The sequence below is a fragment of the Amphiprion ocellaris genome, chromosome 7, assembly GCF_022539595.1.
Source record: "Amphiprion ocellaris isolate individual 3 ecotype Okinawa chromosome 7, ASM2253959v1, whole genome shotgun sequence".
Lineage (NCBI taxonomy): Eukaryota > Metazoa > Chordata > Actinopteri > Pomacentridae > Amphiprion > Amphiprion ocellaris.
This window is the reverse complement of record NC_072772.1, coordinates 33361552-33505730: the sequence shown is the minus strand read 5'-3', so window position 1 is coordinate 33505730 and position 144179 is coordinate 33361552. Positions and strand designations below refer to the sequence as shown.

General features: G+C 38.1%; 3 protein-coding genes across 6 annotated transcripts in view; 2 read left to right on the top strand and 1 right to left on the bottom strand.

The window, feature by feature from the left end:
• Positions 1-16253, bottom strand: part of zc3h4 (zinc finger CCCH-type containing 4) — a 19252-nt gene extending 2999 nt beyond the window's left edge. Inside the window, exons 1-14 of one of the 3 annotated variants that reach the window (XM_023288397.3) lie at positions 15946-16253; positions 11087-11393; positions 10874-10981; positions 10570-10768; positions 9039-9193; positions 8447-8543; positions 8208-8344; positions 8003-8107; positions 7421-7532; positions 6666-6775; positions 5637-6109; positions 4609-4907; positions 4245-4493; positions 1-859 (exon numbers count right to left, since the gene is read on the bottom strand). The exon at positions 1-859 is cut by the window's left edge and continues 2999 nt beyond it. In XM_023288397.3, the coding sequence (XP_023144165.1) occupies positions 1-859; positions 4245-4493; positions 4609-4907; positions 5637-6109; positions 6666-6775; positions 7421-7532; positions 8003-8107; positions 8208-8344; positions 8447-8543; positions 9039-9193; positions 10570-10768; positions 10874-10981; positions 11087-11393; positions 15946-16025 (3290 nt within the window). In that variant the 5' untranslated portion in view covers positions 16026-16253. Of the gene's footprint in view, positions 860-4244; positions 4494-4608; positions 4908-5636; positions 6110-6665; positions 6776-7420; positions 7533-8002; positions 8108-8207; positions 8345-8446; positions 8544-9038; positions 9194-10569; positions 10769-10873; positions 10982-11086; positions 11394-14654; positions 15821-15945 lie in introns of those variants that run through there. The other 2 variants (XM_023288398.3, XM_035956407.2) reach the window with 2 other exon arrangements.
• Positions 16254-17317: 1064 nt separating this feature from the next.
• Positions 17318-63940, top strand: sae1 (SUMO1 activating enzyme subunit 1). 2 transcript variants are annotated; one of them, XM_055012291.1, is made up of 9 exons: positions 17318-17826; positions 18903-19014; positions 20390-20563; positions 25887-26032; positions 26557-26656; positions 27149-27254; positions 36422-36566; positions 38680-38749; positions 57616-63940. In XM_055012291.1, exons 1-9 carry the CDS (start codon positions 17726-17728, stop codon positions 57907-57909), a joined length of 1248 nt encoding a protein of 415 aa, XP_054868266.1. In that variant the 5' UTR covers positions 17318-17725; the 3' UTR covers positions 57910-63940. The 2 variants fall into 2 exon arrangements, with proteins under 2 accessions (XP_054868266.1, XP_023144169.1); XM_023288401.3 differs by lacking the exon at positions 57616-63940 and adding an exon at positions 43886-44219 and having other exon boundaries at positions 17330-17826.
• A 27181-nt stretch (positions 63941-91121) lies between these two features.
• Positions 91122-127972, top strand: ccdc9 (coiled-coil domain containing 9). The gene is made up of 16 exons (XM_055012219.1): positions 91122-91263; positions 92839-92891; positions 93018-93122; positions 95888-96037; positions 101237-101387; positions 101463-101626; positions 103280-103363; positions 103657-103821; positions 103908-104089; positions 105782-105843; positions 115322-115442; positions 115887-116019; positions 116501-116999; positions 118304-118489; positions 119185-119316; positions 125767-127972. Exons 2-16 carry the CDS (start codon positions 92889-92891, stop codon positions 125769-125771), a joined length of 2142 nt encoding a protein of 713 aa, XP_054868194.1. The 5' UTR covers positions 91122-91263; positions 92839-92888; the 3' UTR covers positions 125772-127972.
• The last annotated feature ends 16207 nt before the right edge of the window (positions 127973-144179 follow it).

The window sequence follows — 144179 nt, the reverse complement described above, 5'->3', positions numbered from 1 at the left end:
GACAAAGGTGCAGCAGGGGTGGACAGGTGAGGAGGGGAGGGGGTCTGGGATGAGCCGGAGTTGACGGTTTTGAGGATACGAGAAAGGAGCTCAAAGTCTGGGATGGTCGAGGTTGAGGAGGAGGGAGCGGGGGGGTCCAAGGAGGGAGGAGGCTGGATGGGAGGAGGCTGGGAGTGGGGGAGTGACGTCTGGAGGGACTGCTGAGTTCGACGAGAGTCCAGAGAGGACACAGGTGGAATGCCTGGAGGGAGGGGAAGGAGGTCCTGCTTGGGGATGGGGAGCGGGAGGAGGTCTTCGGGCGACCAGGTGATGGTTTTAGCGAAGGCCGGCATGTGGAGAACGATGTCCTTCTTGATGTGGCTGAACTGCTGCAGCTGGGAGCGCGGGTCTCTCAGAGCCATGCCCATGAGCGGGTCCAGAGGAATCGGCACCGGTTTGTCCCGTAGAACCCGCTCCGTCTCCTCCTCATCTGCTGCCGGGGTTGTAAGAGGCGGGGGCTTGTAGACCAGAGGAGGTTCAGGTTTAGGAGCAGGAGACGAGTGGGAGGTGGCTCCTGCTGAGGCGGCGGCTAGCCTGGCTAACCTGGGGTCTGCAGGCGGTCCGGAGGAAGACGGAGCGGCCAAATGGTCGGAGATTTGAGCCGACTCAGCAGCACGTGCCAGGCGGGGGTCCCGGATCAAGCGAGGGTCTGCTGGACGAGCCGGGGGGATGGCAGGAGAAGCCTTTTGGAGCCGCGGGTCACTTGGAAGGCCGTCAGGCTTTTGAGGAGCCTGAGTCTGCTGACGGAGCGTCTTCAAGATGGAAGTTACACTGCCACCACCATCCTCATCCTCACTGGAGTACCAGTTCCCTGAGTCACCTGAGGAAAAACACATTTTTTTTTGTTCAATGTGTTTTTATTGAAGATTCAGTATGACAGAAAAATAGTACAATACAATTCCGTTTTTTTTTTTTTTTTTTTTTTTTTTTTTTTCTTTTAACATAACCCCAAATCCCTCCCCCCCCACACTGTTGCACCAGTCAAAAAATAAAATACATATATATATATATTATAAAATACAAATAATAATAATAATAATAAAAAAAAAAAAAAAAAAAAAAAAAAAAAAAAAAAAAAAAAAAAAAAAAAAAAAAAAAAAAAAAAAAAAAAAAAAAAAAAAAAAATAAAAAAAAATAATAATAATAATACAATGTCTCTTATCTCTCTGCTGTTGATTAACGTGTGAAAGTAAATAGTTTATTATTTACTCTTCTGTAATGAGTGACGGATCCACTTCTTGGATCTGGTCCAAAATAGGACGCCAGATTTTGAAGAATTTTTCAGTGTTCCCTCTGACGGAATTTCTTATTTTTTCCAAGGCTAGATGGTGTAGGAAATCGGTGAGCCACATTCTAAAAGATGGTGGATGTTTTTCTTTCCAATTAAGGAGAATGAGCCTGCGGGCAATTAGCGTAGTAAAGGCTATTACTTCCTTTTGTTTTTTATTTGAGTTGGTAGATTCAGGCATAATGCCGAATATTACAATTTTGGCCTCTGGTTCAATATTGATCTTTAATGCGCTAGAGAGGAATTTGAAAATTGATTGCCAGAGGGGTGCCAATTTTGAGCAAAACCAGAACATGTGTGATAATGATGCTTGCTCAATTTCACAGCGGTCACAATTTAGGTCTATATCCGGTTTGAATTTTGCTAGTTTAACTTTTGACCAATGCAATCTATGAACAATTTTAAGTTGAATTACCTTGTGTCTTAGGCAAATTGAAGATGAGTATATATTATTCACTGCAGATTGCCACTCATCCTCAGATATTACAATTTCAAGCTCTTCTTCCCATTTTCTTCTGGTATGTGCAAGTGGCTGTACATTGTAAGAAATGATAGAAGTATATATTTTCCCAATGACACCCTTAGAAAGCGGGTTTATATTTAACATTGTTTCAAGAAGAGAGTCGGGGGGCCGTGATGGGAAGTGATTGAGCGTGGTTGACATATAGCTGCGTAATTGAAGATACCTGAAGAATTGAGAGTTAGGGATTTCAAATTTTGTTTTTAGTTGTTGAAACGAGGCATACTGTCCATCAATAAACAAGTCTTTCAGTGTCCTTGGGCCACGCGTAGCCCAGGTTGAGAAGCAATCGTCTATCATGGAAGGAGCAAACATATGGTTATGTGCAATAGGACCATTGATTGACATATCATTTAAAGCAAAACGCCTTCTGAATTGACACCATATCTTGAATGAGTGTTTGACAATTGGGTTTGCAGAGAATTTGCACATCGGTTGAGACAGAGGTAGTTCTGAAGTCATCAAGGAGTGAAGGGAGGTAAGACTGCACGACATATTTTCCAGTTTTAACCATTCAGGGCTGCAACAGGGGGAGCACCAAAATAGCATTGCTCGGATGTTGGATGCCCAATAATAGAATTGGAAATTTGGGAGTGAAAAACCCCCTTGCTCTCTATGCCTCTGTAACACACTTTTAGAGATGCGTGCAGTTTTCCCATTCCATATGAATGAAGATATAGATTTGTCAATAAGGGAGAAAAAGGCATTTGTTAAAAATATAGGTACGCATTGAAAAATGTACAAAAATTTAGGTAAGATATTCATTTTAACAATATTTATTCTACCTCCCAATGATAATGGGAGTGTGTTCCATCGTTCGAGGTCCTGTTTCATGGAGTCTAATAATGGGATAAAGTTTGTTTTGTACATGTGCTTGTAGTTTTTTGTTATCCATACACCTAAGTATTTAAATTTATCTTGACTTATTTTGAATGGGAATTGGCTCGGCATGATTTGTTTAGCCACAGAGTTTATAGGCATTAGCTCACTCTTTTGCATGTTTACCTTATAGCCTGATATCCTTCCGAAGCTCTCAAGAACATCGGATGGAAAAACACATTTAACATTAGATTCAGTTTGAAAGAACTGGTCATATCTGAGATTTATATTGACTGTAGGAATGTTGGAAAGCCTTTAAAAGTTATCGCTACAAAAACTTACAAATCTTTATGTACATGTACAAAGACAGTAGCAGATCAATGACATGATTTTGAATTATTTCGCAGCAAACTACCAATAATTCCAGATGTTTATATACATTAACAGGTGACTTTCACCCTTCAGAAACCCAGCTGGTCAAGCAAAAACAGTGGCATATAAAGATAGGAGCGGAGAAATGGAGAAACAGCTCGTGTTCTGCATCAACAGAATGGCAGTAAGTTGTACAGAGAATCGTGATATTGGGCGTTTTCAAACTGCACTGTGGATGACCGTAATTTCCAGACTATAAGCTGCAACTTTTTTTATCACACTTTGAACCCTGCGGTTTATACAACGATGCGGCAAATGTATAGATTTTTACGGGCGAGCTTCACGGCGTCAATACGTTTAGCCTTGTCACGTCAGAATGAAATTACCGAACAGGTCACAGTGGACCAATGAAACTGCTGGAATTAAATCAAATGCAGTCACTAAATTCTTCAGATCAGTCATTTTGGCTTCATGCACACACCCTCATCATGGAAAACACACAAAGAAATGTATAAGATGCTTTTAGGTTAAATGTAATCGATCTGGCTGTCGAAGAAGGAAATAGAGCTGCTGCACGTCAGCTTGGCATCAATGAATCTATAGTGAGACGTTGGAGTCGGCAGCGTGAAGAACTGACTCAGTGCGTTTTACTGCTGTGTTACAGGCACTGTTCGGAAAAAAACCCCATTTAGGTTAAAATATATTTCTGTGTAAACATCTCATGTTACAACGTGGACACCTGCGGCTTTTAGACAGGTGTGGCCTGCATACGTACAATTTTTTTTTTCTTTTTAAATTTAGTGGGTGCGGCTTATATTCAGGTGCGCTCAATAGTCCGGAAATGACAGTAGCTGGGACTGCCAGATGAAAAAGCGATCGCAAACAGCTGCTTTAAATTCCAGAGCAGAACCACATTTGCTGATTAACTGTAGTCCTTGTCAACGTTCCTTCCCATCACCAGGGATAGAAAAAATCTACTGCCAGTAATATTTAATCAAGAAAAGCCAATTAGCAGAAGTCTAAACATAAAATGTATAAGAAAGCTGGTCTACTACTTAAACTGTGTTGATATGAATCTATACTCTGTAATACAAGCTACAAATTAAGTAAGATTTGTATGAAAAGGACATTTTTAAGACACAAAACAGTACAATTCACAATTCCAAACTGTATTTTCACACAGAGGTGCAGATATTTTTCCTCTACCTTCAGTGTCTTTGGTCTTCTCTGCTCCTCCCTCGGCCATCCTGCGAGCTCTTTCCTCTTCCTCCTGCTGCTTCTGTTGGATCCTCATGAACAGAACACGTTGCGCTGGAGGCAGAAAGTCAGGAACAGAAATCCCTCCCTGACCGGCCGAGGCTCCGTTAGCTGAACCTTCCTGGCCACCCGACTGATTTCCAAACTTCCCTGCTCCTGCTCGCTCATCCATGCCAGAAAACCCCTGGTAGTTGTCACCTGAGAGGGAGAAGTGAACGTCCTCATTAGTCCAAAAACAAAACTTTTCTGCCACCGACTAAAAAACACGTGTACCGCTCAGTTAGTTGCCTGAATGCTTTGAATTCACTCTCACCTTCTTGCACCACCCCCTCCATCTTCATACCCTCCTGCTGATTGTAGAAGTTATTGAAGAAGTTTCCACCCTGAGGAGGACCTGGAGGCATCGCGCCTCCATGTGGAGGACCTTCACCAGGTGCAAAGCCTCCCATCATGGGTGGTCCGCCGGGGCCCATGTTGGGTGGGGGCCCCATGTTCTGCATGTCAGGGGACATCATGCCTGGAGGAGCAGGGAAGCGGGCCGGCAGGGCACCAGGGGGCCCTTGGGGTCCAGGTGGTGTGGACTGACCCTGGTTCCCACTGGGGGCCTGGCTTCTGGTTCAAAGCGAAATTGGTGTTAGGATTTACAGGAAGGACTTCTGAGCGACTTACATTTACATTTGTTCATTATTCACACAGTTAATATGTCTGTTTAAAAAATATTCTTCCTGCTGTGTCTGTAGGTCAAATTAAATAAAGGTCTGTGGCATAAACCGTGTTAGGTTAGGATCTATTATATTTACACTACTGTTCAACAGTTTGAGGTCACCCAGACAATTTCATGTTTTTCATGAGAACTCACACTTTCATTCATGTGCTAACATAACTGCACAAGGGTTTTCTAATCATCAATGAGCCTTTCAACACCATTAGCTAACACAATGTAGCATTAGAACACAGGAGTGATGGTTGCTGGAAATGTTCCTCTGTACCTCTATGGAGATATTCCATTAAAAATCAGCTGTTTCCAGCTACAATAGTCATTTACCACATTTTACATATATATATATATATATATATATCATTCATCTAATGTTATCTTCATTGAAAAAAACGTTTTTTTTTCATAAATACGGACAAACTTTTGAACGTTAGTGTAAGTGTTGGAAGCAGCCTAACAAATGTTCAGAGCCATCTTTCAGGCCTATAGGTGGAAGTATTTCTCATCTACAACTTAGATTTAACTTAATTTCACTCTACATAAGATCACTGCCTATATTTTCTACAAATGGAAACATAAAACAGTGCTCTTTAATTCTTAATCTGAGTTTTCTGATATCTCACCTAACTGCCAGCTTCTGAGCCAGCTGTCCCGTCGGCTGAACTTTAATCTCAAACAGTGAGGGGATCTTCTTCCCCATGCCACCTCCTCCTCCTCCTCCACCAACAGGAGGTGGAGGACCCATGTGGGGAGGAGGGATGTTGGGATTTGGGGGACCACCTGGGAAGGGAGCTCCATCGGGACCATGGACAGGCGGAACAGCACAGGGGTTCGGCCCAGGCATAGGCCCGGGTCCTGGTGGTCCTTTGCCAGGAATTGGCCCCTGATTCGGTCCAGGAAGACCCCCAAAGTCACCAGGCGGAGGCCCTCCAAAATCCCCAGCTCCTGTGTTGGCGTCTACAGGAACAGGCCGAGGAGGGGTGGGGAGAAGGCCAACTCCAGGAGGAGGCTTCGGGAGAGGGTTGATCCCCTGCTTCTTCAATTCCTCCACCTCCTTCTCATCCTCAGCTCCAGCCTCTGCATCCTCTGCCAACATCTGGAAAACAAGGTCACAGAAAAACCCACTGCTAAGTGAATCTGAACTGTGGAAAAGCAAATACAGCCTGCAATTTGTAGACATTCAAGTGTTCAATTTAAATGCCTTGAATATATACATCTCTTTAAAATATACGCTATCGTTGAAAAGTTTAGGGTCACTTAGAAATGTCCTTATTTTTGAAAGAAAAGCAGTTTCTTTCAATGAAGATAACATTAAATAAATGATAAATCCAGTGTAGACATTGTTAATGTGGTAAATGACTATTGTAGCTGGAAACAGCTGATTTTTAATGGAATATCTCCATAGAGGTACAGAGGAACATTTCCAGCAACCATCACTCCTGTGTTCTAATGCTACATTGTGTTAGCTAATGGTGTTGAAAGGCTCATTGATGATTAGAAAACCCTTGTGCAGTTATGTTAGCACATGGATAAAAGTGTGAGTTTTCATGGAAAACATGAAATTGTCTGGATGACCCCAAACTTTTGAACAGTAGTGTAGAACTTCTTGAAATCTCCAGAGTTTACTGAAAATCGTAGTTGGAGGACCTCACCTTGTTGAGCAGCTCCTGAGTGTCATCATTGAGGTCTTCGTGGGAGAACATACACTCGTCACCGTTGACACATTTCCCCGTGGTGTGGAACAGCTTACAGGGGAATTCACGTAACATGTGAATCAAGGAGGAACACTTAAAAAAGGACCAATCCTAACCTGCCAACTACATAACTTCATACTGGTGAATACTGGCAGCTGTAAGAGGCAATTTGACAGGACCAAGTGTCACTCATCAGTAATCCCAGAATAATCTTGGTGCAAAATTTTCAAACAAGGCTGGTATCGTGACCCCAGCAAGTTCCTTAAAGTGTATATTTATGCACAGATCTCTGTCTCCTGCTATAAATACAGTCTTTGGTCGACATTTCACCAACTTTTTTTCACCAGTTTTTTGCATTTTTAACTGAAAAAACGTTGTAAATTATTGAAAATTGACCAAAAATGTTTAGAAATGTCTCCAAAGTGACTCCAAATATGTCAAAAAGAAGATAAAGACTGTACAAAATAACTTAAAATCTGTGTAAAATGAATCAGTAGTTTCAAAAATGAAACTTGTAAAACTTGTAAAAAAAATTACACTAATGAATAATTATCTGGTCTTTAAAAATGGAAAAAAAAGTGCAGAATTCCCAATACAAGCTGGCATAGTGTCTCCATAAAGTTCCTGTAAGTGGATATACATGGATGGATCCATGTTTCTACTAAAATACAGTCTTTGGTCAAGTGAGAAAGAGGCTCAGCAGTAAAGGATATCATGCATGTAAGGACAGTGGTCAGCTCGGGCGCAGAATCCAGTGATGTAGAACTTGCAAAGCTCCTTCTTCTTTGGCAGCTCAATGTCGTGGCTGAAGTTGCAGTGGTCCCCCTGGTGGTTGAAGAAGGATATAATGAAATCTGCCTCAGAGATGTAAAGAAACTGACAATTTGTAGACCAGGGAGGCTAAAATAAACAATATGTCAGCCGCGTTCCTTTGTTTTGCTGCTGTTCCTGTCTGTTATTAAATGATAGCTTGAACTAATTCCTAATCTTTATAGTTTACAGGTGCCAAACTTGAAAACTTCCATTGAGAATTGTCTAAGTTTAATCAGGTATAGGACCACATAGTGTGCCGATTTAACATACTGAGTGTAAACGGGTTGCACACAACTTCAAAATCCAGCTCTTTTGAGGACTCTCTGAAAAAGCTTTGTGATGCAACATATTTTTAAATATCCTGTTAACTTCTATTCAATAAGGGCAATTTAGAAAAGCAGCTTCAACAAACTTGTAGATTTAACAAACATAAAAATCATAGAACTTCCTACGTTAAATAGGAAACATTTGCGTGATCTTACCCAGGTGCATCTGCCCTCGATGTAGTACTTGCAGATGGCCTTTCCTTTCTTATCCTGGTGCTTTTCATTCTGGTTCCTCCTCCCCAGTCCATCACCAAGGCCATCCTGAATTACACAAACACGACCAGCAAACACACATTAGCACTAATCAACTTTGGATTGTCTAATTTGTTTTAGTGTGAGGCTAATCTGATAATAATTTTACCCCGTTGTCCATGTCTCCGTTGTTGTCGTCGTCGTTCCCCATGTCACCTCTTCCTCTCCCTCTGTTTCGACCCTTTCCCCCTCTGATCATCCCCCGTCCTCCTTTACCTCGGCCTCGCCCGCGGCCTCCTCTACCTCCTTGTGTAGAAATAAACCCAGCAAATTATTTTATCATTTTATTATCGCTATCACAGCTGAAAGAGAGTCAAATTTACAGACATTTCCTCAAGAAAAACAAACCTCTGCCTCTGTCTTTGGACTTCTTGTACTGACTGAGCTCCTTTGAGTAGTCGTCGTAGTCGTCCTCCCCCATGTTGTCGTAGTCGTCCTCCCCGTACTGTAAGAAAGGTCAATTAATCAGTGCCACTGATCTGACAAGGTATAAATATGGCATGAGCTTGGAATAAAGTATAAATGAATGAATTCCAAATACCTGTTAAAAACAATAAAGACGCAGGGAAACTAGGGTGTAGCTGGTTTTTAGTTCAGTTTATTCTAGGAAACAAGACCACAACCATAGCACTAACTGATGTAAATAAGTGAATTTATTCAGATTATTATTCCTTTTAATAGGACAATAATCACTCTCCTTATGTAGCCCACCAAAGGGGCTTGATTTGTCAAATTACCTACAACTACTACAGATGTTGCGTGTTTATCTAACCCAGAATAAACTGCTTTCAAACGCAGCAACAAAGGAAGTTACTGCTCCAAACGGTATTTGTTTACTGGAATGCTTCCATGTGAAATATACACAAAAAAACAGACTTGTTTCCTCGACTTTGGCCAAAGCAAACAGACACGGAGCTTCGTTGGGAGTTCTAAACCTCACCTCCATGTCGTCCCCGTAACCGTCTCCATCGTCGTTGTCTCCTCCCATCTTTCCTCCCCCACCTCGGCCTCCTCTTCCTCTGCTTCCTCCTCTTCCTCGCCTCCCTCCCCTCATTCCTCCACGGCCTCGCTGGCTCTTCATGCGGCCTTTGGCCCCTGCAGAGGCACAGAGACAAAGGGACGAATGAACTTAGCTCCATTGTCTCAACACGACTGTGTAAACGAAACTATTGCAAGTGAAACAGCAGACACATGATGATGAATCTGTAACACATTATTTGAAGATCCTCCTTACTTTGACTTTTTAAAATATAATCATCAGTCATCTTTACAACCTTTTCTCATTTAATAATACACTGCAAAAACTCAAACTCTTACCAAGTCTATTGGTCTTATTTTTAGTCAAAATGTCTCATCCCACTTTAAGATAAATTCACTTAACAAGTGAGATTTCAGAAAGATGGAGGGACTTGTTTTAAGACAATGCATCTTAAATATCTTGTTTAGTCAAACAATCTTGAAATTATCTTGTTTTGAGTTGTATTTTACAAGAAAACTCAAAATAAGTTTAATACATCTTGAATTAGGAGGTTACATGAAAGCAAAAATCTATTTTTGAGTGAAAAACTGCTTTTTTTTTTTTTTTTTTTTTAGCATGTCTGGCTTATTTTAAGACACCTAAGCTTGACAATCCTGGTAAAATACAGCTTAAAATAAGTTTTCCCAGCTAATTTTAAGATCTCAATATTCTAAATATCATATCTCATTTCAAGAAATCTTACCAAGCTATTTTTCACTTGTTCTATTGGAAGATTTTTCACTTATTTCAAGGTAAAAGTTCCTTGAAATAAGTTTTTTTTTCTTGTTTTGAGAGGGGCATTTTTTCCAGCGTACAAATACTTTGGGACCACTGCCTCAGAAAACTTGCATATTTCCACACTGACCAAACAATCTTGACCCTGTTTTATTGTTCTGTTATTGAGTCTGTCAGACCTCCGTTACAAAGAAAAACTCATTGAACCGAACAGTGAGATGTTCCAGTCGCTTGATTGGTGAATCACAGTCTTGTCCAGCCTCTCTGTCCACTAAACAGGTACAGAGGACAGCTTTATCAATCCTTAATAATGAAGTGAACTTCAGTTTCTTGGTTTTTAGTCCCAAGTTACAGGACTTTTTCCTCAGCTCAATCTGGTTTTTATCCCAGAGACTGCTCTTATTTCCCTAAGGTTTTTTTAATTGTGTTTTGTTTTTATTTGTCTTATCTTTTTACCTATCCCTTGCTGCTACGTTGGTGAATAGTGGACAACTGAGCACTTTCTGTCTTGTTTGTCTTGTCACTCGATCAAGTACCTGTCTGTCAGGTCCAATGTCTGTTTTGCAACAGAATGCCGAATGCAATCATCTCCCCACAAGTATAAATAAAGTAACCTTGGATAATTAATTCTGCCATCTGATACACCCCATTTGAGGAACTTCAGGAGGTAAATGTAGCTTCTTTTTCCAGTCTGATCAGTTTTAACTAATGGACCCACCTCGCCCGCCGCGGCCGCCTCCCTCCTTGGCTTTGCGATACTGGTTCAGCTCCTTGGTGAAGTCGTCGTAGTCTTCGTCCCCCATGTCTTCGTCCTCCTCTCCCTCGTAGTTGTCCTCATCGTAGTCGTCATAGCCTCCATAGCTCTGTTTGTCCATCTTCATGTAACCCTTCTTTGAGCCGCCGTAGCCCCCATGAGACTGCAGACACATCAAATGTTAATAAATAAGGATAAGTTAGCTTCACAGAACATAAAACTGTCAAAGTTTATTGCATGTGCGGAAATGTTTGCTCTTGAGACTTACAGATGGGGGGTACTGGGGGCTGTATTCTCTGTATTTCCTCTTCTCACTGGGACTGTAGTCAGAATCGTCACTGTAGTCTGAGTGGTCATCATCTGAGGACGCATGACGCTAGAAGAGAAACCATCAAGCATAAGACAAAGAAAGAAAAGACACAGACACTGGCTTATTTTTTAGATGCCGATGATTCAGTTCTGCGGTGCCCGGAACTCTTACTTTATGTTTTGATTTGCGTTTCTTCTTGGACCTCCTCTTTTCGCGTTCCCGCTCCCTCTCTTTCTTCCGCTTCCTCTTGCGACGGTGGGCTCTCTCCTCGTCCGAGTCGCTGCTGGCGTGGCGTTCCCGACTTCGCCGAGGCCTCTCCACCGCCCCGTCTCCTCCCGCTTCACCTCCTCCGCCTGCGTCATCGCCACCATCTCCTCCTCCTGCCGCTGCTGCAGACGTACCTCCACCCATCTCCTCGGCCTCCACGTCTCCCCCGTCGTCTTCCAGCTCACCCTCCTCCAGCTCCCCATCTTCTGGCCTGTTTATGGAAACAAAGCACATGGAAGAAAGTTACATATCTCATCTTCTCGTTCGCTGTGGCTCGGTCGGCTGGTCATCTCACAAACCTTTCAAAATGATTTAAAAAGTAAAAACCAATAAAGGGAAAAAGCCCAAAAATGATTTATTTACTTGTGTATACACACCTGCAGATAAATCAGATGAAAAACAAGTACAGAGGTTTGGTAAAGTTGACAACAATCTAAGATCAGACATTAAGTCTAGACTAAAAGGATGAATAATTTACAAAGCATTGCTGCTAATTTAAATGTGCTTATTTTGTGATCGAACATGGGTTTTTAAATTCAAAAGTAGAAAAATAGGACATCAACTTCCAGCTGAAACACACTACTGAGGTTGATTTCTTTTAAAATGATGTCAAACAATGACTTTCTGCAGTTAGTAATAATTTGTGGCATGGAGAATCGTTTAAGTTTGCATATTTTTGATATTAAACAGCTCAGACAGGACTATCTTCTGTATTTTGGGTGAAAACCTGACACACCGTCAGACAGAACAAAGGTTAGTTTGATTCGCTGTTTACTCTGACTGGGGATTCGTAAATAAAAGATTATGTTTTTGGTGTGTCTGTGTCTCCACAAGGTGCAGTTGCACAACTCTTTTATTTCTCATGGGTGTTTTTTCTGTTTAAACAATGAGTCAAAAGCTTCTACGCATGCCCCACTACATTATATATTAATCTCCTCAAACACTGCACATTAAAAATACCTACAATGCTCCTAGGAATCAGGCAAAACTGAATAAGCCAAGTGAAGACTACACTAAAACGCTGAACACAACTGAAAAACACTTTCTGCACACTGAGTGGGATATATATCGTCTTGTTAATGGAAAAACAACTAAATCAGAACACAAATATAAACTACACTACTCTATAAATATGTTATATCTTCATGTATCTATGTAAACAGCTAAACAAGCTGCCACAGGATAATAACTCAACAAAGGCGCTTTAAAACACACAAAACTGTTGAATCAAGAGACATTTTCAACATTCTCTCCACATCTTTTCAACACAGTCAAGAAGAACGCAACATTTATCAGTTTGGACTTAACCTTGATGTACAAACATATATGTAATTCTGTGCAACTTGTGTAAAAATGTGGCCTAACTGGTTTAAATCGATGCAAGCCGGGATTTGCAGCACATCCACACACATTTACATCATCAAACCACCTAAATGCCAAAGGCTGAGGGGATCACCACTGAAGTAACTGATGCAGCATTACAGTAGTCCACTGCTCAGGCTGGATAATAGTAATCAGAACATCTTTCTACTCTAACAGGAGCCACTTTTATCCACAGCCAGCTACTGAGCATACATTATCTTGCCATAGTTAGATCACATGGTATGATTTAAGGCATAGGCTATCAACAGAGTAAAGTTTAGCAACAACAAATAGACCCAAGTATTAATCACTCCCATTTTGAGAAAATATGTCCCAGCTCTCAGAGAAAGGCCAACACCCAAGCAGTATGTGCAGCAGGCTGGGAGTGATGCCCGAGGCCAGGACGACGAGCACACGGTGAACTGTGTACACTGTGAACGTAGCAGGTGGTGCGTTACAGTTGATCTGCTTTGAAGCAAAATGTCAGCTGCACTGAAGGCTTCTACCGCACCACATCCTCAGAATACCTGCTTCCTCGGGGGGGGGGGGGGAAGCTAAATAATCAGCCCTAATTAATCTCTGCCTCACAGAGTTCATCTGCAGAAACCTCGGAAACAGAGCAACAACTTTGTGTTTTCGAGAAGAATAAAAGCAACTTGGATAAGATCCCTACGTTTGAAAGCTGCATTGGAGTTTTATCCAAGGTTGTGGCTGCTACCAATACTAAGATTACAAGTGGAAATAAGTTATCTGGATAACTTTGTTGAGCAAAGCCAAGAGAAGTTCAGTTTTCATCAGGAGTGGTTCCAGATTTTAAAGTATTTTGGGTTTAAACAGCAAAGTTATCCAGATGATCAAGGAAAACATGTTTTTTTAGAACACATCCTGGTATACGGCCTAAAGTTACTCCCCAAACAAAATCCACTTATCTGCTGTTTGTCATAGCACACAATCCAAAACAAACAAAATCTACCTTTATATTTGATCTTACACTGGAACATGAGCTCCAGTGAAACCCTAAACTTGTCATGCTCTCACTGAAAGTCCTACTTTTATCACTTTTGTTCAACAAAGTAGAGCAAAGTAGCTCCAAATAAATGAACAAATGCAGATCATGCTGTTATCCGGCAATACGGCCTCTAAATAAATACTCTATCAGATACTTAGAAGTCGGGTGCATTTTCCAATTTCAAACTGAATCAGTCAAGAGATAAAAAAAAGTCTTCAAGAACCAAAAAGAGGATTACTGTGACCATCAATCTGTTCATGTTTTGCCTCCACATCTTCAACACTTTCTACACTCAGGCAGGTTCTTTTTCTGCACCAGCCATCAGCTTTGAATCCAAACACCACAAACTCAGGAGTAACATGTCCACAGCCAACTCGCCCCTCTTTTTTTCCACTATTGGCATGTACTGTGTGCTGGCACTTTAATCAAAACCTGCCAGATTCAGGCACATAGACCCGTGAATCTGTCATGTAGCGGTGGAGGGCTCTCTATCACAGCGTGGGGATTTGGCTGTATTATGGAGGCAGGTTGCTGTGAATGGGGGGTGGCTGGGATTCACTGTGGCCTGAAGCTCGTGGCCTCTCCAGCCTGCCGGGATACGACACACACATCGCCTGCTGCCAACAATGTGCCAGTCTGGAGCAAAACTTGAAATGCAAACAAACTCCATCCACGCAACTTTATGCTCGGCTCGAGATAAGCGCAAACTTTAAGAGTTACTATAGCTCAAGTCTATTACACTAAGCAGACCTGTGGAGAGGAAAGACTGTTATTTACTCAGTGACTTCTTGATTAGACCCTACACAAGTTTCAATGACAAGTGAACACATTAAAGTCCAAGCCTGAGCAGTATCTGTCACCAAAAAACTTAAGTTTATATCCATGAACACCGCACCAAACTGCAAAATCTCTGAACACACCTGACTAAAAGAAAGCTGTGAGAAGTTCTCAAAGTTTAACAGAGCACATGATTATTCTGTCCATTAAGGATGATTGAATCAAAGGGTTTACCATGCACTATGGTACATTATTAGCTCAGTGGATGAGTCCATAACTTAGTCCTATAAGCAAAGGGCCATGATTAAAATGGGGAATACTTACTGTGATAGGTTTTCTTCACATTTTGCACTCAAAACCATTGAAAGACGTTTTCCCTAACCTATTTTGCGGGCTCTAGTGGGGTTTGTGGGACTTGGAAGTGGGGCCAACTGGGTACAGCAAATTTTGCCAACTGGGGACTGTGGAAAGGGGGAACTTATGTTTGACTTGAAACACTTCTGGGATGCTTTGCAGACGTTTTACACATTTTTTGGGGGGGACTTTTGTGGATGTTTTGGGGCGAGTCAGTGTGGGCACGACTGTGAATAAAAGTGACATGTTAGATAAATATTCATGACCAACATGCTGTACGTTTAGCTAGCAAATGTTACAGAATAGATAAGCCAAAACTATTTTTAATTTAAAAAAAAAACAACCAATTTTAAGATAACTAACCTTTAAGTCTTGAGAGGGAGCGCTCCCAGGTGTCTTAGGCTATTCGGAAGCTAAATTAAGCTTTCTTACGAGAGTTATTTACAACTAGAAAAACCACGACTCGTGTACAATTTTAAGTGCGTAGAGCTAATGGGGCGACAAGTTGCTTCGCACCGCCAAATGAACGATTACAGTTGAACGGATTTTGGTTAATAACGCATAATCAAAAAACCTTCGAAGTGGTTTTGCATCGTCAGTTAACGATATATTAATTAAGCGATGCGGCGACTGGAAACGTCGACGAATTGCAAATTACATTCAACGAAACCGTTAGCCATTAGCTTAGCCTCTCTCTCGCTCTTTGCCAACGGCATTCGTCGCTAACGTTAGCAAACAAGCTAATGTTGCTAAGTTAGCCTGAAAACAGGCCCACCGTTAGCAAAAGACAATCGGTTGGATTTTTTTCTTACACTTGCGACGTTTCAGCAACGGCCACCACACACACAATTAACTGAATTAATTAGTTAACTGTTCTTAAAAAACAAACAAAAAACGATGGGAAAGTAGTTAACCGATGCTTTATCGTCGCTGAAATTTGCAAAGTATGGCAGTGAAGTATATTTGATCAGCTGTTTCGACCTCATCTGTTTTTTCTTCGGAAAAGTTGGCTTGAGTCGATTGATCGTTGATTGTGACAACGCAATAAAAACACAGGGAATAACGTTATCCCAGGTGCTATTTGGCCTCCCAGTTGGCGTTGTCGTGTCAACATGGCGTTCTTTACCTCTGTACTTGTTTTCCAGAAAAGGCGAGTTTAATCCCTCTGACAGAAAAAAGAAAAAGAAACCCCGGGCTTTTTGTGTAAAAGCACAGGACAAATAAATAATTTCATTTAAATATGATTGTAGAATTACTCGACCTTTCGTCAGTCAGGAGACTGTTGTGTTCGTGGTTGGTAGTTGGGGAGTTTGGATGGACAGTCATGCTTTCCACAGCCATTTCCTCTAGCTACATTGAGGTGCAAAAAAAATACCACTCGACACTGAAACCTACTGGCTTATGCGTCACTTCACTAGGATCTACTTGTTTTTGATTTTAGGAAGAGATTCAGTTCATAGTAGGCAATTCTCCACTACAGTTGTAAGAGAAATTTGATGAAATTGAGTCCTGACGTTCTCCGTCCTACAGTAGCGATGTGAAATGACGACTGATGAGCCTAAAATGGCCGACTGTCTTCTCCAAAGAGAAAAGGGGCGGGCTTTACCGAGGATGACGTACGCACCTCACGGAAATAACCGAGTGGCCCATTGAGAGGGTAAATGCGTCCCCGAGGTTGACTCGCAGGCGCACTTTCAAAACAAACATCGATAACAAAGTAACAAACTAATTATAGATAATTAGTGATTCTTAAAAAAAAGTGAAATCTACCTGTGTAATCCAAGACTCATCCTAATAGAATTTTTATAATGTTCAAATAAGGGTTCTGTTATTTATATTTTTAAAAAAGTACTCTTTGGTGTGTGGTCGTGTGTATGACAAAATAAGTAGAAAATTCAACAACCAAAGATTTTATCAGGCTTTACATTGACATGGTGGCCAGATTACCCTGCTAATATCTGCAAAGCTGAAATAATACAATATACACAAGTTTCCTGCTTTGACACTTTCATATTTATATTTATATATTTATTTTGCTGATTTCTATATCATCTATCTATCTGTCTGTCTGTCTGTCTGTCTGTCTGTCTGTCTGTCTGTCTGTCTATCTATCTATCTATCTATCTATCTATCTATCTATCTATCTATCTATCTATATATATATATATATATATATTGTATGTCTTTATTCTGATTATTCTTATTGTTTCGAAAGGTTTTGAAATCTTGAAATCATTGCATTAACCGCAAAATTCAGTCCCTCGATAACAATGCAACATTGTGAACAAGACTCTCATTTCTTATTCTAACTACAATAATTTTGTTTTAAGGGCCAAACATGTACAAGGAATTAAAAAAATATATACGAGGTACAGTGTCTGGACCTCGTTTTACAGGTACCCATTAAAAACAGATAAAAACCAAGGGGGATGATGATACATTAGACTCAGCAGAATTAACCCGCGCTGCTCATTTAGCTCTCTGTCCTACATAAATTATTGGAGGGGAACATAACAACCAATCCTTAAAAAGAAATACCTGTAAAATTCTTAGCAGAAGACCGCACCCAGGGAAAAAATACACCCAGCCTGCGTCGCCTGAAGCCATGTGATGACTGTAAAAATGGAACACTTGAAGGATTTAAATTATGCTAAATGGCTTAATGGCCGACGCATAAATTACGAGCCAGCAATAATGAGAAATAATTTGGCTTTCCAGCTAATTTGCAGATTGAAATGAGTTTAAAAACAAAGAAAATCTAAATTTTAAAGCTGACGACGACGGAGAAATGCAGATGAAGAATCAAAATACATCAGGACATACTGTGGGACAAAATTCTGCAACAAATAATCAGAGAAATTTAAGAAAGAATCCAAAAATCAACAGTGATTGTATTTAAAAACGCATCCATTGTGTCGTTCTGGTGGCGTCATCATTCGGCGCCCATTTAGCGGGACCGTCGCGCCGTTTGAAAGATCTACATCTGTAGCTCCACAAAACGCCGTTTTATACCTTAGTTCTCGGTTTTAGAGCGGATTGAAATGATCGATATGATCGAGAAAGAGGACCCGGTCATCAGCGAAGAGGAAGCGGCGCAGTACGACCGCCAGATCCGCCTGTGGGGGCTGGATGCGCAGAAGAGGTCAGTTAGCTTCGTTAGCTTTCACGGCTAACCGGTGCAGCGGAAGCTTTAAATTGTTGCACTCTTTCTGCACCGGCTTTGACCAAAACGCCAGATTTAAGACAGTTTTTCTCAATTTGCAGACGGTTGTAATTCAATAGTTTAGTCTTGCCTTCATCTGCCTAGGCAGTTTGTCTCACATTGATTGAGAATATCAATAAATTCCTTTGTAAAAAGCCGGAATGTTTTTATTATTCATCCAGATGGTCGGAACAAAAACAGCCTTAATCATTGTTGTCTTAATCTAGAATTAATTGAAAGAGGTCATTGCTGAAGAAGCCTAGTTTCCATAACTAAACAGAGAAATGGAATAATTGATTTAACAGACATGCTTTTTAGTTTAAATGGAAAAAACTGCTCTTGCATTGCTGCATTTACATGGAAAATTTACGGAAAATCTTAAATTGTGATGTTTTTTCAGACTGATATTGTGACTTTATTTGATTTGTGATATAAAATTTTTGACTCTGCTTTCTGTTTAGTATTTGCTGATTTAAAACATGTAAGATACCACAACAAACTGTCACTCTCAAACACAAGGAAGGTGATATACTTTATAAAATCACTGATATGACAGTTTAAATCCTGGGTTTAGCGTGCTGCTTAACATATAGTCGTGTGATTTGCTAATTGAAGTCCCTCACATTGGTTGTTTGTTTTTCTTGTGAATGCTCTTTAAGAAACATTTTTAACATTTCTTTTTTTCCACCAAGAAAATGTTCAAATCTTTCCCCAAAATGTTGAAAATGTGGACATCAGAAGTTTCACTGTGAAAATATATTTTTTTACCCACATTTTCAAACTTTAAAACGGGTCAATTTGACCCTGAGGACGACACGAGGGTTAAGATCAAACTCTGTTCTTATTGCTGCTTGTAATAGTGGCCAATTTGGGCCGACCTGAATGTTGTTGATGAACGTGTCACTCTACGTTTATGCAACATCTCTGCTGCACGCTTTACCAAGACCAACCATCCACGTATTCATTCCTCTTTATTATAAGAATGCCATTCAGTCTGCAATTTGTCTGCATTTCAGGTTGCGAGGATCCCGTGTGCTCCTAGCAGGTGTCGGTGGTCTCGGGGCTGAAGTGGCCAAGAACTTGATCCTGGCTGGAGTTAAAGGGCTCACTTTGCTGGATCATGAACAGGTACACATGCTGATAAAAGAAACACGAACAAACAGGCTCAGATGCCCTTTTTCTTGTTGTCGTCATAGTGCGCTGTAGCCTGCAGGGAGACTTTTCTAGTCCTAGGAATCCTAGGACCGTTTTATGGTTTTTATGGTTTTATGCTTTTCTTAGTTTTGTGTTTTTATGGGTTTTATGGTTGTATAGTAATCAAAAATTGCATTGTTTTATTATTCTGTCTGGAAAGCACTTTGGTCTTCTTCTATGTTGTTGGAAAGTGCTCTACAAATAAATTTTTGATTGATTGATTGGCTTTCAAAATCTGGAAGTCTTAGTTTTTAGCTGTAAATTAAACAGCTGTCTTATGAAGGTATATTATTATTGAATACTGCCAAATATTACACATAACCCCATATATTCATAACCAATTAAATAATTAAACTGTAGAAAGCTTTATTTAACCCTTGTGTCATCCTGCAGGTCAAAATTGACCAGTTTTAAAGTTTGAAAATGTGGAAAAATATATATATTTTCACAGTGAAACTTCTGATGTCCACATTTTCAAAATTTTTGGGAAATCTTTGAACATTTTTTGGTGGAAAAAAAAGAAATGTTAAAAATGTTTCTTAAGAACATTCACAAAAAAAATTGACCAAAATCCAGCGAATTTCGCTAAATTTTTGGATTTTTTTCAGACAAGGAAACAATATTTTTTGGTGTCTGTAAATGAGGACAACAGGAGGGTTAAAATCTTTAGACTTGCAGTTCTGCATATGTCCACTAGATGACTCTAGTTGCAAAGTAATCGTTTCTGTTAAAGCTTGTTTGTTTTTGTTTTTTAACCCTTTGATGCACAACATGGGTCACTTTTGACCCATGTTGTGCATCAACGGGTTAAATTACATTTAAATAAACAAACTATATATATATATATATATATATATATATACATATCATATCATATCATATCAATCATATATATATATATATATATATATATATATATATATATATATATATATATATATATATATATATATATATATATATATATAAATTTAAAAAAAAAATATATATATATATATTTTTTTTTTTTTAAAGTTACTTTTTTGGCCTTTTTGCCATATAGGACAGTGGAGAGAGAGAGAGACAGGAAACATGGGTAGAAGAGTGGGGGAATAACATGCAGTAGGATTCAAACCCATGACTGCTGCTTTGAGGACTATAGAGCCTGTTTCTGGGTCGCCTGCTCATCCAGCTGAGCTAGCCTAGCACCCACATTGCACTTCGCACTAACAGAAACATAATTCTGTCTTCCTGTTGATTTAAAGTAAGAGTCTATGGAAGCTTTGCTGTCCTCATCCTGCTATGAATCTCCTGCTTGTCTACCTGTCAGGTGTCGGAGGACTCGTGTCGAGCTCAGTTCCTGGTTCCGGTGACGGCTCAGGGTCAGAATCGGGCCCAGGCCTCTCTGGAGCGAGCACAGAACCTCAACCCGATGGTGGAGGTGCATGCTGACCCAGGCAGGATTGAAGACAAACCAGACGACTTCTTTCTGCAGTTCGATGCGGTAAGTAAAAACGTTTTGTTTTTTTCAAGACAGTTACATGTAGACTGAATAATTGGAAGACAGCTGTATTATAAAGCAAGACAGCAAAAAATGAGTGGACATCGGAGAGCTCGACTGAAATATTTGACTTAAAAGTTCACCACATCTGTTATTTCTTCAAGTCTGATGTAGCTCCTCACATACCTGTTGTAGCTCTAAATGTAGATCACACCAGGTCACTTGGAGGTTTAACCCAGATCAATATAAGTGACTGTACAGTTCCTCTCTGACGTCTCAGACTCGTCTGAGCGCTCAGTCTTGTGTCACTCAGGTTAACCACAAGATGTCACTCGTAGCCCTTATTACGTATGATATCTTGTTTTGTTCCCACCAGCTTTAAAAGTGATTTTTATAAAGTGCTTCTGCAGCTTTGGCAGCAGCTGGGCTTCATTCTTTGTCAGTAATGCTGGTTACGTTTTGACTGAATGTATTTCTTTCAAGAGCTTTTCATATCAGACTTTTATTTGCAGAATGAGATTGGTTGCTGGTCTAACCCTCCTGTTGTCCTCATTTACGGGCACCAAAAAATATTGTTTCCTTGTCTGAAAAAAATCCAAAAATTCAGCAAAAAAAATCACACAAGTGACCAGTATGATCCAATTTATCATGTGACTGAGGTTTCATATTTAGGCCAGATACACTACCGTTCAGAAGTTTGGGGTCACATAGAAATGTCCTTATTCTTGAAATTAAAACAGTTTGTTCAATGAAGATAACATTAAATGAATGATAAATCCAGTGTAGACATTGTTAATGTGGTAAATGACTATTGTAGCTGGAAACAGCTGATTTTTAATGGAATATCTCCATAGGGGTACAGAGGAACATTTCCAGCAACCATCACTCCTGTGTTCTAATGCTACATTGTGTTAGCTAATGGTGCTGAAAGGCTCATTGATGATTAGAAAACCCTTGTGCAGTTATGTTAGCACATGAATAAAAGTGTGAGTTTTCATGTAAAACATGGAATTGTCTGGGTGACCCCAAACTTTTGAACGGTCCTGTATTTACTCTTGAGCTTGTTCCATTCACTAAAGCTCCAAAAAGAAGCAAGTCCTAGAGAGTTGTGGTCATTTCTGACACATTTGAGGACACTGGATTTAAAACTGAAACCAAATAACTACTACAAAGCATTAAACTTTTTCAATTTTTAAAGGTTAAAGTTTAGGAAATTTCTCTTTATCACTGTGTAAGCTCTAAACGTAGATGGTTGTGTAGAAAAACAGCTTGGATTCCTTCACTGTTGACCCCCTTAAAGCCTTTAGTGTCACTATTTAGTGTCAGTTCTTATGTGGTGGAGCGTTGAGCCACCATGCTGAGAAGACAAAACTCAGTCTCTGGTTGTTGGACCTTTGTTTTTTTTATAAAATTGTGTCAGGAATGTTAATATTTGACCTCCATATTTGATAGCGTGACAGTCCAAGGTAAAGATTTTCATTCCCAGTAGGCTGAATTTGCTTCCTACATGATGACATAATTGGTATCATTTATTACAGCAAACGATATTGTTATAATAATGTTAATAAACCATTAAATGGGTTTAGATTTGGCAGCAATTGAGCCATTGTGTTCCTTAGATAACACGATAAAAGCCGCTCTCATGGTTCATTTCTACAGGCAGCTGTGCACACAGGCTGGATCTCAGTTTTATCACCGCTGACAGCAAGAATGTATTTGAACACCATCAGAAGAATAACAGAGATTTTTTCCCTCCTGTTGTGTCTGAATTGTCGGCAGTCTTCCTCCCTCTGGGGGTGCTAAGTGAGGGTCGGGAGGAGGGGGGAAGACGAGGCGAGGACGGGATGAGATGGATGTTAGTAGGACAGATTGAGGCAGGACGAGAGGTTTGGAGGAAAGAAGGTGGAACAATTTTAATAAAAAAACAAAAACAAACTGGGAAGCAGAAGGGGGAGTCTGTGTCGTCACTTTTATCTGCTTCCACTGATGTATCTGAGTGTGGCTCAGCAGGAAGATGGAGGCTGATTAAAGTGGAGCAGTTGGAGTGTGGTCGCAGTTTTCTTCTGAGAGGCCTAATTACTGAGGGATGAATACAATAGAAAACACACACTGTCCATCTGTGTGCTCGCCGAGTGCCGCTGATGCTGTTTACAATCCAGACACTGGAAGTACAGAGCGTCGAGACTGCCGAGCAAATATGCGGCTTCCTCTCTAATTCTTACAGAGCGTGTTAACGCTGATTTTGCATCCTTTCTCTGTGAAATTCAATATTTATGACCAAATAAGAAACAATCAGATGCTAACAAATGTTTAAAAAGTCAGTCATTGGAATGGACTGAGAGTCAGAAACCCAACTGCATTGGTGTGATTTGATTAGATTTAATTTATAATGGCGTCTCCATGGCATCATAGACAGATATGCCATTAGCTGTCGATAGAAAACACCTTTCCAGTGGTTCGCGAGTAAGAGAAACACAAACATGCCTGATTTGAAATAACTTGTTTTGGTCTAATTTGTTTGTTTTGGTCTAATTTGTGAACAGAGCTGGACTCCTAGTGAGATTTGCATCAAGAAAGTAGCCTTTTCTCGCCAACATCGGTCTTATCTGCGAGTTTTGGGTGTTCTGGGTCAGTTGGATAAGCTCGGCCCAACCCACCAGTCACAGAGACACCAGCCCACCCATGATTTCACCCGAGGACACGGTGTCCCAGGGTTGGTCTCGGCCCTGTTTGGTCATGACCTCGGGAAGGTGAAGTGTGAGGTGTGTCTCCATCAGTTTGGCAACTCCTGCTCAGTTTCTTTATCACTCTACGAAATGACTGAAAGTTTCTGATGTTTTTGTAAAGCGACCGCAGCCAGTTTTCCCTCCCTCAGGGAATAAATGCAAGACAACGGTATCTTTTGATGTTTTCTGTTAGTACAAGCAGTTTTAGTGTTACGCTTAATGGCAGTGAAAACGACTGAATAATGGCACAAAAACAAACAGCATGGGTGGAAAAGGAGGAGAAACTGCCAAAAGAGTGGGAGTTCAGTTTCATAGAATGTCATCCTCAGAGGTTAATGATGCAAAAAATGTGCACAAACAAACTGTCTTTCGACAGCAACATCCATTTTTTGTGCATATTCCCAGAACCATAAAGATGAGATTTTTCTTTTTTTTAAGGCAAAAGTAGCTTTTGTGTTAGGCTCTAAAACACTATTTGCGTCACAAAAATGCTGATAACTACCGTAAGTTACAGATGCTCCAAATGTGAACTGACGGATAAAAATGTGGCTTGAAATGTTTCCTTGGACCCCCATAAAACTCCTTCAAATGATGGAAAAACTTGTGTAACTATGCAATGGTTTATCTCATGATCCCTGAAGTAAATGCAGATGGAAGTCAGATGAAGAATCAGTCGAAAAGGTTGAAGTTTAATCAGAAATTTCAACGTTTTACGATGCAAGTCAGTGCATTTATAACATGATGGTTAGTTTAAACAGTTTAAAAGGTTCAGCTGCTGTTGCTTGGAAGCATTTTTAGTGGCCAATAGTGGCAATTAAACCAACAACTCTTTGATTAATCAGAATCAGAAATCAGTCCTGGTACCTGAAACTTGCAATACTCACGAAAAGTTAGGGTTAGTAGGTAATATAAAATCTAAAGACCTAATAATTACACTGCCAGTCAAAAGTTTGGACACACCTTCTCATTTAATCTCTATTTTCATGACTATTTATACTGTAGATTCTCACTGAAGGCATCAAAACTATGAATGAACACATATAGAATTATGTAGTCAGCAAAAAAGTGTGAAATAAGTCATTTCAGATTCTTCAAAATAGCCACCCTTTGCTTTGATTACTGCTTTGCTCACTCTTGGCATTCTCTGGATGAGCTTCATGAGGTAGAACCTGAAATGGTTCTCCAACAGTCTTGAAGGAGTTCCCAGAGATGTTGAGCACTTGTTGGTCCTTTTGCCTTCACTCTGTGGTCCATCTCATCCCAAACCATCTGGATTGGGTTTAGGTCAGGTGACTGTGGAGGCCAGGTCATCTGACCTAAGCAGCACTCCATCACTCTCCTTCTTGGTCAGATAGTCCGTCCACAGCCTGGAGGTGTGTTTGGGATCATTGTCCTGTTGAAAAATAAATGATGGTCCAACTAAACGCAAACCCGATAGGATGTCATGTTGCTGTAGGATGCTGTGGTAGCCCTGCTGGTTCAGTGTGTCTTAATTTTGAATAAATCCCCAACAGTGTCACCAGCAAAGCACCCCCACACCATCACACCTCCTCCTCCATGCTTCATGGTGGGAACCATCATGTAGAGACCATCCGTTCACCTTCACGGCTGGTGGAACCAAAGATCTCAGATTTAGAGTCATCAGACCAAAGCACGGACTTCCACTGGTCTAATGTCTATTCCTGGTGTTTCTGGGCCCAAACTAATCTCTTCTGCTTGTTGCTTTTCCTTAGTAGTGGTTTCTTAGCAGCAGTTTGACCATAAAGGCCTGATTGGTTCAGTCTCCTCTGAACAGTTGATGTAGAGATGTGTCTGCTACTAGAACTCTGTGTGGCATTTATCTGGGTTCTAATCTGAGCTGCTGTTAACTTCCAATTTCTGAGGCTGGAGACTCGGATGAACTTCTCCTCAGCAGCAGAGGAGACTCTTGGTCTTCCTTTCCCTGAGGAGGTCCTCATGTGAGCCAGCTTCGTTGTAGCACTTGATGGTTTTTGAGACTGCATTTGGGGATACATTCAAAGTTTTTTCCAGACTGACTGACCTTCAGCTCTTATAGTAATGATGGACTGTCTTTTGTCTTTACTTAGCTGATTGGTTCTTGCCATAATATGGATTCTAACAGTTTTCAAATAGGGCTGATGACTCTGTACCAACTTGACTTCTGCACAACACAACTGATGGTCCCAATCCCATTGAGAAGGCAATAAATTCCACAAATGAACCTTGACAAGGAACACCTGTGAAGTGAAAACTATTTCAGGTTCTACCTCATGGAGCTCATCCAGAGAATAACAAGAGTGTGCAAAGCAGTAATCAAAGCAAAGGGTGGCTACTTTGAAGAATCTAAAATATAAAACATGTTTAGGGTTATTTCACAATTGTTTGTTTGCTCCATAATTCCATATATCTTGCTTCATAGTTTTGATGTCTTCAGTATGCATCTACGATGTAGAAAGTAGTAAAACATTAAGAAAAAAACACTGAATAAGAAGGTGTGTCCAAACTTTTGACTGGTAGTGTATAACAATCTAAAAACATCTAGATACTCCTACAGGCAGCTTCTCTAATCAGCCCTTTGTATTGTGTTTTTCCTCCCTCAGGTTTGTCTGACAGGCTGCTCCAGAGACCTGATGGTTCGGGTCGACCAGCTCTGCTCCAAACACAACATCAAGGTCTTCTGCGGAGACGTCCACGGTTACTACGGTTACATGTTCTGCAACCTCGGACCGGAGCACAACTATGTGGAGTAAGTGTAGGCGGGAGTTTGAAGAATGTGTCTAACCTCAGTTTGCCTCTGTGACAGTCGCACGGTGTGGGTTGAGTGTTTAAAGTTGGGTGATGATGGGAAAAAAAACTAACTTTGATGCCTGAAAGTGCTTTAAGGAAGCATATGAGTTGTTTTAATAGTCTAATAGGTTCAATAACTTGTGTGCCTGAATGTTACTGAATCTTAAATCTGACTTTAAATCCCAATGGGTTTATTGCCTCTTAATAAAAAACTAATCATTCAGTGTTAGTATTGAAAATATTTACTCTTTGTTCTCCAAGTCTGCTCTGATTGTTTCTCTTTCTTTTGCTATAATATCTAATTACAGATATTACTTTACTAAAAATGAAGTTTTGTGCAAATGTTTCGTGCTCGCTCAACAAAAAGCTAAAGATTTGTAAAATTCTCTTTATTTTTTCAGTTTTTTACAAAGGTGTATAGTTTTTATATGAGGTTTCATTGTGTTTAATAACACATTTTTCTCTTCATTCTGTCTTTTTTAGGGAGAAACCTAAAGTAGTGAAGCCGCCCGCTGATTCCAACGACGGTCCAGAAGCCAAGAAAGCCAAAATCGACCCCAACGAGACCACCATGGTGAAGAAGGTAGAGACGAAGAGCATCTTTCACAGCTGATTTATATTCAAGGATGTACACCTAGACAGCTGGATTTGTCATGTTTTTTTCAAAGAGGTAGCAGGTACTCAACTAATAATGTAAAATATTAAAATCTTGAAAACATTACCTAAAATGGAAAAACAGTTGGGGTCATTTTTAAGGTTTGATTCTTGTATTTTCCTCCTTAAAAGCCAAAAATGTAATGCAAACTGTCTTCTGTGGTGATTTTGTTGTTTCATCCAGACGTAGAACAATTGATTATCTGCCTAATAAATCCTGTAAAATATGTAGTTTAGTTGAATTTGTCTCAGGTGTCTTTTGGCATTTCTGCTCACAAATCCAAATAATCTGCTCACCTTGTTGAAATTGCTTGACATTACTTCATATTTGCCCTGAAAAAGATTGAAAAATGAATAAATGCGGCACTTATTCACTCCTAATTTACACTACTCTTTCTTATTTTAATTTCAAACCACTTAGACGACCAGTTTCTGCACGCTGAAGGAGGCTCTGGAGGTCGATTGGACCAGTGAGAAGGCCAAAGCTGGTCTGAAGAGAACACCGGTGGACTACTTCCTGCTTCACGGTACCCGAAAACATTATTACTACATAGAGCCACATATTAAATACAGAAACTTTAGCAGTCAGAGGTTGTCCGTGTGAAAATTAGACTTTTTTCTTGTCACTTATTCATCTAAATTATTTTCTGTAAATGTAGTTTTTAAATGATGGTCAGAATACTTCAGTATTTTCAGAGTTTTTGCATGGTTTGAGTTCTGCTAACTGCTGTTTTATTCTCTTAAGTCAGTGACGTTAAAATATAATAAGGGCAAAACCAATAAATTGTGAAGATGATCAGGAGTTGCAAACATTAGAAATTGAGTTTTCTTGTGTATAAAAAGCCTTTAACCCTCGTGTCGTCCTGTGGGTCAAAATTGACCCTTTACAGTTTGAAAATGTGGGAAAAAAAAAATATTTTCACAGTGAAACTTTTGATATCCACATTTTCAACATTTTTGGGAAATCTTTGAACATTTTTTGGTGGAAAAAAAAGTTAGAAATGTTTCTTAACAACATTCACAAAAAATCAACCAAAATCCAGCGAATTTCGATGGATTTTGGTTGATTTTTATGTGAATGTTCTTAAACTATTAGAAGTTTTACTGATACATATGGAATCACTTTAGATATTTTTAGGATTTTTTTGGAAGATTTTTACTCATTTTTTGAAAATATTTACAAGATTTTTTTTTTTTAAATAAAACTTTTAGGGGAAACTTTTACGGAATTATTGGAATTTTCTTCCTGAAGGTTTTGCAAATTTTCAGCAATTTGGGGATTTTTTTTTCTGAATTTTTGGATTTTTTTCAGACAAGGAAACAATATTTTTTGATGCTCATAAATGAGGACAACAGGAGGGTTAAATTGTAGTTTTGATAATTGTTTAGTTCCATTTGTGTGATATTTTTGAACTGGCAACAGGCAAAACAGTCGTTACAGTTGGTTGTTTTAATGCTAACACAAGACGTCTGCTGACGTTTCTGTGGAAGACACGAGACACAAACAAAATTTCCATACAGAGAATTTTTGAAATGTCACAAAGAATCCCGAAAAGTCCAAAAAAAGGTATAGAAAATGGAAACTGAAAACGCGTAGGCTACTATAGCGAGACTGAAACAAAAAACCATGAACATGCAAAAATGACAGTTCCATTTTAACCGATACGCGTGGAAAATCATGTTTGTTAAATGTAGATGTCGGTGGGGTTTTAAAAAGAAAATAAACAACCTTAGGAAGAAAAACAAATCTACTTTAGCTTTAGTAAAATTTGATTAGCCTTTGGTGGACTACAGAACATACAAGATAAAAGTGCATCTCAAATGATTAGAACATTGTGAAAAAGGTTAATATTTTCCATTAATTATTGAAAAAAATGAAATTTAATGTGTAAAAATGAACATACCTTATACCTATAAATGCTTTTCTGATTGATCTTAGTAAATATTCTATTATTTCAAGATATAGAATTTCTGATTTTAATGAGCTATAGGCCATAATTATCAAAATTAAATTTTAAAAAAGGGCTTGAAATATATGAATTTACATGTAATAAATCCAGAATAAATTACATTTCTAATTTCTTAAATAACTGTGAATACTTATAGTATTTTCACAGAAAAATACCTGAATAATTTCCACCACATGAGTGGTAACTGGTAAAATTTTGTAATTTTTTTTTTTTAAATTTTAAATAGATTTTGTAATATTTGATTAACTGTTGGTCTACTGCAGAACATACAAGATAAAAATGCATCTCAAATGATTAGAACATTGTGAAAAAGGTTAATATTTTGAAAAAATGCACATTTAATGTATAAAAATGAACATACCTTTTAGAGGTTGGATATTTCTGTGTTGTGAATGTTTTTTTGATTGATCTTAGGAAATATTCCAATATTTTAAGATGTAGAATTTCTGGTTTTAATGAGCTATAGGCCATAATCATCAACATTAAAATTAAACAAAAGGCTTGAAATATATACCCTTACTTGTAATAAATCCAGAATAAATTACATTTCCAGTTTCTTAAATAACTGATGGTAATTTTTAGAGTATTTTCACAGAGAAATAATTGCACGTGCATAATTTCCGTCATATGATTGGTAACCAACAGCCCAAACAGGCGTCTTGACCCTTGAAGTGAATGGTACCTTCCTGTTTTTCAGGCTATTTTTGAGTGTGATTTGACCTTTTCTGATGTTGTTATCCTCCCTCCTGTCACCTGCACCATCCCTGCTCGCTGCACGCTAGTTTCCATCACAGGCTGTCCATGACCAGTCATGTGCACTGAGCGTAGAACAGCCCGACATCTCCACCACACCACACCACACCACACCAGGCAGGAAATAACCAGAGACCTACTAATGGGTGCAAATCTGCTCTGTGCACAAATGCAGGGATTCAAGGCTTCTGCAGGGCTTTAAAAAGCATTAATAGTCATTAAGTTGATTTTGCCAAAGTTAAAACCTTAAATGGCATTAAAAAAATCATTAAATTTGATTCTCAGTGGCATTAAAAAAATTTTCTGCAGTTTTCAAGAAAAATATTTGACTATAATATATAATTGTAGACTGCAATTCGTCAGATATGTGCATCTGCATAAACATGCCGAAGCTTTGCAATAATTGTTCCAGCCGGTCGGGTACAATTGCCAAAAACTGCATGTTTTTAAGGTGGCCGACGGGCTGGACCAGGTGGAGAACTGGGAAATGGGGAAACGCAAATTCCAGCAAAATGGCTAGAAAACATGGATTTCAGAGAATGACTACAGCCTGTGGGTGGTCAGGGGTGGTTATTGGATTCAGAAATGGTGAAATGTAGGGACAGTTTTCATATAAAAATCATCTTTTACAAAAAAACAAACCGGTGTAATTTGTTCAGTTCACGGTCGTGGCATTAAAATTTTTACAGTACAGCATTAAAATGCCATTAAAAAGCATTAAATTTGACTGGCTGATTTCTGCAGAAACCCTGTGATTGGAAAAGCAGCAATACATGCAAAACACACAATTCTCACACTAAATATGTTGCCTTTTATCCCAGGCCTGGCAAAGAAATTCTGCCATGAAGAAGGTTCCTCTTCTAAAATATAACTCTAATTTTAAATCAGAATAAACAGAGCACATCTTACTGAAAATTATCTCCCTTACATCTTTGTATACCAGACAGTAAAAAATAAAATCAACCTCATTCTCGGCTTCACCTAAATCACACAGCAGTCTATTCTTCTCTGTTTTGCCTAAACTATACTTCACATAAGGTTCCACGCTGTATCTGTCCTTTACAAGACAATAAGTTCGTAATTGTGTTTTCTACCAAATATCAACAGACCAACATATTACTCTTCATCTCCTGAATATCACAGAATAACCTGTTATGAAAATTAAATGAGTTCTTCAAAAGAAATGAAGATTTTAGCTCATTAGCCCAGGGGTGACCATTGGAGATGCCCCAATTAAATGTCTTTTTTGTGATTCTCTGATTGGACATCTTCACCAGTCTGTTCCAAAGGCGAAGCATTGGGCATTTATGTCTGACATTACGAGGTTCCCCTCCCATATCTCCAGTAATGACCAAAACTGAAGTAAATTTACACAAAGTAAACACCAGGGACCCACCACAGGGATCTCACTGTTTGCTTAAATTATATTTCACATGTGGTTCCATACTGTATCTGTCCTTTATAAGAGAATAAGTTCATAATTTTGGTTCATTGTCATTATACGCAGTGTACAGTGACATTCCGGATGACTTTCTTCCTTTTAAACATGCAAAACAAATTAGTTAAAACAGCTACATAGTGGAGTAAAAGGTGTGAATAGAAATCTTTACACAAAAATGTGCAAGTGGTACATAACTATAACAAAAGAACAGAGGATTGCAGAAGTGATAGAGGACGTACGAGTTTAATCAACTATCTTCATTAACTCACATGTGGCCTTTGGCTCTTTTGCCCTCTTAATAACAATAGTGTTTAAAAATTACATCAAATTTCTAATATTCCTCAGTGATCGAGATTTCTTCACAAAATATTTTCAAAAAAAGATAATTCAGTTTTTTTAAAAATGTGAACTAATGGGAGTTTGAATGGAAACTCATGTTTACCAAATTGATTTCTGATGTAGTGACTTTGTACCTGTGAAGGAAAAATGACTCTTTCCCCTTTCTAAGGTCGTAGTGGGCTTTAGACACTCTGCAGGAGATTAGATCTAGTTTATTCTGACGTGACTAAGCAGACTAGTTGCCTTCATGTTGGTCTGTAATCTAAATCTGACCTTCTCCCAACTACAATATAAACCCAAAGATCAGAGAGAATCCTCAGAACTGATGCTTGCATGAACTGCTGCTCTGTTGGTGTCACTTCTCCTGATATCAGTGAACATTATTCTCAACCTAAGTCGTCTGCAGTGTGTCTCTCTGTGCTTAATGCTAAAAAACGGCAAGATTATATGAATGGTGATCATTTTAAATTAATAACATCTGAGAATCTCGTGTTTTTTATTTAAGAATTTTTTTCTAAATTTGCAAACACACCAAAATAACTTTCACATACAGGGAAAATGTGTGCTATTAGCATGTACAAACTTTATAGAAAGCTAAATATCAACTTAATTTACATACAAATGTAAATAATGTATTGAATAATCCAATCCAACTTTATTTATACAGGACTTTATAAACCACCACAGTGCTGTACATCCAGAACAAGGCAAATAAAATCAGAAATACACAATAAAAGCACAAAAACAAATAAAATCTGAAATGCACAATAAAAGATCTAAAACAAATAAAATCAGAAATACACAATAAAAGCCCTAAAAACAAATAAAATCAGAAATACGCAATAAAAGCACTGAAAACAAAATCAGAAATACACAATAAAAGCACTAAAAACAAAATCAGAAATACACAATAAAAGCACTAAAAACAAAATCAGAAATACACAATAAAAGCACTAAAAACAAATAAAATCAGAAATACACAATAAAAGCACTAAAACAAATAAAATCAGAAATACACAATAAAAGCACTAAAAACAAAATCAGAAATACACAATAAAAGCACTAAGAACAAATAAAATCAGAAATACACAATAAAAGCACAAAAAACAAATAGCATCAGAAATACGCAATAAAAGCACTAAAAACAAACAAAATCAGAAATACGCAATAAAAGCACTAAAAACAAATAAAATCAGAAATACGCAATAAATGCACTAAAAACAAATAAAATCAGAAATACACAATAAAAGCACTAAAAACAAATAAAATCAAAAATACACAATAAAAGCACTGAAAACAAATAAAAAGATAAAGTTAAATCTTAAATCATATCTAGAAGTCTGTCACAAAAATGCGCATCAATGCAATCATGCTGAACATATTGGTTTTAAATTTTCACCTTGATGCACAGCTTGTATGTTTTTTCATTAATTTATAAATCTGAAGGCTCTTTTTCCCACAAATTGAATAGGGAATAGAAGTTAAAGTTTCTCTGCAGATTCTAATTCTCTTCAAGGTGAACAAGCCTTGAAAAACAACAGAAACTTGAACCTGAAGATACCTGAAGTTCTCTCAGGCAGGTTAGGAGCTCTCATGAGACACATTTCATCATTGATTTGAAGATGATTTAAATGTCAGCCTCGACCAAGAGAGGTCAGTGGGGTTTTAAAAAGAAAACGGACAACCTCAAGAAGAAAAACAAATCAACTTTAGATTTTGTAAAATTTACAACATACAAGATAAAAGTGCATCTCTAATAATTAGAACATTGTGAAAAAGGTTGATATTTTCCATTAATTATTGAAAAAAATGAATTTTAATGTGTAAAAATGAACATACCTTATACCTATAAATGCTTTTTTGATTGATCTCAGGAAATATTGTAATATTTTAAGATATAGAATTTCTGATTTTAATGAGTTATAGGCTATAATCATCAAAATTAATTAGTATTTTCACTGAAAAAGACTTGAATAATAAGATTTTTTTTTTTTTAAATAGGTTTTGTAAAATTTGACTAACTGTTGGTGGACTACAGAACATACAAGATAAATGTGCATCTTAAATAATTAGAACTTTGCAAAAAAGTTAAAAAATTTTTTCCACTAGTTATTGAAAAAAAAGAACATTTAATGTGTAAAAATGAACATACCTTTTAGAGGTTGGATATTTCTGTATTCTGTATTGTAAATGTTTTTTTGATTGATCTTAGGAAATATTCTAATATTTTAAGATGCATAAATTCAGATTTTAATGAGCGATAGGCCATAAACATCAACATTAAAATTTAAAAAAGGGTTTGAAATTTTGATGACTGAGTCTCATGAAACAGATTTCATCACTGATTTCATTAAATAAATGAATTAAAACTCACTCCAGCCCTGATGCAGTCATGTGACCGTGGCTTTCTGGTGTATTGGTTTGTTCATCAGTGATGTGCTTCTCAGTTTTCTGATGGTCTGCAGCTGCATTTGCGTTCAGGCCATGTTGGCTGGTTAATTTTAGCCAGCCGTCATGGCCTTCGGTCTAATCACACCCCACTCTGAAACCCACCGACCCGCTGCAGCCTCGCCCCACCTTCAGTCTGAGTGGAAACATTTGCCTAGTTGTTGTTGTTTTTGGTTTTGTGAAGGTGAGACAGGACGCAGTGTTGTTATTCCTTCACTGTTGCTATAATTGGAGCTAGCGGTTGTTGTTTTGGGCGACCAATGAGGAAGTGGCTCTTCCTCTGTTATAACTGCTTCCTGTCTCACTAGAAACAGTCGGGTGATCTAAACCGCAGGTAGGGTGTGTGTTTGCTGTTTTTTATCATTAGTATCTATGATCTCTTGAATTCCCTTTTTATCAATTTAGATGCAACCTAGAGGCTAAAATATGACCCCTGTTTGTAAATATATGCACAAAACAGTCACAGGAAATGGAATAAAAAAGAATAAAATCAGTTTTACTAATATGTAGTCTGCTGCCATTCAGCATGAGGGTGATGTGTTTAATTTCATTTCATTTATTACTTCGCAGGGAATGCAGCAGAGTTATGTGACCATCGGTGTTGGTTTGTCTGTCTGTTAGCAACATCACTCAAAAATGGACTGACAGATTTGGATGAAATTTTCAGGGAAGGTCAGAAATGACACAAGGACCAAGTGATTAGATTTTGGCAGTGATGCAGCTTATAGTCTGGATCCACGGATTTGTTAAAGATTTCTGAATCATTGCCAGATAGCGGCATGGCATCACTGTAACTATGACAACAAGTGAACACTACATCAGCTGCCTGCTGATGATCACATGATTGTGATCCTACTACAAATCCACTGCTGCTGACTCATCAGGATTTATCCATCAGAAATGATTCAAGGAACAGCTAATGAAACTGTGGGGTGTTTCTGAGTCCCATCAATTCCCGCCACCTGCTACATGTTAGATCACGTGATTCTGCATCCGTTCATAACGTGCACATGCATAACACACACCTGTGCTCAGTGCAAGGTCTTTTTTTATTAAAGATTTCATACGTTGAAAATGATACAAAGACTGAGCAGCCCAGATGAAGTGCTGCGCTCTCTGAGTGCTTTTCTGGTTTCAGACAGGCAACAGTATCATAAAGGCAAAAGAGAAAACAACCAAACCAAATCCAAAAGCTAAAACAACATCTGAAAAGCAGTGGGATGAAGTTTAACTTATTAACCTGCTACATATCTGTACATCTCATGTCTTATTGTTTCCTGTTTACATCAACTCTGTACAGATTTACTTTCCCACATCATTATATTTTCCAAGCAATCTTCTTTTGTATTCTTTTTTTTGAATAGTTTTATAGTTGTACTCATTTTGAGTTTACCCCACATATTAATACACATCTAGTCTTTATAGAGAAAATGACTTTTTAACTTCAAAACGTCTTCTTAGTTCGTAATTTGCTATTTTACTTCTAAGCAGTTGTCTATTATCAGGGAGTACGTTGTTGCTTGCTTCGAACGTTATTTGAACAGTTCTAATTTTAACTAAATTAATAGATTTCAAAGTATTTGCTTGTTAGTGCGCTTTTATAGCCCACATTATGTATGTGTGGAAACATATGTATATATATATGTATATATATATGTATATATATGTATATATGGAAACAAATATTGCCCATAATCTTTGATCTGCAGCTTTTGGCTCTAATCTGTAAAGACCATCACTGCTACATGTGTCGGTTTTCGAGATATTATCATTGTTCCGTGCATGTTTGCAGATTTATATTCTGTTATGAAATCCGGTGTGATTTCCTGTCTGGCCCAGACCTGAGTGTGATGCCATTTGTACCAGTTTGTAACTCTCTACTAACAAAGTGTCGCTGATAAAGGGCAAAGCTGGGGTGAGAAAATGATTCACCGCCACTACTTGTGTGTGTGTGTGTGTGTGTGTGTGTGTGTGTGTGTGTGTGTGTGTGTGTACGTGTGTACGTGTGTGTGTGTACGTGTGTACGTGTGTACGTGTGTGCGTGTGTGTGTGTGTGCGTGCGTGTGTGTGTGTGTGTGTGTGTGTGTGTGTACGTGTGTGTGTGTGTGTGTGTGTGTGTGTGGCGCTGGTGGAAATGGCCGTGGGAGGACTCGACTTCCTCATGTGGTTTAAGTTAATGGACGAACAGGAAACGTGGGGGCGACGCGTTGATGTGTGCGCCCGTCTTGGAGAAGTCAGTTATGTTTGAAATATTGCTCATTACCAAATAAAATGCACTTTCATGATTTTTAATTTCTCAATCAGTCCCGAAGCCGGCACAGGAAGGAGTTGTGTTTTTTTTTAGCCTCAAAGGGGAGAGAAAGAGCTAATATTTCCTACATGTGCAGGTGGATGTGTGCGTGAACGCTGTATGTGCACACTCTTAATTTGATGTGGAGGAACGTAGGTCTAATCGGATGAAATGGTTGATGGTGCAACCACATGCTGATCTTATCCTGTTTCAAAGGGAGCAGTGCTCAAGATGTTGTCTTTCCATGAGATGGTAATTTGCCATGGAAGTCACTTGAAAGCGTGATGAAATTATAAATGGCAATAGTGCAACAGATTATATGGAAAATATTGCTTTAGTAGAATGGTTTTAACTTGTTTCCAGCCTCTCAACTGTCGTTTCTCTCCTTCTGCTTGTTTCTCCTGTTTCCTGCTCTCCCTCTCTCTTTCTATTCTGTCTTCTATCCGTCCACAGTTCTGTTGAAGTTTCATACAGACAAAGGCCGTGACCCCGACCCCAAGTCCTTTCCAGAAGACAGTCAGCTCTTGAGACAGATCCGTGATGACGTCCTGGAGGCCTTGGCCCTGAGCGCCGACCTCCTCAACGACGACTTCATCAGGTGACTTTAATTTCACACCAGTCCGATTCTGAATGATTCATTTGCCATGATAGAGGCTCTTCGGCTGTTTGACTGAAAAATTACTGACACTGTTGCTCAGCGTTGGCAGCAGGATACGACAACGCAACCACACCAATGACACCGACTCACCCTGCAGGAGACTTTAGCTGTGATAGAAAGACATTCATCAGTTCATCAGCCTGTTGTCACCAAATACTCTGACCCAGTGGTTGGTGGGAGCCCCAGTTATGAATAAAAGTTTACATACACTTGTAAAGACCATTTATATCATGATAGTGTTGAGTTTCCAATGACTCCTATGACTCTGAATTTTCTGTGCTAGAATAATTGAAACACAAAAAACTGTGTTTTTTTTCCTGAACTTATTGTAGATCATCTGGAAATATGCCCAAAATACAGTGCTAATATTTGGTTAAATGTCTTTTGACCCTTTTCACCTCAACTAGGCAATTTTGGTTTCCATCCACTAGCTTTTGGTTGTATCGCTTGACTCCTCTGGACAGAATTGGTGCAGTTAAACTGAATTTGTTGACTTGTTTCTTCATCAGTTCACACACTCTTGATAGGTTTCAGTCAGGACTTTGGGGTGACCAGTCTAAAACCTTCATTCTAGCCTGATTTAATCATTTCTTCACCACCTTTGATGTGTTTGGGCTCATTGTCTTGTTGAAACACCTAAATTTGTCCAAGATCAACCTTTTGCTGATGATTTTAGGGTTTTCTGAACAATGTAGAGGTAATCCTCCTTCTTCATTATTCCATTTACTTTGAGTACAGCTCCAGTTCCATGATACTGCTGCCACCATGCTTGATGGTAGGTTTGGTGTTCTTGGGGTTAAAGGCCTTACAATGTATGTTTTGTATAATGTAGATAGAGACACAAAACCACCAAAAAAAGACACAAAGCCACCACAGAGAACCCCAAAACAACCAGAATAATGAACCTGATGACCATAAAAAGACTCCAAAACACCACAAAAGACACAAAACAACCACAGAGAACCCCAAAACAACCACAATAATGAACCCGATGACCATAAAAAGACTCCAAAACACCACAAAAGACACAAAACCACCACAACCTTCTTTCCTCCAAACATACATGGCTTATTTTTTTCCTCCAGTAGGCCTTTTCTTTGTCCATGTGATCAGCAGCAAACCTGAGTGGAGTTTTGAGGTTCTGCTTCTAGAGGAAGAACTTCCTTCTTCATGGAGCAGCAGGCGATAGATTGTTCCACTAAGGACATTTGATTAACACAGCTTTCTACATCACCAAAGCTGGTAATTCAAGCTGCTATGTGTACATTTTTAACCCATCAGATTTTGCCATATTTCTAGAAGACCTAGATTAACATAGAAAGACATAATAAATCTGTGAAAGTACTAAAATGCATGTTATATTATAGTAGTCAAGACAAAAGTCCAAGTCACAAATTATTTTCCTGATATAGTTGGTGACAAAGACTCGTGTGTTTCAATGATTCCATCACAGAAAATGAAGACTTATAGGAGTCATTGGCAACTCAACACTGTCATAAACATGATCATTACAAGTGTATGTTTAATGTTATTTATGGCTGTATATATGACCAGGATACTTTATGCCTGTACCCTTGAAAGAAACACGAGGAGTCCATTCCTTCTGCCTCAGCTGACCCTCTTATTGGCCAAAATGCCACCACCAGATTTTGACGTCTGCGCTTTGGAAGTTGGACAGACGCATGTGAATGTTAGTTTTATCTCGAAGTCTGTGGCCTAATCAGTTTCACACCAGCGTTGTGAGGCTGAATAAATCCCACGTTAACTTGTCTACCATCATCTGTGGGAGAGAGCGATTGCAGACCGATTAACCCAAACATCCACTGTCAGCGGAAAGACATTTAGTTCTTCTGTGTCACTGTGGTAACGTTGGCGGTGCGAGACAGCCGAACCCATAAATCAGCTGGCGAGTCTAAAGGAATCCATGGCACGGCTCCAGATGGAGATTTTTTTTTCTAATGTTTGAGACTCTGGAGCCAGTCATCTTCTCAGTTTCTCACTTCCGTAACATTCTATTTAGTGATTCATGTTTCCTTGTACTGTTTGTCCTCAGCTACTGTTTCTCCGAGATGTCTCCAGTGTGCGCCGTAGTCGGAGGAGTTCTTGGACAGGAAGTTGTCAAGGTAAGCATATAAACATTAGGAAGTTTTCTGAGAAGTGTATAAATGCGCACAGAACTGAACTCACCAGCCACTTTATTAGGTACACCTGTTCAATTCACTTGTTAACACAAATAGCTAATCAGCCAATCACATGGCAGCAACTCAATGCATTTATTCATGTAGACGTGGTCAAGACGACCTGCTGAAGTTCAAACCGAGCATCAGAATGGAGAAGAAGGGAGATTTAAGTGACTGAAAGTGGCATGGTTGTTGGTCTGAATATTTCACAAACAGCTGATCTACTGGGATTTTCACACACAACCATCTCAAGGGTTTACAGAGAATGGTCTGAAAAAGAGAAAATGTCCAGTGAGCAGCAGTTGTGTGAACCAGAATGCCTCGCTGATGTGAGAAGTCAGAGGAGAATGGACAGTAACTCAAATAACTACTGTTTACAACCAAAGAATGCAGAATACCATCTCTGAATGCACAGCAACCTTGAAGAAGATTTCCTACAGCAGCAGAAGACCACACCAGGTTCCACTCCTGTCAGCTAAGAACAGGAAACTGAGGCTACAATTCACACAGACTCATCAAAACTGGACAATAGATGGTCAGATGTTTGGTGTAAACATGAAAGCATGGATCCATCCTGCCTTGTATCAACGGTTCAGGCTGCTGCTGGTGTAATGGTGTAGGGGATATTTTCTTAGTACCAGCTGATCATGGTTTAAACTCCACAGTCTACCTGAGTATTGTTTCTAACCATGTCCATCCCTTTATGACCACAGTGGATCATCTTCTGATGCTACTTCCAGCAGGATAATGCTCCATGTCACAAAGCTCAGATCATCTCTAACTGGTTTCTTGAACATGACAATGAGTTCTCTGTACTCCAACGGCCTCCACAGTCACCAGATCTCAATCCAATAGAACCTTTGGGATGTTGTGGAACAGAAGATTGGCATCATGGATGTTCAGCAGACAAATCTGCAGCAACTCCATGATGCTATCATGTCAATATGGAGCAAAATCTCTGAGGAATGTTTCCTTGTTGAAAGTATGACACCAAGAATTAAGGCAGTACTGAAGGCAAAAGGGGATCCAACCTTTTACCTGCAAGGTGTACCTAATAAAGTGGCCATTTAGTGTATATGAACATGATAGTCTCAGGAAACAATACGAACACGTTGGTCTTGTCACCTCTGACGCATCTCACAGTTTTCAACCGGTGATTCAGTGATGAGGACGGCCGGTCTGGTGTGTGAGGGAGTCGGTCAGCTGACATGTGGCCACTCGGCTGGTTACTGGGTCAGATCCAGAAAAACAGCAGCGACTCTGCTCCGTGTAGAAGTGATTTTCAGTGTGACCGCAGTGCGACTCAGTGTGACGCTCTGGCAGCAGCCTGTCACTTAGAGAAAATGATTTATGCTGTCCTCTAGCTGAACAACATAATAAACGTATTGATACTGCAACATTAAAAGAACATAATGGGGCCGTTACTCGGAAAACATATGACTGCACAGTTACAGTAGCGCACATAATGATCATAAGGTCACAGTTAAAGGGAAGACGGTCCATGTCGAGCTGCCTCCTGAAAATTCAGTAATTGTAAGATTTTCTAATGGTAAATATGTACTTGTGTAAAGCAACAAGCACCGCTAACATTGTGTCCATGGTGCAGCTTGTTGCGTTTACAACTCTGCAGATCTGACAAATCAGACATAAACTAAGATAAACCTTTACTGATCCCACACTGGGGAAATGTACAATGTTACAGCAGCAAAGATGGTGCAAACATTTAGGAAATAAAATACGAAATTTAAAATTGTTGAATTCTTGAATTCCCCTCAGGATTAAAAAAGCATCCATCCATCCATCCATTCATCCATCCATCCATCCATCCATCCATCCATCCATCCATCCATCCATCCATCCATCCATCCATTCATCCATCCATCCATCCATCCATCCATCTGGTGGATCTGAACTCATTTTGGTCAAATTTTGAGTTGTTTTGAAAAGGTTTTAAGCCATTTTAGACAAATTTGAAATCATTTTTGGAAAAATTCTAAGTAATTTTGGACAAGTTTAGTCATTTTAGCCACAATTTAGGTTGTTTTCGACAGATTTTGTGTTATTCTGGCCACAATTCAAGTTGTTTTGAGCAGATTTTCAAGTTGAATCTGAGACTTCTTACTATGACCACTATTAAGCTGTGATTGAAGCTGTTGTCCTGTGAGCTCCTATCACCAAGCTGTTGGCTCAGAAACTTGTCCTCTGATTCTGTTGTGGTTTTGGGTCTTTCAGACCTCTTCCTGTCGCTCCCCAGATTTGATGTTTTGTGCCTTTTGATGGTGAAGAAACTGACACCTTGGTTTTCTTGTCAATGTCTCTGTAGGAAAGACCCACATTTTTAAGTGTAATGATGGTTTGTCTCTTCTATTTTTAATTGCATTTTCCTTTCCATTTTTATAGCAACACTACTTTCTGCAGTACAATATTGTTCAAATAATGCTCTGCAGGGTTTGGTGTGACGATGTGTTCCAGCACTACTTTCATGCAGACAGCGTGGGTTGTAAGGAATCTAGAAAAGTTGGGACACCTGTAGGGTTTGGTAGCACCAACTTTCAAAGCTTGATCAACCTCCATTGCTGCAGAACAGCTTCAAGTTGTTCACACATTTCTTGCTCCCTGAAAAAAGGATAATTGTGTAATTCAGAAATGTACATTATTTTTCAGTTTTCAGTTTTAACCTTGCCTTTTTTTTAACCTCTGGCAGTTCACCACTTACCTTTGTGCCATTTCAAGCTATTCATTCGACTTGAACTACTTGAATTTCAATAAAAAACTGGACAAATTGTGGCGTTCTAAAACTTTTAACTGGTAGTGTAAGTATTAATATTGCACAGGTTATCTATATGGCAGAGATTTTTATGTAGAGTAGAAAAATACCTCTGTAACATATGCTCTAGATATTGCACATATCTAATCTTTACTTAATAATGATAGTAACTTTAAAGAAAAGAAGGGCACTCAGGAAGACCAGACTACTTAATTGGTTTCTTCAGGGAAGCAAAAAGCCTTTTATCTCATGGACACTATTAAAAATCCTTTAAATTACATTTTCTTGTCCATTTTGATGTCTGACTTGATTTGTTTCCTGTGCTGTCAGTACGGCAGCAGAAGGTTATTATTAGAATCATCGAGATTCACCTCGTGGATGAAAACATTATTTAATCTAACACATAATTACATTTGCTGTTCTAAGTAAAAGGCTTCACTCACATCCCTGAGCAGAAGCAGTTTTTTTTTCCGTAGCAGCGTTCCTGTGACCCTCCAGCTGAGGTAAACGGGGTAGTCGAGGTCAGCAGCAGTGTGTAGGAAGGGAGAGGAGGACGGCAGGAAGGCAGGCAGGCAGGCAGGCAGCGCTCTGACATTTCAGAATCAGGCTGCATTGTGTTGGCACAAGGCCAACCTGCACCCGACGATGATGAAACCATCTGCAACTGGCCCACTGATGTCTCGCAGGGTGAAACTGACTTATTTCACTTGCACACAGAAAAATGAGCTCACCTTATGGACGGAAGCACCGACGGCTGGCAAAAGTGCGCTAATAAAAATGGAAAGCTGGCATTAAAAGGCTTCTTTTTCGTTGGCGCGTTGAAACTCTGTCGCCTTTACAAGTTTACCGGCAGAAATATTTTTTGGCATTGAAAAATTGAAGCTGTGTTCAACGGACTGGAACTCCTCTATGAAAACTCCAAATCAGAGCAAAACGGGCCTTAATGGGTCGTTACTTAAAACGAATCGTCGACTCTTCTGGAATTTTTTGGTTTGCAAAGAATATCGTTATTTCTTGACCGTGGGACCTCACAGTGTATGACCAGACACAGGAAATAGTTGGTTAAAGGCAAAAATGTCAACAGTTACTAGCAGAATGCATTCTCACTTCATGCAGCAGGACTCATGGTGAAATACCACAAACTTGAAACTCGAGTCCATGGACCAGATTTGGTTTTGGAAGATGATGTGACCTCATTTCCTGTTGTTCTACTTTGCTGCCAGAATTGATTGGATCTGATGTAGAAATGCTTTCCAAAAGGACGAAGCTACACTACCGTTCAAAAGTTTGGGGTCACCCAGACAATTCCATGTTTTCCATGAAAACTCCCACTTTTATCCATGTGCTAACATAACTGCACAAGGGTTTTCTAATCATCAATCAGCCTTTCAGCACCATTAGCTAACACAATGTAGCATTAGAACACAGGAGTGATGGTTGCTGGAAATGTTCCTCTGTACCTCTATGGAGATATTCCATTAAAAATCAGCTGTTTCCAGCTAGAATAGTCATTTACCACATTAACAATGTCTACACTGGATTTATCATTCATTTAATGTTATCTTCATTGAAAAAAAAACTGCTTTTCTTTCAAAAATGAGGACATTTCTAAGTGACCCCAAACGTTTGAATGGCTGTGTACATATAAGTGAGACTAAACAACTGTTCCAGAAGCTGATCGCAAAATGCAAAAAAAGGCAAATAAAACCACAGCCTCTCTTCTGCTGAAGAGAGTAGCAGTATATTTTTCTCTTTTTTTGTCGTTATAACCCCAGATTTCATTTAAACCATTTTTTCCCTCAATCTTTACAATCTGTTTAAACATCAAATGCTATTTCTGCTTTTTTCTATGATTTCTGTTATTTTTTCTGGGCTTTTTATAGCTTAGCTCCAGCTGCATTTCCAAAAAAAAAAAAAAAAAAAAAACAGCTCAGACCATTTGCCTACATCAACATATGTACTGTCTCTGTAATGTCAGAATGTGTATCGTGGATCTGTTAGGACCTCAGATTAAAAAAACAAAAAAGAACTTTCATAATTGATTTTACTGGGATGAATGAATTTTCTCTTGTTGCATCCATAAGATACTGTGTGGATAAATTCACCCCCATTTTCAACCCATTGGTGGCGCTAGAATGCTTAAGCCACAGACTCCATAATGTCGTGGGTTCATCCTTTGCTCAAGCTCCACCTTTCCACCAAATTTCATGAAAATTGGACCAGTAAATTTTGCGTAATCCTGCCAACACGCAGACAAACAACCAAAAAAAGCATGTTCAGGAACTCCCATTTTCTTTCTTCTTGGTCTTCAGGCTCTGTCCCAAAGAGACCCTCCTCACCGTAACTTCTTCTTCTTCGACGCTCGTAAAGGCAACGGCGTGGTCGACTACTTCGGACCAAACTGAGTTGGTCGGGTTTCACCTGCACACGAGACGGTTTCACACACAAATACGAGTCTCTCTGCTTGTTCTGGCTGGTTATTTATGTCAGTATTTCCTCCACTAGTCAAAGAAATAATCTGTTGTTGCATTTTTTTGTTGTTGTTGTTTTTAAATCATGTGATCGCAATTTCCCTGAAAACACAAGTATAGTGAGAAGTGTGTTTTTTTTACATTTGCTAATAAAACATTGTTTAATTAAAAAAAAGACTCTGGATTCTTGTTGTCATAAAGTATATATATATAAAAAATCATTTTTTATGCTATTTTTACTTTACCTGGAAATGCGATATTTTCCACAAATTTTTCGGTTCTTCTTTACTGAAAAATGTCATGGCTATTGTAGCCATTTCACTCATGACAATCACAACGTGTTATACATCATATAAAAGCCTGGAATCTCTAGTTTACAAATATAATCATATTAAAGCTGGCGTTGCTTGTATGAACTGCTGCTCTGTTTGTGTCACTTCTCCTTTCAAAAATGAGGACATTTCTAAGTGACCCTAAACGTTTGAATGGCTGTTTACATATAAGCGAAACTCAGTATATTTTATACATTTCTATACAATAGAAATGTATAGAAAATATATTTCTATTAATTGTATTTTCATTACAATAGAAATGACATGAGAAAATGACAGCGTCTCAGAGTTAACTTATTCATGGAAATTTTTAACATTAGCAACTCAAATTTTTTTTTTTATATATATATATATATGTGTGTGAACTTTTTTGTTGATATATAGTACATTCCTGATAGAATGTATTCTATATTGCATATCTGCACTATAATGTCATGTATTGCAATATTTGGCTGCTTACAAGTATTGACTTTCTGTATTGTCATCAATTTCTGATCACTTTTCATTCCGTTTGTTCTTGTTACTTTAAGCCACGTTCTGGCTTACTTCAGGATGTTTCAATGGCTTTTCAGTAAAGGATGAGGGTCCATCATTATATATATTCACATTAATACATTAATAATATAAATGATATATTATTATGTATCTTCCTTGGCAGGCATCTGTCTGTCTTGGAGCTACATTAGGAACAGAGAGGGCATAAACATGTTTACAGTCTCAATGTGGGAGAAGCAGGAGGGAGCAGGTCAATGGTGACAGCCTGCAGGATAATCTGAGGTGACTTCTAGTACCTACAGCTTGATTTAAGGTGATCGCAGTGGGCCCCATGGTCCAAAACCGGCCCTCCAGAGGGTCCAGTCCGGCCCACGAGACAACTTTGTAAAGTGCAAGAATTACAAAGACATTAACTGTAAATTAGTAAAGCTATAAATTTAAAATAATTTCTGGACCATGACAAGTTGTTTTGATCATAAAGTAAAATACTAGATTGTTCATTGTTCTTTTGTCATTTTGTGCCTCATGTTTGTAATATTTTTTCTTGGGTTTGTTGTCTATTTTTGTCTGACTTCTATCATTTGTCTTGTGTTTTTGTTGTTTTGTGTTGTCTATTTTTTGTCATTTTGTTTCTCGCTTTTGTCGTTTTGTGTCTCGTTTTTGTCGTTTTGTGTCTCGTTTTTGTTGTTTTGTGTCTCGTTTTTGTCGTTTTGTGTCTCGTTTTTGTCGTTTTGTGTCTCGTTTTTGTCGTTTTGTGTCTCGTTTTTGTTGTTTTGTGTCTCGTTTTTGTAATACTTTGTCTAATTTTTGTTGTTTTTTTGTTTTTGTTGTTTTGTGTTTTCTTTTTGTCTTGCTTGTGTATTTTGTCTTATTTTTGTCATTTTGTTTCTCGCTTTTGTCATTTTGTCTCCTTTTTGTAATATTTTGTCTTGCTTTTGTTGTTTTTTGTCTTTTTTTGTCTGACTTTTGTCGTTTGGTCATAAAGTGAGCTACTATATCATTCGGTTCCAGATACCTGTGACTAAATGTTTAGCACCTTTTTGTAGGTAACTTGTGATCTGTAGGTTCACATTTTTGCACTAAAACAAAAGAAAAATGTGGAATTGTGGTTATTTATAGGTTATTATGCTGTGATTTTACTGGTCCGGCTAACTGGAGTTTAAATTGGGCTGAATGTGGCCCCTGAACCAGGATGAGTTTGACACCCCTGACCTAGATCTGGAGGACAAATCAACCCATTCAGTTCAGTAAACATGTCACAGCTTTTTTCTTATGCAATGTTACAAATGAACGGAGTTTCAGGGGAATTTCAATGAATGGAAAGATGAGATGAACTCGTGATGTCTGGCAGAGTGCATGACTGTATTTGGTAACAGCGTCTCACCACGCGATACGACACTCATCAGGCCAAACATGGTAGTAAAAGTGTGATAGGAAAGGGCGGAGTCAGCCATTCAAATGAGCTGCATTACTGAATACATCATCCCAAATAAGGTAGCAGCAATAACAACAGCAACCCGGTTCTACCTGTTTCAGGCACATCGTCAGACCTGTGAAACCTGAGCGTGCGTCTTACTGGGAAAAAAAACAACTCTTATTTTGACAACCTCTGTGAGTGTAAAAGCAAAACAGGAGCTGATTCATAAGGACACTGTGGTGCACCGAACATCTATATTGATGTCAAAGTATGCTGAAAGTTCACAGGTTAAGCGTAGTATTGGTTTCACAATGTGTAATACACTGGTGGAAGTGGGTTTTTAGTTTAAAAAAAAGACCAAATATGATAAGAGCATGTAGCATCACCAGGCAGGAAATGGTAAGAGAGGGTGGAAGTTTGCAGAAACTTCATAAAATCCTGCAAAAAATGGATCTTTTTCTGGAAACACGCCTCTCAATCTGTTTTTAGGGTCTCATAATGGAGATCTGTGATTTTGTGGTAAAATTTGAAGCAATAAATCTGTGATGTGTTCTTGAACTGTTTTTGTTTTCATTTTAGTATCACTTGTTGTGCAGAACTAAGAATATTAGTGAGTCACATCCTCTGCAGAGAGAGTTAAATGTTGAGGTGTTTTACTGTAACAAGCCCGTCTTTGACCTTTCAGTTTAAAAGCACAACCACCAAGGGTTCAGTGATGGAAAAGAAAGCTTTGTTTTTGTGGTGAGGAAGTACAGGCACAGAAAAGACAAACACAAAGTCGCATCAGTTCGATATTAGTTTGCACCAATCTTCCAAACTGTAAAGATCTTTTATTATTACGTCAAGGAATGCAGAGGAGTTACGTAATGATCAGCATTGGTCTGTCTGTCTGTCTGTCTGTCTTTCTGTCTGTCTGTTCGCAACATTACTGAAAAGCAGACTAACAGGTTTAAATGAAATTTTCAGGGAAGGTCAGAAATGACACAAGGACCACCTGATTTGATTTTGGCAGTTTCTGTGAGTCATTCCTGCCTGACTGGCTTTGATCTTTGACCTTTCAGTTATAGCACAGCTTCACTATTTATATATGTGATGATCGGTGTTGGTTTGTCTGTCCGTCTGTCTGTTCATAGCATTACTGAAAAATGGACCAACGGATTTGGACGAAGTTTTCAGGGAAGGTCAGAAATGACACAAGGACCAAGTGATTAGATTTTGGCAGTGATGCAGCTCATAGTCGGGATGCACTGATTTGTTAAAGATTTCTGTATCATAGATAGCAGCACAGCGTCACTGTAACTATGACAACAAGTAAACACTATGTCAGCTGCCTGCTGACGATCACATGATTGTGATCCTACTATAAATCCACCGTTGTGGACTTATCAGGACTTATCCTTTGGAAATGATACAAGGACAGTGTTTCCTCTAGGATTTTTTCAGCGGCGGCGTCAGGCTCTCCAGGAGCCGAGGCGACGTAAACAAATGACACTTGACTGCAGAGTTTACTTGCACAACCTATTTATTGAATGGCCAGTTGAAAATAGATTTTTAAAGGCTGAATGTAAAAATAAAAAAATAAAATAAATAAAACTATTTGAACAAGCTCATCTGAAAACGCAATCAGAAATTACATCATGGAGTGTAGATATTAGCTTAATGCTATCAATAGTTTACTCACGTTAGCAACACTGAGTTAGCACTGGACCCAATTAACAGAAGCTACCGATGTGTTACGTAACGTTAGCTGGAAATCAATATTTTGTGAATGTATATTTAATTTGTAGAATATATTATAAGTTATCTTAGTTATCTCTGACCTGGTGCCTCGTTGCTTGACGTGACGCCACTTTCAAGGCCGCGCTCTCGCAAGTAATTAACGTCGTATTAACCCGACGTATGAAAGAGTCGATAGTGAGGAAGATAGTTATGTGTAGTTTATCTTCGTACTCGCGAGTACCCAACAGTGCAGGATTCTGCTGTGAAGGTGGAGACATGTGTGGGTGGTGCATTTGTGACAATTAAAAAAAAAAATAATTAAAAAAAGAAAGAAATTTGAAGGAGCGACAGCTAGGATTTAGGAATGACGGCCCACCGCTCTTAAATGAATGTAAAAGAAACACTGAAGGAACAGTTGATAAAATTGTGGGGGTGTTTCAGAGTCCTATCAATTCCAGCCGCCCGCTACATATTTAGGTCACATGATTTGGTATCCGTACATAACGTACACATGCAGAACACACACCTGTGCTCAGTGCAAGGTCATTTTGATCACTGGTAAATCTATGCTGAATGGACACATTCTATGTTGCCGTGATTCCTGCCGTAAGTCTTTCAAGGTTTCAACCGTCGGACATAATACGACTGAGCAGCCTTGGCGGAGTACTGCTCTCTGAGTGCTTTTCTTGTTTTACCATTTTATATATTTCTAAATGTCTGTTTTGCTCCTCCTGGTCATCTTTAATCTCTCTGCCAGTTCTACATCATCACTATTTAATGAAGGCTTGAATTTTAAACAAATAATAAAATTACACAACAAAATGGCTCCGATCTCCCAATGAACAGGCTGTTTACACAGATTATTATGGGCTGTTATCTGTCTTTATAGTTACGATGAATCATCACTTGACCTTGAAATTAAACTTAACTCCATTAATTATTTACTCTACAGATATTCTGCAGTTACGTCGATGATTTCAGTGATTTTTGAAGCAAAACTGTCAAACATGTCCTGCTGGCTGACGCTTTCCTTCATCACATCTGACAGCAAATTGAATATTTCAAGGTGTTTCAAGACATTTTAAAGGTGTTTTTCACTATTTTCTGACACTTCTGAGCCTGAACGACTGAAGAAAGCGGTCAGAGGATTACCTGATATTGTAAATAACTGTTAGCCACTCACATGATCCACAACAGACCTGCTGGCCTGCCCACACGCACACGCACGCACGCACGCACACACACACACACACACACACTGTCTGCTACTGAGTCAACAGGCAGCATGGGAACTAGATATCCTCAGTTAAACCGCTCCACACGACGAGCCAATCACACAACCCTGAGAGCAAAATCACAGATCTGATTGGTTGCAACAACAGGCACTTGGTTTTTGCTGCTAAGTGGAGGCCGAAGCAGGGAGAGTGACCAAACAGCAGGGGCAGATCTAGAGAAAGATTAATAGGGTGGCAGAACCTCCCTACTAAAAGATTTAAACTGAAATAAAGTCGACCTTATACACATTGAAGAAACCAAATGCTAGATATGTTAAAAATGTTTCTTAAATTCAGCAGCTGAACTAGACATGTCTCTCTTACGTTCTGTTTTGGGAAATGTGCATTTGTGTGTCTATGCTTATGTTCAGCCTGCCACAATGATTACATCAGAGTCCCGATAATTTTATTTATTGTCTTTGATTTGTGGTTTTAGTTTTTGATGCTCTTTGTTTGGGACATTTCTTACATTTTTTTCCATTCTATAATTCCAATATTTGGATATTATTAAGAAAAGATGAACTACATCAGATAATATTTTGTCCAGAAAGGTAATTATTGTGACAGGTGTAGCTCTTCCTCAGATATATAATACTAAAGCAATATTCATAGCATGTGGACCAGTTGGACCAGAGATAGTCTCTGATTTACCTTTCTCTGTCTGAGCTCTGCATGCCTTCATTTCTTTCTCTCTGTCTGAACTCTTCCTCCTCCATCTCCTCTCTGGGATGCTCTTCCTCCTCTCTTCTTTTAGGCTGGGAAAAGCTGCTGGTGGTTTCCTTCCTCTTCATTCTTTACTGTCTCCTACAAGAATCACACTGACTGAACTCTGTTTCTCCTTTGATAATCTTCATTATTAACTATGATACAAAGAGGTACTTAGCATGTCAGCGTTTTTTCAGCTGTAAACTAAATGATATGACTGTACTATGATGAAACATCAATGTTGGTGTTATTTTGACACCAAATTTATAAAAACCAGCATTAAACAAGCAGGATGTAGTTTTCAAACAGTGCATTAAAACCTGGTGTGACTTTGATGTCAGGTAAAGTCTTAGTGAATGTGTCATTTCTTTTGACCTACAGTCTGTTTTCAGAATCACAGGTTGTAATTACCAAAAAAAAAAAAGCTCATCTGTAGCAGCATAGACTGGACAGTACGTCTACATGATGCATTCAAAATCATCGGAGTTTCGCTCGTTATTCGTCCTTTCTGGACTTTTGCTCTTTCCGGCCGGCCACAAACTTTCATATCCATATTTTTGAATTAGATCGTCCAGAACTGGGGTGGCAGCCGGAGTGGCAAGACTTCTTCTAGAGATCTGGCCCTGGATCTGCCATATCTTTTTATTTTGATTAATCACTTATTCAGGCTGCTAATGTTCTCTGCCTCCCTTATGAAAATGTTTGTTCCAACCAAAAATATGTTTTTAGGGGGCATCTACATGCACTATTAACACATTTTACATAGATTTCTGGGTAATTCGCAACACTAGTTCTACAACAGCACTATTTACTCTTCTTAATGTACACTCTGGCCAGTTTTCACTGTTTCTCTCAGCGATCACGTGATTAGCCTATTCCATTCAGACTCACTTTTCTCTGCTCCTTTCTTTAAATCTCTCTTTCTTAATCTCCTTTTCTAATCCCAGGAAAAGAGCAGTGGCGTCCTGCGCTGCCTAATCGCTCCTCTGGTTTCATTTCTGGCTTGTTTTGGTCCTCAAACGGCCGCAAACACGACACTCCAAACTCCACTCGAGCCACTTCATACACACTTGTGGGTATTATTTTCCTCGCAGCTTCTCTCTCTCAATCTTTTTCACTCCGTTCTCAGCCAGAAATCTTTAACAAATCTGTACATCCATTTTTGAGTAATGTTGCTAACAGACAGACAGACAGACAAACCAACGTATGCCGATCGTCACATATATAAATAGTGAAGCTGTCCTTCAACTGAAAGGTCAAAGATCAAAGCCAGTCAGACAGGAATGACTCACAGAAATCAGTTTTGGTTTGTAATTCTACTGTTGAAAGGACATTTCATGTGTCATTCTTAGTTTCTAGCACACATTCCTTTCAGTTTCCATGAATGTTTAAGTATTAGTGGGTCAGTAAACGTGACAGTGAATCTCAGGATTCCTGCTGCTGTTATCAAGAAATAACTGGAATGAAACCATATCCACTGTTTGAGGTTATCCAAGGTCTCTTCTAAAGCATCAAAACACGCTCTCATGTTTGTATTTTGCTGCGTGTCTCGTCCCAGATTGTCATGTTGACAATCGTTGTAAACACTTGTTGTGTATCTGAGCAGCCAGCGAGGGTGTCGACCTCAGGCCTGCTAATCCCAGCTCCTGTCCAGATGTGGCGGCGGCCTCGTGTCACGCATGTCCACAGTGTCCAGAGACACCAACATCTGTAAACATCTGCTCAGCCACAATCCAATAAACTGCTGCTGTCCTCCACAGCGCTTTTATCCCAAAACGAGACGCCAAAAAACCGAGATGTGCTTCCTTTTTGTCTCGCTTGTGTTTTTTGTCTTGTTTTTGTCACTTTGTTTTGCTTTATTCGTTGTTTTGTGTTGTTTTTGTCGTTTTGTGTAATTTTATGTCCCGTTTTTGTCCATTTTTTGTTGCTTTGTAACTTTTTGTCTTATTTTTTGTCTCTCGTTTTGTTTCATGACTCGTTTTTGTAATATTTTGTTATGTTTTTGTTGTTTTTTTTTCTTTTCATGTCTGACTTTTGTCATTTTGATCCTAAAGTAAAATGCTGCATCATTCAGTTCCAGATACCTGTGACTGAATGTTGTGTTCCTTTGTACACTCTGTGATCTGGAAGTTGTGTAAATGATAAACTGAGGCAGAATGTTGTTGAAATTGAATTTATTTTTCTTGAGAAACTTCAGGTTGTTCATGATGTTTTATAAAAAAGATAATTCCTTAAATGTGAACATTTTCTGAACATAATTTTTTGCACTAAGTCAAAGGAAATATTTGGAGTTGTGGTTATTTATAGGTTACTATGCTGTGATTTTACTGGTCACTGGAGATCAAATTGTGCTGTATTTGTCCCCTGATGGTGTAAAGATGTAGATATTCCAGATTCTGTAAATATAAATGATGCACATAAATCACACACCAAACAGGTGGATATATTCATCCTCATCTTTATTGTATAAAAAAAGAAAAAAGTACAAAATTCATGTAGAAATTTTACAATACAAAAAAAGTTGAAAAATGCCAAAAACACACACTGCATGTGACTGACACCGAGGCGAGCGCTTTACCAGGAAGCGACCTCCGACGAGGAGAAGCAACCGACCGCGAGCGCCGAGGCTAAAAGCTCCACAGATAATACGAACACGAGTCTGCCATGCTAGCGCGGTTTGTTCGGCTTCGTTGTGACTTTATACAACCAAAAACAAGGCCCTGGGCTGAAAAAAACGAAACAAAAACAGTGTTGCTAAGGCCGAGTGAGATCGTGTAAATGGCAAAAAACAACAACCTGAAGGGTTTCCTGAAATAAAAGCTGAAAAGCTCCATCAAGCCAAAGTACGTTACAGTACATAAATCTCTATTTTAGCACCAGCGGACCCACACAGCTTTGGAATTTAATTTACAATTACAGAAGCTGTGAATAAACACTTTGAGACTCATGGTTTCTGTTTCTTTGTGCTTTAAAAAAGGGATAATTTTACTTCTCATTTGATAAACACGTCAAACGGCAACACATCACTTTCACTTTCTGCTTCTGTAACACTTAATTCATTAACAGTTTGCTGCTTTACGGCCAAAAAAAGGCAGCAAACACTTGAATTGCTTCTAAAAAAAATTGTACCGTTTGAAATGAGTCTGTTTCTACATTAGCAAATCTCCCAAATTCCGTTTTTCAGTGTGTAGCTCCCACGGTAGTCGATCTGTTTTAACAGTTTACAACTCAAGTAACGACGTAAATCATAATTCTGATCAGGAATGTAAGAAAAAATAAATACATTTACGTATAAAAAATGAAGAAACAAAACAAACAAAGCTACAGATAGGCTACTGTCGCAAATAAATTATGCTCTTCATACGAGCAATTTTAAACTACGATGAAAAGAATTGCAACAACCGAAGGGGTCACTTTTACAAACATCATCAAATACTTTTTCCGACAATCAAAAGGATCCAAATCATTTTTCTTTTTGTTTAACTCACGGAAATACCTTCTCAAATCCACTGGATTTAAATTCAGACTACTGTTGCCGACGGCCGCTCAGAAATACACAAACTCCTCCCAGACGCTTCGGTGAAAGAGATTCATCTTCCAGAAAAGGATATTTACAGTCGATCAACTACGAACACCGTCGACTCAGCAGGACCTGGATGAATGTTTGGCTGAGGATTAAAAGCTGTTTCTGTCCTAAAATGACCTCGAACTGTTTGAGTGAAAGCGGCTGCAAAACAAAAAGCACTTTAAAGAGGCTGATTGTCCCGGTGGTGGAGGTTGAAGCCAAGCAGGAAGGCACGTTGTACGATGAAATGAAGCAGTTTTTTAGTGGAATAACACCCGGCTTTTCCCTGCGATGCAACCATGGCGTCCAGTTTCACAGTTTTACGACGAAGAAGGGGGGTAAAGACGCGACGGCGCACATCCAGACGAGGGTCAAAACCACCCCAGAGGACGGCCAGAACCATCGAATTTGGACAAAAACGTTGGCTGAAATGTCTCATTTCTGTTCTCCAAGTGGATAAAACCCTCTTGTTGGATCGATTTCAGTCCGACCCAGGTCCACACAAACACGCCGCCTGCTACACAACGAGCCAAACCCCCGAGACGGAAAACAACTTTACAGAATATACAGGCGACTGTGGGTCCATCCGCTGCAATCTGTACCAGCAGACCGACTGACGGACCAACTGCAGGGTCCGGTTTCCAGCCACGAACGTCCTCACAAGTCCTTCCGTTCGAGCAAATTTTCACCTCCAGGATCAAACGAACGATCGCGGCCACCAGTCGAGTCCAGGAAGTAAGGAAATAAAAGTCCTAACTGGCGTCTTCAGGCCTACGTCAGCCTGTAGAGAGTGCTGAGCGTCTGGGTGATGAAGTTGAGGAGTCCTCGGCAGGCGTCCCTCCAGTCCTGCCAGTGGGGGGCGACGTGCTGAAAGACACAAAAGAAAGAATAAAAGTCCAAATGAGGCGTTTGATTATTCAGCCGGCGACCTTTTCAGACGAGCCGAGATGCTAAAAAATGCAGATTTAGTGCCAAACAGCTCAACAGATAACAATGATCACGTAACTTCATGCAAGTCAGAGATGCTGGAATCAGTTTGGGTGGTTTAGCTGCCAAAGATCTGTCGGAAAATTATCTAACTCCTCCTGTTGTCTTCATTTACGGGCACCAAAAAATATTGTTTCCTTGTCTGAAAAAATTCCCCAAATTTCAGGAAAATTTGCAAAACCTTCAGGAAGAAAACTCCAATAATTCCTTAAAAGTTATATTTAAAAAAAAATAAATAATAATAATCCCCCAAATTTGGCAAGAAAATTCTTGTAAATATTTTCAAAAAATGAGTAAAAATCTTCCAAAAAAATCCTACAAATATCTAAAGTGACTTTTTAAAAAAAAAAAAAAAAAAAAAAAAAAATATATATATATATAAAAATATATATATATATATATATATATATAGAGTAAAACATCTAATATTTTCTTTAAGAACATTTCTTATTTTCCACAAAAAAATGTTCAAAAATGTTGAAAATGTGGACATCAGAAGTTTCATTGTGAGAATGTTTTTTTTTCCACATTTTCAAACTTTAGAACGGGGACAACACGAGGGTTAAAGACAGTCTACAGGCAAAAAAAGTCACATTTTATCCATTTTGATTCGATACGACGGGGGAAATTTTCATAACTGGGGCATCAATGTGGATTATAGTGCAAACATTTAGGAAATATTAGTAGAGAAATTTTAAAAAAACATGCAAATGACACTATTGCACATGTAAATAGTATTGTACAGATTATTTCATGAGTAGAAACACTAATGTTGCACAGATTCTTGATTGTTACATGATAGTTATGACAACTCTGGGCTCTACAACAGAATAGAAACAGCTCAATTTGACATTTTTTTAAAGTACGGGAGGAAACGTGAGAATATAAAATATTAAAATCCAGAAGAAAAAGCATTTACAAGTGCATCTATGACAACATTTTGTTAAAAACTGTTAACAATGGTCATACACTTGTAAATGTTTCCTTTTTGTCTTATTTTTCTCATTTGGTGTTTTGCTTTAGTCGTTGTTTTTTATCCTGTTTTTGTCGTTTGTCCATTTTTTTGTCGCTTAACTTTTTTGTCAAATTTTTGGTCTCTTTTTTATTTTGTTTCGTGTCATTTTTGTCATTCTGTCTTGTTTTTTCATGTCTCATTTTTGTCATTTTGTGTCTCATTTTTGTCATTTTTGTCACTTTGTTTGTAATATCTTGTCTTGTTCTTGTTGTTTTTTGACATGTTTTTTGCCTGACTTGTCGTGGTTTTTGTCATTTTGTGTTTCCTTTTTGTCTCGCCTGTGTTCTTTGTCTCATTTTTGTCATTTTGTGTATCGTTTTTGTCGTTTGTCCATTTTTTTGTCGCTTTGTAAATTTTTTGTCAAATTATTTGTCTCTTTTTTGCTTTTTTCATGTCACTTGTTTAATTTTTGTCATTTTGTTTCTCATTTTTGTAATATTGTCTTGTTTTGTTTGTTTTTTTGTTTCCTTTTTGTCTCGCTTGTTTTTTGTCTTATTTTTGTCATTTTGTGTTTTGCTTTATGCGTTGTTTTCTGTATCGTTTTTGTCATTTGTCCGTTTTTTTGCCGCTTTGTAACTTTTTTGTCAAATTTTTTCTCATTTTTGTTTTGCTTTGTGTCATTTGCCTCATTTTTTGTCACATTTTGTCTTTTTTTTAAAGTACAGGAGGAAATGTGAGAATATATTAAAACCCAGAAGAAAAAGTGTGTGTACAAGTGCATTTATGAAAACATTTTGTTATTAACTGTAAAACTGTAAAAATATTGCACATTGCTGAACATACATGACAAAAGTAACGCTTAAAGTGGTGCAAAAACTACATAGAAGGTTCAGCTGTGTGTATAAATTATATAAAAAAGTGTATTTTATGTAGAAAAACTTGTTTTTAAATGTACAAAGCATTCACAAGTGACATGTGCTTTGAATGACAGTTTCTTTGGTCTGCTGGGAGCGTTTTTAGTCGTAGATTCGGGGGTAGAGTTGAGTGAACGGACAGAAAGGCTATTTGTTGCCATGATAAACGAGGATAAACAAGCATGTGTCTGTGGTTAACCCTCCCTCTGCGATCTCTCAGCCCTCATTCCTTTTGTTTCAAGCTGCTCGTTCAGAAAACCTTGACTGCTCGTAAACGACACGCTCTGTTTCCCCCCCAGGAGACTTAAAGTCGGGGAGGGAATCGACCTGAAAAACCTGCAGCACGTCTGCAAAAATTTAAAAAACAAAAAGAGGGCTGCTGCATCCTCGTGTGAGCGAGAGCCGAGGGTGACGTCATCTTTGTTTATGTGCAAAAAGGCGGGAGGGTGAGGGAGGAGAGACAGCGGTGGGGGAGGAGGAGGTCGAGGAAGAGGGGGAGAGTCGCTGCCAAGTCCTCACGCGATCCACAGAGCAGAGCGACGAGGGAGGGGCGAGATAAAGAAGCAACAATCAACAAGAAGCAGACAGAAAAATACCCACAGTTAATCTAAAGCAAACAGGATCCACTGAGGAGCAGCGCGGGAACGTTTGAAGCGTCTTTCTGTTGTCGTTCGGAGAGGAAATAAAGTTATTTTAAATGACAAAGCAAAGAAAAGGAAAGTGAAATCAGACGGAGACCACAGGAAGGGAGGAAGGACTCTGAATGTAAGAAAAAAAAGTGACCTAATTTGAGAGACTGTGAAAAAAAAAAAAACATGAAGTAGAATGAATAAAGAATGAAGCGGCTCGGCTCACAGATGTCACTGATTCACTCTCACACGCGACTATCGATCCGGATCACATGTTCATCCATGCAAGAACACGGTGGACTGCTCAGATAGCAACAGAGAGAGGAATCAGCGCAACCGTGGTGTGTTCAAGGACACGAAAACACTTCAGACTCCTCACTTCAACTCGGCGCTAAAAAAGAGCGTTACACAACGCTGCAGAGAGGCTCATTATCGCATCATTTACAGCTAAATCAGCATCTCAGTCACAACTTTTTAAAGGAAAATGTGTGATTTCTATCGATATTTCATGTGTGCAGAGACAACATGCTGTTATTAGCGTCCTCATGAACGTGTCTACACGCCTCTCCCCTCTCCAAGGTTAAAAACCAAAGCTCTGGACTCCCCATCCCCTCGCTCACCGCTCTGCGCAGGACCGTGGCGTTGAATTCGTCTCCGATCACCCTCAGCTGGTTGGCCACTCTCAGGAGCTCCAGCTCCTGCACCGCCTCTCCCCTGGGGGCCCGGTGCTGCGGAGAAGCCCAGGATGGGTGCTCGTTTTGGGGCAGCAGGTCAGGCGGAGGTCCCTGTCGGCTGGAGGCCTGCAAGTGCTCCTCTCTGTCCGAGTCTGGACCAGAAAAGGAAGAAATAAATTCAGAAAACAGAACGAACTAAAAAAGCACTCAGAGAGCGCAGTACTCCTCCAAGGCTGTCTATTCCTCCATATGGCATCGTCAGAAATGCAGCATGTGTTTTTTTTACTCCGCCAAGGAACGCGGCAGAGTTACGTGACTATTGGCATACGTTTGTCTGTCTGTCTGTCTGTCTGTTCACAACATTACTCAAAAACAGACTAATGGATTTGGATAAAATTTTCAGGGAAGGTCAGAAATAACACGAGTACCAACTGATTAGATTTTGGGAGTGATGCAGCTTATAGTCTGGATCCATCGATTTCTTAAGAATTTCTGTATCATTGAGAGATAGCGGCACAGCGTCACTGTAACCATGACAACAAGTGAACACTACGTCAGCTGCCTGCTGACGATCTCGCAACGATATAGAAATCTTTAACAAATCAGTGGATCCAGACTATAAGCTGCATCACTGCCAAAATCTAATCACTTGGTCCTTGTGTCATTTCTGACCTTCCCTGAAAATTTCATCCAAATCTGTTAGTCTTTTTGTGAGTAATGTTGCTAACAGACAGACAGACAGACAAACCAACGCCGATCGTCACATATATAAATAGTGAAACTGTCCTTTAACTTAAAGGTCAAAGCCTGTCAGACAGGAATGACTCAGAAATCAGTTTTGGTTTGTAATTCTACTGTTAAAAGGACATTTCATGTGTCATTCTTAGTTTCTAGCAGACATTCCTTTCAGTTTCCATGAATGTTTAAGTATTAGTGGGTCAGTAAATGTGACAGTGAATCTACTCTCAGACATACGTCGCTTTGGATAAAAGCTAAATGAAATTATAGAATTGTAAAATTCTATTAACAGTCACCTTAGGTGCTAGTTCACTCCACACATAGCAACACATGGACCTGCTGCCAAGCAACAGCGACTATTTAATGAGCAAACATACCAACACACCCAAAAACACACACAGTAAACTAAGAACTTGTACTGAACTCGATTTAAAAATGTAATTAAAGACACACATGATCATAAAAGTTAAAATATTTCATTTTCTAAAGCTTTTTTTTTTTTGCTTGTGCAAATTGGAAAAAGTGACTCCATCCTCTCTGAACAGGAACTAGTGATTTTTAACAATAAGAGCCTGGACCGTTTACAATAAAAACAAACCAAAAGTAGTTTTTAAGTTCTCACTCACACAGACACAAATTTCTCGAGGAGCCTGACGGCGTGACGGTGACTTATTTTCCTGTTCATGGAACTTGGGAGAGTAATCTCTTAATCTGCTTAATAAGTCTGGTATGGAGAGGTACCGTGTTTGTGTTTGTGTTTGTTTACAGACTGGTTTTTCTTAATGAACTGATACCTGAACCTTCTGTCTGGACTGAAAAACAGGCCTAAACCTGCATTAGATGATGTGATTATACGAAAACTGATGAGCTCAGAAATAGTTTTCATTTATTTAGTATTTATTCATGTGTAGCTACCTGCTAATTTCCATTTTTCCTGTTTGAAATTGATTCTTTAATCAGTTAAATCATATTTTGTAGTGTAGAAGATGGTGAATTTAATAACCAAATTATTTTTTATGCATCCCATCTTGTTTTAAAGAGACAATAAAACAATAAATGCTTAAATGTACTTTTATTCACTGACTCTTGTTTTATTCCTTTTGAATATCCTTAAGTTGAGCCGGTATCCTGCTCTAACCTCTCCACTGCACACCTTCGTCCAATCACAGCTTTTGACCCCCTGTCTCCGGCGCGGAGCCGAGCGCCCGCGGCAACCACAACTCTAGTTGCCACAGAAACGAGCACCCCTGGCAACCGCGCAGCATCTGCTTTGCTAGGAGGATTACAACTGATCCTTTAAAGATGCAGGTGACTAGACAGACAGAGAGAGAGACGGAGGGAGGGACAGAGAAAGACAGAAAAGAGAGAGCGACAGAAAAAATAAAAACAACAAACAGGAAAACCCTGGCTTGTTGCCAAGGTAACTGTAAGGCAGCGCTCCTGGAGACGTCTGCGTGTGATTGGAGGATGGAGCGGGGGGCTGAGCGGCAATAGGGTGAGCCGGAGGAGAAGGGGGCGGGGCTTGGGATCGACCTGTCTGCTCGATTGGCTGATGGACTGACAAGGTGACAGAGGGACCCCCTTGACCGGTTAAATATGGGAGCAGCAGGAGGGTTGGGTTGTTGGGCAGCGTGGGGGGCGGCGTTAAAAATCAAAACAGACTGAAGACACTCCAACGGGGGAGGTAGAAAGCTTTAAATGTGAGCCGGATAATTCTCTTAGTTTAATTATGCCGTTACTCGATAACAACTTAAGTAACAAACAGATTAACCGACTGACTCACTGAGCAAACAAATGAAAGTAACACACGAATAAACAAGCAAAAATAACAAGATCTGGGATGTTCGGTTATTGACAAACTGACTAATAAATGACCTAACTGAGTAATTACAGTATCTGACTGGTTGTCTCTCTGCTTTATTAGTCAACTGACTGATTGATTATGGATTAACCCAAGTGTCTGAATAATTGATTAACTAGATTGCTGCATAATTAACTTACTTAGTGGATGAAAAACTCACTTGTTTATTAACTGAGTGATTATTAGACTGTTATCTGACAAACCCAGGGAATAAACTTTAAGTCAGACAAACTCACTTTCCTGAATCTTTAACCCTTAGATGCATAAGTGGGTCAAAAATGGTCGTTTTCTTGCAATATCTTTGTAATGAAAAGTTGTTATCATTTCATTTTCCACCTATTCCTCAAAGAACATGTTTCTGATGTCATTCCATAGAAATTTTTAAGTTATCTTTTAGATTTTTAAAGCAATTATGATATTTATATTGCTACCCTAAGCTCTTTATTACTTATATCATATAAGAGGTGATGTAGTGCGCAAATTTGGAGGAAAAAAGTGGAAAAATAATGAAACAAAATGGCTGTTGACATTCTTCTACTGCTGTTCTTTGTAATATTCTTCTTTTATAATTAATAAAATGTTCAAAATCTGTTAAAAAGTGAAAAATAAATGTATTTCAAACATGAAATCATTCTTGTGTGGATAAAAATATAATAAAACAATAATAAAAAAAATTATTATTAACTAAAATGACAAAAAAATGGCATATAAACACATTTATTCTTATTTAAGATCATTTTTGACCCACTTGTGGACGAGTGTAGGGTCCAATCACAAAAAAACTTAAACTAAATACAAATGTATAGTCTGACTAAATAGGTAAATCTGAATCATTAAGGGATGTGTTTGGCTGAAGCTAAATAAAAATAACTCCCAAACTAAATGCATCTGTTAGAAATGTGTAGTTGGCTTTGTGCTGCCTGGCTGAGCAGCTCTGATGAGGTGGAGGAGGAGGAAATGCTGCAGACTGTTTCTTTCATGGCTGCCACAGTGCAGAGGACAAGTCTGAACATGTCTGCATGCACAGCTGACCTGCAGCTGAGAGGAGGAGGAGGGCGGCAGCTCGTCTGTTTACTAAAGATCTGTCACAACACGGCGGCTCGGTCCGTCCTGTAACCTGCCGAGCCGCCTCACCTGGATTTCACTTTCTGCAGCCGAAAAATTCCCCCCCGCGGGACGCTGAATAAACAACCCGAGAGATGATTTATTGTGGCTCTAAACAACTCCAGAGTGACGACAGTGGAATGAGAAAAATCCAAAGTTCTACTTTGTTTCTCGTTGCTGCCCATTTCACCGCCTGTGTCCTGTAGAATTTAATACCGGTTACATGTCGTCCTGCAATACTAGCCTCCCGTGTTGATCCCTGGGACAGCTGTAGCACATTTCCCCTCCATCCTCACCCCCCCACCCTGTCAACACTGGCCAAACAAACTCCTGTCATGGAAATAAAGCCTTGGGTGCAGATGACCGATGCCCTCCCGCTAACTGATAACGCTCCTGTTTGCTTAAGGGTGGAGGTCTGAAAGGCAAACTGACTCACATCTGATGTTTTTTTCCACTGTTTCCTGCTTTAAAAATCAATCCTGTTGCTGTCGCTGGCTGGCTTAATGATTAATGATGAGCTGTGATGAGGATCTTGGCGTTACGTTGCCCCCTTTTCCCCGTCTGTCAAAACAAGGGGAGAACTGGGCCACATGGTGTCACTGCTAATGTAAGATTGCTGCTTTCTAACCCTATTTTCTTTACTTATAAGCTAATAAATAATAAATGTCCTACCTGGCTGCTCTGCTGAGAGGTCGCTGGGTGCAACGGCGCCTCGCCTCCTCTCGTCCCTCCGGCTGCAGAGCGGCGACGATGAAGGCGACGGCGTTGCCGATGGCGACAGTGCGGGTGGTAACTGCTGGTGAGTCTGGTCCTGGTCCTGGTCCTGGTCCTGGTCCTGGTCCTGGTCCTGGTCCTGGTCCTGCCGGTCGGGGTAAGGCAGCGGGTACGACAGGTAGAGGGCCTGCAGGGTGTGCAGAGGGTGGTGATTGTGGTGGAGGTGCATGGCCCCGGCCCAGGCCTGCAAGGAGCGAGGCAGCTCCATGCCGCAGGTGTTGTGGCCGGGAAGAGGTCCGTTAGCTGCTCCTCCGGTTTCTCCAACGCTCTCGATGGTTTCTGCACGGGCCATCTCAGTAGTAGCCTCAAGAAAACAACAATAATAACTCAAAAACGAGCCTTACATTCATGTCAAACTTGATGAATAATAAAAGCAAAGATGTAATGTATGTTTTCTTTTTGCCTACATTATTTCAAGGTTAAAGAGATTCCGTTTATCACAATGCAAGCTATTAATTATTACATTATAATACATATTAATAACTAACACACCTTTGAGTTCTTTGTATCACAGCATATCAGTAACAAACTCATCATAGCTTTAAATGATTTTGAATGTCTTTTATGAGTGTAGTTAGTATTTAAATCAATGTATATGCTTGTATTTTACCGTATCAGAGGCTAGAAAACTGTATTGACGTACCTATTGTCATTGCATATGAGAATTTGCCCCCCAAAGTGGTACCGATGACCCCAATTTTACCTACTTGGCTCATGGATTAAAGAGGTCTTTTCCACACACATATATATACATACTATGTACACTGCTGTTCAAAAGTTTGGGGTCGCTTAGAAATGTCCTTATTTTTCAAAGAAAAGCTGTTTTTTTCCAATGAAGATAACAGTAAATGAATGATAAATCCAGTCTAGACATTGTTAATGTGGTAAATGACTATTCTAGCTGGAAACAGCTGATTTTTAATGGAATATCTCCATAGAGGTACAGAGGAACATTTCCAGCAACCATCACTCCTGTGTTCTAATGCTACATTGTGTTAGCTAATGGTGTTGAAAGGCTAACTGATGATTAGAAAACCCTTGTGCAGTTATGTTAGTACATGGATAAAAGTGGGAGTTTTCATGGAAAACATGAAATTGCCTGGGTGACCCCAAACTTTTGAATGGGAGTGTATGTTTATATATTAGCGGAATTTTTAGCTGAGAAGTTACAGTATACATGTTCATTTGGGCAGAATTCATTCAAAATGAGAATTGAAGTCTGTTTTCTCCAGTTTTGAGGAATCTGGAAAGTGCTATAACATCACATGACTCCTCAAGAGCAGGTATGAAGATAAAATAAAGTCGACAGCACATCTGGAATATCAGCCTTCCAGTACAAAACAACCTAAAAAGAATAAACATTGCAGTTAAATTCTCCATCTATGAAACACTTTTTACAGTGTTCAGCGTCTTGCTCAAGGACGTTTCGGCATGTGGAAGGCTGGGGGTCAAACCATCAACCTTGAGGCTAAAGGGCAATCCACTCCAACATCTGCTTCCAATTAAGATGTTTTTCCCCTAATTCGCGGTGAAATGTAATCTGTTTTTACTGCTGCAGTCTTGCTGTGTCTGTACAGGCCACTGGACATTATCATATTGCATTCTATTTATTACTGTATATTATTGTATTATGCTCTACTACACGTGTGATAAGGTTGTTTTTTATTGTTTTATTGCATGGTATGTTTAACCTTGTGACATTGCAGCTTAAGAAAAAAAATCCCCTTGGAGCAAGAAAGCAGATCTTGTCCAATCTTTGACTCTGCTGTATTATTTCTTACATCTGAGAAATATACACATTAGGGTTTAAACGCCACATAAACGACATAAAATACTACTTTAATTTAAAGATAATACACATTAATGCTGAGACTCTACAGTGTAACTAATGCAATAATAAAGCTAGACACTGGAGATAAAAAACTAAATTTTTTAAAATAGCATTTTATATATTTTACTGTTATATTACTATAATTTATTTGCAGTATCACACATAGGCAAGGGTGCACATGGAAGTATAAATGCAAAAAAATAAATAAATATGAATTAAAATGAATGCAGTGTATAAAGAACGAATAAAAAAAGGATTTAATTCCACACTAGCAACAAGAATATAACATTGGCGCTAATTAAATACTTTTTATATTTATTTTTATATATTTTTTAAAAAATAGCAAAAATGATAGATATTAAACAAATAATAATTAAACAATAATAAAGCTAAACACCGTAGATAAAACACTACTTTTTAAATAGTTTTTTATATATTTTTTGGTTATATTATTATAATTTATTATATACCGGAGCTAATTAAACATTTTAACCCTGTAAAACCCAAATATAGACAAAAAAAATAGCAAAATGTATATATATATATATATATATATATATATATATATATATATATATATACACATAACAGAAGATAATTTAATAATGAAGCTAGACTCTGGAGATAAAAACATGACTTTTAAAATAGTATTTTACATATCTTACTGCTTTATTATTATAATTTATTTGCAATATCACACATAGATACATACAAGGTGTGTAAATGTATATGTAAAAAGAAAAAAATCTGAATTAAATGGATTTAATTCCACACCAGGAACAAGAAGAATATAATATTGGCGCTGATTAAAGTTTTTAAAAACAACAGAAATTAAACAGCAAAAAACAAAAAACGCCGCTGAGGTGTAAAAACAAGCGTTTTAATTATTAAAACCCTCCGCGGCGGTTTTATCTCGGCTGTTTTTCCCGGTTTGACCCGGGTGACCCACATCCTGCTGTCGGCCGGGAGGAGGCAGCGGCGGCTCCTCGGCAGCACGAGACTCTGTTTGTAAACAAATCCGTGCCGCCGAGCACGAGGCGGCGCGCACGCGTACAGAGGCAGCGGCGCCTGCGCAGTGCGAGCGGCTGTGAGCGTAAGAAAAATAGCAACGGTCGTTTTGTATTTTTTTTCATTTTTATTTTTTTTTAAATCGTGAAGCCGAAAAGAAAACAAACAAAACAACAAAACGTCGATGGTTTTAACGTAAATTCGCCGCGAAAAATTGTAATTCTGCTAAAAAATCGGTTAAAAATCTGTATTTTTAAGTGAAATTTAACCCCCCCGGAGGCTAACTGTTTTCGACGGCTACTTTCTACGGACACCGTCTCCTTCCTGGTAAGATTTTTCATTGTATTTCTCCGTTGAATTGTTTTTTTTTAGCCCCTCTGACATGTCCGGACCTGTCTGTCACAAAACAACACGGAAAGGTCGAACACACACATCAGCTAACTGACCCACAAAAATCAACCTAAACATGCTAAAGCTAAATAAATGTAGCTCATAAAAAAGTAGGGAGGAAATGCGGTCATCCAGGCAAAGTTGAAACCGCAGCGTTTTTTCCCCCAAACAGCCGGACAGATGATGCAACTTTGCTCGGTCAAATTTACAACCAACTTCTGCAACAACAAAAAAATAACAAATAAAAAAAACGGTACTTACTGCGAGTGTGTGCGGCTCCGTGGTGAGTCTGTCTGCAGGTGTGGAGCTCACGGTAACAGGTGGACATCAGACAGGATGAAAGGTGCCAGAGACGAGCCGTGGATGCGACCGGCGGAGCCCCACAGCAGAGAAGTCTCTCCCCTAGGAGGTATCATTCCATGTCGGGCGTCCCGGGCTAGGATTGTCTCGCTCGGATGTTCTCTCGGTTCTCCTTCGCAGGTTAACCATCAAAACACGCGGATGAGATGCAGCGGCGGAGGGAGCGGAGTGCTGCCTGGCTGAGCTGCTGTCTGTCCGGGATGTTCGCTCTGAGCGCCCGCTGCTCTCCTTTTAGCGCCTCGGTTAAAGCGCAAAACAGCACGGCGGACTTCCGGTTTGCTTTCAGCCTTCACAATAAGACACAACAGACGTCTTGCTAAGTAGATGTTTGGTGCATCAGAGCAAAAACACTGACAAGCAGAACATTTAAAGAAAGATAAAAGTTAGGAAAAATAAACATTTTATGTTGGACAACCGTTTTTATTTATATAATGTACTCTATATGATTACCATTGTTTCGAAAACACATATTAATACGTGTTTTCCACTGTTGATGAACTTCATTAGCACAGTTGAGAACTTGCATTAGTTCTTGAGATGATTTATGTCTCGTATTTTCACCTGATACACCATGACCTTCAAATGCCCCCAAAGATAGCATCAAATGCATCTTCTAGGGTATCTGAAACATTAAAAAAATACATTATACATTTTCCTATATGTGGAAACTTAGGGCCCACCCTGCAGATGTTTGGTGCATAAGCAAAAACACTGGCAAGCAGAACAATTAAAGAAGGATAAAAGATAATTCTTCAACCAAAACAAAAACATGGAGAATATTTTGAAGTAAGAAAAATGTAAGTTTAATGAAATGAACAAAGTAAAATGCAATTTGCATAAAGAAATCTCATTTATGTTGGGATTTATAAAGAAGAAAATTGAAAATGGGTGATAAGTTTTTGTCTCCCCCTTTTTGTCCCCCTATTAGTGTTGGTGTTCTGCCAGGTTTATGGGTTGTCTGCATGTTTACATGCTGCTGTTACAAGTAATTTCCTGTAAAGGATTAGTAAAGTACTATTCTTCTTCTTCTTCTTTCACTTATTATTCCATTTCATAATCTTTAAGAGCAGAAAAAAACCCAAAAATCATCTTTGAAAGAAGTAAAATTTTTTTCCTTTAATAAATGCCACTGCCATATATATATATATATATATATATATATATATATATATATATATATATATATAGTATTATTATATATACTATAACAGTCAATGGTTTGGTCACACCTTACTCCTCCAGTGTTTGATTCTAAGTTTGTTTTGGGCAGTGGATGACATGAATGTTACCAGCTTTAAATAACATAAAACAAGAAAAGCTTCCACTTCAAATAACAGAAGAAGAATTATTGCTATTTGTGTATAATATTAAACCTGATGTCATTATGTTTAAAAGGCTTTAAGGTAGAAAAAATATCAAGAATATATCCCCTTTGCGCCCCACAAGTCGTGTCCTTTTTTTAAAAAATTATGCTGTGATTCTAAACATCTTTTCAGTGCTTTCACTCTTTTCAGACATGAAATATGAAAATAAATAAAATAAAAATAATGGTAATCTGTTTTTCAGACAGAGGTCACTTGTCTATTAGTGTTCCTCGTGGACTTCATCACAGTACACATGCTAAGATAGTATTAACAAACTCGGAGGAAAGACTCTGTGATGTTTTTGAATGAATATTTATGCTGAAATGTGGAAAACCGCTTTCATTGATTTACCTCATATGACCCAAAAGACTGTAGAAAAACTATTGAAAGTGATACAGAAATGCCTGATGAGAGTGCTGTTGTAATTTTCATGGAAACGTGACAATTCAGCCATGAAGCCAACATGCTCAGTTGTCCTCAGATTAACACAAAGGAGTCTGAAAGGGAGGCTTTCTGTGCTGTCCTGACATGCACCCAGTTACGGTGCTTTTATTTTGATAGCTGCACCTCAGTGCGGTTGTTGATGGTATTGACTTCCGTCTGTGCCCACAACAAGTGCTGACATGCTCCCTGACAAGATGCTGTGCTGACTCTACTTTCCTCTGACTGTACTTCTCCTTCTCCACATTCCCTTTTGCTTTTTTTTCTCCCTGGAAACTGAGTCATAACAAGAATTTTTACTCCATCTGTTCGTCTGAGTCATGAAACCAGACTTGAAATGTAACTTTACACGCCCCGCTTTCCCTCCCCTTCTCTTTAACTTCTCTTACCTCAGTTGTGTCCTCATCATGTGACAGCCCCACACAGGAAACAAAACATCCCCCCACCTACACACTCACACAAACACTTTAACCCACAACCCTCCGGCCGGCCAGCTTCCCTCGGCTTCCCCCGTCCAGCTGTGTGACACTTCTTCAGCAGCTGTAAACAAACACAACGTGATCCAGCGTGGAGTGGAGCTGAGTCAGGCTTTAGTTTACAGTAGCAGCGCTTATGACACATTCACTACAAGAGCAGAGAGTGTCAAAACCATTTACACACACATCGGAGGACGCCTGACTGTTTTGATTCAGGTTTAAGTGTGATTCCTGCAAAGAGGAATAAACTACTTATCTGATAATTTCAACCAGGGGCGTCAAACATGCAGACAACGTTGTAAAGAGTAAAAATTACAGAGAAGACATTAACTGCAGTAAATTTGAAATAATTTCTAGACCATGACAAGTTGTTTTGATCATAAAGTAAAATACTAGATTGTTCATTGTTCTTTTGTCATTTTGTGTCTCATTTTTGTACTATATTGTCTCGTTTTTGTTGTTTTTTGTCAGACTTTTGTCGTTTGTCTCACATTTTGTGTTTCCTTTTTGTCTGGCTTGTGTTTTTTGTCTTATTTTTGTCATTTTGTATTTTGCTTTATTCATTGTTTTGTGTGTGGTTTCTCTCCTTTTGTGTAATTTTTTGTGTCTCTTTTGTTTTGTCAATTTTTTTGCCATTTTGTTTCATTTTGTGTTATTTTTTTGCCGAGTTTTTGTCCATTTATTTGTCGCTTTGTAACTTTTTAATCTAATTTTTCCTCTCTTTTTTTGTATTGTTAGTGTCATTTTCTTTTTTGTCTCGCTTGTGTGCTTTCTCTACTTTTTTGTTGTTTTGTTTCTCACTTTTGTCATTTTTTGTCTTGTTTTTTTCCATTTTTTGTCGCTTTGTAACTTTTTTGTCTAATTTTTATCTCTTTTGTTTTGTTTCGTGTCGTTTGTCTCATTTTTTGTTTTGTTTCTCATTTTTGTCATTTTGTGTTTCCTTTTTGTCTCGCTTGTGTTTTTTGTCTTATTTTAGTCATTTTGTATTTTGCTTTATTCATTGTTTTTTGTGTATTGTTTGTGTCGTTTTCTTTTTTGTCTCGCTTGTGTGCTTTCTCTACTTTTTTGTTGTTTTGTTTCTCACTTTTGTCATTTTTTATCTTGTTTTTTCCATTTTTTGTCACTTTGTAACTTTTTTGTCTAATTTTTTGTCTCTTTTTTGTTTTGTTTCGTGTCGTTTGTCTCATTTTTTGTCGTTTGTTTCTCATTTTTGTCATTTTTTATCTTGTTTTTTCCATTTTTTGTCACTTTGTAACTTTTTTGTCTAATTTTTTGTCTCTTTTTTGTTTTGTTTCGTGTCGTTTGTCTCATTTTTTGTCGTTTGTTTCTCATTTTTGTCGTTTTGTGTTTCCTTTTTGTCTCGCTTATGTTTTTTGTCTTGTTTTTGTCATTTAGTGTTTTGCTTTATTAGGTGTTTTGAGCATCATGTTTTGTCGTTTTGTGTTTTTTGTCTCGTTTGTGTTGTTTGTCTATGTTTTTGTCATTTTGTTCCTTTTTGTGTCATTTTTTGTCTTGTTTTGTCCATTTTTTTGTCGCTTTGTAACTTCTTTGTCAAATTTTTTGTCTCTTTGTTTTGTTTCATGCTGTTTGTCTCATTTTTTGTCATTTTGTTTTTCTGCTTTTGTCATTTTGTGTCTCGGTTCTGTCGTTTTGTGTTTCCTTTTTGTCTCGCTTGTGTTTTTTTGTCTTATTTTTGTAATTTTGTGTTTTGCTTTATTTGTTGTTTTGTGTATCATTTTTGTCATTTTGTGTAACCTTTTTGTCAATTTTTTTGTCTCTTTTTATTTAGTTTCATGTTGTTTGTCTCAATTTTTTCATTTTGTCTCATTTTTGCAATGTTTTGTCTTGTTTTTGTTGTTTTTAGTCTTTTCTCATCTGAATGTGGCCCCTGAACTGAAATGAATTTGACACCCCTGATTCAAACCGAGATTACAACACTTTCACCTTTAAAATTCTACTATTTTGATCTGAGTTTTTAATGATAGATTCATCTCAACAGTCCAGGAATGCAAAGATTGAGACAAATTAAATAATGGACTGAAACTGTTGACCACATGACTGGGTTTTTCCATTTGTCCACTTGTAGAAGTATCTTGGATGAAACCCAAAAAGTCTGCTGGTGTAAAATTTCCATCTGGTGGATAATCTATCTGATCTGTATGTTGGTGAATTAGAAGAAAAAGAATCCGATAAAGTCGCAACAGATCCGATGCACATTCTGCTGCATCTCTGAGATAAAAGGAGCGTTTCAGCGAATTTCAATTTCCCGGCATTTCACAGTTTTACAGCTGTGAAGCTCGGTCACATGTAAACAGCCACTCAGTATTTACTCTGCACTAACTGGAGGCCACACAATCTGTTCTGTCTGATTTGCCTATTTTTAAAAGGCAGTTTAATGTCAATTCCAAGCAGTAAATCAAACGAGTCGGACACAGACTGCCTTGACATCACAGTAGGACACAGAAAACGATCCAGTCGAGTAAATCCATTTGTTGTAGCTGCACAGATAAGAAAAAAAAAGACATTTTAATGAAACAGCTCATGTTTTTGCGAATTTGAGCACATTATTTCATTATTCACATCATTCCTTGATATTTAAAACGACTTGAATTGAAAGGATTTTATCTTGTATCACAGATAAGGACAGAAAAATATAGTTTCACCTTCCATGTCTGTGTTTAACAGCTTCCCTCTGTAGTAACTCTGATGGCTCCACAACCAGATTTTCTCTGCAGTTGAGGCTTGAATGTAAATCCTTTTGATGGCGCTCGGATCAGATTTCCTAAACCCCAAACATTCTAAATTTTAATCCAGGATTAGTGAATGTTCTGTTAACAAATCCAATAATGATAAATCTTAACGATCCAATCCAAACAGTAATCAAACAAACCTGGCACTCGTTTTCAAGTTGCACACATTGCCACCGAAGATGTTTGTACTTTAGCGTGTCTCTTCTATAGAGCAGTTAAAGTGTTTTTTTAATCTGACTTTGACACCTCGCAGCTTGACGTTAAGGCTCATAAATCATCTTTCCAGATAGCAGCCCGCAGTAAAGTTGCAAGTCACAACAGCGGCCTAATTGTTTGAGCTTTTACACCGAGGCTCTGAGAACCCTGCATAACATTAGCATCCTAAATGACTGCAGAACCCCCCGCCGTCTCGCCCCCTGACCCTCGGATCATTGTCTTCTAGAAACACCCCTCAGCTGCAGGGCATGAGACGGGGGGGGCCCAGCTGAGCTGCAGGGTCGGAGGCCGTTCAATCAGCTGGAAACGGCAGCTTGTCTCGAGACCCCCTCCGCCTCCTCCAGCGGCAGACTGGAACACACCCCCTTGTTTGGGGAGGAAGGGGTTTGAGGGGGTGGGTGCATCAGGTACATGCCCAGGCGAACATCCTCTGCCATCTTTGCATGACGTGTGGTCAGCAGTTAGCTTGTAGAGACCAGATAATAAATGCTAATGCGAGTCAAAACCGCTACCATCAAAAATCCTGTTAGGCTGCTTTTGTAAAAAGGTTGCAGTTGCTTTTCTGTGTTATTATGAGCCATGGATTACTTGTAAAAAAACAAGCTGTCAAAAGATTCTTGAATTGTGAATTTTATTTAGAATTAAGTCACTGCTACTCTTAAATGTCTCTTATGAAAACGTCTTTCTTTGGCACTTTTGTGTGTCATTAATTACGTTTCTTCGCCCATTTTTCTCTCCTATAGTGAGTGTTGGAGCCAAAATATGGTTACTTTGTTTTGATTGTTGATAGTGTCGGTATGACTGTGTGGGTGTGGCTTTAGGAGCCACGGGGTTGCCCACTGTTGGGAGTAGACTGCATATATGATGGCTAATGAATGAATGAATGCAGGTGTGCAGTTTGGAGAGGGAAGCCGAACAGTTTTCGACCGTGCTCAAACGCCGTGTCTAGCAGGTGAATGTTGTCTGGTTATATAATTTTGGTTTATTGGAAACTTAATGTTGACTGAATGATAACTTACCTGCAATGCCGTAAATAAATGAAACATCAGTAAAACGAGCAGAGACACTGTTTTAATTTGAAGCCGCACGCGTCAGACTGGAGGACACTAACTGCCACCTCAGTGACTACAGGTAAAGTCACTACAGTGAGTACATCACAACACTGTTCACATGACAAGAAAGACAAGCTGAACAAAGAATAACCTGCTTAATGTTCCTCTCCAGGTGCATTCATCTTGTTCTTTGTCATTGTTCTTTTTCATCTCAGTATCATTAACAGATTTGGGAGATGTGAAGTGAAAAGTACAAATCTGGCCCTTTTTTTAAAAAAAATAATTACCTCTTCTAATCATGAAGAGTGTGGTTTGTTCAAACTGCATTTTGAATGCACTGTCCAAGATTTTACTGGTGTTAAATATGTAGCATTAACAGTTCTTTTTTATTTAATGGTTGTTTTTGTGTCTTTATTTTAAAGAAACTGTGGAGACAGACAGGAAAGAGAGTAAAGGGCTGACATGCAGTAATATGCATGACAGTCTACTAACTATATTCTCACTGTGAAGCACGGTGGTGGCATCATTATGTGGGGATGTTTCTGGAAGGCTTGTAAGTGTAGAGGAAAATATGACCAGTAATGGTGAAAGTAGCACTGAGATTGCTTTTGAAGAGTTATTTTAGTTACATCTAAACATCCAGTATTTACAAGTCCAGTACTTTATTGTCATTACCAGTCTTTATTGAGTCCTAAGGGAAATCGATAGTTCAGATAGATAGTTCACCAGAAGGCATGTGGGAGACTCTGAAGTCAACTGGAAGAAACTTGTTTAGCCTGATGAGACCAAAATGAACTTTCTGATCATTAGATAAGACACAAAAACGATGCATATCCTCACAAAGACATCATTCTCACTACAAAGCACGATGGTGGCAGCATCATTTTGTGAGGATGTTTCTGGAAGCCCTGGAAGGTTTGTAAATGTAGAGGGTAAAATGACTTATTTGCTATTTGGTTGCCTGACATTCACTGTTCTTATGCTAACTTAAACATTTTTTGTTTTTATTCTGAAACTATCAGTGCTTTTCTATTTCCACTGATCAAGATTTTCATTTTGGGATCCAATTTTTTTGTATCAAACCTTCAATAAGTGGCTGTGTTTTTTTCTTGTGGGGACAGGGAAAGTAGTAAACATCAAAATGAGATAACCTTTTAAGAGTTACTTTATTTATATTTAAACATCCAGCATTTACAAGTCTAGTATTTTATCGCCGTGTCCAGTCCCTTTTGGCTTGTTAGGGAAATATCTGGTTCTTTGGCTGCTGAAGGCTTCACCAGCTCGTCTCTAACGGTGTCTTTCTGGTCAGATTAAATCTTGTTTAGAGTTCACCAGAAGGCATGTGGGAGACTGAAGTCATCTGGAGGGAACACGTTTAATCTGATGAGATCAAAATGAACTGCTTGGCCATTGCACAAGACACCAAAACATTACACATCATCGCAAACACACCATTCTCACTGCAAAGCACAGTGGTGGCAGCATCATTATGTAGGGATGTTTCTGGAAGCCAGAACTTAAACACTTTTTGTTTTTATTCTGAAACTATCGGTGCTTTTCTCTTTCTGGGGGATTGAGTTTTTCATTTGGGGTCAAATTTTATTATCTCAAACCTTCATTAACTTACTTGAGATGCAGAAAATGTAGTGAACAAAGCACTGAGATCACTGTTTAAGAGTTGATTAGATTGTATTTAGGCATCCAGCAGTCCAATATTACCTCTCTTTTAGTGCTGTATCTGGACTTTTAATGGAAATATCTGGTTCTTCAGCGGCTACAGGCTTCACCAGCTCATCTCTAACTGTATCTGTCTGCTGTTTGGTTGGGAGTAACTATAGTGTACAATGGCATTTTAGATGTTTTTCTACTAAAAGCCGCCTAGTGAGTCCAAAAACACAGCAATGAGAGTGGTGAGATTGATAAAAGTTGTTGGCCCGACAATTCAAGACCTCTTTTGCATTGTCTTCATATTTTATTTGATTCATTTTCCGTTAATCTGAACTTTATGACTCACAAGTTGTTTAGATTCTTTTTGTGCTTGTTTTTCGTGTAGATTCTTGCAGCGGGAGAACAAGTGCAGGCTGAGGGGTTAGTCACACATTAGCATGTCTCCGGCCCAACACAGACCAACCAAAACACTGATGCCAATCCATGACTGATGCCACCTGTGGTGAAGTCACCTGCCGGGTTTTTGGTTCCAGGCTGCATCATCAGTGTTGTTTTCTGTCCTGCAAAGTGTGTGGGTGTGTGTGTGTGTGTGTGTGTGTGTGTGTGTGTGTGTGGTGTGTGTGTGGTGTGTGTGTGTGTGTTGGGGGGGGCTTAGCCATTGTAACCTGAGAGCAGTCATGCAACAGAGAGACGATATGACGGCACCAGATAAGGTGTACACAAAGCTCATCGACCAGTGCCTTTACCTGCACCCCCCTAAACACACACACACACACACACCTACACACACACACACACACACACACACACTGACAGGTAATCTATACCTCTGTAGCTGTGATAAGCATGTAAATGAGGTCTGCCACCTTGCATCTCACTTCTGCAGTGGAAGCAGCTCGATCCTCCTCTGGCTCTGTTTCATTCCAACAGTCTAAATCCGGCCAACTGTACAACCTCAGCTGTTCTTTTGTAAGGTAGCTCAATAAAATGAGATCTTATCAAAGCAGGTAAAGAAACAAATTGTTCATGTATGAGCCGTGTTTAAACCTGAGGAAGATACTCATCCAGTAACATATTTTTTTGCTAATGTAATGGAATGACCTTGATTTAATCTACATATTTCATTTGATAGCAGCTGTTCTTCCCTTTATGAGAACTATTGTATGTTTGCTCAGTAGAATCTGTATTTTGTTTCATGAACGCCAGTTGTCCGTCTCTGATGCTATGAACAAAAGTAAATTTTACAACTATTAAATACCAGTTATGGGTTCAAATGGCTCTGGTAGAAATGTATGACTGTGTCAAAGCAAACTAGTAAATGTAACTGTTACTAATTAGTAACTTTAGTATGATTCTGTTTTCCTTTTTATTGCTGTTGAACTCTGAATTCTTGACAATTTAATATGGCCGTTTTGACAAGAACTTGCAAAAAAAAAGTCAAATTGAAAACAGATTCCTACAGGGCAATGTCAAATAATGAAATATCTGAAATGTAATCACCGCTTTTAAAGAGACTCATTTAATTTTTCATTTCGGTGCAGCCTAGTGGTGCTAGAAGCCACACGGTTGGTTAAATTAGGATAATCTGAGGTCAGTGAATGTGTCTCAGTGATTGTAGTATAAAGACTCTTGTATCTGGAAGGTCCAGTCTCTGGTGGATTAGTACTCCTGGATAGAACTACACCATGAAGACTAGAGAACACTCCAAGAAACTCTGAGAAAAATTGTTGAAAAGCATCAGTCAGGATGATACAAGAACATTTCCAAGTCTGAAGATCTCTTGGAGTCCAGTTAAATCCATCATTAAGAAATGGAAGGAAGATGGAACATGAATAAATCTGACTGGAGCAGGACGTCCTCAAAAACTGAGAGACCGAGAAGAAAGAGACTAGAAAGGGAGGCCACCAAGACTCCTATGAGTCCTCTGAAGGAGTTCATACAGCAACTGTTGTCTGTTCTTCACCAGTCAAAGCTTTATGAAGACAAAGAGAAAGACTCTGTTGGAAAAAGTTCAAATTAAATCTTGACGAGAGTTCACCAGAAGACATGTGGAGACTCTGAAGTCAACTGGAAGAAGGTTCTTTGGTCTGAGGAGACCAGGATGGAGCTTTATGGACATCAGATTAGATGCTATGCTAACACTAAGCACTGCACATCATCACAAACACACCATTCTCACTGTGAAGCACGGTGGCAGCAGCATCATGACATGGCGGTGTAAAGGTAGAGGATAAAATGAAGGCACCCCTGACACAGAGAGCTGCAATTTGTGGAAAGATTTGTGAGAGGAAAAACTTTTCATCACGGTCGGGTGACTGCAACCTTCTCAAAGCTAAGTAAAGAAACTGAAAATCGTGTGGTTTTTAGGCTTAAAACTGGACTGCTTTGTTTTTCTTAGTTCCTAAAAAAGCTGACATTTTTGAGGATGAAATGTTTCCATCAGCAAAGTGTGTTGTTTGTTGACTAGGATTCTGTCTCACTGGCATCTTTAACTCTAGCAACTATACATGTATTCTGTTCTTCACTCTGCTGCTTAATTAATAAAAACTTTAAAGTCAAAGTTGTAGGATTCTTTTTCCCTGGCTCTGACTCTTTCTGTCTTGTTGTTTTTGCATGTGGCAGCAGGTAGGAGATGTGATGAGACTCTGATGGAAGACGAAGCCTTCGGTCGGGTCAGAGGAATCCCCATCATGCTGTTTGTCCTGCGGTAACCAAAGCAGAAGGCCTCAGCATTTGTCCCCACAGCTGAAAGCTGAGCCACTGTTTGGGTTGCTACAATGACATCATCGTTTTCACGCTCACCCCCTCCACGTTGCATCTCGCTGCCACCTCCTCCTCCATCCTCCATCTCCATCCTCCTCCTCTCTACATCCAGGGTAGGTTCAGACCGGGACACGAGATACAAACAAGAGATCTGCAAAAACAAATAACAATCTTGGAAATAATGAGCTGTACATTATAAATAGTTACACATGAACGTGAGTGTCAGTTCAGTCTTTGGTCTCTACCAGCTCCAGGGGGAATAGTCTGACTCTGGATCAGATAAATGCTGCACTGTGTTCAGCTTGTCTCTAACTGTGTCTGTCTGCTGTGATAATGAGCAAATATAGTGGATTTTTTAGAGATTTTGAGTCTGGAAACTGCTTCCAGCTTTAGTCAGAAACTTCTCACATCACCCCTTTCATTTTGTACTGTATTTTAAATGATATATTCTGAAGAATATGTAGATTAAAGATGATTTGAAGCTTGAAAAAATATTGCATTGACAGGTAACACTCGACAAATGCAGATTTTGACTGTTTTTATGCAGTTATAGTGCTAGAAGAAAACTCTGACTGCTCATTTTGTCAGGAAACATGACTAAAAACTAAAATGTCACCATACTGAAGACACAAGAGCAACGTTCAGGAGATCTTCACTGCTGTCAAACAAGCTTTAATGTCAAAAATGTGCAAAATTTCTTTGAAAACTTCCAAAATTTGTCAAACTAGAGGAACTGAAACCACTGAGTGAACTTTCAAGGTTGTTTTCTTCTTGCCCAGCTTCCTTTTTTCTCTCTTTTCTGCTGTTTTTTTACAACCATCTTGTTCTCTTGCATCTTCTTTCCTTCTCGTTATCAGTTTTCTCCTTTAGTCCTTCCTTCCCATTTTCTGTGCACACTAATGCACGTTTACAATACCTTCCTGGAGGTTTAAACTCACCATAACTTCTACAATCTAACTTTAAACCAGATATTTAACCTAAAACCACACCACTATTTAAGAAAGAGACTAGTGAGGGAGGCCACCAAGACACCCATGATGCCTCTGAAGTATTTACAAGAAAGAGACTAGTGAGGGAGGCCACCAAGACACCCATGATGCCTCTGAAGTATTTACAAGAAAGAGACTAGTGAGGGAGGCCACCAAGACACCCATGATGCCTCTGAAGTATTTACAAGAAAGTGACTAGTGAGGGAGGCCACCAAGACACCCACGATACCTCTGAAGGAATTACAAGAAAGAGACTAGTGAGAGAGGCCACTAAGACCCCTATGACTCCTCTGAAGGAATTACAAGAAAGAGACTAGTGAGAGAGGCCACCAAGACACCCATGACTCCTCTGAATAAGTTATAAGAAAGACACTAGTGAGGGATTCCACCAAGACATTCATGACTGCTCTGAAGGAGTTACAAGAAAGACACTAGTGACGGATTCCACCAAGACATTCATGACTCCTCTGAAGGAGATACAAGAAAGAGACCAGTGAGGGAGGCCACCAAGACACCTATGACTCTCCTGAAGTAGACACAAGACAGAGACTAGGGAGGAAAGAGATTAGTCAGGGAGGCCACCACGACATTTACGATTCCTCAGAAGTAGTTACAAAAAAAGAGACTAGTGACGGAGGCCACCAAGACACCTATGACTCCTCTGAAGGAGTTACTAGAAAGAGACTAGTTTAAACTAATATCTAATCTAAAATATTACGATTAACAATCTAAGGTTTGCTTTTTGTGAGATAAGTATGTTTTTGAATTTTTTTGTTATTCAAAACCCATTTTTTTTAACCATTCAAACTCCTCCATGTTGTCATCAGCTCCCCTCATCTCATTTCTCACCTGCTTTTAGCAAATTAGCTCCTCTAGTTGTTGTGATAATTAGCAGCTGAAGAGGCAGCAGAGGAGGCAGCAGCAGTGGACACGAGGTCAGAGCTGCAGGAAACATCCTGGTGAGGCTGCAGACATGAAGCCACCTTTCGACAGGTGAGTAATCTGCTTCTTATCAGATGTACGTTGGGATGTTAGTGGAGTGCTGAAGGGACGATAAAAATGCTTTGTGTTTAGCAGCCAGAGATAAAATGAAAAGAAGGTTTCAGTCGAAGCTACGACAAACATTTCTCTGACCTTTATCTCACTGGTCATTTGCATCGTCTACAAAAGCAAATGAATGTTTATTTCATCCTAATATCATCCACTTAGCGAACACATGGGTCAATCCAAAATTGGAGGACATTTGGGCTTCCAAATTTTTGAAAAGCACACCATCTCTTTTACAATTTTCTGCTCCATATTCATCTCCATGTTCATCAATAATAGGTAATAAATTATCAAAGGCTTGGTTGGCTCAGCTTCCACATCAATGGAACCATTTTTATTACATGTTTTCTGTGTTGTTTGCTAACCCTACTCTAATCACAGTAACAGGGTTGCTAATCCATGCTAATGTGATCTTTTTCTCAGCAGTAGAAGCTAGATATTTAGCTGCTGTTACTGCTGACCAAGAGGACAAACTCACTGATGGAAAACAGTCCAAAGAATTAGTCTGATCCTGATAATATGAGGTAGAGTGAGACATTCAATCAGGCTGACATTGTTATGAAAATATGAAAAATAGACAAGAGGACATAGCTTTGCTCTACCCATTCTTTAGGAAAATTGTTTGATGATGTTGACGACAAAAACAAGACACAAAATGACAAAAACGAGACACGAATCAACAGAAACGAAACAGAAATTGACAAAAACAAGACATGAAATGACAAAAACCTGACAAAATGACAAAAATCAGACACAAAACGACAAAAATGAGACACAAAATGACAAAAACGAGACACAAAATGACAGAAACGAGACACAAAACAACAAGTTACAAAATGACAAAACGAGACACAAAACAAGTTACAAAACGACAAAACGAGACACAAAACGACAGAAATGAGACACAAAATTACAAGAATGAGACACAAAATGACAAAAACAAGACACAATGAGAAAAATTTGACGGAAATTGACAAAAACAAGACCAAAAACAACAAAAATGAGACACAAAACGACAAAAAGGACATAATATGACAAAAATGAGACACAAAATGAGAAAAATGAGACAAGACAAAAACAAGACACAAAACAACAAAAATGAGACACAAAATGAGAAAAGCGAGATACAAAACGACAAAAACGTCATTACCACAGTTGTTGTGGGACACACGTTCCATGCATAATAATTATTATTTAAAATACTATGTTTAACAATTACAAGAGACATCAAAGTGAAAAATAAAACCAAAAAAGGGAGATTGAAATTACTTTTAACTGTTTTATTTAAGATTCAGTTTGGTCATCAGGGGCGTGGGACAAGAGAAAAATAGTGTTTTTGGGAGAACTCCAGACTTATTTGGTATTTTTAAGAGTATTTCAAACATTTTAGACCATAGATTTGGTCTCAGGAAAAGTAAATTTACACAACAACTGCATGTTTTAGTATTTTGTACGTGGATTATGTGAAATTTGATGGGTGGGACGTAAAATGCCCTCTAATCCTGAAAGGATCCATATTGGTAGTTCAATAGTGTGCCAGACTATTTTCTAATTCACAGTTTAAATAAAAACATTGATTTTCTTTCAGATCTTTACAGTAAATATTCAATAATGTTCCTTGTCAGTTACTTAACCTGAAAATAGACTTGATAATTCATTGTAAGCCATCTTTGTTTATTGTATTTTAATGGTCCACTGTATTATTCACGCAGAGGAAACTATATTTTCACCAACAGTGGCAGCTTGGCGGTGCTCGATGTCCAACTTTCTGACCAAAGCTTTAACTGCTAAACCACAACTCTTGATAAATATTATTGTTTTTATGTTAACTAGCCACCAGACTGAGCAAGTCCAGCGTCCCTATTATGTTATGTGGTGGTTGTTTGCCTTCTGGGGATTGTTTAAATGTCAGCAGCCAGTTAGCATTTATCATTTAGCTCCACGTGTGACGCTAAACACTCATCAATGCCAGGCGTAAAATAAGAAAAATGTCACATTAAATTCATGTATCCTTGGCAACGTGTGACTCTCAGCTGCAGGTCTTTGACTTCTTTCCCAGACATACCAGCAAATTAATTAAGTATTAACATACTCACAGTTAATAGACTTCAGATAACGTCCACACTGATATCCGTTTACATGTTAAAACAACATGTGTCGTATTTTTTGTCAAGATTTTTCCCCCACGTAGCACCAAATCAACAGCTTAGGAACCGTAAAATAGTGATTGTGCTGTAATTTGGTGTTAGGCAGGAGAATAGTTACCCTGCACTGAGGTATCAACTAATTTTATGGTCACATTGTGTGACAAAAGTACATTTCAGGTTAATTTGTTGATGCCACATTGTAAATTCTAAAATATAAAGTATGCTTTGGCAGCATCAACCGTTGATGATCAGAACAACGAACTGGTTTCATGAACTTGAATGACAACCAGATTGTAAGCAACACATGGAAATGTTCAATGTTAAAGAAAATCTAATACATATAAAATAGATATTGCAATATACAGAAAGACCAAATGTGAAGAGCAGTGTATGAGCTGAAGAGGTTAGATTTTAAACCATTTTTTAACTCATCTCATTTTTGTTAAACCACTGAGGAACTGTAAAGTAGTGATTGTACTGTTACGTCAGTTACCCTCAGACGTCAACCAAATTCCTGTTACATGGTCAAGTTGTCTGATAAAAATACATTTCAGATTAATTTGTTGATGCCACATTGTAAATCCTAAAATTCTGCAAGTCTGCATTGACAGCATCTACTGTTAATGATCAGAACATCAAACTGGTTTCATGACCTTGAAGGACAATCAGACTGAATACGGGGGTCCTCGGTTTACAACGTCCTCGACCTACGGCGTTTCGTCCTTATGTTGGATCTGGTTACATGGAACTAGTTGGTGAGCGAAGCGGACGAATACATCGTCATGTAGTGCTATAAGACGATTTTGTTTACATTCTCTGGTTGTACGCCACCTCGGATTGTGTTACATTCACTAACTTTTAGCTCTTCATTATGGCTCCCAAGTCTAAGTCAGACTCTTCTGATGGAGTTCCGACTTATGGTGAAAATCGACTTACGTCGGGCCGTAGGAACGGAACTCCGAAGTAAGGCGAGGACCCCCTGTACTCCAAAATATGTCTAAAATATATATTACGCTATACAGAAACACCCAATGTGAAGAACACTGTATGAGCTGAAGAGGCAGCATCTATCGTCCAACAGAACAACAAACAGGTTTCATGACCTTGAATGACAATCAGACTGTTTGCACCACATGGAAATGCTGAATGTTAAAGAAAATCTAATATATATAAAATATATACTGGAATATACAGAAAGACCAGATGTTTAGAGCAGTGCATGAACTGAACTATTGCAGCTCCAACAAGGTTATTTTTCTAAATCAACAGAAGAACAACCAAATCTCTCCTTTCTAACCTTCTTCTTTTGGTTGAAAACTAATAAAACCTTCAGTCTCAAACCACCGAAGACCTGTAAAGTAGTGATCGTACTGTGTTACCTCAGTTACCCTGCGTTGAGATGTCAACCAAATTCCTCTTTCATGGTCAAGTTATCTGATAAAAGTGCATTTCAGGTTAATTTGTGGATTCCCGCGGGCTCGTTGCACAGTTAGAGTCAGCAGCAGCAGCCGCTACTGTCGATAAACAGAACAACAAACTGGTGTCATGACCTCACATGACAATCTTACTGTACACACCACACAGAAATGCTGAATGTTGAGGAAAATCTGACTAATGCAGACAGAAAGATGAGAAGATCACGGCAGCTCCAAGTAAACAAACGTCACTAATGACAGCGTTCCTACAGGAAAAACACGTCTATTTTATGTCACTAATAGAAAAAAAGACTGTTTTACTTTCTTCCTTGTAGATTCAGAAACTCTAGAATATTGATCCGATGCCAGCACATTGTTTAGTTCACAGAGTTTACAGAAGAAAACAAGAAAAAAAAGAGACTTTGCTGTTGTTTATCAGGAAGAAATCTGAGGAATCTGATGGACATTTTTAATGAAGAGGAGAAAATGTGTCCAAGCAGCAGCATTACGTCATCTAGTTCACCTCAAACAGAGCCGGACAGATGGACCTGGTGTGTGTGTGTGTGTGTGTGTGTGTGTGTGTGTGTGTGTGTGTGTGTGTGTGTGTGTGTGTGTGTGAGTGTGTGTGTGTGTGTGTGTGTGTGTGTGTGTGTGTGAGAGCCGACCTAATCCCTGTTATGATAGGTCCAGTCAACACAGTCAGTGTGGAGGAATGTGCATCTGCAGCACATCACGTCCATTCACGCCGGGTTTTATTTCTTCAGTGACAAAAGGCAGATCTGAGGATGTGAGAATTTAATGTATTTAAATGGAGATATTTAGATTTAAAAACACAGCAGAGCCCAAAAGTCTGCGATGGTGGTGGAAATCTGTCCTATTTTCATTTCAACCTGGAAAAAAAATCACCACATTTGAGGGTTTAGAAACATTTCTAAACATGAGAAGTTATGAATGAAGAAGAAATATTTCAGATTCTGCTATATTTCTCAGTCAGAAATGAAACTGGAGCAGATTAGTTACACAATGCAAAACAAAATGTAGGGAAACTGTAATATTCCATCCGCTGGGGAACCAAAAAATACAGTAAAATAGCAAAAAAATAGCTATGTCCTTAACAAAAAAACTGCAATTTTCCACAGTTTAATGTCCTTTCTGGACTTTATTTTGCATTATGTGTGTTTTTTATTTATTTATTTCGGTTTTTAATGTATAATGAAGGATATTTACATATATTTAAAAACGGTGAAAACACCTACACACTGATGCAGTTGACAAATGTTTTAAAGCAAATAATCAGGCTTAATACTCAAGAAAATTACCATAATGAGTTAAATTTTATCATGTTATGTATGTTTAAAAAATCTTGTAAAAAGAATTTTATGCCAAAATAATAAAATCTTGAAACAAAATACTGTAAATATACTGTCGACGATATATATGTATTGACTTTTTACATTTAAAAATGTATATAAAAATCTTGTATATTTCGAAGATCTTGTTTTTTTATGGTATTAATATTTTTGTGTATTTCAAAAATGTGAAGAAAGTCTGTTAAATAAAAACAGCTACACACTGCAAAACAAAATGTAAAATAAACTGTAATATTCTAACAGCTGGGGAACCAAAACTACTGTAAAAAATATAGAATAACTTAAAAAAATAAATCTATAATTAAAATAGACATTCTAGTCTTAATTTTGCATAATGTGGATTATTTGTAGCTTTTTTATTGATTAAGAAATTTTACACATAAAAAAAATTGACATTATTTGTAAATATGGCTGAATAACGTTGCAATATAAATAATCAGGCTTGAAACGGCAGAGAAATACCATTATTAGTTGAATTTTATTATTATTTTTATGTTAAAAAATGAAGAAGAATGTCTAAATTCTGTTGCAAGAATTTGGTGTTAATATTAAATAACATCAAGTATAATATGAGTTTTTTACATGTACTTTTGCATAAAAATTTTATAGATTTGAGAAACTTTTAATGTTAAAAAAAATGTGTCCAACTATAAAATTAACATTTTTACCTTTTTAAAAGTGCAAACCTATGGCTATTAAAAAATATATGTGATTAGAATTAAAATAATAGATTGAATAAAACAAAGAAAAAAGTGAATACATCCATATTTTAAATACACATTCTAGTCTTCATTTTGCATAATGTGGATTATTTGTGGCTTTTTATTGATTAATCAATGATATTTACACATAAAAAATAGTGAAATTATCTGTAAATACGACTGAAAGACGTAATAATACGACTAATCAGGCTTAAAACTGCAGAAAAATGCCATTATTTGTTGAGCTTTATTATCATTTTATGTAAAAAATAAAATTATAAAAAGTATGAGTTTTTACATGTACCTTTGCATAAAAACCTTATATATCTGACAAACTTTTAATGCTAAAAAAGTGTGTCCAACTGTAAAATTAACTTTTAAAAATGCAAAACTACAGGTATTAAACAAACACGTGATTAGAATTTTAAAAATAGACAGTTAAGTTGAAATCACAGCAAGTATATTGAATTTTTACATAAAAATCTTGTATATTTCAAAGATCTTGTTTTTTATGGAATTATTTTTTGTGTGTCTTTAAAAAATGTGAAAGAAATCTGTTAAATAAGAAGGAAAAATTCCATAAAATGACACTTTTGACAGTCCAGTGACCGTGTTAAATCTTCTCAGATTAGCTTTAGTTGTGTTATTCCATTAAAGCAGCGTTCAGAAAACACTCAGGTGGATCATCAGGATTCATCAGAGATTTGTTCAGGTAAATCAACCTGCAGCCACTCGAAACCTTCTCCCAGAACGTTGCTCATTATCTCACATTGTCATCGTGGTAAACGTGGAATCAGAAGTAAGTGAAAGAAATCTGATTGTTATTCTGAGCAAAGAGGAGCTCAAATCACGTCTGGACTGAAGGTTTCTAAGGAGGCAGCGCTCGTCACTTTAGGACCCTAAAGTGGATCAGTTAAATCTGAGCAGACCAAACATGATCTCACCATCAGAAGATCAACACGTCCAGCTTTGTTCGAAGAAAGACGGAGACACAGATTTTGCTAAATAAAGAACGCAAGACTTCAATCAGCCAAAGTCCTGTCAAAAGAAATCTGTCTGGTCGTCATCTCGGAGAGCAAACGGCGTCTGCAAAGGAGAGGCCAAACAAGGACAGAAGCTTGGGGTGGACTGAGGCAGAGCAGAAAAATAAACCCATTTATACGTTCGTTTCTTACATGAAGCTTTGACAAACAAGTTTAGGAATAGGAAGGATGAATTATGAAAGATAACGGGCTCGTTTGTTTCAGTTTGCGGCGGAAAGCTCGGCCTAATCTCAAGTTAAACTTTAGAAATGAGCCATATTTGCATATTCATAGATGTCATTCTGGGAAATTCTAATCAGGTAATTGAACTTTGTTATGGAAAAAATCATAACAGAGTGTTTTCATACGTCTTACAGCATGTCTGGAGGGACTAGAAAGAACTGGAATAGTCATAATTTATATTAAAACCAAAAATCCACCTGCGAGTGAATTTAAATTTTGATGGTGAAGTGTGGAATGATGTGTTTCTAAGTAATTGGAATAGTTGCGAAACCCCAACCTGCAGGGATCTTTGACCACCGTCTGACACTTCTAACTACATCAGAAACATAATGACTGTTTATGTCGGGCTTGATTTTCATTAGGAGGCGAGAACTGAACCATCTGGAGGAACAGTTTCAGTTTTACATTAGATTTTATAAACATTCCATATAATTTTTTAGCATTTCAGTGGATAAATGTGCAAAAAATGCTCGTTTTTTTGAGCAAATATAAGACACAAAATTTCTTTATTAAGGCTTCTAGTCAGACACAGGTCAACATCAGGTGTTTTCCAGATCCTCAGAGGAAACTTTCGACTCGCTATTGACCAAGTGGAGCTGTACCCTCTGCACTCACTGACTTTGTGCTATGCTATGCTATATGATGTTATGTAGTTGTATGCTATGCTATGGTACGCCATGGTATACTATACTATAGGATGTATATCATGTCATGCTATGATATGCCATGTAATGTAACATTATGTTATGCTATGCTATGTCGTACTATGCCATGCCATGTCATGTCATGATATACTCTGCTATGCTATGCTATGGTATGCTAGTTTGTGCTATGCTATGCTGTGCTATGCTATATGATGTCATGTGTCATGTCATGCAATTTCATGTCGTGTCGTTTCATGTCATTTTATGTGATGTTATTTTATGCAGTGCTATGCTACGCCATGTTATGTTATGTAGTTGTGTGCTATGCTGTGCTATGCTATGCTATGTTATGGTAGGCCATAGTATACTATGCTATGGGATGTTATATCATGTCATGTTATGCCATGTTATCTAACATTCTGCTATGCTATGCTATGTTTTGGCATGTCATGTTATTTTATGCTATGCTATGCTATGCTATGTGATGTAATACTATGTTATGTTATGCTATGTCCTACTATGCCATGTCATGTCATGATATACTCTGCTATGCTATGATATGCTAGCCTGTGCTGTGCTATGCTATGCCATGCTACGTGATGTCATATGCCATGTAATGTCATTTCACATCATGTCTCATTTCATGTTATTTTATGTTATGTTATTTTATGCATTGCTATGCTACGCTATGTGATGTTATGTAGTTGTATGCTATGCTATGCTATATGATGGCATATCATGTTGGGTTTGATTTTAATTAGGAGGCAAGAACTGAACCATCTGGAGGAGCAGTTTCAGTTTTACATTAGATTTTACAAACATTCCATATAATGTTTTAGCATTTCAGTGGATAAATGTGCAAAAAATGCTTGTTTTTTGAGCAAATATAAGACACAAAATTTCTTTTTTAAGGCTAAATAAAGAGTTTTTCTGCCTCCAGTCAGACACAGGCCAACATCAGGTATTTTCCCTATCCTCAGAGGAAACTTTTGACTGTCTATTGACTAAGTGAAGCCTCTGCTAAAAGATGCTTCGTGCATTCACTGACTCTGCAGTGTAAACCCCTGAGTGCTGCTTGTTTATGTCAACATGAGAAACCATCGTCACTTTCCTCTCTCCGTGATCAGAGCCTCCAGGGTTCTCGTGTCGTTCCCCGGGGAGGCTGTTGTTTGGTTCTCACAACAATGAGCTCATCGCCGAGGCCCACAGTGAAAGGAGATCCATGTCTCAGCACCAGGACGTTTCCAACTAGCAGGTCACCTACAAGATATCTATGCTCTGATTAATCCGGCGTACATGGGCCGCTGCTGGCCCGTGATGTAATAGGTCACAATTAATAAAACAGCAGCCTGACAGCATTAAAACTTTAAGTAAAGCGTTTTCTAACAAGTCCATCAGATTATTTGTTAGCTGAGACACTGTGTGAGCTATTAAATTCTTACATTTTATACTGTATATTTGAATGTGTTTTTATCTGTGTTTCCTCTGAACGGTGACCTTGAGTGTTCTGAAAGGCGCCTATAAATAAAATGTATTATTATTTTTTATTATTATTATGAGTGTGTGAGCATGTTTATAGAACTTATACTTTATGTACTAAATGGTAAAATATACAGGAATGAGCTTACAAAACATAATAGTAATTTTCAAAGTCTATATAAAACAATGCATATAAAAACAATGCATATACGAGCCAAATATGCTTTGTTTTTGTGGTAATATATGCTATGCTATGCTATGCTGTGCTAGGTTATGTTTTGCTATCCTATGTCATGCCATGTTATGCAATGCAATACTATGCTACACTATGTTGTTATATGCAATGCTTTGTTATGCTACATTGTAGTATGCTATGCTATGCTATGTCATGTCATGCCACATCATGTCATGTTATACTATGCATTGCTATACTATGTTACACTATGTTGTTATATGCTATGCTATGCTATATGCCACATTGTGGTACGCTATGCTAGGCTGTGCTAAGCTTTTTAATGCTATGCTATGATATCCAATATTATGTTATGCTATGCTATGCTATGCTATGCTATGCTATGCTACGCTATGCTATGCTATGCTATGCCATGCAATGTCATGTGTCATGTCATATTACTTTATGTATTGCTATGCTATGCTATGCTGTGCTATGTAATGGTATGCTATTGTGTGCTATGCTTTGCTGTGTTATGGTATGCCATGCTATACTATGCTATGTGATGTCATGCTATGCTCTGTCCTACTATGCCATGTCATGTCATGATATACTCAGCTATTCTATGGTGTGCTGGTCTACACTGCACTGTGCTATGCTATGCTATGATACGCTATGTATTGTAATGCTATGTTATGCTATGCTATGTCCTACTATGCCAGGTCATGTCATGATATACTCTGCTATGCTATGTGATGTCATATCATGTCATGTCATTTAATGTCGTGTGTAATTTCATGTTATTTTATGTTATGTTATTTTATGCAATGCTATGCTACACTATGTCACGTTTTGTAGTGGTATGCTATGCCGTGCTAGGCTATGCTCTGTTATGGTATGGCTATACTATGCTATGGGATGTTATATCATGTCATGTTTTGATATCATATGGTATGTACTGTAATATTATGTTATGGTATGCTATGTCCTTCTATGCCATTTCATGTCATGCTATGCTGTGCTATGTGATGGCATGTCATGTCATGCTATGTTATGTCATGTTATGATAGCATATGGTATGTACTGTAATATTATGTTATGCTATGCTATGTCCTTCTATACCATTTCATGTCATGTCATGATATACGCTCCTATGCTATGCTATGGTATGCTATGCTATGTCTTGTCATGTCATGTCATGCTATGCTCTTATATTTTTGAAAGCTGTTCTATGTGATGCTATGTCACATCAAGTTGTGTGGTGTTATTCCAACATCATCTAACAATTGTAAAGTTTATTGTATTGTTGTTTTAGATGTCACATGACGTTACCTTACATAACATTACATCATGGTACGTTACATCATGTTGTCACATCATGTTACCTCACATGACCTTGTATGCGATATAGCTTCTAGCTGTGCAGGGTCATGAGGTCTAATGTCTTGAGTTTACTTTTATGTTCAGTTCAGCTCATGCCACATCGACTTCAGGTCACATTTTTTTGTTTCACCACAATGACTTGTGTCAAAATGTGTGACACCATGTGACTTCCTGTTACATCAGATATCCATAAACAGACATTTGGAGTTTTCATAGGAAGAAAAACTCTCAGGTTTTCTCCCAGTGAGCCACAATAGCATTACACAGCGAGCCACCCAATGGAATCCAGCCATTAATAACTTCATTATTTATGCATGTGCTTTTCCTGGAGTGACAGGCCGAGATATCTTCTCTGAGAAAGACCACTTCAGGTCACGCCCTGTCAGGTTATTTCATGTTACACCGTGCTGGTCTGCATGCTGTTCAATCATTGAACTGGTGTTATCAGTGGGAGCGATGCTGTCGTCCTCCCACCTGTAGCACCTTTTACTCTGGCAGCAGGTCTCCTCTGGGTGTCTTCTGGTGATGTGATGACACAGATACACCGGCTCCGGTTGCTAGATCTTATCAGGTGATTAGCAAATCCTGCGTGGTCATTGCTCAGTGTTCTGCCCGACAACAGAGCGGCTGTTTGTTTTGACTGTGTCCACCGAAACTGGGCCACAGGATCGTCTGTCATGTCTGTGTATGAAACAGAGAAGCAGGAAAAGAGCAAGATTTTGCAGTTGCTTTACGTGTTTTTAAGCATGACATCATTCTGTATTTAATAGTTTGTTTAAAATATAGTTGTGCAGGGATGAGTATATGACATGAATTGATAAAGTCTGAACAAATCTGCAATAACTGTTCCCAGATGGGTCTGTAAATTACATAAAATTCCACAAATACACACATTAAGGGACATAAATGCATACATTAAAAACACAAAACTCAAAATTCAGCAAGAAAATCGAACCTAAAAAATCGTCTTTTGCTTCATAAACATGCCATAGATACCTTGAAGAAGCCTTAAAGTTTGCTACCTAGTTAAACAATGTCATCTGTGTCTTACTCTATATTCTAGTCTACAACCTGTATGTTACTGCTTATAAACTGTATATTACTGCTTTAAAACGGTATATTACCATTCATACACTGTACATTTCTACTCATAGACTATATTTTACTGCTTAAAAAAATTTATGTTACTGTTTTAAACTGTATATCACCACCCAAAGGTTGCATATTACTGCTATAAAACTGTGTATTACTACTCAGAAACTGTATATTACTACTCATAGGCTGTATATTACTACTCATAGGCTGTATATTATTAATAACCTGTATATTACTACTTTAAAAGTTCATATTACCATTCATAGACTGTAAATTACACGATATATTACTACTCCTCGACTGTAAATTAGTACTCATATACTGTACATCACTACTCATATACTGTATACTACTACTCATAGACTATATATTACTACTAATAGACTGCATGCTACTACTCATAGACTGTATACTACTACTCATAGACTGTATATTACTACTCATTGAATGTATATTACTAATCTTAGACTGTATATTGGAACTCATAGAATGTATATTAGTACTCATAGAATGTATATTAGTACTCCTAGAGTGTATATTAGTACTCATAGAATGTATATTAGTACTCATAGAGTGTATATTAGTACTCATAGAATGTATATTAGTACTCACAGAGTGCATATTAGTACTTAATAGACTGTATATTACCTCTAATGAACTGTGGTCTGTGGGTGAATCTGGTCGGTTGGCCGCTGCCGCCCCCTAGTGGTCAACATGGTAATTACACCTGCTCTAAAACTTTAAAAACTTTTTATTTAAGTCATATTATCAAATGTTTTTCCCCACGCTTATAAAAACGTTGATAAGCAACACTTTACGTCTCAACTGGTAGAATAATGTTAACCTAAATCCATATTTTTTTCCCGGAGCAGCGCTGTCTCTTTAAAACCACCGACTGGCTCTCTATTTGGCAGGAAGTTAGCCGCGGCTAACAGGAAGCCGGACAGTGACGCCACGGTGAGGAGCAGGATTTGGCAGCGAGCAGCGAGTCCAAACAGTCCGAACGGTCTTAACGGCTCGTTACTGCCGGACCAAGTCCACCGGGAACAGGTAACACCGACAAACCGTGACTGAAACGCCTGTTGACGGCTCCTCTGCGGGATTTCTGCGCGTCGTTCGGGCCGCTGCGGAGGTTTCTGTTCCCACCGCGGACGGTTCGGCGCTTTGTAGCCGCTCAGACATGGCTCGGTGTGTTCACGTTACCGGTCAGGAGACACCGGGAGGAGATAAAATGGAACAGAGGGACACTTTATCAGAGTTTAATGTGATTATTCAGCCTCTGGAGGGTCTGTGTTTTGTAAGGGTGCTGCTGCTGTGGGTCAGGTAGCATATATCTGCGTCCTGTGTGCAGCTCTAAGACGCTTACAGAAGCTTTGGAAACGCATCGAGGATTTATTCGATTGGGTTGTTGTGTTCCTCACACACACAAAGAGACACAGAGACACACACACCTGGCTGTAACCTTACCTGTGATTAACTATCCCCTTCATCAGTCCAAGTCTCAAAGCAAACTGACCTCAGAGAGAAGCCAAGTGGGACTGCAGCCAGCTACAGTCGACATTTTAGGCGTAACCAGTGCATTGTTTTCATAATTCCTTTAAAATATAGTGCAAAATATTGACTAAAAACGAACCAAATCCATGCACGTTACTTGTGCTGCAGCCATCAAATATTCTGAATTGATGAAGTTAAAAAATACCACTCAGATTTAAAGATCATACCTCTGCCTCATCAAAACTAATTTATCTCCTGCAATATGTTTTTCTCCAGGACTGATACCAATTATTAGTAATCAAAAATGCCTGATAATGTATGCGCAGTAAAAAGGAAAGTCTCTGTCAAAAGTTCAAATAACCCCTACACCTAGCTTTATTGAAATCTTTGTGTGTTTATATTTTGCAAATGTTTAGTTTAAAGACAACTTTTCCACATTTATTCTCCAGTATTGATGCTATGTGTAATCAATCAAATCCACAGATTAGTGACTACAGATTTTGATAAAAGACACACTAAATGTATTTATTTTATGGGTAACTGGTTAAAAAATACACTGGTAACTGTGTAAAAAAAAAAAAAAAAAAAAAAAGCTAAATATCATATCTAATCTGATATGCACCCTGTAGTGCTTAACATTAAAGTGTTATTTGAAAAGTTGAAGTGCAAGACTTTAAATGTCTCCTGTGTCACTGTATATTTTCTGTGTTAATGCATCTATCATTCATGCAGTTGGCATTTTAAACTAAAAAGCTGTTTCCATGATAAGTTACTAATCATTTCAGTGTTTGTTTTAAACAGTAATGCCAAACATATGTGGCCTGTAGCTTCTTAGATTATATGGTTTGCTAATTTTCTTTGTCATTCATGAAAGAAAATATCAATATCTTTGGATTTTTTGACATTTAAAGATGTTACATAAGTCTTTAGCAGATTATAACGTTAATTTGCCACGATTTTTGCCATTTTAAGACCAAAAATTGATATAACAAATTCACAGACATTTTTCTGCACAATGACGATGAAACATCACATAAACAAGCAATAAATAAATCAAATTTTAAGTAGAAGGGACTTTTAAATTGTTTAATAAAGCAGCTAGTGGTAAAAGCATCATCTTCCTCATTACAGGAGGAACAAACAGACGTCCACCTGTGTATAAAGACAAGTCAGAGGCAGCTATGGTGAGTAAAAAGCAAAGAAAAGACACTGTGAACACAACGTTATAGGCTTTAGTGAAGTTTGTATACATCTTGCAGGTAACAAAACACTATTTGAATATGAAAAATCTTTTCTCCTCTCGTTGCCAGTCTTCAGCGGTGGATCTTAAGACCAAGGAGGAGAAAGATGCAGAGCTGGACAGACGAATCGAAGCTCTGAGGAAGAAGAATGAAGCTCTGGTCAAGAGGTACCAGGTGAGGAGGTTTTCTTGGGTTTTACACGTAAAATGCACCTTTGTCATGGTCTATTAAGTTGGGGATGCTACTATAGAAATGCTAAAATACAACTTCCATTTCCATTGTCATTTAGAAACTCTGAAATATCTCAAAATTAAACGGCTGAACTGAAGAATTTGAGAAGAAATCGTCAATTTCTGTATAACAATACACTACCTGTCCAAAAAAACAAAGTCGCCACCTGTATTTAACTAAACAAATAGGTAAGATCCTTCCATTGGATAATTACTGCAGTGATGAACATGTTTCAGCTACAACAACTCATTTAACCCTAGCTGATGCAGTGATGAGCTTCTCATTTCTTAAATGTTGGAAGACATATCCTGTGGTCATGGAAAGGATGTTAATCTGTCTCAGAAGGATGGAATTATTGGCCTCATCAAGCAAAGAAAACAACTAAGGAGATTTCTGAAACTACTAAAATCAGATTAAGAACCGTCCATCGCATTATTAAAACATGAAGGATAGTGGAGAACCATCGTCTACAAGGAACAAACTCTTAGATGATCACAGGAAATCAACAGTAGAACTCACGGCTATGTTTAATAGTGAAAGTAAGAGTATTTCTACACGCACAATGCGAAGGGAACTCCATTGATTGGGACTTAACAGCTGTAGCTCTAAGAAAACCACTGACCAGTAAAGCTAAATGGAATAAAAGGCTTCAGTTTGCTAGGTAGCATAAAGGTTGGACTCTGGAGCAATGGAAGAAGGTCATGTGGTCTGATGAGTCCAGATTTACTCTGTTCCAAAGTGATGGAGGCATCATGGTAAGAAGAGAGGCAGATGAAGTGATGCCCTCATCATGTCTAGAGCTCAGGAGTTCATGTGTCAGAATCCGTCCTTGTGAATTTACAGTGTTTTTTTCAGAGTGCCTTATTTTTATGCTAAGCTAGAAAAAATGTTTACGTTGTTGTGGAAGTTCAGCGATGTCGAGGCAGACACAGAGAGACACACTGGAGACTCGGATGACTTAGGTTGTGAGTAAGGTTTACTGATATCAGGAAAAGTGACATCGACTAAGCAGCAGTTCATGCAAGAGCAATGTCAACATCAGTTCTGAGGATTCTCTCTGATCTTCTGGTATATATTGTAGTTGGGAGATGGTTATATTTAGATTACAGACCAATATGGAGACAACACGTCTGCTTTGTCAAGTCAGAATAGACGATATCTGATCTTGACCAGAGCAGAGTTGTGTCATAGCTTCCTCCTACATCATCTGCCTGTTGGAATATTGTTTGGGATGACCTGAGGAAGGGGAAAAAGTATTTTTTCCTTCACATACCTGTTTAAAATTGTTTACTTTTTCAATTGTAAATTACGCATAAAGTGTCAGGAGTGAAATCTGAATAAATATTTGGATTTTCTTTGGGAATTCCTCATTTAAAACTTGCAGGAGTTGAAGGGTTATTTTAGCTTCTCACAGCTGAACCACCACATTGCTGAAATATTTAATAAGGAAGATCACCGTTATGTGTGTTTCGATGATGTCTTGGGATTTCCAGCTGCAGAATGATGATCAGAGATGACACGGAAAAGGTTTTAAAAGTCAAAACAGATTTTCATGTCCACGTCCTGTACTTGGCCGAGACACCGCCACAGCTTGCTGTTTTCTCCAAGTTCTATATATCTAAAAGAAAAGCTGCACTGATGAACTGTGACTTCAGGGACTGACCACATTATTAGACTGGTTTAATATAAAATAAGATGAAATAAAACTTTATTAATCCTGAAGGAAATTCTTGTACCAGATGTTACTAATAAAAAAGACATAACATAAGTAATGCAGTGCCGAAAATGCATAAGATCTTGTTTCTGACATTTACTTTGAGATCCAGTATGAGTCATTTATATTCAATGATTGTTGGAAAGGATGGATAAACTTTATCAAACCCTTTGGATACTGTAAGAGGCCAGGTTCTCCCACCAGAAAACAGCTATGAGTTGCAATAATTCAATTCATCAGGTCTGATAGGTTGGATAAATGATCTGTTAGACACAATAACAAAGTACAGGCTCTTTATCACTTTATTTTCTCCTTTTACTGTGCTTTTACTTTCGATTTTTGTTGGCGTTATTTGTTTGTTTTTTTTAACAACTGCTGTACATTTAAAAAGAATTGTGTTTAAGGTTTCTACTCTTAAAAGAACATCTATAAATATTAAAAAATGAATAGTAAATTACATTTTAATTCTGTTCTGTCTAGTTTAATATTATTGCGGTTCATGGTGCTGATAGGATTTAGTGTGTCGTAATGTTGTACTATATACTAATGGCACTAGTGTACTGTTTTTACTGTTACTATACAGAAAAAAATCAACATATTTAAACTTGTTCCTAACTAGAGGTGATACAGAGACACTTAAACTTTACAAATGGTGTTCACAGGGATAGTTTACCATCATTTTTCAAGTTTTTTTTTTATTTTTTTATTGTCACATAAGCACACATATCCACGTGAAATGGTATGAAATTAGATACTCGGGTCCCGATTGTAAGCCCGTAAATATTGCAAGACAAATAACGCACCTTGGAGTAGCTCCTACTTTCCTTCATGCATTAGCAGCAGCACCTTTTTTATTTTGCAGACCAATATTATAGTTGATTTTTTGACTTTTTAATAGGAACAAGTCCTGCTGTACTTATTTCGAATTAGTCTAGAGTTTGGATTTGGGATGCAGCCTTCGTCTCGCTCACTGTTTGTTACTCAATCCCGACAGGAAATAGAGGAGGACAAGAAGAAGGCAGAGCAGGAGGGCATCGCCGTGACGACACCTCGTAAGCCCCGCCCCCACGAGCCGGAGACGGACAGGCGGAAGACAGAGAAAGAAAACTTCACCGTCACAGTCGACCTTTCTAAACCGGCAGGGGTGAGTTTTTCAGATGATGGCACCAGTTTGTGTTTTTCATCACAAACAGACACATTAAATCTGAAAATGACTCTATTATAAGAACACTGTGGAACATCTGCCCATCATTTGGTGCTTTTAAAAGACAACATCTGTTTTACGACCAGTCTGCAGACAGAAGTTCTCAAGTCTGACAGATTGTTATTACTGTTATCCAACCACACACCTGTCTGTCTGTATCCCATAATGCCCTGCAGCACTCCTCTGCACACTTTATTACACGAATAGGACAGAAACTATTTTATTTTTAAAATAGTATTAATTTAATCAGGTAAGTTAGTTGAGAACTGATTTTGAATAGCGACCTGGCCACGAGGCGGCACACAAACAAGATGAACAACAAAAACAGATTACATGTACAGCAAATCATACATAGAAAGGCTATAAGCAGGTGCAGTGGTATTGAAGTGTTACTCTAACTGATATGTGTGTTATTGAAGCTACTCTGTAGCGCAGACAGTTCAGTGTGGAGGGAGGGACTAGATGTATAGACAATGGTGTCATCGACGTACAGATGGATGTGCGAATTGGTTACGGTGTGGGTTATATTGTTGATGTAAATATTTCTTTTTTTTAAGTTACTTTTTTGCCCTTTTTGTTGGCTTTATTTGACAGGCTAGTAGAGAGTCAGACAAGAAAGTAGGGAGAAGAATGGGAGGAGACCTGGAGCAAAGGGCTGTGAGCTGGAATCAAACCCAGGCTGCTGCGTTGGCGAATCTAGCCCCAGTTTATGGGTCGCCCGCTCGACCAGTTGAGCTATCTGGGCGCCCAATCTTGCTGTTTTTTAACATTATGCATCCTGGGTGCTGTTGTGGAAGTTCAGTGATGTTGAGGCAGACACAGAGAGACACACTGAAGACTCAAGTGACTTAGGTTACGAGTAATGTTTACCAATGCCTGAAGTGACACCGACGGAGTAGCAGTACATGCAGGCAATACCAGCATCAGTTCTGAGGATTCTCTCTGATCTTTGGGTAGGTATTATAGTTGGGAGAAGGTCAGATTTACATTACAGACCAATATGGAGACCCGTTGATGTAAATGTTAAAGAGTGTTGGACCAAGTATTGAACCCTGCGGGACACCTTTGTGAACTGAGAGAAGACCCTCCACGCTCACTGACTGCATGCGCCCAGAATAATAGTTCCTGAACCAATAATTCTTAGAAAAAACAATATTTCGTAACCTTTCCAACAAAACTAAGTAGTCGACAGAGTCAGCTACTTTAAAGTTAACTCAAATTGTGTTTTTAGTCAATGTAAAAACATAATGTTGGTTTTTTTTTGGCTCTTTTTAAATAATTAGATGGTTTGCATCAAGAAAAATCTTACATCAGATCTGATTCATTTATTGTTTTAGCATGTTTAAAAACAATATGAGTCGACCGAAGTCATGTGCAAAACATGAGGACAAGATCAAACCAATAATATCTTCTATAATATAGAATAAAGTACTAAAACAGCCATAATAGTGAGGTCCATATGCTTTAGTGATAATGGATAAAGTGTTCTGTTGTGATGTTATGTTTTTAGTCTATGAATTAATCTGGGAGTTGTGAATTAAATACCTGTAAATCAGCACTTCATCACACTGATGCAGGAATCCTGTAAGTTTTGCAATAAAGACGTCCCGCTGAATAATTTTGCCGTGAGCTCTTAAGGGCCTAATAAGACTGGCCGTATTGAAAGAAGAATTATCAGGCTGCAGAAAATAATGAAGCTGGCGGCGTAAAATTAAAACACGGCAGAGACCGACCATCCCAGAAGTTACGCAGCGAGAGTTTATGAGGAGAGCATTCGTCTGTTTTCTGCTTCTGCTGTGGACAGATTTGATTTGACAAACGCTGATCTGGTAATCGTCTAAAAACAGAGACGAGATGATTGAACCCGTTGTACCTGTTTAACCAACGTAATGTTATAACTGCAGAAAACGGTGCCATATAAACCTCAGTCAACATGTTTAACCACCGAACCGTCCTGGAAAACTGCCTCTGTGATCTGTTTATCCAGATCTTTATGCCTGTATTCGATTTGCTTCTGGTTTTTTGCATCTCTTATTATCTAAGCTATGAAACGGCCTTCTTCTTTCAATCAAATGTTCCTCCTTCATTGATATTTTCAAGACAAAGACATGTTTTCATTGGCTTTTGGCTGCTCGTAATGGTGCTAAAATATCACATTAATTTTAGTTTTAGGAGTTAATCTTACACGTGGCTCTCCTCTTTTGCCTATTTCAGTATTTTATGCTATTTTATTTAGTTTTACTAGTTTTATATTGTCTATACATCTATATTTAACATTCCCATCATCCATCAGCATGTATTTTCTTGCTTCTTATCTGTAAACATGCAGCACTTTGGTGAACTGAAGTTATTTTCAAACGTGCTGTAGGAAGAAATTAGATTAAATCTGATTAACAACAAGGGCTTTTAATAATTAACCGATCACCAGAACCACATTAACACACGCTGGACAAACATATTATGTTATCTTTGCTAGTACGTTTTCCTAAAAATCGCTTTTTAAGCTGAAGAAAAAGTTTGCAGTATTTTGGTGTGGATGGAAAAAACACAAGTTATGTTGATATTTAAGAGAGATAAGATGAAATTAATAAATCAATAATCAAATGAGGCATCTTTGTTGTGTTTGTGAGTTTAGAAACTGAGTAGAGAAATCCAAAATGCTGCAAATGCACGCCGTCTAACATGCAAAAGCTCATTAAAATACTGTTTTAAACTCTACCTTAGCTTTATTACATATTATTAAACTTAAAGTCACGCTAAGAGACAAAGAAAAAAACAAATAAGGAACATGTCCAAGTAATTTATGAAGTTAAAATCTAAAATAATAAATGATAACGATATAATAATATACCTTTAGCTGACAAGTTCAAAGACTATAGGCTTTCAAATAACATTTTCACAATAAAAGCACGGCTAATCCTGTAGTACTTGATGTTTTTAGCAACTTGTAAGCACATTTTAAGCTACAGAGCAGCATTATTAATCATGTAGAGTTTTATTTATGGTCTCCTGGTTAATTTAAGTCCAATATTCTGTCCTTTTTTTTATCTCTGATTTTGGTCACAGTGGAGTCTTGTGGGGGATATTTGGCTCTTTAGCCGCTGAATGCTCCACCGATCAGAAGCTAGTCGCTAACTGAGTCGTCTGCTGCTTAGGTGCAGTAGCTTTTCAGATATTTGTCCCCGAAAACATCCACTGCTGCAGCCAAACACTGCAAGAGTGAACAAAAACAGCAAAGTTGCGCTCTGCAGATTTGTCATGTTAGATTTTAATACGAAAATATAAAATACAGCCGCTTTAATTAGGTGCTCCAAGATGGGATTTGTTGCATGTTTCTAATCAGCTTCCTGTGGGTTGAAGCTGAATTTGCTGCTAATCAGGTCCAAGATGGACGTCGGTGTAACAGAGCGGCGATCTCCCGCTGAGGTCCAGATTGTCTCAGAAATTACTGCAGACCTCCGGTGTTCAACCAGCAAAGGTTATCAGACAAAGTAGAGCCTGAAGAGCAACAGGGATGCATCAGTTCTGCACATTTAGCTGCCTGACTGAGTAGCGATTCACAGTTTAAAGCTTCAAATTTGGTCCATTGTTACTCTGCTGAATAGTCTCTAAAGCTCCGGATCAGTCCATTTGAAGGGCTTTTAGAGAAACTCATGTACATTTCCTGTCTCTTCCTGTCTTGTTCGTCACCTCTCAGCCTCTCTCTGACTTCATCGTATCATAGTTTTGCATAATCCATAGCACAGATTAATCTTCTGAACTTTAAACAGCAGCCATTCTTTAGACTGGGGAGATTGAATCTGTTCCAAAGTGCAGGAGTTAAATTCAGAACAGGGATTTTTTTTTTCCACCATCTTCCTAGACATTTAAGAATAAAATATTAGGTAATAGTAGCGTATACACAAACAAAACTTGCTGAGATCTGTGATTTTAGCATGAGTTCTGTTTGGATTGCAGCAGAAAATAATACGACCTTCAAGTCATTTCAGTCAGAACGTAGAGAAAAAAACTATTATAACAGCCTGAAATGCAAATATAACACTGGTTTCTAACGGGTTCAAACACGACAAGTTATTTTTTGTGTGAGCAAACAATTTTTCATGCTCAGACAGAGACACGGATTAAAATATACAGCGATGGGAAGATGTCGGTTCATTTCAGGAAGAATTTCTGTGGATCCTGAGTTATTTCTTCTCTGTCTGTATCCAAAAGAACACAATTCTAAAATAAAACCTTGGCTTTCTAAATGCTAAAAAGCTCTGGAAGAAACAACTCGCAGACCAGCTATTAGACACCAGATCAGACAAATGATAAAAAATATTCTAGATATTAGGGACAGACCGATGATCACCCTGGCGGAGAATCGTAGCCGATATTTGACATTTTCCTGATTATCAATAAATTATCGGTCGATTATTGATAAATTAAATGCAGACAGTGTCAGACCTACATGCACTTCAATACAATATCATGTCTGAATATATGAACTTTATAGTTTTATTTTGCAGCTGTCTGTTAACAGTTTTCTACCAGCATTCCTGTCTTACATCATTTCCAGTCGCTTCTTTTTGCTGTCATAAATTTTTATGTTCCTCATTCTCCATTTAAACAACCTGTTCATGATTTTCACAACCATTTAGTTGTGTCAAAAACGAGTCAAATGGTCATTAAACTCTCCTGTTTGTGTGACGAGTTTGAAGCACAAAGTCTGAGTGAACAAAGAGTAGAAAACCACCTTCATACCTGTTAACTCTGACTGAGGTTTTAGTTTTTGTCGACTCACAAAAAGAAAGTCTGACTATAATAAACTGGCTTCATAGTTCAGCCTCTGGTGGAATAAATGCCGTAAACACTAGAAAAGCTGCACCTGTTAAAATAGAAGCGTCCCGTCAAATTTAAAATCGGATGAAGTCTGTTTTAGTTATTGACCTGGGGTCTAGTATGAAGTGGATTAAAAAAAGCCTCCATTCTGAGAATTTAGCCTTGAGGAATTTCAGTAGTCGAATTACTGGAATAACTCAAGGAATTGTTTCAGCCTTAGTCTGCTGTTGTTGAAAATTAATCCAGATATTGTTGAAAAAATATGTAAATACGGTGCTGTAAAATACCCGTAACGTCTGCTGTGTTTGGTCCTTGCAGGAGAAAAGAGTCGTGAACGACTGGAAACCTGCAACTCCTCGCGGCCGGAAGTCGTCGGAGGAGAGCGACGGCCACAGAGGGCAGAGCGATGGTCGCAGCCCCCCCAGGAGGACGGGCTCTGGTCGGTTGGGCCGAGGAGGTCAGAGAGGAGGTGGAGGAGGAGGTGGAGGAGGAGGTGGTGGTGGAGGAGGAGGAGGAGGAGGAGGAGGAGGAGGAGGAGGAGGAGGTGGAGGAGGAGGTCGCCAAGAGAGGAGAGAGTGGGAACCGAGGACGCCCAGAGATGGAGAACCTGGTGAGGCAGGAGGTCCAGGACGTAGAGGAGGAAGGAGAGGAAGAGGAGGAGGAGGAGGAGGAGAAGGAACGCCAGGTGGAATGGACAGGAAGTCTAAGGTGGGTGTGGAAGAACTGAGCTGTATTTTGATTATCGATGCATTTACCTGCATTAAAGAGAGCCGGTTACTCAGATAAATAGTAAAATTACATTTAAAAAACACGTCATAATCAACTTACTTAAGCTTGTAACTAACTGAAAGTAATACAGAGACACTAAACTTTGCTAATAGTGTTAATAAATCTAATTTAGCATCATTTTTCCAGGCTGCAGCAGTGTTTTGAGTATAATTTTCTCACTTTTTCAATGTAAACACAGCATACTGTTAAACCTGCTTAGAATTAATCTGGAGTTTAAAATTAAGATGCAGCCTGAATTAAGCTGCTATATATTGATGCATTTATGTGCTCTTAATTGAGCCTACTACTCAGATAAACCAGGTTTTGCAGGTGTGACAGTAGATGTAGAATGGTTTTATACGAGCAGAACGTCATTAATCAGATTTCTACTCTGCTGCTGACCTTGTTTTGGATCCATACTTTGATTATTTTACTTCTGTCTGTGACAGAAGACTCAATAGAGACACACAATGTGTTGGAATATAACTTAACTAGCTGTGATTTTAAAGGTTAAAGGTAAACTTTGGATGCAGTTATTTTGAATTCACAGACAGATTTTTCTTTTAATTATATCTGTTTTCATCCAGCTGCTCTGCAGTGTCACTTTACAGTCTATTATCATGCACATAAGCATAAAAATCATCTGTAAAATTCAAGTCAAGTCCCTTTTTTATATGTATATATATTCAACAGCAGCTGCTTTCTAGTAAAAACATGATATTTAAACATTGATTTTAAGACTCTGTAGTGCTGTTATGGTGTGATTTCACATAAAAACTAATATTGCTATACAATAATGCTTATTCAGGATTCAGACCCAGCAAGATTATATAAAACAGAGACCCTACAATGTCATTAATTATGAAGAATAAACCAACTAATGTGGTAATATATTTAGAATCTAAATTACAGATCTTAAATTTACTTTGACCCTATAAAAAATATACATGAAAACACAACGAATCCAAGAATTCCCCCATGAACAAGCTTTGTTTTTCCTTTTTATTTTCATTTCATGTGATTGTTTTTGTTTTATTTTGTAATATTTTGTGTATTTTATTGAATAATTTTTTAAAAATTATTTTTAAAAAAGCCAAAAGAAGCCCAATAACTTGAATTCATGGCAAAGAAATCAACCTCCTGGGATCAAGTTTCTTTACGTCCTGCTCACTAAAACCTAATGTCTTGTTTACATTTAAGAAATCAGCTTACATGTGGTTGTAATCTGATTATTTAGATGCATGTAAAACTGACTAAATCTGCTTTTGAGGATCAGAATTGAATAAAAATAAACTCTTTTGTTTTAGTGCATCAGAGAGAGTTATTTATTTGTATGGGGGAGTCAGGCAGCAGACCAGAGGTGCTAATAATAAAATCCGTGGCCAAATAACACATCGGCCTCCAAATAAGTGCGTTTTTCTGCCATGAGCAAACAAATACACTCACTTCTGGTGGACTGATTGAACGATGTTTACCTCATGAATGAGCAGAAAGTAATTGCTGCAAACATTCCTCTGTTGGTTTGTTGGTTTTCCTTCCTGTGTTTGCAAAATAACTGATCTGTCACTAACGCTGATGCTTGTTTTTGGGCAGGAATGGGAGGAGAAGAGGCGACAGAACATTGAGAAGATGAACGAAGAAATGGAGAGAATAGCAGAATATGAGAGAGGACAGCGGGTACGAGAGTTTAACAGTATCTTAATTAGTTTTTGCATGTTAGATGACGTGCATTTGTAGGTTTTTGGATTTCTCTGCTCGCTTTCCAAACTCACAGCGACTACAAATTTAATAAATGATTCATGAATGTCACTTTATCTCACTTTATTATCAACATAACTTTTGGAACCAAACAAACATTTTGAAGCAATATAGCAGGATCTGGCTTCAACATTCGTCCTAAAGAGCTGCAGTCTGAATAAACTCGGAGGTTGAATGTTACAGAGCATTACGTTTATAATTTCTGTTTTCAGGTGGACGGGGACAAACCGATCCGGAACTTCCTGGACGACCCGAGACGTTCAGGTCCAGCGCCGGATATGGACCGCAAGGAGGGCAGCAGGAGACACGTACGGAACTGGGGAGGTCTGGACTTCGACAATGTGAAGACAGGAGCCGAACTGGAGAAAGAGTGGACCGTGAGTGATGTGATTCTTCATAAATGGTTAATTTTTCATTTCTGTCACCACTATTTGCACTTTTTGACCCCTCTTTGTGTCTCCAGAGTCGAAGGCCCGGTCCGAAAGGCTCCGTGGACATGACGATGTCGATGACCGGCCGGGAGAGGGCCGAGTACCTGCGCTGGAAGAAGGAACGCGAGCAGATCGACGAGGAGAGGTTAGCTCGCCATCGCAACGCCACCGGACAGTGGAGACGAGAGTGGGACGCACAGAAGACAGACAACATGTGAGGAGACTTCTTTTTATTGTGTTTTTTTTAACTGGAACATTGAATTAGATGGAATCTAACGAGGTAACGTCTAGGAACAAAATATTAGAGGAACGAAATATCTCATTTGCTGAAGTATTCAGAATCTTTGCTGTGTTTCTCCAGGTTGTCGTCCTGTTTGCTTTAGTAATCATTGTGTCTCGTTCTCAGTTGAGTCACCATGTTTAAAATATGATACTGATTGGACAGAATTTAGAAAGACACATACCTGTGTATATAAAGTGATGCAAATCACAAATGTGTCAGACATGTAGACCTAAAAAAGACAAGATAAAAGATGAAATTGTGGCTAAGCATAGATCTGACAATGGTATATTACCATTTCTAGGACTTGGGTTGTTCCCAGGAGCACAGAATCTTCAATAACTATGAACTTTGGAACCACCAGGACTCTTTTTAGAGTCAGCAGTGAGACTGAACAGAAGATTCTTAGTCGGTGAGGAGAACAAGAACCCAGTAGTTACTCTTAAAGAGCTTCAGATGCCCTCTGCAGAGATGGAGAACCTGTCAGAAGGATAATTTTCTCAGAAGAACTCAATAAATCGGACCTTTATCGTAGAACAGTTGGATGACGACCGTTAAAGCAGCGGATTCCAACCTTTTTTTCACCACAGACGGGTTTCAAGGAAAACAGTTTTCTACATACTCGAACACATAACAAACTAGAAAAGCACTCAGAGAGTGCAGTCCTCCTCCAAGGCTGCTCATTCCCCCATGTAGCATTGTCAGAAAAGCAGCATTTGTTTATTAGTTATTGATGACCAGAAATCACAGCAACATAGAATGTGTCCATGTAATATAGATGTACCCACAAACAAATTGACCTTACATGTGGCACAGGCGTGTGTTATACATGTGTACCTTATGTACAGATACCAAATCATATGACCCAAATATGTAGCGGGCAGCGGGAAGTGATGGGACTCAGAAACACCCCCACAATTTAATCAACTGTTCCTTGTATCATCCCTAATGGATAAGTTCCGATAAGTCCTCAGTGGTGGATTTGTAGTGGAATTGTAATCATGTGATCGTCAGCAGGCAGCTGATGTAGTGTTCACTTGTTGTCATGGTTACAGTGATTCTGTGCCACTATCTGACAATGATTCAGAAATCTTTAACAAATTTGTGGATCCAGACTATAAGCTGCATCACTGCCAAAATCTAATCACTTGGTCCTTGTGTCATTTCTGACCTTCCCTGAAAATGTCATCCAAATCTGTTCATCTGTTTTTGAGTAATGTTGCTAACAGACAAACGTACGCTAATCATCACATAAAAATGCAAATACAAAATATAATTAAAGCACAAATGGTACATGTGTGCAAAGTTCTATCTGTAGCAGTGTATTTGGAGAAACCAGAAAGACTCCAAAAATGTCCAAACAGAAAATATACGACACAAACACCAAAGGAGTCCTATGACTTCCTCTGCCTGTCGACTTTAATCAGACTATGGTTCGACTCATATTAATGAACTGAGCCACACCTAAAGACAGCAATGCAGTCGATAAAGACCTTGTCAAACACCGAGAGGACAGGAAAGAGGTGACAGGAAGTGTTGAGTCGCTGTCAGCTGAGATAAACACGACGACTAAGTGGCACGGCTAATATTTGACGTTTGTGTCTTCGCCTGCGGCTTTTTTCACAGGTTCAAGGAGGACCCATATGCAGCCACTGAGGGCGTCGCATCAGAGCAGGGCAGCAGGAGAGGTGAGTCCACGCACACACACACACACACTCATACACACACACACTCACTCACACACACACACACACACACACACACACACACACACACATATAAACGTGCTGTTGCCGTGGTTACACAACAGCTGGCAGGGCAAGGGCAGCAGCTGACCCTCCATCCACCTCCATCCTCGTCTCACATGATGTCACTCCAGCACACTCACTGTAAACACCAAACACACTTCGCCTCCCTCCTCCAGATAATTAAGCTCGTTATGTAAATGATTTCCCCCGAGTCCAAACCAACTTTAAGCCGCGGTTGTCTTCAGAGAGGAGACTTCTCAGGGTTTTACTTTAGGGGTGACTTTGAGCATCGTAAACCCTCCCAAAAAAACACGACATATTTCAAGAAGACTCCTGTAATTAACTTGTAATTGCGTTGATTATTTTCCAGATTAATCTGTTTTTTAACCCTTAGATGCATAAGTGGGTCAGTTGTTATCATTTCATTTTCCAGCTATTCCTCAAAAAACATGTTTTTGACATCATTCCATTTAAATTTTTAAGTTACCTTTTATACTTTTAAAGAAATTGTCATATTTATATTACTGCCCCAAGCTCTTTATGGCTGATAATAATCATACAAGAGGTGATGAAGTGCACAAACTTGGAGGAAAAGAGTGGAAAAATGTCAGCAAAATGACATATTTTTATTGCTGTTCTCTTTAATATTCTTCTTTTTCAATCATCAAAATGTTCAAAATCTGTTATAAAGTGAAAAATAAACACATTTCAAACATGAAATATTTCTTGTGTGGACAAAAATATAACACAAACAAATACTATAAATTGTTATTCTTAACCAAAATGACAAAAAATGGCATAAAAACACATTTATTCTCATTTTTGACCAACTTATGGATGAGTGAGAAATCCAATCACTCGTGCATCTGAGGGTTAATGGATTCCGGTGAAGTTTTTCAGCAAAAAAGCAACAAGAGAAGATGAAAGTTATGCTTTTAGATTCATAAGCTGTAATATCTAACCAAGAGTTTTTATTTTTAAAAATGCTTTATTGTATTGTGTGTACCTAAACTGCACTGCTGGGGATGAATACATTTTTAAAAATTTAATGAAAAGAGCAAATATTAAGACGAGATAAACTTTATTCATCCCTTACCACAGAAATTTGCATTACAGTTGCTGGATACAGATGAAAAAAAGCGCAATAACACTTAAAAAAAGATCTAATAAAGACTATTTAAAGCATTCACATGTGCAGGAATAGAATGATGAATAATGTTTCTGTGTAGAATTGTACATTTATACAGATTATTAGTGCTACATTTCTGTTTTTGAGCTCAAAAAACACCAGCGTTAGATTATATTGCTGCACATAAAGAGCTGTAAGAGAACAATGTTGTGTTGTGTTGATGTGGAAAAGCTACAAAGAGAAAAAAAACTGTTACATTTTGTTGTGGAAAACAAACATGATGTTTTTACACTTACAGAGCTGCAGGGAGAAAACAGCGTTAAAGAGACTAAAAAAGGTTTATTCTTTTTATTTTCTAGATGACATTTAAGAAAGCTGAGATGAACGTAACTTTAGCAGAGCTGCAGCGTCTTGTCCTCAAATTAACGTTTAACCCCCAGAGACTCGGTTTAACATATTTAAGGCTCTAAAGTCGTCGACTCGTGCCGAGCAGAGCAGCTTTATGACTCGGTTCCTCCAGCCAGTCATCCGGATGATAAAATAATTTACTCTGGGACCGTGATAACTCCGGGACATGACTGTCCACAAACGTCATCGCATCAGGCAGCCAAAAGAAAACAAATGTGTTCTTTGAATCTTTAATGCGGCTCTTATTTCACTGCTTGGTGCTGCAGAACAAATGAGAAAATTACAGAAAAGTGTAGCGCAGACACAAATAACGAAAAGTTAAAATATCACAGCAGCAACTCGGTTCTTCAGACACAGGTTAGTTTTCTTAACCCTCGTCTTCTCCTGCGGCTCACATTGACCCGTTTTAAAGTTCGAAAATGTGGGGGAAAAATATATATATATATATATATATATTTTCACATTGAAAACTTCCACATTTTCAACAATTTTGGGGAATTTTTGAACATTTTTGGTGAAAAAAAAGAAATGTTAAAAAAATGTTTCTTAAAGAACATTCAGAAAAAAATCAACCAAAATCCAGCAAATTTCGTTGGATTTTGGTTGATTTTTTTCTGAATGTTCTTAAAGAAAATATTAGAACTTTTACTGATGTATATATATATAATCACTTTAGATATTTTTATGATTTTTTTGGAAGATTTTTATTAATTATGAAAATATTTTCAATTTTTATTTATTTTATTTTTAAAATTTTTATTTCTTGCCAAATTTGGGGATTTTTTTAAAAATAAAACTTATAAGGGAAACTTTTAAAGAATTTTGGGAATTTTCTTCCTGAAGATTTTGCAAGTTTTTATAAATTTGGGGAATTTTTTTGCTGAATTTCTGGATTTTTTTCAGACAGGGGAACAACTTTTTTTGGTGCCCATAAATGAGGACAACAGGAAGGTTAAATGCCTCATTTTTGTGTAATTTAACGTCCTTCATGGGCTGTAGTCAAACAATAAATGCATCACTTCAGAAATGCCGTGCCTTTTTATATTTTCTTTTAGACAAATGCTTGTAAAGTCAGTGTTAAAGTTTATTTTTTAACCCTCCTATTATGTTGCGACTCAAAGTGACCCATTTTAAAGTGAAAAAATCCCCCCAAATAAATAGTTAAAAGTATATATTTGGTATGAAAATTCATTTCACATATTTGCACAGAGGTGTTAATCCTTTAAGACCTACTATTGTGCAAGTCTGCCAGGACATTTTCTTAGATTTTTACATACTGTAGTGCAATTTTTTAGAATATTTCTATTTACTTTGCATCAAAATAACCCTTTTATCCCACGCTTTAATAATATGTATTGACTTATGTCTTGCTTACGACAATAAATTGCTTGAAAGCGCAATAAACCTAAAAAAGTAAAAACAGTTTTGGCTTTTTTCACGTGTATTTAAAAATACAGAGATTGCATAGCTGTATCGTGGTCTCGTTTGTAAAGATTTTTGTCATGTGCACTTTATTGTGTATTTTTACAAACCCGTCAATGCAACCAAAAAGCGCTCTGAGATCTGGTGAATGTGTGAAATATTTTAGATTTTATACGCAAAAAGAATGATGGATCTATCTCATCTGGTTTCTGATCTACCACCAATCAATAATAAATGCTAGGATTATAAACATCACTCCACTGAAAGAAAAAAAAAAGTCAAAATGTAAAATAAATTTTAAAAAAATCAACGTCATGTAAAACTGTTGTATTTTATATGTAGGTCTTTCCAATGTACATTAAAGAAACAATTTAAACATGCATTTTTTTAATGAAAAACGAGTGAATTATCCTCATTGACTCATGATCTGTGAGAGCTAAAGAACACAATTTCCGTAAATATTGGTAGAAATGGTTAATAAAGGAGTTAATAATGAAATATAAAGAATGTTTATTGGGATTTTTTTGGTTGCTGTCATTTCTGGATAATAAACATCCTGAGAAATGAACATGACAGGAGAGTTGTGACTGAAGATCTGTGCATGTTTTTATAAAAGTAGGAAGATTTTACTAGATCACATCACACCCCTGCATTCACCTCACCAGTTTTTGTTCAGTATTTGGATGCAAGTTGTTTACGGTGTGTCTACCTGTATCTCAGGTGATGGTGTGTGCGTGTTGGACGTAGTTTAACGTGTTTGTGTGTCCTCTCTGCAGCGCGGGGGCGTAACTCTCGCACAGAGCCTCGGGGCAGGGCCTCAGGTCAGACCACAGCATGGGCCTGAGATGTTTGTTTGTGTTCTTGTGTTCCGTTTGTGTGCCTGTCTGAAGCACGACAGCTGCTGCACCCGAAACCAAACTCACCCGAAACTCACCCTCATGACAACGCAGCCCTCCACATTTAGGTCTGGGTGCTAAAGAATGATACGTTTTCCCATCGTGCGCGTTTTTAAACCAATAATACAAGAAAATGAGTGTTTATTTCTGTTTTCCCAGCAACTATTAATACTGAGAATTAAGGTGGAAACACAACTTGTTTCCCATTTTTTATTTTGCCCAATTCAAACCAAAAATTAGAAAACTTTTGTGAAGTAAAACCCACAGGTCGGTGGAGAAGGTGGACAGGAAATAATGTTAACCCGCCAAAATAAGAGCACATAAAATTTACTGCCCTTATAATGACACACTTTGAGAACTTGGCTAAACTTAGCTTGTTGTTTTATTAATGTAGATTATTATATTATTTAGTAATTTAGTGATTATTGTTTGGTTATACCATTTTTCATTTGTCCAATTCAACACAAAAACTAGAAAACTTTTGAGAAGTAAAAACCACAGGTCTGTTGAGAAAGTAGACAGGAAATAACATTAAATCATCAGAATAAGAGTGCAAAAATGTACTGCCAGGAGAACAAGACGCTTTTAGCTAAAGTTAGCTTGTTTTAGTAATTTAGATTTTTATAATATGTAGTAATTTAATGATTATTGCTTTATTGTTTGTTTATACCAATTTTTCCTGTTTGAAACCGAAAACTAGAAAACTTTTGAGAAGTAAAAACCTCATATCAATGGAGGAAATAACATTAAACCATCAAAATAAGAGTGTAAAAAACTTACTGCCAGCAGCGCGAGACACTTTTAGCTTAAGTTAGCTTGTTGTTTTAGTAATTTCATTTATTATTTTATGTTATAATTTAATGATTAGTTTGGTTATACCATTTTTCCCTGTTTGAAACCAAAAACTAGAAAATTTTTGCAAAGTAAAAACCTCATATCAATGATGGTGGACAGGAAATAACATTAAACTGTCAAAATAAGAGTACAAAAATGTACTGCCAGCAGAATATTACACTTTTTTTAAGCTAAACTTAACTTGTTTTAGTTATTTAGTTTATTATATCATTTAATAATTTAGTGATTATTGTTTTATTGATTGGTCATACCATTTTTATTTTTCCTGTTTGAAACCAAACACTAGAAAACTTTTGCAAAGTAAGAACCTCATCAATCGAGAAGGTGGACAGGAAGTGACATTAAACAGTCAAAATAAGAGTGCAAAAATTTACCCACAGGAGAACGAGACACTTTGAGAACTTAATTAAAATTAAGTTGTTGTTTTAGTAATTTAGTTTATTATATTATTTAGTAATTTAGGGATTATTGTTTGGTTATACCATTTTTCCTGTTTGAAACCAAAAAGTAGAAAACTTTCCAAAAATAAAAACCTCATATCAATGGAGGAAGTAACATTAAGCCATCAAAATAAGAGTGTAAAAAATTTACTGTCAGCAGAACAAGACCTTTTAGCTTAAGTTAGCTTGTTGTTTTAGTAATTTAGTTTGTTATATCATTTAGTAATTTAGGAATTGTTGTTTTATTGTTTGGTTGTACCATTTTTTTCTATTTGAAAGCAAAAACTAGAAAACTTTTGCAAAGTAACAACCTCATCTCAACGGAGAAAATAAGATTGAAAAATAAGAGTGCAAAAATGTACTGCCAGCAGAATATGGCACTTTGAGAATTTAGCTAAAGTTAGCTTGTTTTAGTAAGTAGTTTATTATATTATTTAGTAATTTAGTGATTATTGTTTTATTGATACTGTAGGAACTGTTGCACCTTTTCCATGCATGTACTATATCTGTCTGATCCACAGTTTCAATATTTTACACGTGAGATGAACAAAAACACTTTAAAAAAATATTTTCTTGTTTTTTTTTTTTATTTTTGATATTTGCTGGAAAAATGGATTATAGTTTGACCCCCAGACTTGGTCACTGCAGTTTGCACTTTTGTCAACCATTTCTGGCTCATATTAAACCAAAATTAAATAGTTTTCAGTTCAGGTTTTGATTAAGAAAATTATATTTACTATTAAATTAAGACATATACTTGTGAAAATTTAACGAGCTACGCAACAATCCCACCTCATATAAATATTCTTAATTATTTTACCTGATTTTCTTAAATGTTTGGTACAAAACTCTTTGCACCGTCACTGTAAATTGTTCACTATTTGTGCAACAGAAATCAGTCGTCGAGCAGCGTTCAGATTGTAAATGTGAAGGTTTAACTTCACCGACAGTCTTCGGGGGTTTTGCCTTGGCTTTGGGTGAGTGTCTTTAAGGACCGGCTAATCTTCCCCCGGTGGCTGCAACGCTTCAACAGCTCCCGACTGCTCACAGCAACCCCGGGATGTCGAACAGTTTGTAAATGGTTCTCAGTGTTTGAACTGAAACCTGAGAATCATTTCTGACTGCTGGTTTCCTCCATTTCCCTCCCATGTGTGAGATCATATATTACAGGTTGTGACGTCGCCCCGCATTACATTAAAGCTGCACTTACGGCTGTATGTGTGCGTCCACATTGTGTGTTTCTTCTTTTTTCTCCACCATTTCTAATTTCTGGAATGACTTGAGTGTCCTCTTCATCGCCTCGGGCCGCTCTGTTCAATCTCGTCGTCTTCATCCTCCTCTTCTCTCCTTGCTGATCCCTTGGTTTCCTTTGTGCTTGTATCTTTCTCCTCCTGACCTTTTTTTTTATCACATCCTCTGCTCTTGTCTCCCCTTCAAGCTCTTATCCTCCTCTTTCTGCTCGAGCTTCAGTCTCTGACCTTCTCCTCACTTTTTCCCTCTCGTCTCGCCTCAACTTTAGCTGTTTTCTCGTCCATTTTCCGCCACTTTTCCTTCTCTTTCTGCTTCATTTATTCTCTCCATCATCCTTCTTTTCTCTGTCACATTCAAGCATCGGAGCCATTAGAGCCTTGACGAAAATATAAAATCCTGAATTAGTCTTATTAATTCCAGAGGCTTGGTTAAAGCATGCAGCCCTGCAATAATAAATCCTGCCTTCATGGAGCTCATAATTTTTGCAGGAACTGTTTTTATAGAGGCGGTACTATACAGGCTGTGGTTTGTGTAGCTGTGTTTTGCTTTATACAAATAAGCTTCTGTGCTGTTTGGATTATCTCCTGCAGCAACACTTCTGTTTATAACTACAACTGTTGCGATCGCCTTACAAGGAGCTTAAACACATGACTTTTCTCCTCCGTGGAAGCCGATTCTTCTCCCTCAGTGAAGATAAATCAGATGCTTCAACTCTGACCCATCGGTCAGAATAACATTCAGATGGACTCTGCAGCGGTTTGCTGTCACACCAGTCATGTCTGCGACTCTGCAGCAGCAGAAAGAAGAGAGCAGTGGGGCAGAAGACTTGTTTAAATTTAGTATTTATAGTATAGTATATTTATATATATATATATATATATATATATAGTTCTATTGTTAGATCTTCTCTCTTATTTAAAACAGAACATAGTTAAAGTTACGTATAGATCAATCGTCAGACTGGCCGATTAGCATTTTTCCTGTTAATTGCTATAGTTTTTTCATTTTTTATCGACTGATCATTGATAAATACTTCTCTCTCTCTGTCTGTCAGGAGTGCCTTTTAATCAGAAACTGCAAAAACTGAGCGAGAAACGTATGTGTAGTATAGTGGCTAAGGCTATGCTAATGGCTAGCGGCTAAGTTAGCAGGCAGCCACAGATTAACCTGAAACGGAGACTAGAAAACAATAATTAAAAAAGCTTTAAGATCTGGACCTTAGCAAGAATTAAAAATGATAAAAGATTGAAATACTAAGAAACTGCAGGAGACAAACTGATCAATCAGTCGATAAACAGAGGAGATAATTTCATCACTCCTGTTTCTATTGTAAGTCACTCTGTTCATGAATAAGTATATTTATGAATGGCAGCTTCTCTGCTGTCACATTCTGCTAAAACATTACATTGAATGTATATCGATCCTAAATACGGGGGGTCCTCGACTAACGTCAGAGTTCCGTTCCAACGGCCGTAAGTCCGAACTCCAGTGAAAATGTAAACAAATCCGTTACGTGCATCACGATATCGGTCAATTCTTCGGAAAAATCATGAATATCAACGACTTTCATGCATGTATGATTCATTTTACAAGAAGATAAGAGAATATGTTGCACTGTTTTTACACCTTGAGCGTTTTATTCTAATGTAGCGACGCTCTGTGATGAATGGGTGAGACTTAATCTCATTTTCTGGTGGTTTATTGAACCTTCACACAGGCTACTGTGGGCCGTAGCCAACGCCAAAATAACTACAAAAACCCGAAAACTTAGCTCCAGAATTAGCCGCCGTTCCCAGCTCTCTCTCGCTCGACACACACTGCGGCTGACTCTCAGCCAGTCAGAGGTGAGCTAACTAAACATGGCACGTTCACTGACATTAGGTAAATCTGGAACTGAACAATAAACATTGAAACATCAGCAACAATATCAGTCCATTAGAATATCTAATCTCACTTTCATGATGGCTTTCCTTTTCTTCGAAGCACTGCCATCAGAAGAGTCTGACTTACACTTGGAGCCATAATGAAGGACAAAAAGTTAACAAATGTAGCACAATCTAAGGTGGCGTACAACCGGACAATGGAAATACAGCCGTCTGATAGCGCCATGTGACGACGTATTCGTCCGCTCCACTGACCAGCTAGTTCCACGTAACCAGTTCTGACATAACGATGAAACGCTGTAGGTCGAGGACGTCGTAAACCGAGGACCCCCGTACTGTTTTCCAGTCTCTCTTTTTTGTTTTGTTTTTTGGTCTGTTGTTTTACAGATGACTTTCCAGGCTTAGCCGCTAACTGTTAGCATAGCTTTGGCCACTGTGAGAGAAACTTACTTCCTGTTTTGAGTTTCTTGTTCAGTTTTTGCTGCTTGAGAGACATTTCTTGGACAACAGAGTATTCATCCGCTCCGCTCATCAACTAGTTCCACGTAACCACTTCTGATGTAATGACGAAACGCTGTAGATCGAGGATGTCGTAAACCAAGGACCCCCTGTATTGGTTATTGGCAATCCAACCACCAGTAGTTATCGGTATTGGTCCTAAAAAAAGACTCCTCATATTGAGAATTCAGAGCATACATCTAGTTTTTTGGTGTTTTTACTCACCAGATTCTCTTGAGATTTGCAGAATGCATCTTCCAGGCTTCAAACTTACAGTTCTGGGTGTATTGTAGATGGGAATTGGCCAAAAAAATACAAACCAAACGATAAAAGGGAGTTATCAGAAGAGAAACCTGAGTTTGTTCCACCTGCAGTCTGAGTTCTGGATCTTAGTTTCATACGTTCATACTGTTCACACAGTCTGTCCCTCATCTGGATCATGAATTTTCTTTCATTCCTCTGAAATCTTCTCCTTCATGTCACTCTTTACAGGTTATAAAAGTTATTTAAGATGACGTCCATCACATCGTTCCTCCTCTTCCAATCCATCTCCTCTCTGATTTATCCTGCTTTTAATTTGAGCTTTATAAAAACAGCAGCTTCCTGATTTACAATTACTGTCGATATCTCCCTCAGACGACAGTAAACGGCCTCCAAAAGCGCCCACATTCGGAGACTTCCTGTCTCAGGGCCGGAGCCAGGGGCCCCGAGGGGACCGGAGCCGAGGGAAGGGCCGAGGACAGAAACCCAGCTACAGGTACATCTACCAGTTAGACTGAAAACGGGATGAAGGTGTTTGTTTGGCTTCAAAACATGAACCTCACAGGAAGCAGTGCTGGTGTTAATAATTCAGCTGATTATTATTTTGAAGATACAGAAAGAAATATGACTTTTTTATGTATTCTGATTACTGTATATTCTATAAAATAGTATTGAAAATTAGAAGTTTTAAATGTCGTCTTTCCAGTTGCTGTTTATTTTTTAACAAATCTTCTTTCTGAAGAAGCTGAAACCTACATGTTTTGAATTTTGATTGAATACGCTGCTTGAATCAGTCAAATGATGATTGTTAGATTAATTGTCTGATAATTATTTCTTTGTTCTTACAGTTTCCATTTGTTGGCCAAAGGCATGTTTTCTTTATTTGTTATGTTTTACATCAGTGTTTGTTTTTCTTCTAACTCTGATGAATCTTTGACAGCATGCATGACAACCGCTGGGAGGGAGAGAAGGAGGAGGAGGAGAAGGAAAAGGAGGACAAGACGAAGAGGGAGGAGGAGACGAAGAAGACGGAGAAGGAGGAAGATAAACCCAAACCTGCCACGGCGCCAAAGGTAAAGAAGCTTCGTCTGGATTAATAAGAATAAAGAAGTAACCAATCGCACTTAGGGAGCTAAACTAGACATGTTTTGATGCTCTACTGTTGAAAAGTTTGAGTTCACTTAGAAATGTCCTTATTTTTGAAAGAAGAGCATTTTTTTCAATGAAGATAACATTAAATGAATGATAAATCCAGTGTAGACATTGTTAATGTGGTAAATGACTACTGTAGCTGGAAACAGCTGATTTTTAATGGAATATCTCCATAGGGGTACAGAGGAACATTTCCAGCAACCATCACTCCTGTGTTCTAATGCTACATTATGTTAGCTAATGGTGTTGAAAGGCTCATTGATGATTAGAAAACCCTTTCAGCATTAGTGTATGTCTTCTTGCTTTTCTACTTTTTAGCCGCTGCATTTCCTTTGTAGAAATGTTGTTTTTTCTGAGCAATATCTGCCTTGAGGATCATTAAAGTTTAATCTCTATCCTCAGGTAGAGGAGAAGAACGGAGACGGAGAGGAAGACGAAGATGAATGGGAGGATGCCAGCGACGGAGAGGACGATGCGGCGGACGAAGGCAGCGACTTGGAACACGACTCCAGAGGCGACGAGAAGAAAGACACCGGCAAAGAGAAGCGAGCGAAGAGCAAAGACTCCTCGACGGCTTCCCCGAAGCACCGCTCTCGACCGACGTCGGCGGGAAGCCCCAAAGAGCAGCGGACCCCCCGGCCGAAGGTCCACATCCCCCCGCCGGCTGCAGCTCAGGACTCACCGGAGGGAGGGAAGCCCCTCAGCCCCTTCTCACCGCTGGACGGACACCAGCCGGTGTCCGACTGGGGGGAGGAGATGGAGATGCAGTCGCCTCGCAGCAGCATGGGAGGTGAGAGTCCTCTGAAACCCCCCAGCGCTGAGTCCAGCCCACCACAGAAGAAGAACCAGGAGGAGGAGAACCAGGCTGGCAGCTCCAGTGAAGCACAGAAAGAGGAAGCAGGTGGGAAAGTGACTGGAGCCATAATATAGAATTATTAAATTACAGTGATTCTGCCGTAGCTCTGGCTGCTGCTCGTTGAACTAATGTCCGATTATTGTGGCCGATATTTGGCATTTTTTCTGATTGTCGGTATTTTTATTGCCGATTATTGATAAATTAAATGTTTTAAACACACATATTTAAAATATTAATACCAATAGAATAATGCATTTCTAACCTATATTCATTTGTTGTATGTTTATAGTTATTTGTTATTATTACTTTTATTATTATTTGCGCTGCACTAGGATAGGAACATTTAGTTTTTTTTATATGCAAACACACAAAAACGACAATCAACAGATCTCAAATTGGCAAATAAATTAAACTTAGGGGTGGCATACCTTTTTAAAGAATCACTTTTTACACTTAGTAGACTTGCAGTGCTATTTACAAAAGCTAAATAACACAAATAAATACATGTATTTAATAAATTAATACCTTATAAATACCATATTATTACCAGTTACACTGTGTTGTTTTCTAAGCTACATTTCTTAGTTGTATTTTTATAGTTGTTTTTTTTATTTGTAGCGCACTGGGACTGCTTTTTTATGTAGGCAAATACACAAAAGACAAAAAATTAATCTTGAATTGATAAATAAATTAGATAAATTAAGAGTTAAAAAACATTCCATACCTTTTTAAAGAATCGCTTCTTTTTACATTTATTACTTATCCGATGCTGTTAAAAAATGCACAATAACACTGTTTTCCAGACTAAAGCTGCAACTAAAATGTGGAAGGGGAAAGATGTTGACACCACAAAATGCATTTATATTTTCTGTGTTGGAGGTCAGAGATCTTTTTCTTAAGTGCAACGCATGTTTAAAATATTTTGGTTTAAGGAAGTATAAAAAGAAGTTTTTCAATTTTACGAAACTTTCTTAAAAGTAAATATAAAAGTTCTTGAAAAACATAAATATTAAAAGTGAAATACACCAACGTGTGAGATTTCTAGTGGCTGAATGTCCTTGAAGCTGTTTTTCAATAAATTATCGATTTTCTCCACTCGTTATTTATCTGAACGTGAGGTTCATCCTTTTAAAAACACATCTGGATACAGCTGTAGCTCTGCTGTTTTTAGTAAAGTTGTAGCTGTTTGTTGTCGTCTCTCTTGGATTTTTCTTAACCTCTAGACAGGAAGTTGGTTAAAGAAGGGAAATGTTGTTTAAAATTTATCTCTCTTCCTAAACTTCTTTGGTTTTCTGATTGATGTTTCCTTGTTTCCTCTTCTTTTCTTCACTTCCTCCATCCTCATTCAGCCCCAGATGTTTCTTCTGCAGAAACTCTGCAGACAGAACCAGAACCAGAATCAGAATCAGACTACCCAGCTGCACCGCCATCTGACTCCGCCCCCTCTGAGGTCTCTGACTCCACCCCCTTCATGGAAGCCTCCTCTGAAGCTGCTGAGATGATGGACCAGGAAACACCTGCTGCTTCATCACAAGGTAAAGAGAAAACCCAAAACCAGACTAAAAAAAATCACGTTCATTTTACTTTAAGTACACATTGCAGCTGCTCTTATAAAGTACTACAGTTTCATGTAGTATCATACAATCAGGACAGAGTATTTCATCATAATCTGTGCACGGTGCAGGTATTTGTGGTGTGCTACTACTATTTTACACATTATCTATCACAAGTTTCTTTAAACAGCACCTTATCGTGCACAGATGTCATTCAAAGTGTTTTACAGATAAGTGTATAAATAAAAATACAATAAAATTAAGAAGAGAATAAGAATAAAAATGAAAGTAAACAAATCAAAAACAGTACAGAAAAGATGAATAAAGTGCATTTTAAAAAATAAGAAGGCTAAAATAAACCTAGAATAGGAAAGTAAAAAGTAATACTGGCAAGGTAGTAAAGTGAAATCACACATGATTATGAAATATTTCACAGGATTACATTGACTTTTTGTACACAAAATTAAATTATTACACATTAAACTGAAGCTGATGTTGCACAAACTGCTGAGAAAAGTAACATTTCAAATTATATTATTGCTCAAATCTTGATGCTGGCATTGCTTGCATGAACTGCTGCTCTGTTGGTGTCACTTCTCCTAATATCAGTAAAAATAAGCGCATTTCTAAGTGACTTTTAAATGTTGAATGAAGTCTTTATTTTCCCTCCCTGACAGCAGCCAGTCCTCCTCCTGCCGTCCTGGAGGCCGAACAGAGCAGCTCTGAACCAGCAGCAGAGAAAGACGACGACTCGACGCCGGCCGACACCGACGCCGCTCCGACAGCAGAACCAGAACAGACGTCCTCAGGTGCAGTTCTTATCACCGACTATGAGACGGTGGCTTACTGTAAAATGTCCCCCCTGCACGTCTAACGCTTTTATTTTGGTGAATGTGCTGGTGTTCATCTTCCTTTTTTTTTTTTTGTGGCTCTCTCACTCCCGCTTTTTTTTGTGTGTTCCTTCGCCCTCTAAATAAATAATGAACGCAGCCGTTTGGTGGCTTTGACACACCCAAAGATATATTTATACTCACGAGCAACATCCTGCCTGGTTTTTGGATCTGACACCCGTCTGTCACTGCCTCCTCCAACCAATCAGGACCCCACTTCCTGTCTGCGATGGACTTAGCTCCTCCTCCTGTGATTGTTGTTGTTTTTTTATTCCCTGTGTGGTGTTTTCTGCTCCTCCTGTGTTCATCCTCCTCACATGTAAAACCTTTTCCCCTTGTTGTGATGAAAATGCTGCATGGCCGTCCGTCTGCATCACCGAACCCGTCACTCTCTCTCCTTCCTGGAGTTAATTTGAATTTAAGTAATTAATGAGTTTGTTTGCGGATGCTCTGGCTCTGTGTTGCTTTTCATTCACGGCATCCAAGGAACCAGATATTTGAAGCTACCTTGTATTTTTGTACCATCCATTAGAAAAGGAACCTGGAATATTCAGGACTCCAGGGTTTTGCTCTGTGGTTTGGGCTGCTAGTGATGTCCTTTTATTGATTTGTGGGCACAGAACATAATGAGCAAATGTGGTCTTTAGATGCTTCACAGATTGAGGAGGTGGTGCTTCAGCCAACATGGACAACATCCATGAAATCTGAGCCTCATCAGAGCATCTCTCTGCTCCGTGGAGGTTTTTGTTTTTAGCCTTGTTGTCAGTGTAGCTTTAAGGAGTCGATTGGCCCATCATTGGACTGACTGGCAGGAAATTTTCTAAAGATATGAAGCTGAATCCTAATTATTTTGGTGTTTTTTCCCCCTGGTGTTACTGTTCAGATTCAGATTCAAAATATATTGACAATTATTGTTTGGACTGTCATGAAATTCGACCCTGACTGCTCTTCATCAGATCCAAATGTAAAAAAAAAAATCTAAATAGTTTGATTTTATTTGTTTCCTGCAGATTTAATGAGATATAAATCAGCTGTTTCATCCTAATTAGCAAATATTAGCATTCTAACGTTGCTACAACACAAAATCACATACTTTATCTTCCTCCTTTCAGTGTGTGCTACACCTAATATTAGTAGTTACGTAGAAATACATGCAGTATGCATACATTTGGGCCGTATTTTGGACATTCTGCCTTTAAAATGCTATGTATTGGGACAAAGGTACTCTATTTCACAAGATGGTACATTGAAGAGTGACGAGCATATCAAAAAATTCCCAAAATATCCTTCACGCTAGGACTAAATTAATCAAACTCAAATCACAATTGTGAACTGCAAAGACTACAATTTATGTTGCACATTATGCAGCACAGTAGTTTGATTTTATTTGTTTCCTGTAGATTTAATGATTTTCCAATCAGCTGTGTTTCTTCCTAATTAGCAAATATTAGCATGCTAACGTTGCTAAAACACAAAATCACGTACTTTATCTTCCTCCTTTCAGTACCTACTACATCTAATCTTTCAAAATACATAAAAGTACATGCAGTATGCGTACAATTGGGCTGCATTTTTAACATTAACATTGAAATACTATGTATTAGGACAAAGATGCTCTATTTCACCTCTTTTTCATAAGATTGTTGCATAGAAGAGTGACTAGCATGTTTTAAAGGTCTGAAAAATCTTGCACACTAGGACTAAATTAATCAAACTAAAATTTTAGACAATGCTATTTGCAAACCACAAAGGCTGCAAATTATGTTGCACATTATGCAGCACGTGACCCAGAATTTAGACTGTCAAGTCAATGTTTATTCATATTCAGGCATTATGTGACAGTCATGCTTTTGATTGTATTACGTGGTGATGCTCCATCACTTGTTTTTAATCTGTCACACATTGAATATTGAGCTAAAGCTCAATTGTAAATAGTTAAACTGCAAATCAAAATCACAATATCTGTCTGAAAGATCAGAGATATTTCCAAAAACACTCTCTCTAACTTGCAAAAATGCATTTATTTGTTATAAAAAGAAAGAAAAATCTCCAGTTTACTAATTTTCATGTAAGCAGTTTGGGAATATAGTTTTGATTGTTGCAATAGAGACATGTGTTACTGGAAAAAATGTAAATATTATTGAGAAATTGTATTTGAGATCAATTATATTTTGAGGTTCATGACTGCCTTTAGCAAATAAATCAAATTTTGCTCCTTAGCAAGCGTGCAAAAGTCCTTAACTTTTTAATATGTGATGTATTCTAACATAATAAATCTTTTTGGGACATTTTCTATTTAGTGTACTGGAGCAAACCTTATTAATCCTGGTGAATTATGTCAAGATACAGCATAAATACACATATATGTAGTAAATTGGACTTTAATGATGGTTCCTTCTTGCCCTGAATGCAGCAAACCTTCAGCTTCCTGCTTCATAACCTGGTTTCTCTGCTTCACTGATGCTGCCGTTGTTTCAAAGTGTTTGTTGTTTGTTTGAGCTGCTCTCAAAGTTAGTTTTTTAGCTGCTGAGGCATCAGACAGCAGCTCTGATGTAAATAGCACAACATGGTATCACCACTTGGATCCAAAGCACTTCACGGCACCACAAGTCATCAGCGTCTCTGCTCAGAATCAATGTTTTTTTTCTCTCCAGTGTCTGTTTTTCTGGACGCGGCGGTTTAAAAGTGAGCTGAGTGAATAAACCGCAGACCGTCATTAGTCGTCTCCTTACGGCCACTTAGGTGGAATTATCACTCTGGATAATGGCAAAGTTTAAACAATAAATGCTCAGTTTAGAGTGTCTAAGCTTCATAAAGTGTCAAAACAGAATTAGAAGTCAGGAAGAGCTGCTTAAATTCTGTTCTTTGTGTCTTAAGTGGAAAAATTCAGAATTAAAATGAAGTTATTTAAAAAAAAACAAATGAAATGTTGACTTACAGTATATTCAAGAACCATTTGACTTATTTAGACCTTCCAAGTATAATTAAAGCTGCTGTTAAAATAAAATCAAAAAATAAGGAGGTTAGAAGGAAGGAAAACATGAAAACTAAACTGGATTGTTTATTGTTGTTTATTTGGACTTTTTATAACAGCAGCTGCAGCAAAAGCTTAAAATAGTCGAGCAAATTAATCTTAATTTTATAATGATTTTTTTCTTTTTTGTAAGAAAAAAATGGCAAACATTCTTGTTTCGACATCTCTAATGTGAGGATTTGATGTTTTTCACTGCAGCAAGAAGCTTAAATTGTTGAGCAAATAAATCCTCTGTTAATTTTATAATCAGTGCAGTCAATTTTTAAACAAAAACAGCCAAAAACTGTGGCTTTAACTTGAAGGGTTTGGTGTTTTTTCACTTGAAAATATGAAATTTTTATGCATCAGTCGTGAAAAACAGACGGCAGCTGCAGCAAAAACCTTAAAATAGTTGAGCAAATGAATCCTCAGTTGATTTTTCTCATCGATTCAGTCATTTTTTAAAGCAAAAAGGTCAAATATTCTTGACTTCAACGTCTCCAGTCAGAGGATTTGATGTTTTTCACTTCCAAATATGAAGTTTTTATACCTCAGTCATTGAAATAAAGTTTATTTGGACTTTTTATAACAGCAGCTGCAGTAAGAAGCTATAATTAGTTCAGCAACAGAATCCTCAGTTAATTTTATAATCAGTATAGTCAGTTTTTAAGCAAAAGCATCCAAAAATTGTGGCTTTAACTTCAAGCATTGTATGCTGTTCACTTCAGAATGTGAAGTTTTTACACCTCAGTCATGAGAAACAAAGTTGGATTGTGTTTATTTGGACTTTTTATAATAGCAGCTGCAGCAAGAAGCTTTAATTAGTTGCGCAAATTAATCCTCAGTTAATTTTGTACTTATTTTTTTCATCTTTTTTTAAGCAACAAAGGCCAAACATTCATGGCTTCAGCTTCTCTGCTGCTTTTTACTTCAAAATGTGTAGTTTTAATACATCAGTCTTGGAAAACGAGCAAAATAGTTGAACAAATGATTCCTCGGTTAATTTTGTAATCACTTTTTCACCTTTTTTATGTAATAAAAGCCAAATATTCTTGGCTTTAGCTTGTTTACTGTGAGGCTTTGATGCTTTTCTCTAAAACTAAAACATGACATCTGAAGATTTTAAAAGCTCTGAGATGGATGATGGGATGTTTTTACCATTTTCTGACCAAAAAGTTGATTAATAGTGAAAACAGTCAGCTTTATTGTGTAATTTACCTAAAATTAGTGGTCTTGGTGAGACTTTTAAACTTGTAGCTTAACCATGTTGAAATAAACCTGCACATATTTTGAGTTTAAGGAGCGATTTATGCCATCTTTCTTTTGTTTTTTTGGTATAAAAAGCTGATTGCGTTTACACCAGTAATCACCCAGCTGAGCTCACTGTGTGTGCGTCTGTGTGATTGTGTGTCGGCGTTATTGTGTCGGGGTGGAGATCAGGAAACCAGGGAAATTAGAGGCACAATTACGGTTTTAAAAGGCTTTTGAGAGGAAATGAGCTACAGGCTGCCGGACAGATGATAGCACAGATAGAAAGGAGGCCGTTTGAAGCCTGATTGAATTAAATCTTGTGATGTTTCTGAGGCTCCACAGCGAAAAGAGTCGGGCTGGACGGAGGGGAATTAACGTAAATCACTCAAGAACCAGCAAATAATGATGTTAAAACGCTGCAACTGTTGCAGAGAAATTACAAATAAATACTGAAAATATGGCAAAATGAGGAAAGTTAGTTTCACAGGCTCGTTTTCTATGGAATCACTGAAGAATATAAACCGTTTTCCAAGATAATTTCCACTGTCGTGTTTCCACTATCATGTTTAGTGGCACAGGACAAGTTATCATGGGGTGATACAAGAGTTTTATTGATTAATTTCTTGATTTTATTGTGCAAACTTTGACATTTTTGGGAAATACACTTATTTTCCCGTGTTTAATAGAAAGCTGCTGCCACCAATCTGATTATTTAGCTTAACTTAAAGACCTAAAGATGAGTAAGTAATGAAAATTATTAGTTTCTTGTGCTTTAATGTGACCGTTACCTAAAATAATTGGTCCATTTGAGTCTATTTTTTACTTTACTTATAGCCTAGCACAAACTAAAGGTAAGAAAATCCTCCTTCCAGCAATTTTTAACATGTTATACCTTTGTTAATTTAATTTATACTAAAAATACAACGACAAAATGACAAATTAATGTGTTAAATGTTGGTGCATTTTTAATGGAGTGGCTAATTTAGCAGCTACAGAGGTAGTTAGCTCATTTTTTTTTTAGCTCTGAACCTGCAGATTTTTCCCATTTTAAACCTGAACTGAGGTGACTAGTTGCAGCTTTAATTATATATTAACGTTTGTGGCAGCCACCTTGGATTATTCCATCACAGTGATCTCAGAAACTAATTTCTGTGTTGGTTTTGGTTTGAAAAATGATCATTTCTTCAGTGATTTTTATTCACTTTGTGTCTCAATAAGGCCATCTTGTTAGCTAGCTACCTTAGAAAAGCCTCAGTGAACCAACCTCTGTCCATTTTAAGCTGAACTGAGGCGATTAGTTGTGTTTCGTTGCAGCTTTAATTATGCGTTGTTAGCATTTGTGGTGGCCATCTTGGATTGTTCCATCACAGTGATCTCAGAAACTCATTTCTGTGTTGGTTTTTGTTTGAAAAATCAGAATTTCTTCAGTAATTCGATTCTCTTTGTGTCTCAAAAAGCCCACCTTGTTAGCTAGCTACCTTAGAAAAGGTGAGCTAACCAACCTCTGCCCTACATCCTGTCTGCTTTGCTAATCTAAACTAGCCAACTGCTGGTTCTAGTTTAGTTGTTAGACATGAATCTTGTCGATTTTCTCAACAATACATGTGGCAAAATAAACAAAAAATCTCTTGTCACAACCTCGAAAGCCTGCAAAGATGATGTCCGACCAGAGAAAAACACCAAAACCTCAACAACAAACATTTTACATAAAAACAAACTAAATAATCCGTTGTAAAAAGCAATAATCAGTCCAGATATGAGTTTATTCTTTATGACAGGAAGCCTAATGTGTTACTGAACCGGTAAATACTGTTGATCGGAGCTTCCTCGTCTTTACATTTCCAAGCCTGGTAACATTTAGGAGCGAAACGCCGACTTAGAGATCAGGAAGTGTTGCTATACTGCATGATTGAGTATTGATTATCGGTCACTGTAAATGTGATAATTCCTCCCATCCGGCTGCAGTAGGAGCTGAATGTGCAGAGTGACGGTGAAGAGTTCCTGTGAAGTGTTTTGGAATAAAGAAGCTTTTAATATAGGACAACAGCACACACATTTTCCAGTGTGTGTGACGTCCCGCCCCGCCGCTGTGTTTGTATCAACAGGATGAAGCCGAACTCGCATCTGAGGAGGACGAAGGAGGATGAAGAGCTTCACCACTCATCACTGGATCACATATCTGAATCAAAAAAAGAGAAAAAAAAAAAGACTTGAACATGAGGAGGAGGAGGAGCAGGAGGAACTGTGCATCGCCTCCATGGACCAACCTCTTTTTAGCTGTTTTCTAAAGTCCGACAGTGTTTCACTTCACTGTGTTTAGTAAGGAAATCTCAAACGTTGACGTCAGTCAAAGCCTCTGCAAAGTTTCTGCACTGACGGAATGAACTAAGCATGATCGTGTTTTGTTCACGTGTAGAAAATTAAACACTTTTCACTGCCCTCAGACCCTCACAGAAGTCAGGAAGAAGTCATTTAATCCCTCAGAGATATTGGTAATGAATTAAACTCCACCTCAGGCTGGCAGCTACAACCAGCCGACGCATCTGAGAGGTGAAAGCAGCGGTTTTCATCATGTTCACCTTCACTTTTTTTAGCCCAATGAAATCGAAGTTCCTTGTTGCCGCAAAGCTCCAAAAAGTTTCATGAAGCTGTTTTACTTTATCTTTGTATATTTGTGTCTATTATGGGATTTTTCTTTAGCACAACCAACAAAAACTGAATCTTGTTGTATAATAATGTAAAACTGGATCTAAACTGCTTCACTGATCACGTTGGTTACATTTAAATCCAGAGTTTGAGAGGAAAAAGTGCATTTTATTAGCGCATATTTAGCTAGTTTTGCGCATTTTGCCATCATGTGACCAATTAAACCTCTGAAAGTCTAAACTCTATCAAAACACCAATCATGTAGTGAAAGCAGTCGCTCTGCTGATTTATTTCTGCGTCATAATCAGGAAACATTTGCTGTTTTCACTGACTGTGGCGTCGTTTTACGTTCCCGTTGGGTTCTGAATCATCCGAGGTTTTACAGGAATGTCTGACGCACTGCCTCCTAAATTTAGTTTCTTTTCACAAACAAGGGTTTCATTCCAAAAACGCTTCAGTTTCTGTCCTTTTAGCAGCTGTTTTTAGAGCGTAATTGACTCCCTTGCTGTTTTTCTTCGTTATTTTGGAATGAAACCTTTGTCTCGTACCTCAAAACGGACAAAGGGCTTCGGTTTGATTTGTTCTTTGTTTTCTGGAACCTTTAAATCATCTGAGGACGAATGGGACGCTTTGATGTCTTTGTGATGCGTCTGCGAGGAAGAAAAAAACTGCAATATGTACAGTTTTATAAGCAGAAATGAACATTCCACAGTTGGGTGGCTGTGCTGGATGAGGAATCTTTGAATTAAGTCTCTGGTTTCATTTTAATTTCACGTTTTTGTGCCGGTGTAAAGCAGCCATTTTACCGTCCACGCTGAAAATAGAACGTAAACTGTCCCGTTGTACTTTTTTATTCTTGTTAAATCCTCCTACACCTGTACTTTCACCACTTTTTGGCTAAGAAATGTCATTATTATTAGTGTTAGCAAAGCCCAAAGGTTCAAACACCACATTAATTATTAATTATTGATTAGCCTCAATTGAATTAGCTAAACGGAGCAGTCACTGAGCTCAAACATGAAATTAAACCAACTTTTTGAAAATTTTTGGCATTTAAATGAGGCAAAAATGCTAAAGAACACGTTCCAGGTCACAAATGGATCTTAGTGAAGCTGTTAGAACCTTTTATTTTGGAATTCGAGCTGCCAAACAGCTCTCTTTGATGAAATCTAGTTTTCTGTTCCCCTTTAGCAGCTAATTATCGACTTTTCGCTCCATTTGATGCACATTTAAGTTAAATTTTTTCCACTTTTTCCTCATGCTTCTGGCGTTTTTCCTTCGCGAGGCTGCAGGAATTTTAATCCGTTTTTTCTGTGAAATCTTCCCTCAACTCTTGACTTTTAAGAGGCTCTGAGGAGTTTTTTTTTTATTATTATTATTGGCTCTGATGACTGATTGTATTTAAGGTTGCAGATGTTTCATCCATGTCTTCCTGTTTGAGAATTAACAAGCTTTGCCTTTTTGTTTGTTTTTTTGGAGTGGTGTTTCATACAATGTGTCAGAGCTGGTATAAAATCTTTTTATTTCCATGTTGTCGAAGCCATCGGTGAAATTTCTGAGGAAGAGTTCACGATTGTCATCCCAGATATGAAATGTAAAGCACATGGCTGCTTTATCTGTTTGTTTTTTTTCTCATTTAGCCAATAAATGTATTTCTCTGAGGGCTTTCTGTGTGTTTTTGAAATGTTCTGCTGGTGTTTTCTATTCCTGCAGCACAAAGAGGGTTTTCTGCTCCTTGAACATCCTGGTGACCTTGTAGCTGCAGGACAGGAAGAAGAATGGCTCTCGGTTCCTCTTTTCATCTCCTGTTAGCAGCAGAACATAATGGGGGTTAGAAATCCTCCCACATCTAATGGCTGCTGCTGCTGCTGCTGCTGCTGCTGCTGCTGTGACTCATCTGCAGCTGCGGCTTTTTTTGCGTCTTTTCTGCGCTCAGGCGACCAGATCCTGCAGGAGACGATGTGAGAATAAAAACGCTGCATCTTTCTGCTGCGGGACGTTTATCTCAAACTATGACCCAATCCACGGGTGTTGCGTACTTTGAGCTCCTCCTCGTGCGGAGCTGCGCAAAGTTGGACAGAAGCACGAGCGGCAGAGCGGAAAACGCGGCGAGGACTCCTTCAAAATAAGAGTAGAAATTTTTAAAAAACCTGTTTATCACAAAGTCAAATGCATGAAGCAGGTCTGTTCATTTACTCTTCAGATGTGGTGTCAAACTCATCTTAGTCCAGCCAATATGATCTCCAGTGACCAGTAAAATCACAGCATAATAACCCATAAATAACCTCAGCTCCAAATGCTTCCTTTGTTTTAGTGCAAAACCCATTCTGAAAATGTTCACATTTAAGGAACCATCTTTACAAAACATCATGAACAACCTGAAATTTCTTCAGAAAAGTAAATTCAATTTCAACAGTGTGGGGAAAAGCATATTTTCACAGTGAAACTTCTGATGTCCACATTTTCAACATTTTTGGGAAATCTTTGAACATTTTTTGGTGGAAAAAAGATATTAAAAATCTTTTTAAAGAACATTCACAAAAAATCATTTTTATGTGAATGTTCTTAAAGAAAAGATCAGAAGTGTTACTGATATATATGGAATCAGTTTAGATATTTTTAGGATTTTTCTGGAAGATTTTTACTCATTTTTTGAAAATATTTACAAGAATTTTCTTGCCATATTTGGGGGATTTTTTAAAATAAAACTTTTAAGGGAAACTTTTAAGGAATTATTGGAATTTTCTTCCTGAAAGTTTTGCAAATTTTGAGAAATTTGGGGAATTTTTTTTCCTGAATTTTTGGATTTTTTTCAGACAAACAATATTTTTGGTGCCTGTAAATGAAGACAACAGGAGGGTTAAAGAGCATATTGATGATAATAATAACATAAATACAACAAAATATATTAAATATAACAATCAGATATTAGATATTATAAGATAATTATATTTGTTGCTTACTCTTTATCCAAATAAGTAGAAGAAATCTAAAATGGAAGCCCAACCAAAACTCGGGTCTTCGCAGTGTAATCTTGTGCTTTTATTTTGAGAGTCCGTACCGGAAGTGGTTCCGTTAAGCCGCGGCAGCTTGACAGCGGTCCCGTCCAGCTGATGAAGCCTCGTTGAGTTCAGTTTGCCCGGTGCGCACCGAGGACTCGCAGGGTCACGGAGCTCCAGCATCCCGCGGACACGGCACCGGAGGAGGCGGCGGGACCCGAGCAGCTGCCCTGCGGTTCGGACCGGATCCTCCAGCGGGTACCGGAGACAGGAGGTGAGCTGGGGGGGCTGTCCGGACTCAGACGAACGCACAGCCGGGGAGATAAGATCCCGAACATCGAGCAGATGAAGGCGGCCGGGCGGCAGGTGAGCATGACGGCGGAGAAGCTGAACGGGGACATGAACCGGAGGCCGAGCTACCCCGGGGAGCTGCGGGCCAAACACGCAAACATGTCAACTAAGATCTGGGTGAAAGTGGCCATGGCGATCGCGTATTTCTTCTGCGTGTCCGTGGCCGCCTTCATCCTGGTCATCTACTATGTGTTCTTCTGGACACCGGACGATCCGCACAACAGCACCAGCACCGACGCACCGAACCGCACCGACTGCGCGCCCCGGCTCGGATGACTACACGGGCGCGCATTACACAGGTGACTGCGCACACCTGACGGGAGCTGCAGGACGGAGAGACTTATGGATGGAGGAGAGGAGGCAGGGAGGGAGGAAGGACCGGACTGCAGCCGGAGTTTGGATCCAGAGGGGCAGCATCTTGTTCCGCAGCGGGAGGCAGGTGGGAGGAGGGAGGCTCTGCTCACCGAACACCGTCCTGAGGGGCTCCACCGGTTTCCATTATCCAACGAGAAGAAGCCTTAGAAACGCACACTTAGGTCTTTGGAGTCATAAATCCATCCCATAACTCACTGGGCTGCACAGAGGCCTCATCCTGATGCTGCAGGTGAACCACAAAACGCTCTAAAAACTGCTCAGATGTGCACATATTTCTAATGTTTCTGCAAAAGTGCACACATTAGTTGTTCGTTTTAACTTCTTTATTGCACAAAACCGTCCAAAAAAATGTGCATCCAAGCCTCTCACGTGTCAAGGATTTGGTGTTTTTTCTGACTTGTGTGACTCTTAATTGAATATTTTTGGACACAAATATGTGATTAATCTAAAAACCCAACAGCAGCTGGAGAAATGTGATGAGGACGTCTTCCCTTATGTAAGAACGTCGTATATTTAGCAGGTTTTAAACCGGATCGGGTGAATGCAGCAGCAGCAGAGGTATCATCTGTTTTATTTCACACCTTCTCCAGTCTCACACCTCTGCTTCCTCCATTACCCACAATGCAACACTACTGCAGGCACTTTGTTGAGAAATTCAGCTAGGTTGTTCTACCAGCTTTCCACTAATGCAGAGTGGTCTGACCCAACTTTCTGTAGGTTTTTTGGAGAAAAATGGGTTCAGTGCTTTGTGCTTTCCAGAATGGCCTAACATTCCACTGTAACGCTGTATCTGGGTTGGGGGTTAGACCATAAAATATGACAGAAATGATATAAAACTCAGATTTTTTTTGTGGGTTAGACCATTCTGCTTCTAACGCCCTCTAGTAAAATCTGTGCCCAGTTGGTCCGCTCAGTAATCTGTCACAGCTTTCCATGAATGCAGAGTGGTCTGACCCACTTTCTGTAGTTTTTTGGAGAAAAATGGGTTCAGAGTTTTGCCTTTTCAAGAATGGTCTAACATTCCACTGTAACGCTGTATTTGGATTGTAGGTTAGACCATAAGTTATGACAGAAATGATATAAAACTTTGATTTTTGTGGTGGGTTAGACCACTTCTACCTTTACACAATTTTCCACGAATGCAGAGTGGTCTAACCCACCTTTCTTTAGTTTTTGGAGAACAATGGGTTCAAAGTTTTGGGTTTTCTTAAATGGTCTAACATTCCACTGTAACGCTGTATCTGGGTTGGGGGTTAGATCATCAGATGTGACAGAAATTATATAAAACTCCTATTTTTTTGGTGGGCTAGACAATTCTACTTCTAACCCCCTCAAGTAGAATCTGTGCTCAGTCGGTCTGCTCAGTAATCTGTTTAATTTGGCTTTAAAATGCTGAATTTCTGCCTCAAAGAAGCACTTAATACACCACAGATCCCATGAATCTGCCCTGATTTCTAAACCCTTGAGAATCTTAATTGAAGGGTTTGGAAGCAGATGTTTTTGGTGAGTTAGACCACTTCAACCTTTGTGCAACTTTCCACAAATGCAGAGGGATTTTCCAGAACCTAAAATCTGAATTGAAAGGTTTGGAAGCAGAGTGGTCTGACCATCTTTCTGTCATTTTTTTGGAGAAAAATGGGTTCAAAGTTTTGCGTTTTCAAGAATGGTCTAACATTCCACTGTAACGCTGTATCTGGGTTGGGGTTTGACGACTTTGTAACGAAAATCTTAAGCATAAAATATGACATAAATGATATAAAACTCAATTTTTTTTGTGGGTTAGACCTTTCTGCTTCTAACCCCCGCTAGTAGAATCTGTCCCAGTCGGTCCGCTCAGTAATCGGTCACAACTTTCCACGAATGCAGAGTGGTCTGACCCACTTTTTGTAGTTTTTGGAGGAAAATGGGTTCAAAGTTTTGCGTTTTCAAGAATGGTCAAACATTCCACTGTAACATTGTATTTGGGTTGTTGGTTAGACCATAAAATATGATAGAAATGATATAAAACTCAGATTTTTTTGGTGGGTTAGACCATTCTCCTTCTAACCCCCTCTAGTAGAATGTGTGCCCAGTCGGTCCGCTCAGTAATCTGTTTAATTTAGCTTTAAAATATGTAATTTCTGCCTCAAAGAAGCACTTAATGCACCACAGATCCCATGAAACCACCCTGATTTCTTCAATTTTCCTTAAGAAGAAGAAAACCCTCTCTAGATGCCACTTTAAAAACTGAAAAAATATCCTTATGAATGCTTGAAACCCCCCTGAAAAAGCCCCAAAGATTCTGCACCCGCCTGCAAAAAAAACCCTCCAAGGAAACCCCTTCCAGGACACTTCTTCGCTTCACAGCTCTGCACTAACGGAGACTTCTTCTTCTTCTACTTCTACTTCTTGTTTTTCATGCCTATAGAGGACAACTGACTCTTGTTGTTTGTTTCCACAGCAGGACGATGCTGTTTTTATTCAGGTATCTAGAGGAACTTTTAACCGTACTGTAGCAGACGTAGCCTAAATTGTGATCTAGCTCGTAGCTGTATGGAAATGCAAGGCGATCACTCCGTATTACTCTCAGTAGTTGAAGCAATTGTACCTTTCTAGAGCAACTCTTTCTCTGTCTTGCATCGCCTCACACGATGAGCGTAAATACTCTTATACCTCTTCTCATGGTTTGTTCACCTTCCTTGTTCATAATTTAGGCTACAGGCCCCCTATAAGAAACAAAAAGAACGACTGTTTTTCTTTCTACGATGTAGCCTTGAGACGTTCCTGGTATGATATGATAAACTATGCATTTATTCCTGCAGTGTGGGTGTCGTCATTCTGTCAACAGATGAGGGGAGGCAGGTCGTCGTCCTGAAACAACACGCCGACATTTCAGCGGAAAGGCCAAGCTGACGTCAGCCGAGCGCCGCTTTGAATCCGAAATCCTTTTTTTTAAAAACGTGTTTATAAAAAGAAAAACTCCTCCTTCTGCACCGTTAGATTCTTGCAGCACTTATGTAAGAAACGTTTAGCCTCTTCAGAGGGAAGCAGCTCTCTGACCTTTCTCCTGTTTATCTAGTTATCATGCTTTGGTAACTTCACTTTGACTGAAACTCTCAGAGGCTCCTGTTTGATCTGCACAGATTCCTACTTTTGTGTGTCAGACGAGGTTAAATTCGATGTTTTTTGATTCCATATTAACACAACGATAGCAGTGAGTTATTCTGATGCACAGTTCTGCTGTTTGAGATGATTTTATTGCTTTTGCAGAGTTTTTTTTTATGCTTTTAGTGCAATAAGACACACAAACGCCTGTACAGTGAATCTAAAAGCCATTAAAAGAAACTTTTTTAATGCTAAGTTTGGTGTGATAAGTGGTAAGTTGTATTAATACTTAGTCTGACTCACTGCATGTAGACTTCAGGTAGAAATTTGCCATTTTTGCAACACATTTCATACAGTTTTCTTCTTTTCTTACATGTTAAAACTTTAAAAACTCAACCTAGATGCTAAAAATGAAAAGTTTTTAGATATTTACTTAATGTAAGAAGGCAGTCCTGCATGTTTCTTTAACTAAATTATCCATTTTTATGACAGCATATGCAATTTGCTGTTAAAGTTAAAGCAATCCCAGCATCACTATTTTCAGGGAGAGACACCATCACTGCATCCTGGGCTTAGCTCCACCCAAAGCGAATGTGATTGGTTAAAAGAAGTAGCAATAAGCGCCGTTAGATTCTTGCACCACTTATGTATGCCTTTCAACACCATTAGCTAACACAATGTAGCATTAGAACACAGGAGTGATGGTTGCTGGAAATGTTCCTCTGTACCCCTATGGAGATATTCCATTAAAAATCAGCTGTTTACAGCTACAATAGTCATTTACCACATTAACAATGTCTACACTGGATTTAGGATCAATTTAAGGCTATCTTCACTGAAAAAAAAACTGCATTTCTTTTGAAAATAAGGACATTTCTAAGTGCTGGCATTGCTTGCATGAACTGCTGCTCTGTTGGTGTCACTTCTCTTGATATCAGTAAAAATAAGGACATTTCTAAGTGACCCCAAACTTTTGAATGCTACTGTAAACATAGAAACAATAATGAAGGTTTGAACCACTGGTTGCAATTGGTTATTTGTTTAAACCAATCACAGTCTTTGGGGGCGGAGCTAAGCCCGGGATGCAGCGATGGTGTCCCTGCAACGGGAATTGTTTTAATTTAGCACCAAAAAAGGCAACTGCTGTTATAAAAATGGATAATTTAGCTAAAGAAACATGCAGAGCTGCCTTATTGCAACTTATATTTAAATAAATAAGGGCAAAAAACAAATATACGCACATATTGTGTAATGTACCAAAGTAGTAATGCACATTTTATCATTTTGTTGGTTTGTAAACATAAATGGAAAGAGCAGTGATGACATAAAGGTTCTTTTTTTAACTAATAAATGTAAACAAAAGCTGAAAACACTGGATGATCATCAGCTGACAGGTTTTATTATAAGTTAAATTGGAGCTTTTTAAGGTTTAGATATGATCAGTGTACCAGAGCGACTCTTCAAAAATTGCAGAGCCGTGTTTCATCACCTCCACGTGTCTCTGAGCTGCAGGACGTTTCTTTATGTATTATTTGTGGTCGCTCAGTGCAAAACCGCCTCCTCCGATCAATAATTAAATCAGCAGCTGAAGTCGCCGGTCGTCCTTCTTCTTCTTCTTCTCATGACTCAGCAGCTTGTTGTCCTGCAGCAGCATCAGTGCAGCAGTTCACACCTTCATCACCACCTCTTCCTCTTCCTCCTCCTCCTCCTCCTCTTCCCACTCGGTGTTCATCAGAGAAGAAAATTTAGCGTCCTCTTCCATCATTTATGACCGTTTGATGCTCAGAATGTCTAAATTATACCTGGTTTTAGTTGAAGTTTGAGGCCGATTCTCAAAAACAGCCTCAATGTAAAGTTGTTTTTCACTTTAGATGCTGTAAACTGGTTTAAAATCATCACTTTTCAGTGATTTAGTAGCAAAATAAAGTAATTAATTAAGAAAGCGGCTCCGTAAAGAGGTTAAAAAGGCAGAAAAACAAAATGAGAATTATTTATATTCATTCATATAGGATACTTCATAATACAAAAAAAATAAAATTTACTAATTTAAATGAACCTTTTGAGTTAAAAGCAAAATTTTAAAGGATGTAATTTCTAATTTCTACTTTATTTGATTCAAAACTAAATGAATGTTGTAGTAATTTAATGAAATTGGTTGATCATAAAGTAAAATACTAGATTGTTCTTTTGTCATTTTGTGTCTCATTTTTGTAATATTTTGTCTTGTTTTTGTTGTTTTTTTGTCTGACTTCTGCTATTTGTCTCATGTTTTTGTCGCTTTGTGTTTTGCTTTATTCGTTGTTTGTGTTATTTGTGTAATTTTTCATCCCATTTGTCTATTTTTTTGTCGCTTTGTAACTTTTTTGCCTCGTTTTTTGTCTCTTTTTTGTTTTGTTTTGTGTCATTTGTCTCATTTTTTGTCATTTTGTTTCTCGTTTTTGTCATTTTGTGTTTCCTTTTTGTCTCGCTTGTGTTTTTGTGTTTTTTTGTCATTTTGTGTTTCGCTTTATTCGTTGTTTTGTGTATCGTTTTTGTCGTTTTGTGTTTTTCTGGTCTTGCTTGTGTTGTTTGTCTATTTTTGTAGCTTTGTTTCTCGCTTTTGTAATTTTTTGTTTAGTTTGTGTCATTTGTGTAATTTTTTTTGTCCCGTTTTGGTCGCTTTGTTATTTTTTTTGTCAAATGTTTTGTCTCTTCTTTGTTCTATTTCATGTCTTTGTCTTATATTTGTCATTTTGTGTCTAATTTTTGCAATATTTTGTCTCGTTTTTGTTTTTTTGTCTGTTTTTGTCTGACTGTTGTTTGTCTCATGTTTTTGTCATTTTGTGTTTCATTTTTGTCTCACTTGTGTTTTTTGTCTTATTTTTGTCATTTTGTGTTTTTCTCCATTCATTGTTTTTTTTTCATTTTAGTCGTTTTGTGTTTTTTTTGTCTCGCTTGTGTTGTCTAATTTTTTTTGTCATTTTGGGGTTTTTTTGGACTTTTTTGTTTCGTTTGTGTCCATTTTTTGTTGCTTTGTATTTTTTTTTGTCAAATTTGTTGTCTCTTTTTGGTTTTGTTTCATGTAAATTTTTTTAAAAGGCAAAAAAAAAACTGATCAGTTAACATCCGGCTAACTGACAGACTTAACTTTTATACGAAGCTTTTATTTTGAAAGTCACCCCTGGGGCTAATTAAAGGAAGAGAAAATGCTGCTTCTGTCTGAGGTTAAATCAGGAACATAAAGAGGATTTTTATCGTGTTTTAGTCTTTATAAACATGTTTTCAGACTAAATCTAAACTGCATTCACTGAGATCTGACAGATTTTAATGATTTTTCCGTCAAACATTTCAGCTGCATCTTTATTAAACAGAATTAAAGAGTAGATAAATCTAGAGAAGCAGAAGTTTTATCAGATATAAATCACATCTACTGTCTCTATTTAGTCTCTCAGTTCCTCTGACTCACAGCCGGATCACTGCTGCTCTTGTTTATTTATTTATTTATTTATTTACTGTGTTTGCTTTGCATGATATTACAGTTATATATACCTGCGGTGTGTTCACATCATCTCAACCTCAGGTGGGCGTTCTGTGGATTCCAGGTAACTCAGACCTGCTCAGACATTCAGTTCCTGGTCTGAAATGAAACATTAAACTCTATTTATTGTTGGTTTTTGATAAATAATCCCTCGCTGACTGGTGATGGTTCTGTTGGTTCTCCGGCTGCACTAAATGTCAGATTCAGTAACTGTGAAGAAAATGTCACCAAACATTTTGTTCTCTCACCCAGCGGTCAGAGAACGTTCCCACAACGTTAGATAACATCACCTACAAGTTCTAGGGATCAGCTTTATTTTAAAGAAAACAAATGTGGAACATTCTGGCTGTAATGTTCTGAGGACATTGTTGAGGAAACACATTATAGAATCTATAAAACATTCCTGCAATGTTCCACAATGTTCCATGATAAAAGAAAGATATTCTCGAGGCATCAAATGACAGATACAGAATATTTTATAAAATTCCTTTGCTGTGGATATATTAAAAGTGGAACATTTTGCCTTTTTGTTGAGGGAACACATTATCAAACGTTCTCCAGTAAGATAACAAATAAAGAACGTTCTCAATGCAACATTCAGAAAACATTGTCAAAATCACAGAACGTTCTTTATATGACATTCTTGTAATGTGATATATGAACAAAAGTGGAACATTCTGGCTGCAATGTTCTTGGAATGTTGTTGAAGGAACTCATTTTAGAATCTATAAAATGTTCCCACAATGTTCCACAATGTTCCATGATAACAAAGGAAGAACGTTCTTAGTGCAACATGCAGTTTAACAGTGTTGTTCTTCATATTTTTAGAACATCTTTAGTTAATATACTTTCAGAGGAACATTCTGGGAACTAAAAGAGAACTTCCTGCTGAAAACATTTGCAGAACCTTCTCAGAACGTTTTTGCAACATAAATATTCCAGCTGGGTTCTGTAAAGATGAGCAAAAGTGATTCTCGATGAGCCGAGATGCATAAATGAAAGCAGTAAACCATTAAAACCGAACCTTTAATGTCGTGTTTACCCTTTCAGACTGATGTTCTACCAGTCGGAGAACGTGTTCCGCTCCACCTGCTCACGTTTATCATTCATTCTGGTGTTTAAACTGCAGCCTGAGAGTCGTTATGTTGTTTTTTTACAGTGTAAACAGCGTTCTGAAGGCTGGTTCTCCTCCGGCTGCTTGGTTCTCGGCCAGCATCTTGCTCATGTTCACTTAAACAAACATTTTATCAGCTGAAGGTTGCAGCAGTGACGAGTTCCTGCATTTTCACAGTAGAACCTAGAACCTTTATGGGAGATTTTTGCAGTTTTTTTCTTCCCTCCTGTGTGTTTTATTGGATTCTGAGCCAACATTTGTGCATAAAATCACTCAGTTTATTTAGTTTACTGTACAAATGCAGGCGATAGACATCAATCTTCAATCTTCAGGCTGTAAAAACTGGAAATCTGCGAGGTGTGAGGAAACAGAAGGAGTCATATTTCAGTGAGGATCTCCTCCTCTTCCTCGCCACCTTCATCCGATACGCTCCACCCTGTTAGATTAATTAGCTGGCCGCTGATAGGTGGCAGGATTGATGGTGAAGCTCGGCTCTTTTCATTACTGCTGAGCTATGGAGTCATTTAGTAAAGAGTTTTCTGTTTCCTGTAACCTCCACCGCGTTAATAAATCCTTCTCTGCACAGCAACACGTGGAAACCACTTTTCATCAGCTCATGTTTAGAGAAAATAGTGAGGTTTTCAAGAGCTATACACTGTAAAAATAAATAAATAAATTTCTACAGCTGAACGCACATTTTCTTCATTAACAGTAAAGAAATGTATCGATACTATTGCTTTTACAGTTTAAAAATGTGCTTCGTTTCATATTTTACTGTAAATATAAAGTTTACCATTTCACTTACATGAAAATACCAAAGACAATGAAGTTTGTGTGACCTGTTATAGATATTACAGCATTCTTCCATGATCAGCATCTTTTAATTTATCTATTTGACCTTTGTTTTACCAGGTAGAAATGTTTGACAGCCAGTTCTCATTTGCAAACATGACCTGCCCAAGAGGCGCTAGCAGGAACAAAATACATGTAAACACAGACACTAACAGACATATAAACATGACATAGAACAAAAGTAAACAAGAAGCATATGAGGGAAGAAAATGTGCACAAGATGCAAAAAAGTGTATGTGTGCATATACTGCCTTTCAAAAAAAAACAAAGTCACCACCTGTATTTAACTAAGCAAGTAGTAAGAACCTTCCATTGGATAATTACTGCAGTGATGAACACGTTTCAGCTGCAACGACTTATTGAACCCTAGCTGATGCAGTGAGGAGCTTCTCATTTCTTAAACAACCATGTTGGAAGACATATCCTGTGGTCATGGAAAGGATGTTAATATGTCTCAGAAGGATGGAATTATTGGCCTGATCAAGCAAAGAAAACAACTAAAGAGATTTCTGAAACTAAAACCAGGTTAAGAACCATCCAGCACATTCTTAAAACATGAAGGATAGTGGAGAACCATCGTCTTCGAGGAACAAACTCACGGCTATGTTTAATAGTGAAAGTAAGAACATTTCCACACACACAATGCAAAGGGAACTCAGGGAATTTGGACTGAACACCTGTGTAGTTTGATGAAGAAACTAGCATATCTTTTGCTACAGATACCTTCCAGTGTCACCGCTTCATTCCATTCCCCACGATTATCACGGTTATCTACAATTCTTTTATCTTTTGTTATTTGTTACCATCTGTCAGATCTCCCTCTTACCTTTTGTTGTCTGCCAGACCTCTTGATTCAATTACCTTTTGTTCTTTGTTGTCTGACCCTCATATGCAAACTAACCACTATTCATCCTTGTCTTTACGTACGGCCACATTCCCTACCCTTGGACACACTCTCTGACCATCCATATAAAATGTGGACTCTGCAAATGCTCTGGGTGGGCTGACCTTCACAGCCTCATGCTCTGTGTTGGTTAGCCCACCGTATGCTGGAATACCAATAAACACCCCACTACAGCAAACTTCCAAGGACTAAGAGTGAAATTTCTCCAACAAGCTCTAAGAAAACCACTGATCAGTGAGGCTAAACAGAAAAAAGGCTTCAGTTTGCTAGGTAGCGTAAAGATTGGACTCTGGAGCAATGGAAGAAGGTCATGTGGTCTGATGAGTTCAGATTTACCCTGTTCCAGAGTGATGGGGGCATCAGGGTAAGAAGAGAGGCAGATGAAGTGATGCCCTCATCATGTCTAGAGCCTACCAGCCTGTGGAGGTTAGAGTTATGATCTGGGGTTGGTCAGGTTCACCAACGTTATGTTCCCAAAGAATGAGGTCAGCTGACTACCTGAATATACTGAAGGACAAGGTCTTTCCATCAACGGAGTTTATCTTCCCTGATTGCATGAACATGTTCCAAGGTGATGATGCCAGGATTCATGGGCTCACATTGAGAATGAGTGGATCAGGGAGCATGAGGTGGATTAACCTCCACAGAGTCCAGACCTCAGTCCCACTGAGAATCTTTGGGATGTTCTGGAGAAGACTTTGTCCGACTCTTGCATCATCAATATAAGATCTTGGTGAGAATTAATCCAACTCTGGACAGAAATAAATACTGTGACATTGTAGAAGCTTATGGAAACGATGCCGTGTGCAACTTTTTTCTTGTAGAAAATGTAGTTTTCTCCTGATCAATTTATTTATGGTGATTCAGAATTATATAAACTGTATGAAACTTACAGATTTTTATCATCATGGTTTGACAGTTTTTCACTGTTACTAACATTTTTTACAGTGTAATAAAGATTTGGTTGAATATAAATATATAAATTGACTTTGACCTTTAACAGGAGCTCTATTGAAACAGACAGTTCACATCCAGACAAATTTACATTCATAATAAGAGCTGTGGGAATAATTAAAGTGAGTTTAGCCACGAATAAAAACAGAAGAAACCCAAAATAAACAGGCAGTAAGACACGAAGCAGGAATGTTGATTCAGGAATAACTATATATGTGTAAAAGAAACGTTTTAGATGCGACAAAACGAGCCTGACAGGGAATAAAAGCAGGAAAAGAGGCAGCATGCTCAGCAGAAAGTCTGGAAATAAAGTCAGAGAAAACAAAGAATCTGCACGTTCAGCACTTTGAAGAGTATTGATCTGAATTTACAAGGTGACAAGAAAAGTCGCAGTTTCTTCAGGTTTAACTAAATTTGCTTCTGCAGGAATCAGATGCTGCTTTTTATTTATTTATTTTTAACTGTGAAGCTGTTTCATCATGCAAAGGGTTCATTTTATAGTTTCTTTATGTGGATTTTTAGGGAAAACTATTCTTGAAGTTTATTCTTAAGGACTATTTTTGTTGTTTATCAAATTGTACTCAATAATTACATTTACTTTAGCCTCTTATTATCTATCTATCTATCTATCTATCTATCTATCTATCTATCTATCTATCTATCTATCTATCTATCTATCTATCTATCCATCTATCCATCTATCCATCTATCCATCTATCTATCTATCTATCTATCTATCTATCTATCCATCTATCCATCTATCCATCTATCCATCTATCTATCTATCTATCCATCTATCCATCTATCCATCTATCCATCTATCCATCTATCTATCTATCTATCTATCTATCTATCTATCTATCTATCTATCTATCTATCTATCCATCCATCCATCTATCCATCTATCTATCTATCTATCTATCTATCTATCTATCTATCTATCTATCTATCTATCTATCCATCCATCATCCATCCATCTCTATTCATTAATTCATTTATTTATCTATTTATTTATCTTGCAATTTTTCATGTACTTATTTCTCTTCATTCATTCAACCATTTATTTATTTTTCTCTTTATTTATTTTTCTTTGAATTAATTAATTAATTTATTTATTTATTTATTTCATTCGTTCATTCATTTATCTATTTATTTATCTAGATATTTGGTTATTTATATTTGTCTTTATTTTTCAATTAATTAATTTATTTATCTCTTCATTTATTCATTCATTCATTTAATCTATCTATTTATCTAGATATTTGTTTATTTAGTTTTGTTTTTTCAATCTCCATTTATTAATCTCTCTGTTTGTTCATTTATTTAATTCTCTTCATTCATTCATCCATTTATTAATTATTTTTTCTATTTATTATTATTATTTTTCTCTATATTTATTTATATATTTATTTATGTCATTCAATAATTATTTTTTCATTCATCTCTCTCTTTATTTATCTCTACTAATTTAATTAATTCTCTTCATTCATCCATTTATTTATTTACCTATATATTTGTTAATTTATTTTTATCTTTATCTACTTACTTGCCATCTGATGTTTGACAGGTTAGTAGATTACTTTAGTCGTGGCGTCTTCTGAACTTTTTCACTCTTAAGGCTGTAAATCTACATGTGGTTGAAGTTTTTCAGACGCTTCGTCTAAACTGCTTTAATTGAGGAGAGAAACCAGCAAACTAATGTTTTGTTGGAGGAGTTTACACAGAGTCGTGATTTATGAACATAAAAATGTTCGCAGAAGAAATCTGGCAAAAACTAAATGTAAAAAATGACGGTTTATTAATGAGTTTATTCAGTAAACTTGAAGAATACTGTTAAAGGAGTTGCTTTAGGGCTTTAAATGTATACATTTCTGTAAAGCTGTGTACATGTATTTATTTAATTTCTATTCTTGGACATGCAGCTGGTTTATATCTTTATGCAGTCGGAATATTTGTGCTGTCGACATGTTTTAGATTCATGTATGAGGGACAAAATTAAACTTTTCTTTAATTCATTCAGACACATTTATTTGTTCAACAACTCCTGGATATTAAAGCACAATAAACTGATATACTTTCGTTTTTTTCTGACAAAATTTAACCTGAACGCGTTTTTAATTTCTGTTGAAAAAGCACAGTGCCACAGAGCAGTGAGTGTGTTTGACCACTAGAGGCCAGTGTTGCACAAATTAAACTGCATTAAGTTTAATTTACTGATTTTTTAAAAGTAATTTCTTAATATCATAAATAAAATAATTATGATATCAGGTCATGTAACTAATAAAAGTAATAGTTATTAATTATTCTTATTAGCAGACAGATAAATTAACTGACAATCACACATATTTGTAGACCTTTTAGTGACGTCAAACATCAAATTTGTTTTATTAATGAACTAATCGAAACAGTATTTATGACTGATGTGTCTTCTCTTTTAGTGATGCAGGAGTTAATTAAAAATGGCATTAAATACCTCGTTACACATGCAAATCCACTTATACATCAAAGCGATTATCAGCTAAATCTACTGTCATACGTTTTGGGTTTTTTTAAATAGAAAAAAAATGGCCCCCCTGAGGATTTATGCTGATATATTATTATATATTTTTGATTATTTTTACTGATTAATGTTTTCCTGCTTCAGTTCCTCTGGGTAAAGTTAGTTATAAACAAATTACACGCTGTTTGGTCATTTAATCTCCATCAATATGTCAAATTTAGGATGTCATCACATGTTTTAAATGCAAAATAACTGCTGCTGTCCAATAAATGCAGACTAACAAAGAGAAATCTGTTGAGAGAGAACTGAAAACCTGCACTTTAGCCCCAAACACAGCTGGATTTCATTCTGTCTGTCGCTGTATAGATACCAGGAAATGATCAATAAAGTCCTGTTGACCTACAAAGACAAAAAACAGCAGAGATGGGAAGAATCATTAGACTGTTTTACTTGCTGATAGAGTAATTTATTCCTAGATTTTAAGGGTTTTTGTGTGAATAATTAAAATTATGGCATTGGAAAGATTTTTGTTCGAACAAATATACAATGCAAAACCTATTTCGATTACAGTTATTTGCTGTATACATGATTTATATCACATTTTTGTCAGTTTTGTTGCACTGCAAGTGACAATAATACCAGGTAATGTGTATTTGTTTTAATTTTTATATACTCTAGTCTCTATACTAGATACTTTACTCTAGTAGTATAGCAAATGTTTATCTCTGAGGAGGAGTTGAAATTGGATCCTTCAGACAAATTAATTCGTAATAGTTGTAATAATCTGCCAGAGTAATTTGGCAGATTGGTAACTAAGGGGTCAATTACTTTTCACATAGAGCAAGATGAGCTGCACAGGGTTTTTCCTTCAACTTTTAACTACCTTATTTTTCACTCCACAAATTTTCTGTGCAGGAACTCCTCATATCCTCTCCACAAACTGAACTGCTGCCATCAGGAAGGCGTTTCAGAAGCATCGGAGGAAAAACCACCAGACAGACAGACAAACCAATGAACCGCTGAAGACTGATTCATTGGTTCTGTCTGAAACACATCTGTCCACATGAAAACACTTCAGGGAATAATCAGAGGTTTTGTTAAAATAATGATTTACAGTAACAGTCGTAATCGGAAGAATAACAACAATAGTAATGCCATTCATATTATTAATATTCATTTTAATAATACCTTTTTGTATTTAAAAAAAAATAATAACAAGATT

Excerpts from the sequence above, each read along its gene's own strand:
- sae1 (XM_055012291.1), top strand. The coding sequence starts at position 17,726 with ATGATCGATATGATCGAGAAAGAGGACCCGGTCATCAGCGAAGAGGAA. Across the intron at positions 19,015-20,389 it reads CTTTGCTGGATCATGAACAG|GTGTCGGAGGACTCGTGTCG; the intron begins GTACACATGCTG and ends TCTACCTGTCAG. Across the intron at positions 26,657-27,148 it reads AGACCACCATGGTGAAGAAG|ACGACCAGTTTCTGCACGCT; the intron begins GTAGAGACGAAG and ends CAAACCACTTAG.
- ccdc9 (XM_055012219.1), top strand. Across the intron at positions 104,090-105,781 it reads GCACAGAAGACAGACAACAT|GTTCAAGGAGGACCCATATG; the intron begins GTGAGGAGACTT and ends CTTTTTTCACAG. Across the intron at positions 105,844-115,321 it reads AGAGCAGGGCAGCAGGAGAG|ACGACAGTAAACGGCCTCCA; the intron begins GTGAGTCCACGC and ends TATCTCCCTCAG.